This window comes from Artibeus jamaicensis, unplaced genomic scaffold (assembly GCF_021234435.1).
Source record: "Artibeus jamaicensis isolate MK-2021 breed Jamaican fruit bat unplaced genomic scaffold, CSHL_Jam_final contig_240, whole genome shotgun sequence".
NCBI lineage: Eukaryota > Metazoa > Chordata > Mammalia > Chiroptera > Phyllostomidae > Artibeus > Artibeus jamaicensis.
This window is the reverse complement of record NW_026521506.1, coordinates 10,390,543-10,511,262: the sequence shown is the minus strand read 5'-3', so window position 1 is coordinate 10,511,262 and position 120,720 is coordinate 10,390,543. Positions and strand designations below refer to the sequence as shown.

At 36.9% G+C, this 120,720-nt stretch overlaps 1 protein-coding gene, 1 non-coding gene and 1 pseudogene across 7 annotated transcripts; all 3 read left to right on the top strand.

Moving 5' to 3' along the window:
- The first annotated feature begins 10,363 nt into the window (after positions 1–10,363).
- LOC119050699 (small nucleolar RNA SNORA57) lies at positions 10,364–10,512 on the top strand. Its single transcript, XR_005082804.1, has one exon. It is a non-coding gene; the product is annotated as a small nucleolar RNA SNORA57 (small nucleolar RNA).
- A 24,921-nt stretch (positions 10,513–35,433) lies between these two features.
- On the top strand, positions 35,434–35,849 carry LOC119050670 (cellular retinoic acid-binding protein 1-like; annotated as a pseudogene).
- A 3,560-nt stretch (positions 35,850–39,409) lies between these two features.
- Positions 39,410–116,827, top strand: ZNF280C (zinc finger protein 280C). Of its 6 annotated transcripts, none has more exons than XM_053662356.1 (21): positions 39,410–39,547; positions 61,166–61,201; positions 61,320–61,366; positions 66,883–66,990; positions 68,268–68,414; positions 72,891–72,956; positions 73,057–73,190; positions 78,471–78,585; positions 81,773–81,937; positions 82,070–82,173; positions 87,075–87,295; positions 90,648–90,805; positions 91,442–91,542; positions 92,297–92,443; positions 96,752–96,883; positions 102,879–103,192; positions 103,660–103,800; positions 109,260–109,322; positions 114,362–114,480; positions 114,626–114,662; positions 114,786–116,827. In XM_053662356.1, exons 5-21 carry the CDS (start codon positions 68,279–68,281, stop codon positions 114,799–114,801), a joined length of 2,169 nt encoding a protein of 722 aa, XP_053518331.1. In that variant the 5' UTR covers positions 39,410–39,547; positions 61,166–61,201; positions 61,320–61,366; positions 66,883–66,990; positions 68,268–68,278; the 3' UTR covers positions 114,802–116,827. The 6 variants fall into 6 exon arrangements, with proteins under 6 accessions (XP_053518331.1, XP_037002981.2, XP_037002986.2 ...); XM_053662355.1 differs by having other exon boundaries at positions 39,411–39,547; positions 66,883–66,953; XM_037147086.2 differs by lacking the exon at positions 66,883–66,990.
- Positions 116,828–120,720: the final 3,893 nt, after the last annotated feature.

The following is a 120,720-nucleotide window of genomic DNA, read 5'->3' as shown; positions in this document are numbered from 1 at the left end:
ATAAACATATACACACTTTTATTTAACACATTTTCAGTTTGCTTTGTTATCAATATTTTTCTAAAACTACATTAAAAATCTAGTCCTCATTATCAAAATTGGCCACTTTCCTTTTAAATAACCTTCTTTTTTTGTCTTTACCATAAAGACCCGTATTTGATTATATTCCATCTTCTGTTATGCTTGAATTCTGATGTCTCCAGTAGATAAGCTATTGAAGAGGATAGAATCCTGGAATCTTCAAGTCAGAAATCTATTTAGAGGTCCCTTCTATAATATTTATTATAGACAATTGTGCAGTCTCTGCTAGAATACTCCCAGTGTAAGTATACAGCACAAGTCAGCTCATTTCACTATTGGGTAACTTTGTTAGAAAGTTTTCATTTATGATGAGCCAAAATGTGCTTTCCTCTTTCTACTCTCCCAAGAGAAACACCTGGTATTTAATTCTTTTTAAAGACTTTATTTATTTATTTTAGAGAGAAAGGAAGGGAAGGATAAAGAGAGGTAAAGCAACATCAATGTGTTGTTGCCGCTCATGCTCCCCTACTGGTCCCCTGGCCTGCAACCCAGGCATGTGCTCTGACTGGGAATCAAATCTGAAACCCTTAGGTTTTCAGGCTTGCACCCAATTCACCTAACTACACCAGCCAGGGCACCTGGTCTTATAATATGAAAAGAGCACTATATTTTGTACCAGATGATCTTTTTTTTTATTAATTGAGGTGAAGTTCACCTCACTAAGACAATATTATATGTCAATTATATCTCAGTAAAACTGGAAGGGGGACAACAAACAAAAAACGATATAAAATTGAGAACATTTTTATTTTAATTAAAAGACACTGGTAAGAGAATAAAAAGGCAAGGTCCAGACAGCGAGAAGAGATTTTTAATCCTTGTATCCTACAAAATCGCATATCCAGTATAAACTTCTAAACTCAGCAATAAAAAGACAACTTAATTTTTAATGGGAAAAATACTTGAAAGGTGTTTCATAAAAGAATATATCAAAATTATCAGTAAGTATATGAAAAGTGCATAGCATTATTAATCATGTAGAAAATTCAACTTCAAACACAGCCACAAGCTAGGCCAAAGTTAAAAGGACTGACAATACAAGGGGTTTAGTAGAAAGCACTTCAAATTCTTATCCACTGCTAGGAGGAGGAGGTATTAGTTTTCTATTGCTGTGTAAAAAAAATTGCCACAAATTTATCAGCTTAAAACACCACACACTTACTGCCTTCCAGCTTCTGCTGGTCGAGTCCAGACATGACTTATTGGGCTCTTGGTGTCAGAAGGCTGCAATCGAGGATCAGCCAGAATTGATTTTTATCTTGAAACTTGACTGGGGAAGGATTCACTTCCAAACCCAATCAACTTATCGCAGATTTCACTTCTTTACAGCTGTAGTATCAAGGACTTCAGTTTCTTGCTGGTTATTAGACAAAAGCCACTCTCAGCTCCTAGGACTGTCCCCAGTTTCTTGTGACACAGTACTTTTTATAGGAAGTTCATACTATAGCTACTTGATGCTTCCAGGCCGGCAGAAGAAGAGAGAGCCTCAGATGTGGTTTCATTAGCACAGAATATGTGAGACTATTATTTTCTGTGATAAAGACTATACCTATATTTTAAAACTACAAATAGCTTCTTTTTTCCTGATTATTATAAAGTACATAGTCATAAAACATTTTAAACTATGCTCAAAAGTGGAAAGAAGAAAAAATTAATGGAAATCCATATATTCAAAGAGCACTACTCTTAACAGTATTGAGGGGCTCCTTCTAGTGCCCTCTCAATGCATACACACATAGTTATACCACCACTCTTGTGATGTGTGTGTTGCAGTTACATCCTCCTGCTGGGTGGCCTCATGTGATGAAGTCAGCATCATCGGTATATCTAACTTACACTCTTCCTGAATTTGCAGGGTTGTTGTTGTTGTTATTGTTAAACTATATTTTGTTGATTATGCCATTCGAGTTGTCCCATTTTTTTCTCCCTTTTATTCACCTGCACCCTGCACCCCCCTCCCACCAGCATCCCCCCTCCTTAGTTCATGTCCATGGGCTGTACATACAAGTTATTTGGCTTCTCCATTTCTTATACTATTCTTAACCTTCCTCTATTTCTACCTACCATTTATGCTAATTATTCTCTGTACTGTTTCCCCCATTTCCCCCCCCAACTGATAACCCTCCAGGTGACCTGTATTTCTATAATTCTGTTCCTGTTCTAGTTGTTTGTTTATGTTTTTGGTTCACTTGTTAATAATTGTCAGTTTGTTGTCAATTTACTGTTCATAGTTTTGATCTTCTTTTTACTAGATAAGTCCCTTTAACATTTCACATAATAAGGGCTTTGTGATGACAAACTCCTTTAACTTGACCTTATTTGAGAAGCACTTTATCTGCCCTTCCATTCTGAATGAAAGCTTTGCTGGATAGAGTAATCTTGGTTGTAGGTCTTTGCCTTTCATGACTTCAAATACTTCTTTCCAGCCCCTTCTTGCCTGCAAGGTTTGAGAAATCAGCTGATAGTCTTATGGGAACTCCTTTGTAGGTGATTGTCTTCTTCTCTCTTGCTGCTTTTAAGATTCTCTCCTTATCTTTCATCTTAGGTAATGTAATTATGATGTGCCTTGGTGTGTGCTTCCTTGAGTCCAACTTATTTGGGACTCACTGAGCTTCCTAGACTTTCTGGAAACCTATTTCCTTTGCCAGATTGGGGAAGTTTTCCTTCATTATTTTTTTAAATAAGTTTCCATTTATTGCTCTTCCTCTTCTCCTTCTGGCATGCCTCTGATTCAGATACTGGAACCTTTAAAATTGTCCCAAAGGTCCCTAAGCCTCTCCTCATTTTTTTGAATTCTTGTTTCTCCATGCCATTATGGTTGAATGTTTATTTCTTCCTTCTGCTCCAAATTGTTGATTTGAGTCCCAGTTTCCTTCCCTCCACTGTTGGTTTACTTTATGTTTTTCTTTATTTCACTTTGCATAGCCTCCACTTTTTCCTTTATTTTGCAACCATACTCAACCATTTCTGTCAGCATCCTGACTAGCAGTGTTTTCGAACTGTGCATCTCATAGGTTGGCTATCTCTTTATCACTTAGCTCTATTTTTGGAGTTTTGATCTGTTCTTCCATTTGAGCCATATTTCTTCATCTCAGCGTACTTGTTTCATTGTAGGGGGTGGAGCCTTAGGTATTTGCCAGGACGGGGCAACACACTTCACTGCACTGTGGCACTCTATGTGGGGGAGGGATCAAAGAGGGAACAATGCTGCTTGCTTGGCTTTCAGCTGGCTTTCAATCAGTTCCCCCACTACCCACAAGCAAATTGGACCCTTCTGGTGCAGATCCTAGGCAAGTGGGCCTGTGTACACTCTAGGACTCTGTGTGTCTCTGCAATGAACTCTCCTGTGAGGCTGGAAATTTCTCCCACTATGGCAACCCCCACAGATTTTTATAGCCAGAGGTTTTGAGGCTATCTTTCCCTGTGCTAGAAACATGGGATGTGCAGTCTGTCTCGCTCCCTCGTTGTTCCTCCTGGTTTATCCACACAGAAATGTGGGCTGCAAGCCACTACCTCACCTGCCTTGTCCTCCAGACACCACCTTGCCATGTGTCCTCTCTACCCTGGCCCTGGCTGCCAGTCTCCACTTCTCCTACCAGTATAAATAAATGTTTCTTCTTTAACTCCTCAGTTGTCAGTCTTACACACAGTTCAATTTTCTGGCAGTTCTGGTTGTTTTTTTTTGTTTTAAAATTTGTCATTGTCCTTGTTTTGGTTGTGCAAGGTATATCTACCTACCCCTCCATCTTGGCCAAAAGCCCTAAATTTTCAGGTTTTAAAAGTTATGCATCTTGATGAAAGGAAAAGGAAAACCCACACACAAAAAAACATACACAAAAAGATAAAAATACAAAAGAAGTAAAAATGTAAACATCATCCCCATTAGCCAATATCATTATTCATATATCTAAGTGTGTCCTTCCAGTCTTTCTTTCTCTTATATAAATATAAATATTTTTGTCAATTTTGGTTTTCAAAAGGTTTGTCCATTTTATTTATGTTTTCAAAGAACCAGCGCTTGGATTCATTGATCTTTTGTATCATTTTTTAGACTCTTGCTTATTTCTGTTCTGATTTTTATTATGTCCTACCTTCTCCTCGTTTGGGGCTTTGTTTGTTGTTCATTTTCAAGTTCCTCTAAGTATGAAGTTAGATTGTCTGTTTAAGCTTCTTCTTTTTTAAGATTTTATTTTTTTTTTCTTTAGACAGAAGGGAAGGTGAGGGGAAGAGAGGGAGAGAAACATCAATGTGTGGATGCCTCTCAGGTGCCCCTCATGAGGACCTGGCCTACAACCCAGGCATGTGCCCTGACTGAGAATTGAACCAGCGACCCTTTGGTTTGCAGGCTGGCACTCAATCCACTAAGCCACACCAACCAGGGCTTTTTCTTGTTTTTTGTTTTGTTTTGTTTTGTTTTTGATAGGCCTGTAATACTATGAATTTCTCTCATAGGATTGCTTTCCCAGTGTCCCACAGATTTTGGATTATTATGTCCTCATTTCCATTTGTTTCAAGGTATCTTTTGATTTCTTCCTTGATCTCATTCTTAACCCATTCATTGTTTAATAACCTGTTATTTAGCTTCCATGTCTTTGTGTTTTTTCCCATGTGATGTATTTCTAGTTCCATAGCATTGTGGTCAGAGAAAATATTTGATATGATTTCAATCTTCTTCAATTTATTGAGACTTGTTTTGTGTCCTAGCATATGGTCTATCCTAGAAAATGTTCCATGTGCTCTTGAAAAGTAAGTACAGTCTGCTGCTTTGGGGTGAAATGCTCTGAAGACATCAATGAAATTAATTTGATCTAGTGTGTTGTTTAAGGCCACTGTCTCCTTGTTGATTTTTTGCCTGGAAAATCTATTCATTGAAGTCAATGGTGCGTTAAAATCCCCAACTATGACTGTATTTTATGTCCATCAAGATTTGCTTCTCATAGGTGCTCCTATGTTGGATGCATAAATGTTTATTAGGGTAATATGCTCCTGTTGGATTGCTCCCCTCATTACTATTTAGTGTCCTTCTTTGTCTCTTACTATAGCCTTAGTTTTAAAGTCTATTTTGTCCAATATAAGTACTACTATCCCAGCTTTTTCTTTTTCATTTGCATGAAATATCTTTCTCCATCCCCTTACTTTTAGTCTGTGTGTATCTTTCAATCCGAGATGGCTCTCTTGTAGGTAGCATCTTTATGGGCCTTGTTTTCTTACCCATTCAGCTACCCTTTGTCTTTTGGTTGGAGCATTTAAGGCATTTACATTTAAGGTGATTGTTGATAGACACATCTGTATTGCCATTTTATTGTTAGATTGTATTCCTCTGACCTTTTTTCTTCTTATCCCTCTTTCATCCTCCTTCCTCCTCCTTCCTCCTCCTCCTCCTCTTCCCTCTCCTTCACCTTCTTCTTCTTCTTCTTCTTCTTCTTCTTCTTCTTCTTCTTCTTCTTCTTCTTCTTCTTCTTCTTCTTCTTCTTCTTCTTCTTCTTCTTCTTCTTCACCTTTTCCTCCTCCTTCTTCTTGCAAGCCCTTTAACATTTGTTGCAGTACTGGTTTGGTGTTAACAATTTCCTTTAGCTTTTTCTTGTCTGGGAAGCTCCTTGTTTCTCCTTTGATTTTAAATGATAGCCTTGCTGGATAAAGTAGTTTTGGTTGTATGTCCTTGCTTTTCATAATGTTGAATATTTCACACCACTCCCTTCTGACATGAAATGTTCTGTTGAGTAATCAGATCACCCATCTAATTGGTGCTCCCCTGTAGGTAACTTCCTGCTTTTCTCTTGTGCTTTTAGGATTCTCTCCATGTCATTTTAAGTATGATGTGTCTCAGTGTATGCTTCTTTGGGTCCAACTTGTTTGCAACTCTCTGAGCTCCCTGGATTTGTGTGACTTTTCCTTCACCCAATTAGGGGAATTTTGGCCATCATTTGTTCAAATAGATTATCAATCCCTTATTCACTCTTTTCTCCTTTTGTTATTCCCATGATGTGGATGTTGTTACACCTCGTGCTATCCAAAATGTTTCTTAAGCTCTCCTTAAAATTTTTCTCCTTTTGCTGCTCTGCCTGCATGTTTTTTCTACCTTGTCTTCCAAATCACTGATGCGATCCTCTGCTTCAGCTAAGCTACTGTTTATTTCTTCCAGTGCATTATTTATCCCAGACATTGCACTCTTTATTTCTGACTGGTCCTTTTTTTATGGTTTCTGTGTCTTTTTTCATGCTGTTGAATGCCCTTATAATCATTACTCTAAACCCTCTCTTTGATAAATTGCTTGCCTCCATTTCAATTAGTTCTTCTGGAAAATTCACACATTCTTTCCTTTGGGGTCTGTTTTTGTCTTCCAATTTTGGCTGCTTCTGTGTATTTTCTGCCTTACTTGTTAAGCTAATCAGTCATTAAATTGATGACCTCTTAATATAATCGAGCTGTAATCAGAAGCCTAGTTTAAGCAGGACAGGGTGGGGCATAGTAATTCCTGCAGATGGGGCTCTTGCTTCCCCTCAGGCTGATGCCACTCAGAGGAGACTGCTCTGCCTGTGCAAGACTGCTCCTGCAAATGGGGAGTGACTTAGCACAGGGATCCTGGCAGCTGTTCCTTCAGTTCTCTTCCCAGAGCCACCAACTCCAGACTCTCCTCAAGCATCTCTAGTCCACTCTTCCCTCCCTTTGACAACACCCTGGGTAAGTGGCTGCAAATGAAATTATGTGTATTGGTCTTCTAGGAGGCTCTCTGTGTCTCCAGCTGTCTTTCCCTGGCAGACAGAAGCCCTGCTGCTTTTCATAGCTGGATGTTATCCGGGTTCCTTTCTGGCTTTGGTGCTATAGGCTTGGGAAGCCCAGCATGGAGTTTAGACCCCACACCCTTCAGGAGGAACCCCCCCCAGCCACTGAAATATCCCTCTGGCACTTGAGCTGCTGCCGAGGGAGCCCAGCAAGTCCTCTCACATCTCCTTTGGACTCCATCCATACCAGCCACGTTGTGGTAAAGTGGTTTCTTCTATCTGTCCAAGGTTCTAAGGCACAGGTAGCAAACACAAGGTCCCTGGGCTAAATCCGGCCCTCCATCTTTTTTTTCCATCCCTCCACCTTGTTTCTACCCAGTGACAGTGCTGAGCTCTCACTTAACTATTAAAGAGTAGTTACATTTATACAGTCCTAAAATTACATTCAGCCCTTTGAAGGCAACTGCAAGGCTGATGTGGCTCCTGGTGAAAATGAGTTTGACACCCCTGTTCTAAGGCTTCTCTCCAGCTAGTGTTCAATGGGTTATTCTGGATGATTTCTTTACAATTTAGTTGTAATTCCAGCCTGCTCCTGTGAGGAAGTTGGTGTAGCTTCCACTTACTCCTCTGCCATCTTGGATCTCCCTACATTTTATTTTTACACTAAGTTTTTCAGTGCTTTTTTACACTCACAGCCCATCTCAATTCAGAGTAGCCATATTTCAAGTGCTCAATAGCCACATTGGCAAGTTGGCCACCGTACTAGACAACAGAAATCTAACTCACTGTGCCATCTGATGATTTATCACATACCTTCTATATCGCATCCCCCAAAGTATCATCTAGTTCCCTGCTACTCATATGTGGTCAGTGATAGCATCAGAATCACTAGGGGCTTGTTAGAAATTCAGATTCTCAGGCCTCACACAGAACTTATTTAAGTTGAAATCTGCATTTTTAGCACTATCCCCAGGTGATTCATTTACATATGTAATTTAAGAAGTCTGTTTTGCCTCCTATTAAACACCACAAGTAGCAGGAAACTTTATCCTTTCCCCAAGGAAGCCTATTCCATCTTTAAATGGTCCTAATTATAAGAAAAAACATTTATCCTTCCTTTATTGAGGATTCCCCATAATTCCCTATAATATTGTGCTAATCACTTCACATGAATTATCTCATTTAAGCTGGGAGTTTATAAGATAAAGGATAATTTTTCTCCTTTTGTTGCTGTTTTGTTTATTGTGGTAAAACATACATAACATAAAAATTTACCATTTTATCTAACTGTATGGGAAAACATATTTGCCAATGATACCTCAGACGAAGGTTTAATCTCCAAAATATGCAAAGCACTTACACGACTCCACTCTAAGAAGACAAGCAACCCAATTAAAAAGTGGGCAAAGGACTTGAACAGACATTTCTCCGAGGAGGACATGCAAAAGATCCTGTGACACATGAAAAGATGCTCAATATCACTAGCTATCAGAGAGATGCAAATTAAAACCACAATGAGATACCACTTTACACCGGTCAGAATGGCCATCATAAACAAAGCAACAAACAACAAGTGTTGGAGAGGCTGTGGAGAAGAGGGGACCCTAATCCATTGTGGGTGGGATTGCAGACTGGTACAACCACTGTGGAAAACAGTATGGAATTTTCTAAAAAAAACTAAAAATGGACCTGTCTTTTGATCCAGCAATTCCACTGCTGGGATTATATCCTAAGAACCCTAAAACACCAATCCAAAAGAACCTATGTACCCCAATGTTCATAGCAGCACAATTTACAATAGCCAAGAGCTGGAAGCAACCTAGGTGCCTGTCAGTAAATGAATGGGTCAAAAAATTGTGGTACATACACACAATGGAATTCTATGCAGCAGAAAGAAAGAAGGAGCTACTACCCTTTGCAACAGCATGGATGGAACTGGAAAATATTATGCTGAGTGAAATAAGCCAGGCAGTGAAAGACAAATACCATATGATCTCACCTTTAATAGGAAGTTAAACAACAAAATAAACAAGCAAGCAAAATATAACCAAAGACACTGAAATAGAGAACAGGGGGACAGTGACCAGAGAGGAGAGGGGAGGGAATTTCAGGGGAAAAGGGGAAGAATTTATAGGAACTAGTATAAAGGACACATGGACAACAACTAAGGGGGGTGGAAATGGGAGGGAGGTGGGGAGCACTGAGGGGGTGGGCTGGGATGGGAGTAAAAAACAGAAAACTGTACTTGAACAATAATTAAATAAATTTTTAAAAAATTTACCATTTTAAGTATAGAATTCAGTGGCATCAAGTACATTCATAGTGTTGTATAATCATCACCACTATTTCCAGAAGTTTTCACTATCCCAAACAAAAACCCATCAAACAACCACTCCCCCTTCCCTTATCTCTCCAACCCTGATAACCACTATTTTTTTCTGTCTCAATAAATTTGAATATTCTAAATACCTCATACAAGGAAAATCATACTATATTTGTCTTTTTGTGTCTGGTTTATTTCACCTAATATAATGCTTTCAAAGTTCACCCACATTGTAGCCTGGATCAGAATTTCCTTCCTTTTTACAATAATTACACCATTGTATGTACACACAATTTTTACTCATCCATTCATCTGCTGATGGACATTTGGGTTGTTTCCACCTTTTTGCTATTGTAAATAATGCTGCTATGAACATTGCTGTGCAAAAATCTGAGCCCTTGCTTTTAATTATTTTGGCTATATACCTCAGAGTGGAATTGTTAAATCATATGGTAATTCCATATTTAACTTTTTAAGGAACCACCAAACTGTTTTCCACAGCAGATGCACCATTTTATCATAGCCTTTTAAATGAATATGTCAGTTATTTTTCTGATCAGAAAATTTTAAAACCATGCTTAAAAAAAACTGGAATATACACACAAAGAAAACTTTATAAAAAGAAAACTGTAGTCTGCCCTAGCTGGTGTGGCTCAGCGGATTGAGTGGCAGCCTGCAAACCAAAGGGTCATTGGTTTGATTCCCAGTTGTGGTGCAGGTTCCCAGTAGGGGCACTTTTCTAGATTTTATTTATTTATTTTTAGAGAGAGGGGAAGGGAGGAAGAAAAAGAGGGACAGAAACATCAATGTGTGGTTGCCTCTCATGTGCCCCCTACTGGGGGCCTGGCCAGCAACCCAGGCATGTGCCCTGACTGGGAATTGAATAAGTGACCCTTTGATTCACAGACCAGCACTCAATCCACTGAGCCACACCAGCCAGGGAAATTCTAAATATTTATACACCTAATAACAGAGCTTCAAAATACACAAAACAAAAAATGATAGAACTGAAAAATAAACAAATACACACTTAAAGATTTCAACACACCTCTCAATAATTGATAGTAAAAGTATATAGAAAATCAGTAAGGATATAGAAGACAACACTATCAACTTGACCTAACTGACATTTATAAAACACTCCAAAAAACCAACAGAATATACACTCCTTTTGCATGGCCGTTGAACAATTAACAAATTAGACCACATTCTCGGCCATAAAACAATTCACAACAAAACTCCTCTTCCTGGTGGGGGTTGGGCATGTGGTCCTGGTCCTTGTAATGTACAGAGTCAGAAGGAAAGGGTCTGGCCCTCTCAGCGTCATGTCTTCAGTGCCTAATAGTTTCCAGTCCAGAGGTTCCATACTCAAGCATTGGAACACAGTTAAAGCCAACAAACAAATAAATAATTTGCAACACATTTAAAAAGTATTGAAATTATGCCAAGGATGTTCTCAACCAACTGGCCAGTGTGGCTCAGTTAGACCAGAAGTGTCTAACTGAAGTGTCATCAGTTAGACCAGAGGTTGAGGGTTTGATTCCCCTTCAGGGAATGTACCAGAGCTTTGGGTTCTATCCCTGGTTGGGATATGTGAGGGAAGGCAGCCTTATGATGATGTTTCTCTCTCACATCAATATCTCTCCCTCTCTCATCAATGTTTCTCTCTCTCCCCCTCCTGCCTTTCCATACTCCCTCTCTCTCTAAAAGTACAGAAAAAAGTTATCTTTCGGTGAGGATAAAAAAAGGTATGCTTTCTGTACAAAATAAAATTAAATTGATTTTATTATACTAGATTATACTAGATCAAAAGAAAGTTTCCTAGAAAATTCCCAAATATTTGGAAACTGAATAACACACCACTAAATAACTGATGGGTCAAGGAGGAAATCAAAAGGAAAATTATAAGGCATTTTAAACTAAATTAAAGTGAAAACATAAAAAAAGTGGGATGCAGCTAAAGATATGGTTAGAAGAGTTATAGCACTAAATGTCTATATTAGAAAACTTTAAATATCTCAAAATAATGACCCTATGAAACTAGAAGACAAATTGCAAGTTAAACCTAAAGCAAGCAAACTTAAACCTAAAGTAAAGATGGCACAAATCAAATACACTGAAAACAGAAAAACAAAGAAATGCTCATTCTTTGAGAATGTCAATAATATAGACGAACCTCTAGCCAGATTGATCAGGACAAAAGGATAAAATTAAATAATATTAGGATTAAGAGAGGGAACATAAATTATAGATCCTACAAATACTGTGGCAGGTAGACTCTAAAATGGTCCCTATTGAGTCTTGCCTCCAGGTATTCTTGTCCATATGTAGTTCTCCCCTTGAGAGTGAACTGACCTAGTGACTTGTTTCTAACCAACAACAATGACAAAAAGGTAATGGGATTCACTTTCTGACTAGGCTATGACTACCAACTTGCTGCACCCTGTTTATGGATGGCTTTACTAAAGCAAGCTTCCATGTTGGAGAGGCAACATGGTAAGGAACTGAGGACAGCCTCTTGTCAACAGTCAACAAGAGACTTAGGCCCTCAGTCCAACAACCCACAAGGAACTGAGTCCTGCCAACAATGTGAGCTTAGAAGTGGATCCTTCCCCAGTCAAGTGTTTAGATGAGCCCTGGCTTGTGTGGCTCAGTGATTGAGTGCCAGCCTGTGAATCAAAGGGTCACCAGTTCAAACCCCAGTCAGAGCACATGCTTGGGTTGCAGGCCAGGTTCCCAGTAGGAGGCACATGAGAGGCAGCCACACCTTGTTTCTCTCCCTCCCTTTCTCCCTCTCTCCTCCTCTCTAAAAATATAAATAAAATCTTTTTAAAAAGTGTTTAGATGAGACCCTGGTCCTGGCTGACAGTTTGATTATAGCCTGTGAAAAGTTCAGGACCCAGCAAAGATGTGACCAGATTCCTGATCTAGAGAAGCTGTGAAATAATAAATGGTGAGTTTGTGGTAATTTGTTGTACAGAAATAGATAACTATACCAATGTTAAAATGATAAGAAAATCTTATCAACAACTTTACGCTAATAAATTTGACAACTGATGAGAAGGACGAATGGAAAATTTTCTTAAGATATACAAACAATCAAGGCACATTCGAAAAGAAATCAGTAATCTGAATAGCCCAATAGCTATTAAAAATTAATTTGTAGTTTAAAAACTTTCCCACAAAGAAAACTTTGGGCACAGATACAACTGGTGAATTCTCCCAAGCATTTAAGTAAGAAATAATTATAGTTCTACATAAACTCTTCCAGAAAATATAAGATAATAGAATATTTCCCAACTCATTCTATGAGACCAGCATTACTGGTCTCATAGACATTATAGGACATTATAGGAAAGAAAACAAATATCTTTATTTAGACACTATAGGAAAGAAAACAAAAGCTAATACCCCTCAAGAAGTTAGGTGCAAAAACTCTTAGCAAAAATTGAGCAACTGGGTGCTAAAGTTTTAGATTTCAAATCTAAAAATATGCAAAAAGGATACTCCATCATAACTATATGGGGTCTATTTGAGGAATGCAAAGTAGGCTTAGCAACCAAAAATTGATCATTGTGATTCACCAACATTAGCAAAAGAATAAAGAAAAATATATAATTATCTCAGTAGACACAGAAAAAGCATTTGACAAAATGCAACGTGTTAGCATAAAATCTCAGATAAAATCTCTCAGCAAACTAAGAATAAAAGGAATCTTCCTCACTCTGGAGAAAGGTACCTATGAAAGACCTACAACTCACATCACATTCAATGATGAGACACTAAATGTTTTCCTTCTAACATCAGAAACAAGGCAAGGCTATCTATCCACTTGTACCATTTCTATTCAATATTATACTGGAAATTTTAGTCAGTGCTATAAGGGAATATAAAAATGCATCTAAACTGGAAAGGTTAAATTTTCATAAAACGTATCATAATGGATGATAAGTTTTCCAAACAGAAAATCTCCCAGAATATACAAAAAAGAAGCTGTAACAACTAATACGTGAGTTTAGCAAGGTTTCAGGATATAAAGTAAGTATATAAGAATCTATTGTACTTTTTTTAAAGATTTTAATTATTTATCTTTAGAGGGGAAAGGAAGGAGATAGGGAGAGAAATATCAATGTATGGTTGCCTCTTGTGTGTCCCCTGCTGGGAACTGGCCTGCAACACAGGCATGTGCCCTAACTAGGAATCGAACCGCGATACTCTGGTTCACAGGCCCTCACTCAATCCACTGAGCCACACCAGCCAGGACAAATTGTATTTTTATATATTAGCAATAAGTAACCAGCCATCCAAAGTTTTCCATTCAAAATGGCATCAAAAATATGAAATGCTTAGGGATAAATTAGATGAAAAAAGTGCAAGGCCTATACATTGAAAACTACAAAAGATTACTTCAAGAAACTAAAGACTTAGAAAGATATACTATATTGGAAGACACAATATTAATAAGATGTTAGTGTTTCACTCCATTAAGGTTATTATTCTCATTGATATACAAATTTCTCCCTCTTTGAAAAGCAAGATCTTCAAGATGAGTCCTGAGTTCTTTTCAGCATGACCCAGGGTCCTTTGATACCTTTCAATATGACAAGATGTCCCAGGACCATCTTGTAATTTCCTCCTCCAGTCATGGAGTTGGCTTTATCTTCAAGGAGATCTGGAAAATATTGTTTTAAATGGCTATATCATATATATGTCTATTATTTATTTAACCAGTCCACTATTTGGAAAGAAACAGATTAAATAGTTTCTAACTATTCTGTATTATAAAATAAGTAGAGTTATTATAGGAGTAGTATATATAAGTGATAGATAGTGTGCTTATTAATGTTTTCTATATTATCTAATATTTAACAAAAACCTAGTCAATTGACCTATTTATGGCCTGACCAATAAACTAGTGTGCATGATTCATCTGTTAGAGACATCTCCCTTTTGCACGCAATGGATTAAAATGCAGGAGCATGACACAGTGAAGACAGTCCTGAGAGAGAAGTTCATAGCAATACAGCCCTACCTAAAGAAGATAGAAACATCTCAAATAAATAACCTAATGCTACATCTAAAAGACCTAGAGGAACAAAAACAATGCCCAGAGCCATTAGAAAAAAGGAAATAATCAAGATCAGAGCGCAATTAAATGACACAGAGAATTAAAAAAAAAAAAAACAATCTGAAGAATCAATGAATCCAGGAGCTGCTTCTTTGAAAAGATAAACAGAATTGACAAACCTTTAACCAGATTAATTTAAAAAAAGAGGGCCCAAATAAATAAAATCTAAAACAAAAGAGGACAATTAACAACCAATACCACGGAAATACAAAGGATTGTAAGAAATTACTATGAACAACTATATGTCAGGAAACTGGACAACCTAGGTGAAATGGACAAATTTCTGGAAACATACAATCTCCCAAAACTGAATCATGAAGAAGCACAAAGCCTGAACAGACTGATAACAACCAGCAAAATTGAAGCAGTAATCAACCAAACTCCCCACACAAAAAGCCATGGACCAGATGGCTTCACAAGTGAATTTTATCAAACATTCAAAGAAGAATTAACACCTATCCTCAAACTATCTCAAAAAATTGAAGAGGAGGGAAGACTCCAAAACTCTTTTTTTTTCTTTAATTTATTTATCTTTAAAGGGGAAGGGAAGGAGAGAGAGAGAAACATCAATGCATGGTTGCCTCTCATGCATCCCCTGCTGGGAACTGGTCTGCAACCCAGGCATGTACCCTCACTGGGAATCAAACCGAGGTTGTTTGGTTCGCAGGCCCGTGCTCAATCCACCGAGCTCCACCAGCCAGGGCCCACACTCTTTTTATGAGGCCAGTATTATCCCAATTCCAAAGCCAGTTAAAGACAAAACAAAAAAAGAAAATTGCAGGCCAATATCTCTAATGAATACAAATGCTAAAATCCCCCAATAAAATACTGGCAATCCTGATCTAGCAATACATTAAACAGATCATTTACCACAATCAAGTGGGATTTATCCCAGGGATGCAAGGATGGTATTACATTTGCAAATCAATAAATGTAATACATCACATAAACAAAATGAAATACTAAAATCACATGATTGTATCAATAGATGCTGAAAAAGCATTTGACAAAATCCAGCACCCATTTATGATTAAAAAAAAACACTTGGCAAAGTGGGACTAGAGGGAGCATACCTCAAAATAATAAAGGCCATATACAAGAAACCTTCTGACAATATCATACTCAATAGGCAAAAAATAAAAACATCTCCCTTAAAATCAGGAACAAGATAAGGGTGTCCACCTTCACCACTCTTATTCAACATAGTACTAGAAGTTCTAGCCACAGTGATTACACAAGAAAAGAAAATATAAGGTATCCAAATTCGAAAGGAAGAAGTAAAATTCATTATTTGCGGATGACATTGTAGTGTATATAGAAAACCCTATAGTTTCTGCCAAAAAAAAGCTACTCAACCTAATAAGTGAATTTAGCAAAGTAGCAAGATACAAAGTCAATATTCAGAAATCAATGGCATTTTTGTACACCAACAATGAGGTATTACAAAGAGAAACTAGGGAGGAAATTCCATTTTCTACAGCAACAAGAAAAATAAAGTACATAGTAATAAATTTAACCAAGGATATAAAAGACCTGTACTCAGAAAACTATAGAATACTGAAGAAAGAAATTGTGGAAATGCAAATAAATGGAAGCATATAATGTGTTCATGGATTGGGAGAATTAACCATTACAATGGCCATACTACCCAAAACAATCTATAGATTCAGTGCAATCCCTACTAAAATACCAATGACATAGTTCACAAATCTAGGACAAATATTTCAAAAATGTATGTGAAACCAAAAAAAGACCTTGAATAGCCTCAGCAATTTTGAGAATGACGAACAAATTAGGAGGAATCACAATGCTTGATATGAAACTGTATTACAAGGCACTGTAATCAAGACAGCCTGGTACTGGCATAAAAACAGACACATAGATCAATGGAACAGAATAGAGAGCCCAGAAATAAACCCATGTCTCTATGGTTAAATAATATTTGAAAAAGGGGACATGGGCATACAATGTAGTGAAAACCATTTTTCTTCATCCTGGCTGGTGTGGCTCAATGGATTGAGTGCCAGCCTGTGAATGTATGTACAGGTCTCTGGTTCAATTCTCAATTAGGATATATGCCTGGGTTGCAGACTGGGTCCCCACTTGGTGATGTGCAGAAGGCAGGTGATTGATGTATCTCTTGCACATTGATGTTTTTCTCCATATCTTTCTCCATCCTTTCCCCTCTATCTAAAAATAAATAAATAAAATCTTTAAAAAACAGTGTCTTCAATAAATGGTATTGGGAGAACTGGACTGGTACCTTTTGCAAAAAAAAAAAACAAAAAAAAAACAAAACTGGACCACTAACTTACATTATACATGGATAAGCTGCAAATGGATAAAGGACTTAAATGTAACTCATGATACCATAACAGTCCTAGCAGAAAATATCAGCAGTAAAATTGCAGACATCCCATGTAGTAATATTTTTGCTAATGTATCTCCTAGGGAAAGGGAAATAAAGGAAAAACAAACAAACAAATGCAACTACATCAAATGAAAATGCATGGCTAAAGAAACCACCATCAAAATTAAAAGAGAACCCAGGCATTGAAGGACAAATACCATATGATCTCACCTTTGACAGGAAGCTAAAGAATAAAACAAACAAGCAAACAGAATAAAAACAAAGACACTGAAATAGAGAACGGGTGGGCAGCGACCAGAGGGGAGAGGGAGGGGAACTTAAGGGGAAAAGGGGGGAGGGATTTTGAGGAACAAGTATGAAAGACACAGAGATGAGGACTCGGGGGGGGAATGGGAGAGAGGGGGGAGACCGGGCGGGGGGGGGGGGATGGGAGAAATAGATTAAAAAAATGTACTTGAAAAGTAACTAAATAAAATTTAATATTAAAAAAATTAAAAGAGAACCAACTGTATGAGAGAACATATTTGCTGATGATACATCGGACAAAGGTTTAATCTCCAAAATATATAAAGAACTCATATGATCCAACACTAGGAAGACAAACAATCCAATTAAAATATGAGAAAAGGACAGGAACAGACACTACTCCAAGGATGACCTACAGATGGACCATAGACATATGAAAAAATGCTCAACATCACTTAGCCATCAGAGAGATGCAAATTAAAACCACAATGAGATATCATTTCACACTTCTCAAAACAGCCATCATTAACAAATCAATTAACAACAAATGCTGGCAAGGATGTGGAAGAAAGAGAACCCTAGTGTAATGTTGGTGGGAATGCAAACTGGTGCAGTCACTGTGAAAAACAGTATGAAATTTCCTAAAAAAAAATAAAAAATGGAACTGCCTTATGACCCAGCATTTCCACCGCTGGAATATACCTGAAGAATCCTGAAACACCAATTCAAAGAACTTATGCACCCCTACGTTCATAAAAGTGCTATTTATAATAGCCAAGTGTTGGAAACAGCCCAAGTGCCCATCAGTAGTTGAGTGGATTTAAAAACTGGGTACACTGGCTGGCATAGCTCAGTGGATTGATTGCAGGCCTGCAAACTGAAGGGTCACTGGTTTGATTCCCAGTCAGAGCACATGCCTAGGTTGCAGTGACACATGAGAGGCAATCATACATTGACATTTCTTTCCTTCTCTTTCTCTCTCCCTCTCCCTGTCTCTAAAAATAAATAATGAAGGAGAACTTTCCTAATCTAGGAAAGAAAATAGCCTTCCAGGCAGTCCAGGAAGCTCAGAGAGACCCAAAGAAGTTGGACCCAAGGAAGCACACACCAAGGCACATCATAATTTCATTACCCCAAATTAAAGATAAGGAGAGAATTTTAAAGTAGCAAGAGAAAGGAGACAGGTACCTATGGAGGAGTTCCCATAAGACTATCACCTGATTTCTCAAAAGAAACCTTATAGCAGGGGTGTCAAACTCATTTTCACCAGGGGCCACATCAGTCTTGCACTTGCCTTCTAAGGGCTGAATATAATTTTAAGGCTGTATAAATGTAACTACACCTTAACTGTTAAGGAGTTGAAATTACATTTGGCCCTTTGAAGGCAAGCACAAGACTGATGTGGCCCCCGGTGAAAATGAGTTTGCCACACCTGCCTTACAAGCAAGAAGGTGTTGGAAAAAAGCATTCAAAGCCATGAAAGGCAAGAACTACATCCTCACCTTTAGAACTACATCCAAGATTACTCTATCCAGCAAAGCTATCATTTGGAATGGAAGGGCAGATAAAGTGCTTCCCTGATAAGGTCAAGTTAAAGCAGTTCATCATCACCAAACCGTTATTACATGAAATGTTAAAGGGACTTCTCTGAGAAAAAGATCAAATACTATGAACAGTAAAATGACAACAAACTCACAGCTATCAACAACTGAACCTAAAAAAACAAAAATGAAAACAAACTGAGTGAACAACTAGAACAGGAACAGAATCACAGAAGAGGGAGATCACATGGAGGGTTGTAAGTGGGATGGAGGAGGAGAAAGAATGGGGGAAAAGGTATAAGGAATAAGAAGCATAAATAGTAGGTTAAAATAGACAGGGGGAGGTTAAGAGTAGTGTGGGAAATGTAGAAGCCAAAGAACTTGTATGCATGACCCATGGACATGAACTAAGGGTGGGGAATGCCGGTGGGAGGGGTGGTGCAGGGTGGAGGGGAATAAAGGGGAGAAAATGGGACAACTATAATAGCATAATCAATAAAATATATTTAAATAAATAAATAAAATCTTTTTTAAAACTGGGGTACATTTACACAACGGAGTAGTACAAAGCAGAAAGAAAGAAGGGACTCCTACCCTTTGCAACAACAAGGATGAAACTGGACAACATTGCACAAAGTGAGGTAAGCCAGTTGGTGAAAGACAAATACCACCTGACCTCACTTATAACTGGAATCTAATGAACAAAATCAACTAATGATAAAAATAGAACCAGAGACAGAAAAATGGAACAGACTGATGGCTGTAGGAGTGGAGGAGGGTGTAGGGGAATGGTGGAGGAAGGAGAAGGGATTAGTCAAAAATGTATATGAATTATTTATGGACATGGACAATGGAGAGGGGATTGACTGTGGACAAAGGATTTGGCCTGGATGGAGGGGGTCAAAAGAGAAAAAAAGAAATTGTGACAACTGTAATAGAATAAAAATAAAATTTTGATTAAAAAGTGGGAGCAAAATAAATAATTAAGATATTAAAGGTAGAGTGGTGAACATACAATACAGTGTACAGATGACATATTATGCAATTGTGCACATGAAACCTGTATAATTTTGTTAGCCAGCATCACCCCCAATAAATTCAATAAAAAGAAAAATAAATACATAAATAAATAGTGGCAGCAAACATGAAATAAACCCTCTGGAGAAAAAAGCATGTATACTTAGTCTCTATTCAGTTATTATGCTTCCTGAAACTATAATTCCTCTGGCAACTTTGGATATTTCATCACCCGCTAAAAAGATAAAACTTGGTAGGAAAGGTTTTTGTCATTAAGCTTCATTGGAGGTGACTCACTTCTTGTTCACCCATGCAAGAAACTTTTACCTAGAAACCTACTTCCTTACTCCTAAGAATTATAAACTCCCTAAGAAAGTCACTCCCAACCATCCCAAATTTCCTATTTGTTTCCCTAGCAATATTTGTATTGACTGAAATGTTAGAATGAATTAAGCCATCTCGGTATATGTACTAAAAGTATTTTTATGTAGTAAAAGTATTTGGAGTGTATATGTACTGAAAGTATTTAGAGTACTAAAACTATTTTTTACCATGATGCTTTTAATTCCAATTGATACATCACACGATCAGCCTTTTTCTCAGACAGACTGTTTGAAAGCTATTTTTAAAGATTTTATTTATTTTATTTTTAGAGGGAGAGGACGGGAGGGAGAAAGAGAGGGAGAGAAACAACAGTGTGCGAGAGATACATTGATCAGTTGTCTCTCACATGCCCCCAACTAGGGACCTGGTCCACAACCCAGGCACGTGCCCTGACTGGTAATCAAACCAGTATGACCTTTTGGTTCACAGGCCAGCACTTGATGGCTGTAGGAGGGGAGGAGGGTATAGGGAAATCGACGGAGCCACACCAGCCAGGGCTGAAAACTATTTTTTAAGGACTCTTAGACATGGCAAAAGCTTTTTTCTTTAGGAATAAAATGAAGCATTCTCTAGAGGAAAGCCAGTGTGTATTTTCACATTTTCTTTTATTACCACATATCCTCTTTATTTTCTTTAAGACTTATTTCATCCGTGTTTTGAAAGGAATGTAAGTTGGGTTGTATGGGATAAAGGTGCTATTGGTCAAAGTCCATTAAGCAAAAATGAGGCAGGAGATAGAATAGGAAACTCTGAGGCACTGCAACTGTCATCAGTCAGCATCCTGATTTTTTAGAATCGCTTTGTGACACCTGATAATAATTAGCATTGTGTTTTACTCCCTGAGTGGGCAGTCGAGGAGGATTGTGGGAAATTGCATGTGCAGAAGCTTAAGTAAAAACCCTATAAAGCCTGGAACCCTTCAATAGAAGAAAGCAATTCCCTGGCAAGAGATGTCAGCTCCCATTTCTTAGAAAGTGTACTTTCCTTAATAAAATCCCTACTTGCTTTGCTTTACAATATATGTGTGGTCAGTCCAACTCTTTGTTCATGACCACCAAAAGCCTGGACCCTGTCTCCATCTGCAACAAAAGTAGTTATAATTCATAGGAAAAAAAGAACTTATTCTATGGAACAGTTAATAGAAGCCACTCACCCTTCAAAATTATAGAGACCTCAGACATGGGATGATCACACAGAACTCAGTGTGCTTGAAACAGTGCAAAGTTTACATATTCTACTTATAATCTACCTCCTTATGATCATGCTGTTTATAATCAGCCATGCCAAAATAGGAAACAAATGTACATGCATTCCTGTAGTATATTAATTTTTCTTTTTGTTCATTTTGTCAATTGTGAGGAGAGGTGCACATAGATGAGTAGAGTTGCCAGATAAAATACAGAACATTCTTACACTAAAAAATTATTAATTGTTTATTTTGAAATTCAAATTTTTGTATTTTTATTTGCTAAACCTGACAACCTTATGGATGAGTAGAGAGTAGTAGTCACTGATCTTTGGAAACTAAAAAGGACTGCACATTTTATAATGTAGAGCAGCACTTCTGATATACATACAAATTAATCTGGGGTGCTTGTTTAAAAAGTGGATTCTGATTCTGAGGATCTGGAGCAGGACTAGAGGATTTAACAGTTGATGCCCATAAAGCTGGTTTGAGTATCACAGTTTGAGCAAGGCTAGTGGAAATCTGAGATTGTGTGTGTGCGTGTGTGCGTGTGCGTGTGCGTGCGTGCGTGCGTGTGTGTGTGTGTGTGTGTGTGTGTGTGTTTTGGCTGGCTAGCATCTGAATTCACCTTGTATATGTAGGAAATTCACCAACATATGATTACTAGAGGAAAATAGAGCCTGGTTACCACTATGGAAGCTTATAGAAGGTGTTAAATGTTCATATTATGAGCCTGCCTTGCAATTTAATTCCATGATCTACCTGAGCCAATCAGAAGCCCCTGCATAGAAGTTTGAGTTAAGAGGTAGTAACACATAAAAAGTATGACTGAAGTAAGTTTTCTCTCTTGCAACAGCCATGGGTGTGACCAAATTGAGTTCCCAGAGTGGTGGTAGTGGTGCTGGAGGAAAGGACAGAGTCCAGTAAGCACAGGAACATCAGGAACAGTGATCTTCTCACTAAGTTGAATCTTAGTGAACGCCTAAAATCTTAGCATGATTTTAGGCATTATTCCTAGCTGCACAGCTCTGAGCTTGATTCTTGACCATAACAATGATTCTCTGTGCTACTCAATTCTTTTCCTACCCCAGTCACTCAGAATTGATATTTGTGGCTTGAAACTAAGAAGTCTGATCAAGCTAAAGCTCTGCTAGAGGCTAGCTAACTTGCACAGCCCTGTCGATTGGCAGTATGTGTGTGAAATGCCTTGCAGGTCACCCCTCAGAGTGATCTTTGCTTCACAGGGTGAGGACCATTCTGAGAGAGGCAACATCCACCTGTAGGAACAATATCCATTTCCTGGCATGTATTTTTATGTCACTTCTCATTATGTCTGGTGATGACTAGTCTTGGCTAAATTGGATTAGATTTATATGCTAACCTTATCACTAATTAGTTATACAATTTTGGGCAAATCACTTAGTCTCCATTTGCTTGTAAAAGGGGAGCAAGACTACATGATTCTATTACATTTATTCACGTTATTTCACAATTATTTGTTTCTTACAAGCTAATATTAAGATACAAGCTGCGGACTTCCGCCAAGATGGAGACGTAGATGGAGGATCCACCTCGCCTCTGTGCACAACCAAATCTAAGAACAACTATTTTTAACAGCAGTCACAACCAAGCCACACGGAAAATCGACAATACGGAGTCCAAAGGACAACTAGATACTCGGCTGGACCGAATACGAGGAGCGAGGCCAGCAGCGGAGCAGGTTAGCAAGAAAAAATTCCCGGGGCGGTGCGCGCAGGCAACCGAGGGCGCTGATCGCCAGCGAGCTGGCTGCCGGAGCGCACAGGGAAGAGGCGCGGCGGTCGGTCGGTCGCGCGCATTTACGTGCGGAGAAGCCAGTGAGAAGGGAAGCCGGCGCGGGGCAGCAGGCTCGCGCAATTCCGATCGGATAAACCCCAGGCGTGTGGAGTGACTGGAAGCGCTGGGCTAGCGGAGAGAGGAACGCCATTGCCCCTCAGCCCCCACACACAGCATCACAAACCAGCGACCTGGGTCGCCCCGTCCTGGTAAACAACTAAGGCTTCGCCGTCCGTTCACTTAACAGCGCGAACAGACCAAAAATGGCTCTGGACAACTCAGAGCCCCAGAACCGATAGACCTAAGTGATGAAGAAATAGCCAGTCTTTCAGATGCACAGTTCAAAACACTGGTTATAAGGATCCTTACAGAACTGGTTGACTTTAGCCACAAATTAGAGAAACATATGGAAGCTAAATTAATTGGAAATGAATGGGGATACAAAAGATTCCAATAGTAATGGAAAGAAAATTGGGACTCAAATCAAGGGAGAGAACCAGAAGGAAGAAAAAATGATCAAACAGAAAGGAATGAAGAAATAAGAATTCAGAAAAATGAGGAGAAGATTAGGAACCTCCAGGACATCTTTAAACGTTCCAACATCCGAATTATAGGGGTACCAGAAGGAAAGGCACAACCACCAGTTGAAAAATTATTTGAACAAATAATAAAGGAGAATTTCCCAAGATGGCAAAGAATAGACTCGAGAAATCCAGGAGAAGCTCAGAGAGTCCCAAAGAAGTTGGACTCAAGAAGGAACACACCAAGGCACATCATCATTACATTAGCCAAGATTAAAATGAAGGAGAGAATCTTAGAAGCAGCAAGAGCTAAGGGGACAGTCACCTACAAAGGAGTTCCCATCAGACTGTCAGCTGATTTCTCAAAAGAGACCTTACAGGCAAGAAGGGGCTGGAAAGAGGTATTCCAAGTCATGAAAACCAAAGATCTACAACCAAAGATTGCTCTACCCAGCAAAACTTTCATCTAGAATGGAAGGACAGATAAAGTGCTTCTCAGATAAGACCAAATTCAAGGAGTTCATCATCACCAAGCCCTTATTATATGAAATGTTAAAGGGACTTACCTAAGAAAAAGAAGATAAAAAAGATGAACAGTGAAAGGACAGCAAACTCACAGTTATTAAGAACCACACCTAAAAACAAAAGCAAACTAAGAGGATAGCTAGATCAGAGCAGAACCATAGAAATGAAGATCTCAGGGAGGGGTTAGCAATAGGGAGTGGGAGGAGGGGAAGGGGGGAGAAGGTACAGAAAATAAGTAGCATAGACAGTAGATAGAAAATACATAGGGGGAGGGTAAGAATAGTAGGGGAAATACAGAATCTAAAGAAATTGAGACACATGTTCATGAGCTAAAGGAGGAAATGGTGGGGGAGGGGTATGCAGGGTGGAGGGGAAGGGAGGGGGGAATAGAGCAAATGTAATGGCATAATCAATAAAAAATATATTAAAAAAAATTAAAAAAACAAAAAAGAAAAAAAAAGAATTTTGAAAAAAAAAAGATACAAGCTGCACATCATAAAAATCATTCAAGTGTACAATGTAATTAATGCCTTTTAGCAAATTTACTGAGTTGTGCAATCATTACCATAATTCAGTTTTAGACTTTTTCATCACTCCAGTAAGATTCCTCAGGCCCATTTACATTTAGTTAATTCTCATATCCTCTGCCAGACCTGTGCAAATTATCGATAGACACAGATACTTTCGATGTCTATAGATTTGGTTTTTCTGATAATTTCAAATAAATAGAATCATATAATTATAATTATTTGTTACATAAGTTTTTTCTGCTTCATAGTGAGTTTACAAAAAGCCTATGCCTAGCAGCAGAAATCAACAAAATTAAAAACAGAAAAGCAATAGAGAAAATCAATGAAACAAAGAACTGGACATTTAAAAAGATCAATTAAATTGAAAAATCTCTAGCAAGGCTGGCAAAAAAAAAAAAAGAATCAATTACCAATATCAGGAATGGAACAGGACATGACTACAGATTCTGCAAACATTGAAAGGATAGAAAAGGAATAAACATTACAAACAGTTCTACAGATGTATATTTTAGAATTTAGATGAAGTAGACCAATTGCTTGAAAAATCACACATTAAAAAAACTCACTAAAGATAAAATAGATACTCTGAAAACTCCTATCACTGTTAAAGAATGTTAATTCATAATTTAAAACCTCAAAAGGAAATCTCCAGGTTCAGATGGTTTCACTGAATAATTAATTATACCAAACATTTCAATGGAAATAACAATTCTACCCAACCTCTTCCAGAAAACAGAGGAGGTAACACTTCCCAATTTAACATATAAGGCCAGTCTTGCCCTGATACCACAATCAGACAGTACCAAAAAGAACTACAGACCAATATCTCCCATGAACTTATATACAAAAAGCTTCAACAAAAACTAGCAAATCACCTCTACCAATCTGACCATGTGGGATTTATCCCATGTATGAAAGACTGGCTCAACATTTAAAAATCATCCAAGACAACAAAAATGTATCAACAGGCTGAAGAAGAAAAATCTTATAGTCATATCGATTGACACTGAAAAAGCATTTGGCAAAATCCAACCCCCATTCAAAAAGCTCTCAGTAAGCTAGGAATAGAGGGGACCTTCCTCAGCTTGATAAAGAATATCTACAAAATTCTACAGCTAACTTTATATTGCAGTAAATCATCATACTTAACGATAAAAGATGGAATGCTTTTTCCACGTAAGTGCAGTTCAGCCTGAGAGGAGCTGGCGTCCAGGCCACTCACTTTCCTTCATCCCAGCCTCTGAGCAATGAAGCAGCCTCCAATAAGGGACTATTTGTCCTTGTGCTTGGTCCCGCGCAGTGGGAGTTCAGAGGCTCTGGTACCCCAGCGCCTTTGTCTGCCAGAATGAGTGGCAGGAGATTAGTCCAAATCCAGAATCGCCTCACATGAGCAGTCTCAACCCCCATACATGCTTCCTTTCCCACCCGGCTTTCTTCCTTCCACAGCATTTCTCCTTTGAACCTTCTCCTGATCTAGATGCTGTCTTATGAACACCTTTATATTTCTTTATAAAGTGAAAATGAATGAGAAAAAAAGGCCTGGGTGTTTATTAAAATGTTAATTTCCACTTCTGTCAAGGTTTATACTAAACATTCCATCATCATCCAGGCTTTCTTAATAAAGTGCGTGTAGAGAGCAATGACGTGGAACCTTCTGGGTGAAGAGGAAGAAGACACACCCCTCCCAATCCTTTAGATACTGCGTAGCAAACTCTTTTAAGGAAATATTAAAAGAGTTCTGCATTAAGAGGATCTTAAATCAGTGAATTTCTCATGTTGTTTTCAGCTGTGTTTCATTCAAAATGGTCGATACATCTTTTCCTTTTTATATCAAGAGAAAAAAACAGCACTGCTCCTTCCTGCACACATTTTTAGACTTATGATGTGCCAACCAATATACACATTTGAAGAAGTAATATACTATATTGTGCCTTGCTTTTTTAAACAATACTTTTATTATATCTTCCTGAGACTGTGGCTGACTGGTAGGCCCTTGGTGTTCTAGAATACGATTGACATGGGTAATTAGCAGACCAGCAAGAGAGAACTAAGAAAGTGCTACCCAAACAAGTATTTACAGGAACATCAGAACAATGGCTTGAGAACCTGAGGGCTTAATGGGTCAACCAAGCTCTGCCACAAACTCCCTCTGCAACCCTGGCCAAGTTAGAGCAACTGTGTCTTCACTTCTTCCTGGTAAAGTGAACTATTCTTATCATCCCCTATCTCACAAGTGTGTCATAAAAATGACTTAGATAATTGAGGTGAAAATATTGACAGTTTTGTTTTGGAAGGGAAGGGACTGGTGGGTGAAAGTCACTCTCTGAATGGAAGATTCAGTAAAAGAAAATCATTTAACCTTCAGTTTAGAAACCAATTGTTTCAATTAAGTTCAGTATGCATCTGTTGAACACTAAGTGTATACTCAGCATTCTAGGCTGTGTGCTATGTGGCCTTCATAGGAGTTACAATCTTCTGAAGCCATGCTATAACTCATGCATACTATGACCTTCTCCCATGCCAGTGCCAGTTCCCAACCCTAGGCATGGGCCATTTTCATTCTTTCTCTATTCATGCTCAGAGGGAGCAGAGCATTCCAGATACAGCCACAAAATGATGCAGAAATTGAGGCACCCCACTTGATTCAAGCTGTGGCTTGGGGTTTAGACATGTAGGATACTTTAGTGACTGAAGAGCCTACTGGGGCAGAATATGTCCTTAAGGAAGAAAGAGCCAAACACAATAAGCTTGAGCCAAAAATGAAGACTAGGTCATCAGAAGGGAAAGATTCTGAGTCTACCACTATGTCTCCTAGCCCTTGTCTGAGTCCAGTGTATGTAAGGTGGGGTAGGGATGGGGTGAGAAGGAGAAGAGGACTATAGGTGAAACCTGAAATATCTCTTTCCAATTTTCCAAATCCCACACTTTATATTTATCATTCACGCTCTCATTTCTCACTTCACTAGAAAGGATCAAGGCATCAACCCAACAGAATCTATTATCGGAGGTAACTTTTTGAAAATAAGAAACTCACCCTGGCTAGTGTGACTCGGTGGATTGAGTGCCGTCTGAGAACCAAAGACTCACTGGTTTGATCCCCAGTCAGGGCACATGCCTGGGTTGCAGGCTAGGTCCCCTATCCCCAGTAGGGGGCGCAAGAGACACAACCACGCATTGATGTTTCTCTCCCTCTCTTTCTCCCTCCCTTCCCCTCTGTCTAAAATTAATAAACAAAATCTTTTTTAAAAATAAAAATAAGAAATTTATTATCTCATAGAATAAGTCTGGGGAAGATGGTTCTAAGATAAGTTAATTGAATACCTCAAATATGTCATCAAAGACCCAGGTGGATTTCTTCTTTCTGCCCTACCATCCTCAGCATGATGGTACTATCTCCTGTCATCACCTGTTAGGGCTGTGTCATGGCTTCAGCATTCCTTGCATCAGATGAAAATAGGGGCATCTCACAAAGAACATGGATATTGCCTACCATACGTGTGATATTGTGATATTCTCTCTCTCCCCTCCCCCCATCCCAAGGCCTCCTCCTTTGAGGAGGCCTATTGCATAATTTCTTTAGGTTCCATTGGCCAAAATTGTGTCGCACACCCATCCGAAACTCATTTCTTCTGAAGGGAATGAGACAAATCAAAATGCACCTCTGTTCTGTGGAAGGAAATTGTCTTCCAAGGGCATGTGGCAGAACAGACTCCAACCAACATCAGATTTTGTCAGAAAGAAATAAGGAGTCCAAATTGTTTTGCTCTTTATAAAATTCATATCACAATTTTCATTAAGGCAATTGTTTCAGATAATTACAGTTTCCAACAAGATAAACACAGGACAGGGCAATGTACTTGTGGTATAACATGTTTTGTCAACAACATACTTTGTCAGCTGAGTGGGCTAGGCCATGGATGAAACCTGTATCTGATTCAATCTTATATATTGTCAGAGTTTTTACTATTTCTCTGCTCATAGCCAGGAATCTACCAGATTATTCAGAAGAATAGTTCGTAGCTGCATTGTCTGAAGATAAAATGTTTACTGTTATCTGTCCTACTTTTGTTACACTTACTGGAGGATATATGATAAAGTAGAACTTTCTTTTCTTTTTTTTTTTACATTTCAAAATTGACCCAACTTTATTTTTCCCATTTTTACTCCTAGTAAAAAAAAAAAACCCTAAAAAACTCTACTACACTATACGGAAATATAAAGCTGCTTTTTAATATTTTCTACTTATAGTAGTTCTACTTCAGATGATATCCTGAACCCTAGATGTCTAATTTATCCTGACAGTGTCTGAAGTGGAAATAAGCAATTCAGAAATATGAATCTGGCAATCAATTGGGTGATAGATGTTGCAGCCAGATATTGTACACCTGAAACTTAAATAATGTTATAAACATATATTACTTCAATAAAAAAGAAATATTAGTGTAAGAAGGTAGATGTAGCAGAAATGAAATGAGAGCACTTAAATGAAATATGAACTCCAGTCACTGAATTAATTTTTCTAGCACCTTTTTTTAGGAAAGAGCCTATAAGGGTCTTAATCTTTCACTCCACTCACAACAAAGTACATGCCTCTAATGAATCACTTAATCTCTGTCTTGGTGTCCCTGCTTTTACAGGGCCACCTGTTAATAAGGCCTATACTGCACCTCCACCTATAGGAGAAAAGACAATTACACCCTTTCTGAAAGGTACCTGAAAATTGTCAATCAATTATCAAGAGGAATTTACTGAGCCCTGCATGTACCCATCATTACATGTCCAAGGCCTAGTTAAGTACCTTAAACATAAATGCTCTAGACATCTTGGGATGCATGAGAAAATGAATGAATGAGCCATCTACTGTGTGCTAGGTCTTGTGCTATAAAAAGATCTGAGATACTTTCCTTCCTTCGAAAAATTAATCATGTAATAAAGTAAGACACACATAGATAAGTTATTTAGCAATGTATAGCCAAATAGATGTTATAGTCCATCATTTTCAAACTACGATCCCAAGATTCTGCCCTGGCCCATGTGGCTTAGCTGGTTGGAGCGTTTTCCTGTAACTGAAAGGTTTTGGTTGTTCCCCCATCAGGGCACATACCTAGGTTGCAGGTTCCATTCCCAGGCTAGGTGCATACAATCCGTGGTCTGGGCACTCATGGGCAGCAACCAGTCAATGTTTCTCTTGCACATTGATGTTTCTCTCTCATTTCCCTTCTCTCTAAAAGCAATTTTTAAATGTCCTTAGGTGAGGATTAAAAAAATAGAATTCCAAGAGTCTATACTTCATTATGAATTCTTTACAAAAAATTATTTGCTTGAGAATGTCTGTGATTTTATTGCATAGAAGTATTTGAGGATGTTTAGAATTATATTTCACCAGAATAAAATTCTGTAGAGGAACAGAATAAAAATAAGTTCAAGGAAAAATATATAAATCATTCCCAAGAACTAACAAGCAAAATATCCTCATAGAGAACAGGCTGACAGCTGGACACGGGGGAGGCTGGGTGAGGAGGTACCGAGCAAAAAAAAAAAGGGGGGGGGAAGGAGAGAGAAAGAACTCATGGATACTGACAACAATGCAACAGTGTGGCGATAGGGGAGTGGACATGGGGGTGGGTATAGGGGAGATAAATGGTGATGGAGAAAAGTACATAAATAGTTTTTTTAAAGAAAAAAAGTTTCCGTCACTCCCAAAAGTTTTCTCATGCTTCAGGCTTGCGCATCTCTCCCTCCATACCCAACCCCATAGATTAGTTTGCACTTCTAGGATTTTACGCAAATGGAATAACACATTACATACTTTTTTCTGGCTTATTTTACTTAGCATGGTGAGTTTAAGATACATCGATGTTGTTCCATGTGTGAATAATTTGTTCCCTCTTATTTCTGTATTCCATCATATGGATATACCCCAATTTCTATTGTATACCAAAATTTGTTTATCCATTCATCTCTTGATATAAATTTGGGTTGTTCTTAGCTTTGGCTATTAAAAATAAAAGTGCTATGAACATTTGTGTACAAGTTTTATTGTAGACATACATTTTCATTCCTCATGAGTGAATACCTAGAAATGGAATGGCTAAGTCATACAGTAGGTTTATGTTGAAAATCTTAAACTGTTTTTCAAAGTGATTGTATCATACTGCATACTCACCAGCAGAATATGAGATTTCCACTTGCCCCACATTTTTTCTAATACTTGATATAGTTTTTAAATTTTTATCTATTCTATATGGGTATGTGGTGGCACCTCATTGTGCTTTTTAATTTGCATTTATCTGATGCCTAATGATGTTAAGTATTTTTTGATGACATTATTGTTCATTTATATATCTTCCTTTATCAAGCGTATGCTCATACCTTGTGCCCATTAATGCTGTGTCTTCATGTCATTGAGTGTGCGTGTGACACACTCAATGGTTTTTTTTCTGGATGTAAGTGCTTTGTTTGCTATGTGTTGTGAATATTTTCTTCCAGTATCTGGCCTGCCTTTTCGATAATGTATTTTAAGGATAGAAAACATGCTGGAGTCATGCTTGTGTTTGTGTTATACTTATACATCATTTAGGGATAATTATCATATAAACAATATTGACTCATAAACATGGTGTATCTCTGTATTTAAGTATTCTTTAACTTGTGTCAGCTTTGTTTTGTAGTTTCCATATAGAAGAATTTAATTAAATTCATTTGTAATTTTTAAAAGCTAATTTTCAATCTTTCTTTTTTTAATCAATATTTTATTTATTTATTTTTAGAGAGGGGAAGGGAGAGAGAAAGAGGGAGAGAAACATCAATGTGTGGTTGCCTCTCCAGAGCCCCCTATTGGGGACCTGGCCCACAACCCAGGCATATGCCCTGACTGGGAATCAAACTGGCTACCCTTTGGTTTGCAGGCCAGGGCTCAATCCACTGAGCCACACCAGCCAGGGCTTTTGTAAATATTTTAAATTTTAATGCTATTGTAAGTAAAATTATTTTTTGAGTTTCATTTTCCAATTGTTTGTTCTTAGTATATAAGGATACAGTTGATTTTGTATATTAAACCTGCATCCTGTAACCTTGCTAAATTCACTTAATGGTTCTAATATTTGTTTTATTTGTTCTCTGGGATTTTCTACAGTGATAAATATATCATTACAAATAGGGATAGTTTACCTCTTTTATCTTAATGCCTACAGTTTTTTCTCCTTTCCTTTTTGCAATGGGTTGAACCTTCAGTACCATGTTGAATAGAAGTGGTAATAGTGGCAACCTTGCCTTGCTCCTATCTTAGGAAATCAATTCCATCTTTCTCCATTAATTATCATGTTAGCTCTACGTGTTTATATAGATTAACTTTATTCACTTCCAGAAGTTTTTTTATTATTTCTAATTTTCTGAAAAAAATTTTTTTATCAGGAATGGATATTGAATTTTGTCACATGCTTTTTCTGCATCTCTCAGAATGATTGTATGGGCACTCTCCTTTATTTTGTTAATATGATGAATTATATTGATTGATTTTTTGGATGTTAAATTAACCTTTCATTTAAAAATATATTTTATTGATTATGCTATTACAGTTGTCTCACTTTCCCCCTTTATTCCCCTCTGCCCTGCATACCCCCTCCCACCCGCATCCCCCACCCTTAGTTTATGTCCATGGATCATACATATAAGCTCTTTGGCTTCTCCATTTGGCTTCTCCATTTCCCATGCTATTCTTAACCTCCCCCTGTCTATTTTCTCTCTTTTTGAAGGTTTTTATTTTTAATTTTTATAATTTTATTAATTTTTAAACTTATTTATCTTTAGAAGGAAAGGGAAGAGGGAGAGAAATATCAATGTATGGTTATGGTTGCTTCTCATGCGTGCCCTGCTGGGAACTGGCCCTGCTGGGAACTGGCTTGCAACCCAGGCATGTGTCCTGACTGGGAATTGAACCGTGATCTTTTGTTTTACAGGCCCATGCTCAATCCACTGAGCTACACCAGCCAGGGCTCCCCCTGTCTATTTTCTACCTACTATATATGCTACTTATTCCCTGTACCTTTTCCCCCATTCCCTCATTCCCCACTGATAAACCTCCATGTGATCTCCATTTCTGTGATTCTGTCCCTGTTCTAGTTGTTTGCTTAGTTTGTTTTTGTTTTTGTTTTAGGTTCAGTTGTTGATAGTTGTTGGTGTATTGTCATTTTACTGTTCGTAGTTTTGATCTTCTTTTTCTTACATAAGTCCCTTTAAAATTTTATGTAGCAAGGGCTTGGTGATGATGAACTCCTTTTTTTTTTTTTAAGATTTTATTTATCTTTGAGAGAGGAAGGGAAGGAGAGGAGGTGAGAAACATCAATGTGTGGTTGCCTTTCGTGCATTCCCTGCTGGGAACTGACCTGCAGAGAACCAGCCTGCAACCCAGGCATGTGCCCTGACTGGGAATTGAACTGCGATTGTGTGGTTCGCAGGCCCGTGCTCAATCCACTGAGCTATGCCAGCCAGGGCTGATGAACTCCTTTAATTTGACCTTATCTGGGAAGCACTTTATCTGCCCTTCCATTCTAAATGATAGCTTTGCCAGATAGAGTAATCTTGGTTATAGGTTCTTGTCTTTCATGACTTGGAATACTTATTTACAGCCCCTTCTTGCCTGCAAGGTTTCTTTTGAGAAATCAGCTGCTAGTCTTATGGTAACTCCTTTGTAGGTAACTGTCTCCTTTTTTCTTGCTGCTTTTAAGATTCTGTCCTTATCTTTAATCTTGGGTAATGTAATTATGATGTGTCTTAGTGTGCGCTTCCTTGGGTCCAACTTCTTTGGGACTCTATGAGCTTCCTGGACTTCCTGGAAGTCTATTTCCTTTGCTAGATTAGGAAAGCTCTCCTTCATTATTTATTATTCACTTAATTACCACAGCAAGGTAATCGCCAATCCCACCCACCATTTTATTTCTAAATATTAATTAAATCCATCTTCTACTCTCTCTTCCTATTGTCACTGTCTGTGTTATTCCTTTCAAAACTACCACTGAGGCATCCTAATTGGTCTCCTTGAATTTAGTCTTAACTCTTAAGTCTCTGTTTGTTTTTGAGTTCAGACAGATTAAACTAAATCACAAATATGCACTTCATTCTTCCATCAAAATCTTCAATGATTCCTATGTCCACAGGTTTTAAATCCAAGTTCCTGGTAAAGTCATTCAGTGTCCTCAGTCCACCTCCATCTACCTCTCTATTTTATTTCCTTCCACTGGTCCTTACTCACAAGTAATCTTGCACAGTTTCTTGCTTTCCTGCATATATTTTGCTGCTTTGTTTCAGCAGATGTTAAGATGGAATTAGATGTGTCAAATATTTAACGGAAGGACCACTTATAGAAGGTAAAGGAGGAAGGAGCAGAAATAGGTGGGAATAACTTTGTAACTATGGTCTGACACTTGTGAAAGAAGGATTGAGTAGGAAGAGCCTCTCACTGCAATGCAGTTCTAAGAAAGTCTTGGACAAGGGTGATTGGGGGTACCCAAGCAGAAATTGTCCATTAGAAGAATCCCACAACAGGCAATAAATAATAGTCTGGTACTAGTAATTCTGCCATGCCTAGTCATTGTCTGAGAGTTCCCCAGGGGGAAGCATGGCTGGGTATGAACACTGCAATAGATTCAAAACTAGAGTCTCAGTCATTGATGCTCTCTGCAGCAGGTTCTCTCATAGGAAGATCTGAATAGGGTATTGCCATGGCTGCTACATGCTTTTATCCCTATAGTTTTTCCCATGCTTTTCTAGCTGCTAGTCCCTCTGGCCACTCCACTTTTGATTGGTTGACTGCCAGCAGTAATTTAAACTCAGCTGTCACTTCCTTCATGAAGCCTCCTTTGACACACCCAAGATGAGTCAGGAGCCCACCTGAAGCATACCTCCATCACAGTAGTTATATGTTTAGGAACCTGTTCCTATCATTTGGATGAAAGCAACTTGAAAGCAAGGATTATGTCCCATTTATCTCAATATTCTCAACACCCGACATTGTGTTCAATAAGCATTTGCTGCATGAATGAGTGAGTAAATGAATAAATAAATAAATACATACATACATAAATACATAAATAAATAAAGGAATACCCAGACTCAATATCCCTGATTTACAGCATCTGCTCTAATCAAACTGGTCCTTTATTGTTTCAGAAAAGCATTTTTCTCATTTTTGTCTCCCTGCTTTCTTTCCTTTGTGTTTCCACTCTTACATAAAATGTCTCTTTTTTTTTTTTTTTTTTTGCCTTGTCAAGTTGTATTCGTTCTTCAAGATCCTGCTTAGTCTAAACTCACCTTAAGACCAGGCCTCCCATATCCACTTCCATCTACTCTAATTTCCTGTTTCTCTGAACTGTCACTGCATTTGAAAGTCTGAACCACACAAAACTAGTGTATTTGATTATACACATTCTTGAATTGCTCACTAATCATTTCTGGGGTGATGAGCCTAACTTGCCAATTAGATGTTAATGCAATAAGAGAAGGATTTATTTTGTATACTTCTTTGTGCACCCCCTCTAAAATATAGCATGATGCAAAGTACTGATTACAGACATTCAAACCTTTCAATTCTGGAGGGCTGTCAATCTCTGCATGCAGTTACCAGAGGAATATAAAAACTCTCTTTTCCTGGAAATTATATATGTGGGTGAATTATCCTTGAGATTTAGTCAAGAGCCCTCTACTACTAAAGTGGTTTAATCAGAAATGTGAGAAACAGAAAGGTCCTAACTGGAATTTTAGAGACGTGGGTGACTAAACATATTACTTCCACAAAAATATTTGACAGGAGTGACTTTGTCTTAACAGGAGATTAATTCTACTATTTACTTTATTGTACTTATTCTACATGAAGCCAGAATTGTTTGCTACCCCTTGTTGTTTAATATGTCCCAAAGGATCTTTGATCCCAGTTTCTCGTACTATCTATACATTTATTAATTCATTTAACATATATTTACTGAAGGCAGTCTCAGCTCTGCAGCTCTGAGTGCACCCACCACTGCCACCACCACCACCATCGCCACCATGCCTAACTTCACCATCACCTGGAACATGCACAGAAATGAGAACTTTGAAGAGCTCCTCAAGGCCCTGGGTGTGAATACCATGCTGAGGAAGGTGGCCGTGGAGGCAGCATCCAAGCCACACATGGAGATCCTCCAGGACTGTCTTGAACTGTCTACATCAAGACATCCACTATGGTGCACACCACCAAAATCAACTTCAGGGTCTGAGAAGGCTTTGCAGAGGAGACTGTGGATGGATGCAAGTACAGGAGTTTGGCCACTTGGGAGAATGAAAACAAGATCCACTGCACACAAACTCTCCTCCAGGGGGATGGCCCCAAAACCCACTGGCTCCATGAGCTGGCCAACGATGAGCTTATACTGTCATTCGGTGCCAATGATGTGGTCTGCACAAGAATTTATGTGCAGGAGTGAAGGTGGTCGTCTTGTTCCTGCTTTGGGGGTATGATGCATGTCCCCCCCCACCCAGAGGAATGTATTAGGTCTGAGGTGCCAGTGGGCATCCCCTCCCTTGCTGTTGGCATTAGGCGACCAGTTTCCCCATGCCCATGTGGTAGAGCTTCCATGAGGCCTTTGGGCTGTGTCCCTGGCTCCCTAGTTTAGCATCTGCACAGTATCATAATTAAACTTATTGGAAACATAAAAAAAAACCCAAACCAACAACACATATTTACTGAAAATCTAAAGAGATAAGAGATTATAATGGCTAGTCTAGATGCCAGAACCAAAATGCCTGCAAAGTCATTTGGTATGACTGCAAAGTACTTACTATCTCTATGCCATCTGTAGATGGGGGTGATAAACATAATACTTTCCTGATAAATCTGTATGAAAATAATTAGTATTTATAAAGTACTGAGAACAGTGCTTCACACACTATAAGTGCTACATAATTTTTTTAGCCACAGTTGTAATTATTACTACATACCAAGTGTCCATAGAAATACCTCTCCTGTCTTTCCCGTATTCAGTTTCTTTCATTCTTTAAAGTGTTCTGTGGGGGCAGTTCCTCTAGAAGGCCCACTCAGAATAAACATACATTCCCAGGAACTTAGGTTACTCTATCAGATGTACTATTTGACAACTTTGTGGGGTTTTTTTGATGGAATGAGAAACAGAACAGGAAAATTTTGATGCTGGCCATTGCATACAATTTAGACTGGGGATAAGGAAACCTAGGTTTTAGTACTCACCTTGCCATTTTTCTCTTGTCCCTTGTGTGATACTGGACAACTCTTTCAGCCTTCCTAAATTTTCATTGACCCATCTTTAATATTAGTAGTTTTCATATGTTTATTATTTATTTTATATATTGACAAATGGATAAACAATTCTGGTATATCCATGCAATGAAATATCAATCGATCATAAAAAGGAATAAAATACAACATGGATGAACCTTGAGAACATTATGCAAAAAAAAGTCAGTCGCAAGAGATGGCATATTATATAATTCCATTTACACGAAGTGTCAAGAACAGGGAAACTTATGGAGATGGAAAGTAGACTAGTGGTAGTCTAGGGCTAGGGGATATGCTGGGGCAGGAAGGGGCATGGTGGTTAACAGTTTCTTTTGGGGGTAATGAAAATGTTCTTGCCCTGACTGGTGTAGCTCAGTGGATTGAGTGCGGGTTGTGAAACAAAGGGTCGCCAGTTTGAATCAGTCAGGGCACATGCCTGGGTTGTGGGCCAGGTCCCCTATCCCCAGTAAGGGGTGCAAGAGATGCTACCACACATTGATATCCCTCTCCCTCTCTATCTCCTTCCTTTCCCCTCTCTCTAAAATAAATAAATAAGTAAATAAATAAACAAACAAATAAATAAATAAATAAATAAATAAAATCTTAAAAAAGAGAAAATGTTCTGAAGTTGATTGTGGTGGTGGTCACACATATCTGTGACTATACTAAAAGCTATTGAATTGTATACTTAAAATGGTTGAATGGTATGGTATGTGAACTATATCTTAATAATGCCATTTAAAAAAAAATTTGTACACCAACATTCATAGCCGCATTGTTCATAATAGCCAAAAAGTGGAAGCAACCCAAATATTCATCAACTGGAAAATGGATTTTAAAATCATATAGTTATTACAATGGAATATTATGCAGCCATAAAAAGGAACGAATTAGTGATTCCTGCTACCACACAAATAAATCTACCTCTAAAACATGCTAAATTAAAGAAGCCAGATACCAAAAAAAAACCAAAACCCTACATATTGTATGATTTTGCTTCTATGGTATGTCCAAAAGAGGCAAATCTGTGGAAAAACGTTGATTAAAGGTTGCTAGGGGATGCGGGTAGGAGGAAATTGGGATTAGCTATTAACAAGTATGGGGGTGATGAAAATGTTCTGGAGTAAGATAGTGGTGATGGTTTTACACAACAATATGAATATATTAGAAACCACTGCATTTTACATTTTAAAATGATAGTTTTTATGTGAATTAATCTTAACTTTTAAAATTTCCCAGAAAGGCTATAGAAGAGTAAATCCTGATTTAATGGCAGTCAAAAAAAAAAAAAAAGGCACTTGGTGAGTTAGTCAAAAGAACCAAATAAAATAGTGGGTTTTTTTTTTTTTAGAAGCTTGGAGGAGAGTCTTAAAGATAAAATAGTCAAAATCATCAAAGTTCCCACATTTGGATACCATTCGCAGGCATCTTTTTTATTATAATTTGGCTTGTTCTGTACATTTTTAAAAAGAGAACATTTACTGACAATAGTTTTCAGGTTTTCTCGGCCATTATATTTTTTTCATGGAAAAAAAGAATGAATTGATTTAGAATTTTGAGTTGGTTTATAAATGTTTTCTAGTCATCCCACTGAAGCATAACTGAACCTCCCCCTCCTACTTTTAGTTACAATGTGGAGGCTCTTGACACTCCAAACACCCAGAGAATCTGAGATAAATTTATTACGCAAGGGGCCCTGGGAAAGGAGGGGATCCAAACAGCTCTGGACTGGCTTAAGAGAGAGGAAGAGGGAGTGTGTTGCAACTTTATAGTCTCTAGACTACACTGACAACAAAGGAGAAAGAAAGCTCTGGGCTTTCTTATCAGCCTGCCAAGAAGTGGGGAGCTATCTAGAAATGCTCCAAGATTTTGCAACTTTTAACTTTCCGTGTTTGTTATTTTGATTACTTGCTGTTTTTTCTTGTAAAGCTTATTTTCAAGGCCAGTAGCAAAAGAAAGTTCAGATGAGAAAGAAAAACTAACTCAAATAGTATTGGTAGGATTCAGTGACTGACCGAACTTGCATGTGTGTCAAGGAACTATTATGGCAAGGTTTTAAGTCTGGGTAACTCTTGAGAGAATGACCACTACTACCACAGAACTTGTAAGGAAAATTGTGAGAAGAAACTTTCTTTACCACTCAAATTTAATGCTTAGAAAATGTTTGCGCAAGCAGTATCTTGGCAAATGTTTTTCGTGTAAACATATTTTCCCTTAACATTCCCTTACTATTATAGATATCTATATGATAGGAATAACATGCAAGCAAAACCACCAGTTTAAAACAAATTTAGTGAAATTAATAAATCATTTCAATAACCTGATTTTTATTCCTTTTATTCATCTAGTTTAGGTCTTCAACTCCCAGTTATAGTATGTTTAAAATTGTTGCCTCTCTCCGTTACACAGAGAGGATCCAGAATTCACATTTTCATGTGCTGAGATACTGGGTGCAGCCCAAATTTTGAAAATGCAACCGTGGTTGACAGGAGGGTTGAGAAAGACAACGGCTTCAGCGTCCCGCCTTCTCCAGGGCTTGCAGCCCGCAACCCACTGACCACAGCGCACAGTTAAATTGCCGCTGCCTTCAAGAATGTATGAGGTCCAGCACAGGTCCGCGCACGCCCTCCGTCATCCGTTAGAAAAGAAACCCGGATGTGCAGTGGTCCGGGTGGGGGTGGTGGAGGTGCGGTCCCCTACCCATGAGGCAGCGCGCTTAGCTATATACCTCCGCCGTAGGCTGAGCCGTTCATTCCACGCCTGGAGTCGCCGAGGCTGCTGCTTTTCTTTGGCCGCCGCTCGGTGTTTCCGGGCTCCTCCTCTTTCTCCTCCTCCTTCGAGTCCCAGTTGGGCCGACCCGTTGTGTTCGCGGTAAGTATCCCTACACCCGCCTGCGCCTCGGGGAAGCTGGTGGAGGCTCTCGCTCGTAGTTGTGACCGCCTTGCCCTGAGGGCAGCAACGGGGGCCTAGCGGTGAGGAAAGCGGATTTTGAGGGTCTGTATTCTGGCGAAAGCCGCCTGGATCGCCCAGGGCGCGGGGGAGGGGACGACGAGGTGGCGCGGTGCCGGGTGGGCCACCATCTTGCGCCATCCCTGACGGGGGAGGGATCTAAGGAAGGTAACTCGGCGGCAGGGTTTGGCGGGCAGCTCAGGCCGTGGTCGCGCGGGCTGGCGCCACTGCCCCCTCATCTCTTGGGGCCTGTGCATCTGTCCCATGACAGGTTTTGTCTCTTCTTTTTAGAGGCAACTCCCTTTGGTCGTTTATACTTTTGATGTCGATGTTTGCCGACACCCGCCTATCCCCAAGTCTCTAAAGTCGTAGGCAAAGAAACCAGAGAAGGTTCCGAACTTTCAGGCTTCAGGGGCCTTTGGGCCCGTAGTTCAGGTCCAGGTTCCCCCCACCCGGGTTACTGGTCGTGGAGTGCTCACATCCTGTTCTTGCCAAAGGGACTTCGCTCCTCCGTTATAAAAATCGTGCTCCATTCCGTTATTGTCTAGAGGAGAAGAGCCTTGAGAAGAAACGTGGAGTTCGATATACAGTTTTTTTAACAGTGAGCTTTGCAGGTTTTACTTATGGGAAAAAAAAATCTCGTTCTCAGGCTTTATCCTTCTCTAGACACGGTGGGAGTTCCTCTTGACTTATCTCAAGTTTTAATGCTTTTATTAAGGAGAAATCAGAATAAAATGTCAAGTATACCAGCTTCTGGAAGCACGGGAGATTTTCATCCAAGGGATTCTCTTTGTTTGCAAAGATTTTTTACTTGTTCTTTTTGAATATGTGGACTTAAATTTTGCCTTTTGTTTTCAGTTTTGGTCTGTGAATTTTAATGTCTTCTAGTGCCATTAAATATAAAATTGAAACCAAGAAATAGAGTTTTAAACAACAAAAGTCTCCTCTTTGCATTCGTGAGATGTCCAGCTTTGGGGGTTATCGTGAAAACTCAAACTGTCTCCTTAAGGATAAATTTTGCAGATCCTATGAAGGCACTGGTTTGCTTTATTAAGTTACGGCTCTATGCCTTTGATGTTTTAACATTGGTACAAATTCCACTATAATTGTATTTTACATTTGTGTATTTCATTGATTATTACCCGTTTTGAGGTGGAATGTGGGGTGTTGATAGAACTGTGTGAAAGGTGAGGAAACAGCCTCAAGGAGATTTTACCAAAGTCATAAATGGGTAGGAATTGATAGAACCTGTTCTTAAACCTAGATCTTCTAAGTCCTCAGCCAGTGTTTAATTTACTATATTATGCCCCACTTTTCACGGGACTGAGGTGGTTAAGGAGAATAAACAAGGAGGCTCACCCCACAAAAACAGAAGAAATATTTTTCAATTCCCCTTTCCTTCATATTTTTATTTTTTAATACTTCACATCTTTTCACCTTTTTAGTATTTAAACAATATTATTGTTTCCAAGCATGTTGAAAAGTTAAACAATAGCACATTGGAAAAAGTTTTGATGTTGAAGGGCTCCAAATTTCAGCTTCCCCTGTTCAACCTATTTTCTTTCCTCAGTTGTTTTCTAGTCCAATCCAATTTCTTCAGCCCAATGTTTTACTACTTAGCATCAGCGTTTTTAGTTGAAGAAGTGGATGAGGGGATAAGGATATATAATTCTGTACCTCTTCTTCTCTCCCATTTGTTCTTTTTATTCAAGAGGACATTTAGAACCATAGAAAGTGGAGGGATCAAGGAAAAAGGACTCATGGACATGGACAACAGTGTGGTGATTGCAGGGGGGAGGGGAGTATAAGGGGGATAAAAGTAATGGAAAAGAATACAATAAAATGTTTTTAAAAGAACCATACCAAAATATTTTTGTTGCTCTTGCTATACTAATAGGAGAGGGGAAATACCTAAACAAATAGCAATTTTTGTAAATAAAAGAAATCTGTAGTTTTAGTAACAGATTAGATATTGAAAATATATATTAAAATATTTTGTTATTTCAAAACTAAGAAGATCAGAAATATGTATGACCTATTCACTAATTAAATGTATAACTCTGAATATTTTTTCTGTCTTCCTACTTCAAGAAGGATTTAAAAATATTTGGTTTTCAGTAAGGTTATTTTAAATAATGACTCAAGAAGACTTGGTTTGCTCAGTAATGGTATCAAAATGTGTGTCTATATTTTTTTATTCATTTTCTGCAAAGCAGTTTTCATTTAAGGAGTGTTTTTATTCACTCTGAATATGTCAGGAAAAATAGTCATCACTATGTACGACCTGGGTCCAATGGAACTTTTTACATTATTTTTTGTATTTCAAGTCATTTTATAAATAACTTACATAACAATCACAAAATAGGGAAACCAGCTTTATTAAATATTTAATAAGAATTTATGCATGGTGTACTCCTTTGTATATAGTTAGAAAAAATAAAAGATATATTTCACAAGCTGATTTAGGAGTCTAATTGTCTTTTATTAAGACAGATATTAAAGACACTTGCAAAAATGTAAACCAGTGCCACACTTATCATTAAATTTTTTGTTTAGAAAAAATTTTTTCATTAAAACTATATATGAACATGTATTGGGCTTATCCATGCTTTAAATTAATAAATATTAATTTTTTAAGTTTTCTTTCTTTTGAGTTTTAAAAATTGTTGTTCAATTACACTTGTCCCCATTTTTCCATATTACTCTCCCCTGCCCTACCAAACCCCCACCTCCCACATTCAATCCTGCCACCCTTTTTCTTTGTCCTTGTCCTTGTCCTTGTCCATGGGTCCTTTATACTTGTTCTTTGAATTGACCCTTCCCCTTTTTTTCCATTATAACCCTCCTCCTTCCCCTCTGGTCACTGTCAGTTCTTTATTTTCATGTCTTTCATTCTATATTGCTCCCTTGTCTGTTTGGTGATTAGGTTCCACTTATAGGGGAGATCATATGGTATTTGTCTTTCACGGCCTGGCTTATTTCACTCAGCATAATACTCTCCATTTCCAGTCATGCTATCAGTAAAGAATGGGAGTTTTTTCTTTCTGCTACATAGTACTCCATTCTATAAAATACCAGTTGTTGATCCACTCATTTACTGATGGGCACCTAGGCTTTTCCAGCACTTGGCTATTGCAGATAACACCATGATGAACATTGGGGTGCATAGCTTCTTTTGAATTGGTGTTTCAGGATTCTTAGGGTATAATCCTAGCAATAGAATTGCCAGGTCAAAATTCAGTTCCATTTTTTGGGTTTTTTTTTGTTTGTTTGTTTGTTTGTTTTTAGGAAATCCATAGTGTTTCCCACTGTGGCTGCCCAGTCTGCATTCCCACCACCAGTGCACTAGGGTTCCCTTTTCTCCACAACCTCACCAGCATTTGTTGATTGCTGGTTTGTTTATGACAGTCATTCTGACAGATATGAAGTGGTACCTTATTGAGGTTTTTTTTTTAAATCTTTTTAAAAAGATTTTATTTATTTATTTTTAGACAGAGGGAAAGGGTGGGAGAACGAAAGGGAGAGAAACATCAATGTGTGGTTGCCTCTCATGGGCTCCCTATTGGGGAGGTGGCCTGCAACCCAGGCCTGTGCCCTAGGCTGGGAACCAAACCAGCGACCCTTTGGTTCACAGGCCAGTGCTCAATCCACTGAGCCATACCAGCCAGAGCCATCATTGAGTTTTAATTTGCAGCTCTCTGATGGCTAGTGGTGTTGAACATCCTTTCATATGTCTCTGAGCCCTTGGTCTTTCTTGGAGAAGTGTCTCTTCAGGACCTTTGCCCATTTTTTAATTGGATTGTTTGTATTCCTGGAGTGGAGTTGTGTGAGTTGATTATATATTTTGGAGATCAAACCCTTGTCCAAGGTGTCATTGGCAAATATATATTCCCATGTGGTTGATTCCCTTTTCATTTTGCAGATGTATTCTTTAGCCATGCAGAAGCTTTTTATTTTGATGAAGTCCTATTTGTTTATTCTTTCCTTTATGTCCCTTGCTCTGTGGAACATATCAGTGAAATATTGCTGCATGGAATATCTGAAATTTTCCTGCCTGTGTTCTTCTCTAGGACTTTATGGTGTCACAACTTATACTTAAGTCTTTTATCCACCATGAGTTTATTTTTGTGAATGGTGTAAGTTGGTGGTCAAGTTTCATTGTTTTGCATGTGGCTCTCGAGATCTCCCAACACTATTTGTTGAAGAGACTATTTTTTATTCCATCTTATGCTCCTACCCCTTTGTCAAATATTAATTGACCATAAGGATGTGTGTTTATTTCTGGGCAATCAATTCTGTTCCATTGATCTATATGTTTGTTGTTATGCCAGTACCAGACTGTTTTGATAACAATGGCCTTATAATATACTTTAATGTCTTGTGATACTTTGAGGTATTGTGATCCCTCCTACTTTGTTTTTTCTCAAAATTGCTGAGACTATACAAGGTCATTTATGATTCCATATAAATTTTGAAATATTTGTTCCAGATCTGCAAAATATGTCATTGGTATTTTAATAGGGATTGTGTTGAATGTATAAATTGCTTTAGGTAGTATGGACATTTTGATAATGTTAATTCTCCTAATGTATGGACATGGTATATGCTTCCATTTATTTGTGTCTTCCCTTTTTTAAGACAAAAACATACTAATTATTTTTTTTAATTTTTTAATTAATTTTATTTAGTTTTTTTTCTTTTTTAAAATTTTTTAAAATTAATTTTATTTAGTTATTTTTCAAGTACAGTTTTTTGTCTATTTCTCCCATCCCAGCCTCCCCTGCCCCTTGCTCCCCACCTCCCTCCCATTCCACCCCTCTTAGTTCTTATCCCTGTGTCCTTCCTGTTTGTTCCTCCAAATCCCTCCCCCTTTTTCCCCTTAACTTCCCTTCCTTCTCCCCTCTGGTCAATGTCCCCTTGTTCTCTATTTCAGTGTCTTTGGGTTTTTTTTTTCTGCTTGCTTGTTTGTTTTGTTGTTTAGCTTCCTGTTAAAGGTGAGATCATATGGTATTTATCTTTCAGCACCTGGCCTATTTCACTCAGCATAATGCTTTCCAGTTCCATCCATGTTGTTGTAAAAGGTAGTAGCTCCTTCTTTCTCTCTGCAGCATAGAATTCCATTGTGTATATGTACCACAATTTTTTGATCCATTCATTTACTGATGGGCACCTAGGTTGCTTCCAACATACTAATTATTTATTAATTTCTTTTTAATTTTTTAAAATTACTTTACTGTTGTTCAGTTACAGTTGTCTGCATACCCCCCCCCACTGCTCCCTATTTGTATCTTCCTAAATTTCTTCAGTGTTGTATAGTTTTCTGAGTACAGGTCTTTTATCTCCTTGGTTAGGTTTATTCCTAGGTTTAAAAAAAACTTTATTTTTCTTGTTGCTATATAAATTGAGATTTTTTCCTGATTTCTGTTTCTGATATTTCATTGTTGGTGTACAAAAATGCCAGTGATTTCTGAACATCGACTTTCTATCCCACTGTTTTGCCAAATTTGCTTACTAGGTTGAGTGGATTTTTGATGGACTCTATAGGGTTTTATATGTGTACTGTCATGTCATCTGCAAACAATGAGTTTTGCTTCCTCCTTTCCAGTTTGGATGCCTTTTATTTCTTTTTCTTTTCTGATCACTGTGGCTAGAACTTCCAATATTATGTTGATTAGAAGTGGTGAAAGCAGACATACTTGTCTTGTTCCTGACCTTAGTGGGAAAGCTTTAGTTTTTGCCCATTGAATATGATGTTGGCTACAGGTTTCTCATATATGGCCTTTATTACATTGAGATATGTGCCCTCTACTCCCACTTTGCTGTGTGTTTTTATCATAAATGGGTGCTATACCTTATCAAGTGTTGTTGCAGCATCTATTGGTATGATCAAATTATTTTTGTCTTTTTTTATGTGATGTATTACATTTATTGATTTGTGAATATTGTACCATCCTTGCATCCCAGGAGAGAATCTGACTTAATCATGGTGTATGATCTTTTTAATGTATTGCTGGATGCAGTTTGCCAATATTTTGTTGAGGATTTTAGCATCTATGTTCATCAGCGATACTGGCCTGAAGTTTCTTTCTTTGTTGTGTCTATCTGGTTTTGGGATTAGGATGATGCTGGCCTCATAAAAAGAGTTTGGGAATCATCCTGCTTCTTGTATTTTTTGGAACAGTTTGACAAGGATAGGGGTTAGCTGTTTCTTAAATGTTTTGTAAAAATTTTCCTGTGAAACCATCCAGCCTAGGGCTTTTATGTGCCAGGAGTTTTTTGATTACTGCTTCAATTTCATCTGCTGTTATTGGTCTGTTCAGGCTTTCTGCTTTTTCATTGAGTTTTGGAAGATTATATTTTTCTAGAAATTTGTCCATTTCACCTAGGTTTTCAAATTTCTTGTCATATAGTTCTTTGTAGTAATTTCTTTCAATCCTTTTCATTTCTGTGGTGTCAGTTGTAATCTCTCCTCTTTCATTTCTGATTGTGTTTATTTGGGTCCTCTCTCTTTTTTTCTTGATGAGTCTGCTCAGAGAGTTGTCTATTTTGTTTGTCTTTTCAAAGAACCAGCCCCTGGATTCACTGATTTTTTAGAATTGTGATTTTAGTCTCTATGTCATTTAATTCTGTTCTGATCTTGGTTATTTCCTTCCTTCTACTCTAGGTTGTCTTTGTTGTTGCTCCTCGAGTTCTTGTAGGCATAGGGTTAGGTTGTTTATTTGAAATGTGTCTATCCATTTTAGGTAGGCCTGTATCACTATGAACTTCCCTCTGAGGACTGCCTTCACTGTGTCCCGCAGGATTTGGGCTGTTGTGTGTTCATTTTCATTTGTTTCCAGAAATGTTTTCATTTCTTTCTTGATCTCATTATTAACCCATTCATTATTTAATAATATGCTATTCATTCTCCATGAATTTGAATGTTTTTGAGTTTTTTCCTTGATGTTGGTTTCTAGTTTCAAGCCCTTGTAGTCTGAGAAAATACTTGATATGATTTCAATTTTCGTGAATTTGTTCAGGCTTGTTTTGTGTCCCGTCATGTGGTCTGTGCATTTGAAAAGAATGTATATTTTCTTTCTTTAGGGTGAAAGGTTCTGTATGTCAGTTAAGTCCATTTGATTTAGTGCATTGTTCAGTTTCACACTATTCTTGTTGATATTTTGTTTGGAAGGTCTATCCATTTTTGACAATGGGGTGTTAAAATGCCCTGCTATGAGTGTGTTGCTGCCTGTATCTTTCTTGAAGTCTCCAAGATTTTCCTTTTATATTTGTATGCTCCTATGTTGGGTGTACATATATTTACAATGTCTTTGTCTTCTTGATGGCTTCTTCCCTTGAGTGTCATGAAGCATCCTTCTGCGTCTCTTTTTATTACCTTTGTTTTGCAGTCTATTTTGTTTGATATAAGTGTTACTATCCCAACTTTTTTTTCCCTGTCCATTTGCTTGGAATATTTTTTTCCCAAACCTTCACTTTCAGTCTGTGTAGGTCTTTTGTTCTGAGGTGGGTCTCTTGTAAGCAGTATATGTGCAGGTCATGTTTTCTTATCCATTCAGCTACCCTGTGTCTTATTATTGGAGCATTTAATCCATTTACATTTAAGGCTGTTGTTGATAGGTACATATTCATTGTCATTTTTCCTTTTTCTACACATATGCCTCTCTCTCTTACTCTTCTTCATCTTCTTAAGGCAGTTCCTTTAACATATCTTGCAATGCTGGTTTAGTGGAGGTGAATTATTTTATCATTCCTTTCTCTGGGAAACTCCTTATTTGGCCTTCCATTTTAATTGAGAGCATTGCAGGATAGAGTAATCTTGATTGCAGGTCTTTACTTTTCATTACCTGGAATATTTCTTGCCACTCCCTTCTGGCTTGTCGTGTTTCCATTGAGAAGTCAGCTGCTAGCCTTATGGAGGCTCCCTTGTATGTTACTTCCTGTTTCTCTCTGGCTGCCTTTAAGATTATCTCTTTGTCTTGGAATTTTTGCCATTTTAATTACATGTTCTGGGAGTGGGCCTGTTTGGGTTCATCTTGATTGGTATCCTCTGTACTTCCTGGACTTGTATGATTTTTTTCTAGCATCAAATTAGGGAAATTTTTCATAATTGCCTTTCAAACAGTTTTTCTATCCTGTGCTCCTCTTCTTCTTCTGGTGTCCCTATTATATGGATATTATTACGTTTCATGTTGTGCTGCAGTTCCCTTAACTCCTCTTTGTTCTTTATGAGTCTTTTTTTCTTGTCTTGCTCTTTCTGGGAATTTTTTTGTACCTTGTACTCCAGCTTGCTGATTCTATCTATCCTCTGCTTCATTTAGCCTGGTTTTGATTCCTTCTACTGTGTTTTTCCATTCAGAAATTGTATTCTTCATTTCCTCCTGGCTCTTATTGATAGTTTCTATTTCCTTTTTCATGCTAATGTAATTCACAGTAAGTTCCTTGTACCTTCCATGTAGTTTTTGGTAATTTTCACTTAGCTCATTGAGCTTTCTCGTAACCATTGCTTTGAACTCAGTATCTGATAGTTTACTTGCCTCTGTTTCATTTAGTACTCTTTCTGGTGATTCCACCTTTCCTTTCTATTTGGGGTTGTTTCTTTGTCTTCCCATTTTTTGGCAGTCTCTTCTTTGCTTCTTGTTTGCTTCTGTCTCTTAAATTTATCTGCTTTAATTCTCTGTCTTTGTGGTGTGAACTTCTATGGTGGAGACCTGTGTGATTCAGTGGTCTATTCTCCATGATCTCCTGAATGCTCTCAGGATGCCATTTATGCTAGCTCTGTGGATGTAATGGGTTTTGATTGTTGTTGGGTCATTCTTTGGTGGGTCCTTCCCTCCATCTGGTTGACCAGGGTCACTCCACCCACCATGTCTCGTATGCTATTGTGCAGGTACTGCCAGAACAAAGCCACATCTGCAAAAATAGTTCACATCCACAGTCCCACTATGAACAGTAAATGAACCATTGTTAATAAGGGTGTAAAGAGATCAAGATAATTGTAAGAAAGGAGAGCAAATATGAGGTGACCTACTGAAAGAAAAATGATTTCAAGAGGGTAGAGGGAGGAACACTAATAAAAGTAAGGAATCGGAGCAATGAGAAGAGAGTAGGTATAATTTACATGATAAATAAAAAAGGGAATGAAGAAGGCAGAATGGAGTAAGAGAAAAGGAGTGTATAGTATTGGGTTTAAACAGTAATTTTAAAAAATAAAATAAAGTGAGAAAGAGAAACAAAAGGGGGGAGAGTAAATAAATAATAAAAAAAAATTAAGAACCAAATTGGAGAAAAGGATTCACCACAGCACTACCAACAATAAATGAGCTAAAATTAATACAGGTACTATAAGAATTACAGGGGGAAATGAAGAAAGAAAAGCTTAAGAGATGTCTAGAGGAAAGCGAAGTGTTTTTGAGATGGTAGAGGGACAGGGAATAGCAAATGTGAGCAAAGAAAACCAGGCTAAGACAGGGAAAAATTAAAATTGGAGATGGAAAAAGAAATTAACAGAGCATTTCCCCTGGAAAAAAATAAATAAAATTGGAGATGAAAAAGAGACAAAGAAAAAAGGGGGCACGATGAAAGGGAAAAAAACAGGCTTAGAGAGGGACAAATTAAAATTTCTGGCAAAAAAAAAAAGACTAGGAGAGGGGAACAGTAAAATTTGAGATTTGAAATACGAAAAATAGTGAAGTTCTAGAGAAAAAAATGGGAAAAATGCAACAATTACCTTATCCGCAACCAACAAGCAAAGATTGCTAAATGTGGAGAGAGAGTGTGGGTATTTTAAGAGCAGGAAAAAGAATGTGAGGTGACCATTGGCAAGAAAATTGGTTCTGAGAGGCTGAACAGAGTAGAAATAATAAGAGTGCATAATGGAAACAAATTGTAGGAAGAAAGAAAACAAAATTTAAAATGGAAATAATGAGAGGAAAGAAGGAGGTGAATGGGATAAGAGAAGGGAGGACCAAAATCTGTGAGTTAAAATAATCTATAATATAAAATTTAGTGACTTAATATGCACAAACTTGAAGGACAAGAAATAAATGTTGAAAGCTATTCAGGAAAGAAAATATCACAACTTATGGAGAAGACTGTGGTGGGTTTCCTCTTGATAGCACCTAGTATTTACCACTGTTTTTGCTTTCTGGATCCACCTCTGGTGATATCAGATGGTGACCTCATCTTGCCTTAGGCAGCCTATTTGAGACTACCAGGGATCTACTCTCTGTGGCTGACTCCTTCCGTTGCTAATCTAGTCACACTTCACTCAGCAGTCAGGCTTAAGCACCATAGTTGGGGCAGAGTCCCTCCTGGGGGTGAGGCTATTGCTTCCCCTCTTGCTGCTGCCACTTAGAGGGGAGTAGTCTGCTTGAGCAAGATGGCTCCTGCAGTATGAGGATGACTCAGCACCAGGATCCTGGCAGCTGCTCTCTCATTTCTCTCCCCAAAGCCTCTGTTCCCCAACTCTCCAAATGTCTCCAGTCCACTCTGCCTCTTCCTTCGCTAGAGCCCTGGTTAAGTGGCTGCAAATGAAATCTATGCATTGGCCCTTTAAACAGCTCTCTCTTTGAATCTGTGGCCAAATGTTTCTGGCAGAGAGAAACCCCTCTGCTTTTTGCAGCTGGCTGGGTGATATCTGTGTATTTTTCAGGCTCTGGTGCTCTAGGCTGGGGAGCCCAGCTTAGGGTTTAGACCTCACACTTCTCAAGTGTATCCAACTGGACACTTAAATACCTCTCCATCACTTCAGCTGCTACCTACAGGTGCCCAACTAGTCCTCTCATGTCTGCACTGCATTCCCTACAAGTCACATTCTGCTGAAGCTGTTTCTTCTGTCCGTGGTTACAAGGCTTCTCCTGCTATTGTTCAGTTGTTTATTCCAGATGATTTCTCCACCATTTAGTTGTATTTCCAGATTGGTACTGGGAGGAAGTTAATGTAACTTCCCCTCACTCTTCCACCATCTTCTCCAATCTAAGTTTTAATTTCTAATGTGATAAGTTACAATAGATATAATCCACATAAACAAAAAGCTCATTGAAGTCCTTATTAAGTTTCAAGAATGCAAAGAGTTCCTTAGACCAAAAAGTTTGAGGACTACTGATGTTGTATACTTCATTTTTGACAATATTTTAACAGTTCTTTTTTTAAATTTTATTTAGTTATTTTTCAAGTACAGTTTTTTGTCTATTTCTCCCATCCCAGCCCCCCCCCTCGTGCTCCCCACCTCCCTCCCATTTCCTCCCCCCCCAGCCCTCATCCCTGTGTCCTTCATACTTGTTCCTCCAAATCCCTCCCCTTTTTCCCCATTAAATTCCCTTCCCTCTCCCCTCTGGTCACTGTCCCTTATTTTAACACTTCTTTACCTGAACTAGAATTTTTGTTTTCTCATCTTCTCAGTAGATATTACTGTTTTCATTTTACAGATAGAAAACTAAGGTCAAAAAGGTTGATTAAACATCCTATAGGTTTGGCGACCAGAATATAGTAGATTCCAAATCCCCACTTAGTTATTATTCAGTCTATGTCCAGTGTTCTCATCCCTATTCTGTAGTTTTTTAGTTGACATGTTCCCTAGTGGATAAAATTTACCCCTATGAGCCCTGGCTGGTGTGGCTCAGTGGATTGAATGCCAGCCCAAGAACCAAAGGGTCACCAGTTCAATTCCCAGTCAGGGCACATGCCTGGGTTTCAGGCCAGGTCCCCAGTAGGAGAGCACATGAAAGGCAACTACACACTGATATTTCTATCTTCCTCTCTCTCCCTCCCTTCCCCTCTCTAAAAATTAATTTTAAAATCACCTTTTTTTTAAAATCACCTTTAACAAGAAGCTAAACAACAAAACAAACAAGCAAGCAGAAAAAAAAAAAACAAAGACACTGAAACAGAGAACAAGGGGACAGTGACCAGAGGGGAGAAGGAAGGGAAGTTAAGGGGAAAAAGGGAGAGGGATTTGGAGGAACAAATAGGAAGAACACAGGGATGAGAACTAAGGGGGGTGGAAATGGGAGGGAGGTGGGGAGCAAGGGGTGGGGGAGGCTGGGATGGGAGAAATAGACAAAAAACTGTACTTGAAAAATAACTAAATAAAATTAATTTTTTAAAATCTGTAAAAAATTTACCCCTATAAGATGTGAATTAATTAATAATATAATCCTGAGGTTACTTTAGAAAATAGTCATTATAGTATATCTTGTGAAACTTTTATAAAGTAGTATGTAGTTTGGCTTTGAAAGGCAATTTATGCATTAGTTTTTTCTCCTGGTTATCTTTTACATATGAATTATAATGAAAGCATATTCTTATAGATAAAAATCTTTAGCCTGAATGTGATATAAAAATTACTTTGCAGAAAATAAGATGTACTATAATGCCCAATCCCAAAAACTAACATAAAATATTTTAAAATATAAGCAATAATTGCAAAGTATTAGACCATAAAATTCCAGTGAATTTTATATCTTTAGGGTCATCTAGATGTTTTCTACTAATAAATGAAGTATGAAAGTCAACAGAGACATATCTTTTGACTTCTGACCAAGGTGGAGGTGTATATAGATATACTTTGCCTCCTCGTACAACCAAAAGAAGGACAACAAATTTAAAAACAAAAAATAACCAGAACTGCCAGAAAATCAAACTGTATGGAAGTCTGACAACCAAGGAGTTAAAGAAGAAACATCATGCAGACTGGTAGGAGGGGCAGAGGTGGGCGGCCAGGGCGGAGAGGACCTGCAGCAAGGCAGTGACTGGAGGACCAGAGCAGGCAAGTCAGCAGCTGGCAGACTAGGTGGTCCCACATTTGTATGCGGATAACCGTGAAGAACAACTGGGGAGCACCAAGAAACAGCACAACCCAGGGTTCTGGCACTGGGAAATAAAGCCTCAAAACCTCTGGCTGTAAAAACCTGTAGTGGTACCAGCAGGAGAAACTCCCAGCCTGAGGAAAGTTAGTTGGAGACACCTGCCCACCCAGGAATCAGTGCCAGAAGGGCCCAGATTTGCTTGTGGAAAGCGGGGAGATTGACTGAAAGCTGCTGAGAGATGAGCAAGCGGCATTGTTTCCTCTAGGACCCCTTCCTCCACACACAACAGCACAAGGCAGCAATTTGGGTTGCCCCACCCTGGCAAATACCTATGGCTCCGTCCCTTATAGTGTAATAGCTGTAAGAGACAAAAAAAAAATTGGCCCAAATGAAAGAACAGATGAAAAACCCCCAAAATAGAACTAAAGGATGAAGAGATGGCCAACCTATCAGATGTACAGTTCAAAACACTGGTAATCAGCTTGCTCACAGAAATGGTTGAGTATGGTCACAAAATGGAGGAAAAAGTGAAGTTGTTGCAAAGTGAAATGAAGAGAAATGTATAGGTAATCAACAGTGAAGGGAAAAAAACAGGACTCAAACGATTTGGAAGAGAAGGAAGAAATAAGCATTGAATCTGAAGAGAATGAAGAAAGACAAATTCAAAAAATATAACAGTTTTAGGAACCTCTGGGACAACCTTAAATGTTCCAATATCTGAATTATATAGGGGTGTCAGAAGGAGAACAAGATCAAGAAACTGAAAATTTACTTGAACAAATAATGAAGGAAAACTTGCCTAATCGGGCAAAACAAATAGACTTCCAGGAAGTCCAGGAGGCTCATAGAGTCCCAAAGAAGTTGGACCCAAGGAAGCACACACCAAGGCACATCATAATTACATTATCCCAAATTAAAGATGAGAGAATCTTAAAAGCATCAAGAGAAAAGGAGATAGTTACCTACAAAGGACTTCCCATAAGGCTATCAGCTTATTTCTCAAAAGAAACATTGCATGCAAGAAGGGGCTGGAAAGGAGTATTCAAAGTGATGAAAAACAAGGACCTATAACCAAGATTACTCTATCCAGCAAAGCTATCATTTAGAATGGAAGATCAGATAAAGTGCTTCCCAGATAAAGTCAAGTTAAAGCAGTTCATCTTCACCAAGCCATTATTATATGAAATGTTAAAGGGACTTATCTGAGGAAAAGAAGATGAAGAAAAATATGAGCAGTGAAATGACAACAAACTCACAACTATCAACAACTGAAGGTAAAATGAAAACAAAAACAAACTAAGCAAACAACTAGAACAGGAACAGAATCACAGAAATGGAGATCACATGGAGGGTTATCAGTGGGGAGGGAGAGGGAGAGAATGGGGGGAAAGGTACAGGGAATAAGAAGCGTAAATTGTTGGTACAAAATAGATGGGGATGTTGAGAATAGTATAGGAAATTGAGAAGCCAAAGAATTTATATGTACAAACCATGGACAGGAACTAAGGGGAGGGGAGAATGCGGGTGCGAGGGCAGATGCAGGACAGAGGGTAATAAAGGGGGAGGAGGTGGGACAACTGTAATATCATAATCAATAAAATATATAACAAAGAAAAAAGTCAACAGAGACAAAAGTTGAAAACCTAAATAAAATTAGGGGCAAAATAATAAAGTTATTGAAGAAATATTTTTTCAAAGTGTACTTGAACTTCATGTGTTCAGGCTTTCAAGAAAATACCTAAGTCCTGCGATATTAAAACTTCTTGGACAAAGAAAAGATGATGAGCCTATGTTTTGCTTCTGAATTACATGTGAATTGTTCCCAAAACCTGATTTGAGAGTTTGAATTATGTAAGTGCCAGTGAAATTGTCTACAGAACAAAGGTATAATACAGTATTTCCTGGATTTCAGTACCGTATCAATTCCTTTTGTAATGGTGTGGGGACTGACTGGGAGTTGGAGGGTAGGGGTGGGCTGGGTGGAGGAGGGCAAAGGGGGAAAAATTGGGACAACTGTAAGAAAATATTAAAAATACATAGAAACAAATAAGCAAAAACAAAAACAAGGGGGGAAACATTTTCACAAGACACCCTCCTACTTAAAATGTAGAATAGTCTTAGAGTACCTACACAATCGTAAAACACTCTTTGGAGGTACATTTCATGCAGAGGGAATTTGCTGGAAAAAGTAGGGGTCAGAGCCAAACAACCAAATTCTGCCATCAGTGTTACAGGGTGCAGCCAAGAGGGGAACCCCAAATAGGGATTTGGAATGGGGTCCAGAACTCACGGTGTCCAGGAAATATTAGAAAGATACATGGTATATGCTCCCCCCCCCCACAGGTGTCAGTTGGGGGAAGAGACAAATAGAGCAGGGCCATTGAGCTGTTTTTGTACAGCCACAGCTTTGCAGCTAATCCATGGCATGGTCATTTAACATTCCTGTAACCTTTAACTGGTTGCATAGATATGTTAAATAGCTATGGCCATGCTCTGAGCCAGGGGAATGGAACGGGACTCCCCCTGCCCACAAGATGTAATTGGGGGCAGGTCCTCCAAGTTACAGTGCCTGCATGAGAACTTGGAGATGATTGGCCCCATGCCATGGGGCCATGCCTGCTCAGACTCACTGTGGCAGCTCAGTAAAGCTGGAAGGATATGGGAGTGCTGGCAAGTGTAGCTGATTGTAGGAGTCAGAAATGGGGCTGCAGAGGAAGATTGGCTTGGGGATTTAAACTGAGATGCCACAGCTTGGGTGGAGAGAATCACCATGCAGCTTTAGCAGAGAACCACCACTGGGCTTTGGCAGAGTGGCGCCCCCCCCCCCGGCTTTGCCGAGAAGAACTGTGCAGTTTTGGCTAGAGCAGGGACCCCTGCAGCTTTGGTAGAAGAGGACCACACAGCTTTGGGGTGCCCCCTTTGGCCACATGGCTGGGAAGCAGGAGAGACTTTTCCTGGAAGAAGTGTGAAAGAACTCTTGCCAGTAGGCCATGAGAAGGTGCCACATGGTCTCGGATTAATTAGAGATCCTGCCTGGACGGCAACACAACTGATGGTACCAGCAACCTGAATCATGGACACCTGCTTCTTTTCCTGAGCTATAGCACCCCAAATTAGGGCAGGGGGAGAAGGAAGCTCTGTGGGTATATCCGAAAGGACTTTGATATTTTAATGAAGACATTAGGTTACTACTTTAAGTTTGTATAGCTTTAAATAAACATTTCCTTTTCTTTTCCACAAATCTCTGGCATTGAGAGACATCTTTCCTAAGTCAGTGGACATAATGAACCTGGGGGAGTACTTTCAAGTACTCACAGCCTTTGTACCCAATGATGGTTCTTTAAATTTCGAGGAAAATGGTGAGGTTCTGGTTGCTGGATTTGGTCTCAAAGGTCATGCTGTTAGTGACACTCCCACAAATCTGCTTTAAGGTAATCAAAGTACCACTCTCTCTTTTGGCCTTATACAAAGGCAAGAAAGAAAGACCAAGATCATAAATTTTAATGGTGCAAACACAGTAGTCATAAATTTTCATGTGCCAAAAAACAAAGTAATTACAACTATGAAATCAGTGCTTTTTAAATCAATTTTAATACATGGAATGAAGAATATATTTTGATGAAACAGTCACTGAATATTTTGAGTTTTTCATACCTATATTTCATATCTATCTAAACAATTGCAAGACTTTTCTATTTGAACCTTTTCAATACTTTAATTTCTATAGCTAACCATATTGCCATTTGCCTTTCATTTAGTGCACATGCATTATTTAGATATTTTCTCCCTGTGATCTTTTATTAATAGACAGCAGCAATAAACATTACAGTACTTGATGACAATGCAGTAGTAAATACAAAGTATGAGTACTGATAGGATCCAGCAATTCCACTCTTGGGAATTTATCTGAAGTAAACAAAAACACTAACTTGTAAAAATATCTACACCCTCATGTTTATCACAGCATTATTTACAATAACCAAGGCATGGAAACAACCTAAACATCATGGACAGATGAATGGAGAAGATGTGATGTGATACACACACAATGGAACGATATTCAGCCACTTAAAAAAAAAAAGGAATCTTGCTATTTGCAACTACCTCCATGGGCTTTGAGGGCATTATGCTAAGTGAGATAAGTCAGAGAAAGACAAATACTATTTGATTTCTTAAGCATACTCATAGATATGCAGAACAGATTGGTGGTTGCCAGAGGTGGGGGTTGGTGGTTAGGTGAACTTGGTCAAAAGATACAAACTTCCAGTTATAAATAAGTCCCTGGGATGTGATACACACAATGGTGACTATAATAAGACTATTGAATGTTTGAAAGTTGCTAAGAGAGTAGATCTTAAAGTTCTCATCACAAGAAAAATATTTGTAACTGTGATGGGTGTTAACTAGACTTATTGTGATTATTTTACGGTATACATACATTGAATTATGTTGTACACCTGAAACTAATATGTTATACATTAATTATATGTCAACTTTAAAAAACATGAGTATGAAAATTATGACAGCTTAGTTATAAGGTGGTCATCCAGGTTATCCCAACTATGCTAATGTTAATTTTTTAGATAGTAAAACAATGTATTGTTTTAGAGCTCTCTTGCACCATCTGGAACATATCTGTTTTCCCTAGAGATCTATTAGTTTGAAAAATGTTGGCATAGTCCATTGATAAGAGTATTTTCTTCAATACAAGTACCAGAAACCTTGCTCAAAGGAAATGGAACCAGAAGTTTAATTGAAAAGTCTTAGTAATTAATTTGCTTTGAGCATGGCTAGCTTCAGGTGTTTAAATGGTATCATCGAACTTGAATGTCTTCCTTACCTACCCTCTGTTTCTCTAACCCAGAATCTATGGTTTTGCTCATCTCTTCGTTGGCTTCTTTCTTATGTAGTCTTTCTCCACATAATGACTCCACAACTCCCAGACTTATCTCCTACCAGCTTATTGTTTTAGCTGCTTTATTGAGGTAATTCATGTAACATACAGTTCACTCATTTGAAGTACACACTTCATTGGTTTTAATGTATTCACAACATAGTGCAAAAATTACCATAATCATTTTAGAATATTTTTGTTACCCCAAAGAGAAATCCCATGCCCATTTGTAGTCACTCCATATTTCCCCCCAAACCTGCCAGTCCTAAGCAACCTCTATTCTACTTTCTGTCTTGATGAATTGGCTATTCTTGGGTATTTCGTGAAATAATATAATACATGAGGGGTTTTTGTTTTATTTTTAAAGATTTTATTTATTTATCTTTAGAGGGGAAGGGAAGGAGAGAGGGAGAGAAATATCAATGTATGGTTGCCTCTTGTGTGTCCCCTGCTGGGAGCTGGCCTGCAACCCAGGCATGTGCCCTGACTGAGAACTGAACCATGGTTGTTTGGTTTGCAAGCCTGCCCTCAATCCACTGAGCTACACCAGCCAGGGTTAATACATGGTTTTTTTGACTGGCTTCTTTCACTTAGTATAATGTTCTCAAGATCCATCCATATCATAGTATATATCAGTACTTCATTCATTTTTATGAATGAATATATTTCATTCTATAGGTATTTCACATTTGGTTATCCATTCATCAATCAGGCATTTGGATTGTTTCCAATTATGGGGTATTATCAATAATGCTGCTATGAACATTTGCATACAAGTTTTTGTACACCCAAGCGTGGACATATGTTTTCATTTCTCTCTCACCAAGAGTGGAATTGCGAGTCATACGATAACTTTATGTTTAACTTTGTGAGGAACTACTAAAGTGTTTTACATAGTGTCTGCACAATTTCATATTCCCAGCAGCAGTATAAAAGGGGTCCCTTTTCTCTGTATCCTTGCCAGCACTTGTTCTTTTCTATCTTTTTTTATTATAGCCATCCTAGTAGATATGAAATGGCATCCATTAATTTTTAAATATATTTTTCTTGTAAAATACACATAAAATACAATTAACCATTTAAACTATTTTAATACATTGTTTTTAAATTTTTTGTGCAGTGAACTCTTAAAAGAGTGTTGAATTTTAAAAGTATAAACCTAAAAACAAAAACTATCTAAATAATAATTATAATTATTTATACAGGCAGTCTCCAAAAACTAAATAGTGTGTTCCAAGAGGTGTTTGTCAGTTACTTGGGATACATTTTTCTCCCATTGGAATAGCATATTAAACATGGCTATAGTATCTGTATCTGAGTCAGAAGCTGGAATGGAGAATTCTTTACTCCTCAGCCTGTTTGATGCCAACTCTGTGTTGCATAACCTAGAGACCCTTTGGAGTTACTATTATAGGAGCACCAAGCTTCTAACTGCACATTTTGCTGAATATTTTATTTCTGTAACAGATTAATCTCCCACAGAATTCCTTAGCTTGCCACCAAAACTCTGAAGTAATAAGTTGAGTTTTTTGTGGTGATATTTTTGGAGGGCTCAACTACCTTATTGGATTGCACAGCTTTAGACTGACCTGATTCTAAATGTCATCTGAGGATTTCTGACTTTTTAGAATGTTTGCAAATGTATTAATTGAGGCTCCTTCGTGGCTGCTATGACCCCCAAAAGCCATCCCTGTAGTTAGTCATAGGCAGTAGAAAGGACATGTTTATATATACTGTTTTTACATTAGTACCAATTTTAAGGTATTTGTGTCAATAGATATTTTGTATGATCATTTAATAAAAGTGTCTTTATGAGTCTCATGGGCTGTGCAGTTCTGGCTTAAAAAACTATTCTGCCTCTGGCCTGGTGGCTCAATCAGTTGGAGCATCATCCTGTACCCCAAAAAGTTGCAGTTCAATTCCTGGTCAGGGTGCATTCCTAGGTTTCCGTTTCAATCCCTGGTCAAGGTGCTTACAGAGGAAGCAACTGAACAATCACTCTCTGTGTCTCCCCCTCCCACTCTTCCCCCTTCCTCTCTCTAAAAGCAATAAAGATATGTATTCAGCTGAGGGATTATAAAATAAAATTCTATATTCTTGGCATCAGTAGTAGGTCCTTAATGCTGAGAATTATCAGGTATTTATCTACTTGACATATATATGTATTACAGTAATTCTAGTTGCAAGACAAGTGATAACTATTCATATAATTGAGTTAGAGATTTAAATAGTCAAACCATAGCCTAGGCTGGTGTAGCTCAGTGGATTGAGTGCCAGCCTGTGAACCAAAGGGTTGCTGGGTTGATTCCTCATCAGGACACGTGCCTGGGTTGCAGGCCAGGTCTCCAGTATAGGGTGTGTGAGAGGCAACCACACACTGATGTTTCTCTCCCTCTCTCTAAAAATAAATAAATAAAATCTTTCAAAAGAAATAGTCAAACCTCAGAACTACAGAAATTTGCTTATGTACTGAATTCACCAGAGATTCTTGTAATAGTAATTCAGTCATTTATAGCAGATATTTCTGGAGTTAAAATAGTTTTTTTTTCCCTTTGGTCTAATTCAGTTTAGAAAATTTGGAACTGGAAAAACTAGGAAAGATTGCTTTTGCCATCTAAGATTAAAGACAAATATGAAGACTCCATTAGCTATTCATCCTAATATTTTAGATTTCTGATGTCTAATATTTTTACTTGTTTGAAATAGATTTTAAGTATGTTTATTTTATGTTTAAATTAGTATGTACATGAGAATTCAGAACACAAATTCTTGTTTTAAGGAAATAATATACCACCTTTTTTATTTTTAAAGATTTTCTTTATTTTTACAGAGAGGGGAAGGAAAGGACAAAGAAAAGGAGAGAAACATCAATGTGTGGTTGCCTCTTCTGCACCCTCTACTGGGGACCTGGCCTGCAACCCAGGCATGTGCCCTGACTGAGCAATGGAACTGGTGACCCTTTGGTTCACAGGCCCATGCTCACTCCACTGAGCTACATCAGCCAGGGCCTAACATACCACCTTTTAAGAGCCCAAAAGCCCAGACACATAAGATTGTAAACTTCTGAAGGCACAGCTATTAGTTTTTACATTACTTTGAGCACAGAAGACAATGAGTAATTAAAAAAATTTTTTAATCCTCATCCAGAGACATTTTTCACTTCTTTCACAAAAAGAGGAGGGAGGGAGGGGGAGAGAGAGAGAGAACATAGCTGCCCTCTCATACACACCGTGACTGGGGATTGACCCCAAAACCTGGGTCTGTGCCCTGATGGGGAACCAAACCTGTAACCTTTCATTCTTCGGGATGATGCTCCAACCAACACAGCCACACTGGCCAGGGCGAGTGATTACTTTTTAATCAATTAATTTATGATGAAATTTATTCAACTATTTTTCTGTTCCTTTTAGTTAACATGATAGAAACAAAAAATATATAAACTAAAATTTTCTTTGAACATGTTTTCTTATAATAATAATTACATTTCTGATGTGAAAACTAAGCAGCTGTTAAAGATTATTGTTACTTAGCATTTTAAAATTCAGATTCAATAGAATATATTAAAGGGTAATTCCTCATTTTTACAAAAGGATGCCTTTCAAAGATTATTTGTAATTTAATAATTCATTAGATTTCTTCTAGTAATAAATGCTTTGTACATTCAACATTTGATTAAGTTTGCATTCATTCAGGAATAAACTAGTTATAGAAAGTGAATAGCATGTGTATATCAAAAACATTAAACTCAAAAGGTAAGCCTTTTGTAGAGAAAAGGAGTAAAGGTGTGTATATACTTAATTTAACAAATCCACTTTAATAGTAGATATGTTTATTTTATAGGTTCGAAAAACTTGCTACCTTGTCTGGAGTCTCATGGTAAGTTTGCTGGAGATCGAAATCAGACCCAAAGATTTCTGAATCCCAAGTTTAATGTTTTAATATTTGATATTAAAGTGACTCATAAAATTGATTGATATTGTATGTTGGTGCTTAGGTGACTCTGCAACTTGATGGATGACAATAAATCTTTTCAACCAAAAAGTAAGTATTGCTGCCGAAAATGATGCTAGTATGCATGACTTTTGCACTTATAACCTTGCTTCATGAGAAAAGGTGAGAAAAGTAGAGGTGAGCACATTTAACAAGCAAAATAGAGACACACTTATAGATAGAAAACAGGTTGATGGCTATGGGGGGGTTAGAGGGTGGAGGGATTGAGCAAAAGTGAAAAAAGACTCATAGACGTGGACAACAGTGTGGTGATTGCTGGGGGAAAGGTATAAGGGGCATAAATGGTAATGAAAAAAATACAATAAAAATGTCCATGCTAAAATAAGTAAATAACACTTATTAAACTAATATATGTTCATGGTGAAAAAGAACAATATACAATAAAAATGTTAGTAAACTAGAAATGAAGTATTCCTTCATCTCCAGAGATAACAATGCTTTTTATACATAATCACAAACTTTTTTATGTGTTGACAAAAACTAAATTATTTCTAAATAGTCATACTATATATGGTATTATGTGTCTTTAAATAATTTTTACTCAACAATCTACCTTGAAATATATTGACATTGGCAGCACCTAGTTAAAAAAATGAGGAAGACCTATGAACATAGATGTAAGTAATTTTTATTATCAGTATGTATGGGTCTCCCTCATTTTTAAAAGATAATATTGCCTGACTTTGCCTAGTTTCTTAGCTTGTAAATTGTTGTATGTTAAGGGCCTACTGCATCTCCAGTAGACTACTGTGTGTAAGAGAAAATACAAAGGAGGAAAAAATATACTCTTCACTCTCAAGGAGTTAGACACAACTCAAACACATTCATAGTGACCATTTTGAGATTATATACAGTAAATCTTGAATTACATGGAATAGACTGCCAATGTTGTAAGAGGGGGAAGAAAAACAAGGTCTAATAATGGTTTACTGAGGAAGTTAAAATTGAACTAAGTTGGGAAGAGGCAGGCAATTGATATTTTGTTGAATATCTGTATGAAGTTAGGTACTTTACATGAATTTTCTTGAATTTACCTTATCACTTCAATTAGGTTGATAGTAAACCAATATTAGAAATGAAGAAACAGATCCAAGCAATTTCACCAGAGTTATATGATTAGAAGTAGTGCGGTGAAGATTTGAACTATTCAAATTAATGTCAAGTTCATGCTGTTTCTATTATACTTAAATTATGTAGACAGTCTACAGTAAGAAGGAAGGATATTTTAGATGGAAGAAGCAGTACAAATGAGTACTTCAAGCGACACAATGAGAATGATGTTTTCAAGTATTCAGAATACACAAATGATAAACTGAATTACTTTTTAATTTTACTTAGCGCACTCTGTGTGTATATAATATATATGTGTTATATATATAAAGTGTAGTTTAGAAAAGAAAGGGATTGGTTCATAAAATTAGTTACATTGGGAAGGGTGGGGAAAGTTTTTTGTTTTGTTTTATGGTAGGTGGACTACTAAACATTAAATAACATGCCAAGAAATGATTTTGGCATACCTATAAGAAGGGAAAATGTTATTAAAAGGTTTTTTCCTTTGTTTTATATTTTATTTATCTTTAAAGTATATTTTATTGATTATGCTATTACAGTTTTCCCAATTTATCCCCTTTTGTCCCCCCTCTACCCTGCACCCCCAACCCTCCAGCATTTCCCCCCAAGTTCATGTCCATATAAGTTCTTTGACTTCTATTTTCTATACCATTCTTAACCTCTCCCTGTCTATTTTATGCCTACTAATTATGCTTCTTATTACCTGTACCTTTTCCTCCATTCTTCCCCTCCCCTTCCCCACTGAAAACCCTTTATGTGATGTCCATTTCTCTGATTCTGGTCCTGTTCTGGTTGTTTGCTTAGTTTTTGTTTTCTTTTTTTTAAGGTTCATTTGTTGATAGTTGTGAGTTTGTTGTCATATTACTGTTCATATTTTTTGTCTTCTTTTTCTTAGATGAGTCTCTTTAACATTTCATATAATAAGAGCTTGGTGATGATGATGAACTCCTTTAATTTGACCTTATCTGGGAAGTACTTTATGTGCCCTTCCATTCTAAATGATAGCTTTGCTGGACAGAGTAATCTTGGATGGAGGTCCTTGTCTTTCATGACTTCCAATACTTCTTTCCAGCCCCTTCTTGCCTTAAGGTTTCTTTTGAGAAATTAGCTGATAGTCTTATGAAAACTCTTTTGTAGGTAACTCTCTCTTTTTCTCTTGCTGCTTTTAAGATTCTTTCTTTATCTTTAATCTTGGGTAAGTTAATGATGATGTGCCTTGGTGTGTTCCTCTAGGTCTAACTTCTTTGGAACTCTCTGGGCTTCCTGGATTTCCTGGAAGTCTATTTGTTTTGCCCGATTGGGCAAGTTTTCCTTCATTATTTGTTCAAATAAGTTTTCAGTTTCTTGATCTTGTTCTTCTTCTGACACCCCTATAATTCAGATATTGGAACGTTTAAAGTTGTCCCAGAGGTTCCTAATCCTCCTTTTAATTGTTTGAATTCTTGTTTCTTCATGTTTCTTCTTGTTTCTTGTGTTCCAGTTGGATGTTTATTTCTTCCTTTTGTTCCATATCGTTGATTTGAATCCTGGTTTCCTTCCCATCACTGTTGGTTCCCTGAATATTTTGCTTTATTTCATTTTGGGTATCTTTCATTTGTTCTTTTGTTTTTCGACCAAGCTCAGTTAGTTCTGTGAGCATTTTGATTACCAGGGCTTTAAATTCTCCATCAGATAGGTTGGCTATCTCCTCATTACTTAGATCTCTTTCTGAAGGTTTGTTGTGTTCTTTCATTTGGGCCATATTTCTTTGTCTCAGGGCACCTGTTAAGTTGTAAGGGAGTGAGACCTTAGGCATTCACCAGGGTAGGGTGACCCTCCTTGCTGGCTGTGGCACTGCCTGTGGGGGAGGGGCCAGAGAGGGAACAATGCAGCTTGCTTTCTCGGTTCTAGCTCCTCTTTCCAATGAACTCTCTTGTGTGAGACTGGGAGTTTGCCACCACAGCAACCACCATCATACTCCACAGTCACCTCTGAGTCTCAGTTTCCCATTCAGTCAACCCTGTCTACACAGTCCGTCGCCTCGCCACAATTTCTCTCTGTCTGCCTCTTAGTAGTCTGGTTGTTCTGTTTATTTCTTCAATTCCTTGGTTGTTGGAGTTCCATGCAGTGTGATTTTCTGGCACTTCTAGTTGTTTCTTGATTTTAGAGTGGTTGTCATCCTCCTTTTGTTTGTGTTTGGAAGCGAAGGGTTTCTACTTAATCCTCCATTTTAGCTGGAACTTAAAAATTTTTTAAGTAGCATGCATTTATTAAGGTATTTCTTTTGTATACAATCCCCAAATTATTTTATTTACCTAGTACCTTTTAATTTTGAGTTAAAAGTAGAAATGACATTGTTTTAATCTGGTGAAATTACCTTTAGAAACTATCGCATTTATAAGATAAATTAAAGATATCGTCTAAAAACAAGATATTTTTGTCTAAGCCTAAACCCTGTAATTATTGTTTTGTTTTTATTTTTATTGTTTAGTTGTTCCCTGTCCACATCTCATTCCATGTATTGAGCACCATTTTAAAAAAATATTTTATTTATTTATTTTTAGAGAGAGGGGAAGGGAAGGAGAAAGAGTGGGAGAGAACCATCAATGTGTGGTTGCCTCTCATGTGTCTCCTTTTTGGGACCTGGCCTGCAACCCAGGCATGTGCTCTGACTGGGAATCGAACCGGCAACCCTTTGCTTCACAGGCCCATGCTCAATCCACTGAGCTACACCAGCCAGGGCCTACTCCTGTGTTTTTTTGAAGGCATCCACTATTACTGGTTTAGCTGTTTTTCTAATAATCATTTCCATGTTTATAAAAATTTAATACACACATATGTATAACACACCCTCTTGAATTTGTAAGTTTTCATCATTATGTAATGATTTTCTTGTAAAGCAATATGAAGATTTTAGATTTCTTTTTTTAAAAAATATTTGTTTATTTATTTATTTTTAGAGAGGGAAAAGGAGAAAGAGTGGGAGAGAAACATCAATGTGTGGTTGACTCTCATGTGCCCCAGGTGCTCCACTGGGGACCTGTCCTGCAACCCAGACATGTGCCCTGACTGGGAATTGAACCAGCGACCCTTTGCTTCACAGGCTAATGCTCAATCTACTGAGCCACACCAGCCAGGAGATTTTAGATTTCTTACACTTATGTCTCCCTCCAAGCATCACCCAATGTAGTTGTATTTGAATTTTTTGTTAAATTATATTTGTTATCATTATGACGACCATAATAAACATTGTTCCCTGATGAGCATAGTACTATGGTATTGGTATGTTAAGAATATATTTAGCCCTGGCTGGTGTGGCTCAGTGGATTGAGCGCAGGCCTGCGAACCACACGATCGCGGTTCGATTCCCAGTCAGGGCACATGCCTGGGTTGCAGGCCGGTTCCCTGCAGGCCAGTTCCCAGCAGGGGACGCACAAAAGGCAACCATACATTGATGTTTCTCTCCCTCTCTCCTTCCCCCCCTTCCCCTCTAAAGATGAATAATAAAATATTTTTTCAAAAAATAATATATTTACATTTTTCTCTTTTTAAAAATATACCCAGAATTTAAATTTTTCATTTTTTAAAATTTGCTAAATTTAGTTAAGGTCTATAGCCAAGTCATTTCACACCCTTCTGTAACCTCTTAACTCAATTTTCTACACGGTAAAACTTGTAAGGTAATTTAACAATTTTTATATATATATATAACAATATATATATATATATAGTGTGTGTGTGTGTGTGTGTGTTCTGCTGGAGACATTCCTCCTGAGAGTAATGTTCTCCTGCTGTACATTGCGTGGCTGTTTTCTAGACCTGTTGAATGGCTATTGTCCCGGGACTTTCCTTTGTCTTTGTATTACATTAAATGGCGTGTTTTTTGCATCCTGGGTCTTCTTAAGTCTCACATTGGTGGATTCCTTCTAAGAAAGAAAGGGTGAATGGAAGGTAAATTTTGTCTGATGTTTCTGGTCTTCATTATTGATAAAAGAATATGTACCTATGCCTAACAAAAATCTTGGCTGGGTATAGAATTTTAAATTGAAATCAATTTTTAGTAAAACTTTTGAAAGCAGTATTTTAACTTTCTTCTCTGTCTACACTCTCACTGTCAGATGTAACACTATTCCCTTATCTCCAGCATTCTGAAATTTCACAATATGTCTCTCTACTGTATGTTTTCTTTTCTTAATTATTGTGCTAGGTGCTGGTGAGCCCTTTCTATCTGGAGATTTATATCCTTTACAACTGGAATTTTTTTCTTGTATTTTTTTATGTTGCGTACATCCCCTTTTATCCTTTGTTCTTTTTCTGGAACTTTTATAGGTGAGTTGTAACTTAGAAATTGATTTTCTAACAATCTTGTATATTCTCTCTCTCCCTCTCTCTCTCTCTCTCTACATATATATATATATATATTCCCCCCCCAAATAGATTTATAGTTGTCAGTATGCAAAACAGAGTTTATTCTTTTTTTTTTATCCTCACCCGAGGATTTTAAAGAGAGAGGAAGGAAGAGAGAGAGACATCGATGTGAGAAAGAAACATCAGTCGACTGCCTCCGGTATGTGCCCCAACTAGTGATCAAAACTGAAACCTAGGTATGTGCCCTGACGGGGAATCAAACCCTCAACCTTTTGATGTACAGGATGATGCCCCAACCAACTGCAAGGCCAGAGTTTATTCTTGTATTATTATTTATTATTATATTATTTTTCATTAAACAACTGTAAGGTAGTTCACTTTTGTTCACTCCTACATATATATTTTAGTTCTACTTTTGGGACATTTATTCAACTTTGGCGTTTGATATTTTACTGAATTTCAGCCATAGTATTATAAACTTTTTGTTTTCTGAATGTTATTTTTATAACATTCTTGTCTTCTCTAAAATCACTAATTATACTCTGATATTTTTCCTACCCTATATATTATCTGTCTTCTTTACCGTCTTTCTGTTTTATTGCTTTTGTATTTCACATTGGAGGTTTTAGTCATATTTCTGATTCTCAGTAGTTGTGCATCCATATTTACAAATAGGGCACCAAGCTCTGGAGTGGGAAGTTGAAGGGGTAGAGGGAGTGAGCAAAAAGGAAAAAGGAGAATGGACATGGACATGGACAACAGTGTGGTGATTTCAGGAAGAGGGGGGTGAGTGAAGGTGGAAGAGAGTGGAGGGGAGATAAATAGTAATGGGGGAAATATAATATAATTAAAAATCAAAATTAAAAAAATATTTAAGTTTTTTAAAAAGATTGAGACACCAAAATGATCACAAGGAGCTCTGTGTGCTTGGTCAGCACTTTTAGCTTGGTAGTTTTCACAGTATGTTTTTTGCTTAGTTTCTTCATGTGAGAAATGTTTCCATCTGTCTTGAGAAGGAATAAGCCTCACTCAATATTCCTTATTTTCATTCTAGTACCTCATTCCTTCTTTGCTCTATGCCTGGTACATCTCAATCTTGTTCAGTTTTTCTATTATATCTCCCACCTGTTGCTTCTTATTCCTAGTTTATCTCCTTTTTGTTAATGCCAAAGTCTGTGGACTTTTTTCAGATAATTGGTACAGTCCCTTTCATAGATATAATTATACTCTAGTCATAAAACTAAAACTCAATTTGATTGGATTTTATTATTCCTAAAACTTACTGGCCACTGCAAATAACTATTGACATCCATTATTTAGCTACTAGCTTAATTTTACTAGTTTAGATACTAGAGATTAAATTTGAAGTTTCTTAATTTTGCTACCATTTACTGAGAAATATCAATTCAGTAACTGCTATTAGCATTATTAAAATACATGTTAAATATCATATTATATATTGTAGAAAAAAGTATTTAAAAATAAGATTTGCTTTTCTCCTTTTGAAAATTAGATAATTCAAAAATGGCAGAACTCTTTATGGAATGTGAAGAAGAAGAACTGGAACCATGGCAGAGGAAAATAGAAGAAAATCAGGATGAGGATGATGATGAGCTAATCTTTGTTGGAGAGATATCAAGTTCAAAACCAGCCATTTCAAGTAAGCATTTACTTTCTTTTTTCTACTTTCTTTTTTATTGTTGTTTCTATTAGAGTCATTCCAATTTTTCCCCCTTTTGCCCACCTCTACCCAGCCCACCCCTCTTAGCCACGGTCAGTCCCCTTCAAGTAATCATTTACTTTTGATGAAATTTCATAAGATGTTTCCGGTGGAAAAACCTATATCCTGTCTTATATGTGCTTGTTAACTCGTGAGAAGGAGCATAGGGGTCAGTAAGAATTTGAGAGAATCAGAGGGAGAATGTGGTTGGGACTTGTACTTAATAATAACCTTGCAGGCCTTCTGAGATCGGAAATCATAATTTTTAGTGGAACCAAGTAGCCTATTTATACCTGTTTATTTGTTAATTTTTATTTTTCTCCCTAAAGTCCAAATGCACCTAGATAAGGAAGTATTTGGAATACTTTGCTTAAAATACTAGGATACTAAATAAGTTTGTGTTAGTCTCTGAGGGGGTTCTCACATCACAGTGTCATTTTGATTCAAGGCTACAAAATTAACAGGCACTGCATGATTATACAGTCTCTGGCCTGTGTACCAACATGCCATCTTGCAGAAACTCCTGATTATATTTGTGAAGGAGGAGAACCTGGTCATCATTAGTCCATGTACTTCATTCAATGATGAAGGCAGTCAGCACATTTAATCCTCGTGGCTTTCTAGCAGAACATGACCAGTATCTTCGTAAATTATCAGATTTCAATTACAATAAATAGATTTAACATCATAATAATTTTAAAGTGAAAATATTGATGATGCTGCCCTAAATGTCCAATAAAATGTGTAAAGTACAGAGGAACAACATACTAAACATCAGGGGACAAAGAGGAAACCGATGTTTTCTTACTTACCATGGCAGTGCATAGTAGTGTGCTTGAGAGACAAGTTTTTAATTTTATGAAAGTCTAGTTCTTGCTTCTCTTGACTCTAAACTAGGAATAGCACTTCTCTTCATTTTCATCAGAGTTAGAATAATTTATTTAAATTTAATTCTCAAAATCATTTCTTGTGGGAAATTTGAGAGGTGCTAAGTTTAGTGCCACTTCAATTATAAAATGAACTAGGCATGTTAGCATGTTTGTTGTTGATAGTGGAACAGAATATTATATTCTCTTAATTATTGTTTCCTGGTCACTATGATTATTTTTATATGGAAATACTACCATATTTCAAATTATTACTCAGATTATCTTACTGAAAACATGATAGTTCAAATTAGATTTATATTAACTATAAATGACTGTTAACAGTACTTAACTATAATAAACTGTGTTAGTTTTAAGTGATTCTATCAGAAAGTTGATCCCAGTGAAATTTCTTTTCCAGTTTAGCTCAGAATTTAAATGATTTTATTGATGTTTTATGTGTCAGCCATAAAATATTTTTAGCATATGGATCATGAGCTAAATATTTATATAGATCTACCATGGAGGAGGGGTTAAAAACTTTTCTTTGATAAACTGCTGCCACCAAAAAGTACTATAAGGAATAACTCTTTAATAGCTCTTTAAATACCTTGAATTTCTGAAAGCAAACAATACCAAGTTGTTTTTGCAGATTTTTCTCCTAGGTGACTTCCATAGTGCTTAGTCATAGAGCACTGCATTTCCAACCCCATGTGGCCCTTTACTTTACAAATTATTTTATGAAGATCTGGTTCTTTTTACTAGGAGGAAAAAAAGGAAATTTGTTGAGGTCTTATGGGATTTTTTAATTTAATCTTTATTACATATTATCCATTACCGTTTAGTCCTCTTATATACTCTCCAGTGTGATTACCACACTGTTGTCCATGTCCATGAGTCTTTTTTCCTTTTCTCAATCCCTCCATGCCCTAACCTCCCCCTGCCACTAGATGTCATCCTGTTCTCCATCTATGAGTCTGTCCCTGTTTTCCTTGTTTGTGCAGTTCATTAGATTCCACATATGAGCGAAATCATATGATATTTCTCTTTCTCTGACTGGCTTATTTCCCCTAGCATAATGTTCTCCAGGTTCATCCATACTGTTGCAAAGGGTAAAAGTTTCTTCTTTTGTATGGCCAAATAGAATTCCATTGTGAAAATGTACCATAGTTGTTTTATCCATTCATCTCTTAATGGACGGACACTGGTACCGCTTCCGTTTCTTAGCAATTGTAAATAACACTGCAGTAAACATAAGGGTCCTTACATTCTTTGGAATTTGTGTTTTGAATTCCTTTGGATATATTCCCAGAAGTGGGATTGCTGAATCAAAAGGCAAATCCATTTTTAGTTTTTTGAGGTATTTCCATACTGCTTTCCACTGTGACTGCACCAGTCTTCATTCTATGGGATATTTTTTTATATATATATTTTACATTCAATATTATTTTGTATTAGTTTCAGGTGGACAGCATTGTGGTTAGACAATCATATATTGAATACTTTACAAGGTGATCCCACAATATTTCCAGTACCCACCTGGCACCATACATAGTTATTACAATATTATTGACTCTATTCCCTGTGTTGAACTTTACAACATCTCCATGGCTATTTTGTAATTACCAATCTGTACTTCTGAATCCCTTCACCTTTTTCTCCCAGTCCTCTAAACCCCCTCCCATCTGACAATCACCAGTCTGCTCTCTATGTCTAGGAGTATGTTTCAAATATGTTTGTTTATTTTGTTCATTAGATTCCACATATAAGTGAAATTATATGGTATTTGTCTTTTTCTGACTGGCTTATTTCACTGAGCGTAATGCCCTCTAGGTCCATCCATGCTGTCACAAATTATAAGATTTCATTCTTTTTTTATGGCTGAGTAACATTCCATTCTATATTATGTACTACCCCTTTTTAAAAAAGATTGCATTTATTTATTTATTTTTAGAGAGAGGGGAGGAGAGGGATAAAGAGAGGGAGAAAAACATCATTGTGTGGTTGCCTCTTGCGTGCCCCATACTAGGGACCTGGCCTGCAACCCAGGCATGTGCCCTGACTGGGAATCAAACACTGGTGACTCTTTGGTTCACAGGCCAGCACTCAATCCACTGAGCCACACCAGCCAGGGCTGTACCGCCACTTTTTATCTGTTGGTCTATTGATAGATACTTGGGATACTTCTATATCTTGACTATTGTAAATAGTTTAGCAATAAACATAAGAGTGTACATATTTTTAATGAGTATTTTGGGTTTCTTCAGATATATACCTAGAAATAGAATCACTGGGTCATGAGGCAGTTTCATTTTTAATTTTTGGAGGAACCTCCTCACTGTTACATAGTACTTGCACCCATATGCATTCCCACCAACAGTGCACAAGGGTTCCCTTTTGTTCACATCCTCACCAGTACTAGTTATTTGTTGATTTATAGATAGTAACCATTCTCACAGGTGTGAGGTGATATCTCATTGTGGTTTTAATTTGCATTTCTTTGATGATTGGTGACAATGAGCATCTTTTCATATATCTATTGGTCATCTATATGTTCTCTTTAGATAAGTGTTTATTTAGGTCATTTGCCCACTTTTCAATTGGATTGTTTTCTTGGTGTTGAGTTATATGAGTTCTTTATAAATTTTAGATATTAACCTCTTATCAGTTGTCTCATTGGCAAATATCTTCTCCCATTTAGTAGGTTGTCTTTTCATTTTATTGATAGTTTCCTTTGCTGTGCAAAAACTTTTTATTTTGAGGGATTTTGTTAATGCTGTGTACCTTTTACTGATTAGCGATCTTAGGCAAATTTCTACTCTTCCAGATTTTCATTTGACTCCTCAATAACCTAGAAGTTATGGGTTCACATGGGTACAAGAGTGAGCAAAGTTAAACTGATCTAGATGGTCATGTCAGTCTCAGATTTACTTTTGGTGTAGTCATAGATTTGAGATACTCTCATATACTCTGGGTTCAATTTAGTCTGGAGTCTCTGACATTGTTCCTTTTAGAATTTATGAGTAATGGTACAGATAATCCAATCAGCTTACTCATAATGAATCTGCTAGGCTTTTAGAGGTATATGTGACATGGGGATTAGGGAAGGGCATGAGTCACAGGAACACAGGTCTATATACAAACTTGTTCTATTATCTTTTATATATTACACATTCAAATAAATTTTAAAATAAATATATTTTTATTTTTCAACTACAGTTTACATTCAATATCATTTTGTATTGGTTTCAGCTGTATAGCATAGTGGTTAGACAATCGTACTTTACAAAGTGTCATTCCCCCCCCCAATATTTCCAGTAACCACCTGACACCATACGTAGTTATTACAATATTATCACTACATTCCCTATGCTGTACTTTACATCCCTATGACTATTTTGTAATTGTCCATCTGTACTTCTCAGTCCCTTCACCTCTTTCACCCAGTCCCCCAACTCAGCTCCTTTCTGGCAACCACAGGTCGGCTCTCTGTGTCTATTAGAGCATTTCAGTTTCGTTCGTTCATTTTAAATAAATGTAATTTTTATAGATATTTTGAACAGAGGTAACTCCAGCTCATCTTCAAAGGGAATAAAGAATGAACTACTCAGTCCAGGTATAGTATTGTTGTACTATATTAACTTTAAAGTCTAATATTTTGACAAAATTAGTTGTATAGAAAAATATTGAATTTATTGTATAATTTTCAAATGCAGGTGTTACTGATGCATTCAAGCCTACAAGTCAACATTATGGAGACCCATCATCAAGTCCAGTGGCTGCCTTACCTAGATTTAATCCTGGATCTAAATCTTCACCTAGCTCTGTTATTCAGAATGTGTCTAAATCGGTAAGTGTTTCTGAAACCTCAATTTACCTCAGGGACATGTTGAACATTATAATACCCGGTTAGAGTTGTGGACTATCAGAGCTAGTCACTATTTCTGTAGAACCATAATCACTATAAGAAAATATCACCATCTTTATGATAGCTCAATATCAAAGTAATAACTATATGGGCTAACTATCCAACCTGTTAATAAATCATTATATTTAGCTGAATTATAAATAGGTATAATATTGAAAACTATGCTATCTAAATAGTATAATCAGTAGTGAATATTGCATAATGACAACATTCTTAAGATAGTAAATTGAACCAGCTACTCTTAATTGAAAGATTGTTCTAATGTCATTGTTGCTCTTTATTCAAAAACATAGTTTTCAGAAGTTTAATTTTCAATATGTTTAACAGAAGTGATAGATAATGGTAATATTTAATATTATATGTTAGTCTGCTAATATGGAGCTTTGTTCTAAATGCTACAAATAAGTTAATCTCATTTAATTCTTACCACTTTTTTATGAGGTAGGCACAATAATCATCACCATTTTGTAGTTGAGGAAACTGAGACTCAGAAAGGCTATATAATTCATTCAAGGCCACGCAACTGGTAAATGATGGATTTACAATTTCAATCCAGGTTAACTAAGATTTTTTTCTATTTTATTTATTTATTTTTAGAGAAAGGGGAAGAGAAGGAGAAAGACAGAGAGAGAAACAGCGTGTGGTTGCCTCTCATACACCCCCAACTGGGGCCTGGCCTACAATCCAGGTATATGCCCTGACTGGGAATTGAACCAGCAACTCTTTGGTTCACAGTCCAGCACTCAATCCACTGAGCCACACGAGGCAGGGTGAACTGAGAGTTTTTAAAATATGCACATACACACATTTATCTCTTTTCGTATATATATTTTTAAATAGAAGCATTGCCTTAGGGCAGGGGTATCAAACTCATTTTCACTGGGGGCCACATCAGCCTTGAGGTTGCCTTCAAAGGGCCAAATGTAATGTTAGGACTGTATAAATGTAACTACTCCTTAACAGTTAAGCGAGAGCTCTGTGTTGCCCCTGGGTAGAAACAAGGTACTGGGCTGGATTTGGCCTACGGGCCTTGTGTTTGCCACTTGTGCGTTAGGGCAACAGTGTGGCCACAGACCATTGGGGTTCTCTGAGACTCTTTTAGGGTTCTGTGAAGTTGAAACTAGTCATAGTAAGACATTTTCCTATTTCAGTTGTCAACATTTGCACTGATGATGCAAAAGTAATGGAGGGTAAAACTTCTTGTACCTTAATATGAATCAAGGCAAAGGACCCAAACTATACTAGTAGTTTTTTGTATTGGTGACTGCTGAGCCCCCACAGTAGAAAAATTTTATTTAAGAATATATTTCCGAGGGAAGGGAATTTAAGGGGAAAAGGGGGGAGGGATTTTGAGGAACAAGTATGAAAGACACAGGGATGAGGACTGGGGGGGGGAATGGGAGGGAGGGGGGAGACGGGACACGGGGGGTGGGATAGGAGAAATAGATAAAAAAAAATGTACTTGAAAAGACCTAAATAAAATTTATTTAAGAAAAAAAAAGAATATATTTCATGCCCTGGCTGGTGTGGCTCAGTGGATTGAGTGCCAGCCTGTGAACCAAAGGGTTACCATTTCAATTCCCAGTCAGGACATATGCCTGGGTTGTGGGCCAGGTCCCTGGTTGGGTGCATAGGAGGGGTAACCACACATTGATATTTCTCTCCCTCTCTTTCTCCCTTCCTTCCTTTATGTCTAAAAATGAATGGATAGGCCCTGGCTGGTGTAGCTCAGTGGATTGAGTGCAGGCCTGCAAACCAGAAGATTGCGGTTCAATTCCCAAACAGGGCACATGCCTGGGTTGCAGGCCAGTTCCTAGCAGGGGACACACGAGAGGCAACCATACATAGATATTTCTCCCCCTCTCTCTTTCCCTTCCCCTCTAAAGATAAATAAATAAAATCTTTAAAAAAATAAATAAAAATGAATGGATAGAATCTTTAAAAAAAGAATATATTTCATTTAAGAATATCCTTGAAGAAATAATATTTTTTACTGATTTTATTAACTTGACTTTTGAATATACTTCTTTTTAAATATTCTGTGTAATGAAATGGATGAGGTGCATAAAGCATTTCTGTATATGTGGTAAAGGGTTTTCTTAAGCACTTGTGTGATTCAATTGCAAGCTGACCTCACTGTCCTTTTTAATGGAATGTCATTTTTACTTGAAAGAATGACAAACAAAGCACCATATATTAATTTATTTATTGCTGAATAACAATAATACCACAAACTTCGAAGCTTAAAGCAATATTGCTTATTATCTCATGATTCCTATGAGTCAGGATTAGGATATGGCTTAACTGGCTTTTCTCCTTCAAGGTCTTGTGAGGCTGCAATCAAGATGTTTGCCAGAGTTGCAGTAACATTTAAGACTGCTTAGACTGCTTCCAAACTCACTTGGTTGTTGGTGGTATCCAGTTCTTTGTGGCTTGTCAGACTAAAAGCATCAGTGTCTTGCTGATGTCAGCCACAAATTGCCCTCAGTTCCTTTCTATATAGGCTTTCCTGACATGACTAGTTGCTTCCTCAAAACCAGCAAGGAAAAGAGTCCTCGGCAAGATGGGCTTTTTAACAATCATGCACATGTCATCACTTTTGCCATATCCTGTGGTTTAGAAGCAGTCACAGGTCCCACATGTACTCTAGGGAAGATTATATAAGGGTGTAAATATCAAGAGGGAGTCTGTCTGAAACATATGAAACACACAGTGTTTCAATCCTCAGAAATGTAGAAAGTGTGTCCATCACAGAAAAGCACTAATAGTGTTCTTGCCCATGATAAAATTTGAGCTTTGAAGCAAAAAAATAGAAATTTGGTAAACTTGTATTTGCAGCCTGAAACACTTATCAGTAATAATATGAGCTCTGGACTAGTAGTTCAAGAAACCAGGGTTGAAAATGAGAGAAGACAGGAGTACTAATTCAGCCTTCGATCCTAACTAAAATATTGTCACAACTCCCCTGGGCCTCCCTTTCTGAAATCAAAACCTTTACTCAGACTACTGGCTCTAAAATTTAGAGCCTCTAAGCATCCATGGACTGTTTCTAATACTTAAAAAAAACTGAGCCCTGGCTAGTGTGGCTCAGTGGATTGAGTGCCCGCCTGCTGCTAACCAAAAGGTCACCCGTTCAATTCCTAGTCAGGGCACATGCCTGGGTTGCGGGCCTGGTCCCTGGTTGGAGGCCTGTGAGAGGCAACCAGTCGATGTCTCTCTCACACATCAATGTTTCTCTCCCTCTCTGTATCCATCTCTTCTGCTCTTTCTAAAAATAAATTAATTAAAAGAAAAACTTAATAGATGTATCTGAAGATGGCAGGCTACCAGAAATGCAAATTATTTGATTTTAGTTGGAATCAGATTAACTTAGTGGTGTTTTTACACTTTCCTAAGCTGTTTGACACTAGGGGAAAAAAACAAAAGGGATACATCATGATTTAAATGCACATAAATGAAAATAATCCCTACATTGGACCCAGGGAGAAAGATTAACAGAGAGTAGAGGGGTAGAATCTTTCATGTTAGAAAAGTTAGAAACTAGAGCTTATTCAAACTCAGAATTTTTGTTTCTGTGAGCATGGTTATTTAATCAAACCTCCCCAATCAGGTTCCCAGTCCTGCTTTTAGAAAATAGAGCTTTTTAAAATAGAAGTTTTTGTCAGTTCCTGTTGGGTAAGGTGATGCCTGGGCAAGATAGATTTTTAAAAAACTCTCTAGGTAACTTTAATGTACAGCCAGGGTTGAAAAGAACCCATATATATTCTCAAATAAATTGAGATTCTTATGATTTTCTCTGAAATTTTTTAACTTTTTCATTCTCTGCCTCAATAACTCTTTTGAGCAATCAGGGAGATAATTACTATTATTCTTTTTAAAGTCAGTATGATTTGGCTTAAGGGCACAGGTTTTGTAATCAGGTCAACCTAGGTTCTAATTCCAACTTTATCATCAATAGCAAGCTGCGATGCATTGGGAACCTTACTTAACCATATTTAAGTTACCTATTTATAATATTAGGTACCTTACCATTGTATTTTGTATCTTTCTGAAGTATTTTATAAGATTTAAAAAATTCCCACTTGGAGAATTATTTTAGCATGTTATTTGTTGAATAATGTATCTGCTCCCTGAAATGGTGGTACTTAACTGACGAGAGTTATGACCTAGGAAAGGGTTTAAAGTATTAACATTATTTGGAGGAACTTCTGTTGAAAAACTATATTGGGCATCTGGAGAAATATCTACCTTGCAGTAACATTATGGTTGGTTACAATTCAATCATAAAGACATTATTGACTTTATATAATATACATTAAATCTCAAATGCAGAAATCTGCCTGCAATGCCTCAATTCTAGGAATGGAATGGTTTGGGTCAGTCAACAGAAAACTTAGGAGCAAAGTAAGATTATTAAAACCTGATTGTCTCTCAACTTTTAAGCACAAAACTCTCAATAGAGATTCTTATATTCCCATTATAAAGGCAATATTTGGGGGAGGTAAGAAACAGAAGAGGATGCAGACTGTATTTTGATTTTTTTTCTCCAAATAGTGTAGTATATAGAATATATCATTAATCAGGATTGTATTTTATATGCAGATTACTATTCTTTTTTTCACTGAAATTTATATTGGAAACATTTTTTTTGCCACTGGGTATTTCTCAAAAACATGATGTTGCATGATAGTCTGTGATTTAATCTGTTTAACCATTTATTTCTCCATTGTTGGACATAGAGATTTTCATTTTTTGCTATAACAAATAATTCTTCATTAAATATTTTCATTTCCATAGCATGAATTCTTAGAAGCAGAATATTTGAAACAGTTGGATCAAAAGAGAGCAGCAACTTTTTAAATCCCTTGTTAGATACTGCCAAAATTTCTTGCAGAAAAATTTTACCAAAATATAACTTCTACTTTGCCAATAATATAATTGTTTCTACTTTGCCAATAATATAATTGTTTTAATTTTAACTTTTATTTCAAACCAATTTTATATTTCCAGAAAAATTATAACCCAGAGAGTTCCCATATACTCCTTACCTAGTAAATGCTAATTTTGACAAAGTTGTAATTACCTTTGTGTTTTATTAGTTACTACTAATTGAATCATTAAGATTATTTTTATAGTGGTATTATACAGTTAAAATCACCTTTATAAAAGTTTGTGAAACAAAATAATTATAAATTTTTACAGGATTTTACAAAGAATTCATCACAAGTCGAATCGGATGATTCTTCGGATTTACTATTTGACCTGACCCAGGACACAGTGCCACTGTCTCAAGACAGATCAGCAATTTATATAGAAGGTTTGGTTTAGCACTTTTTATAAATATAAAAAGAGAACTGTTGAATATATGTATGGAATGAATTTCTATTCTGAAGCCAATACCTTCAATGTTAAATTTTTCATATATTGTAAGATGGAAGCTAATAGTTTATGATTGCCTTTCTTGGGTGATTTTATTAACATTGTATTTAATAATATAATATTTTATTTCTTTCTATTAAGTTGACTAACATGTATTCTTTGACCTCATTCTCACTTGGAATCAGCCATATGCTGAAAAAAACTTAATTTCTGTGAGTCAGGGGAGTCCCTTGATGCCCTAATATTATAGATTAAGTATTACTTATTTGGGAGGTCTTTAGTATGAGAAAAATTGCATGGTTATAGTTGATTTCTTCACAAGCTAAGTTAGTGTCTTTCTATCCAAATAAGTGATGTTGCTGTGACAGGTAAATATGATTATAAAGTGGTATTATAAAATGGCAGTAGTAAAAAATCTTTGATTTGCACATAATAAATAGTCAGTAAATATCCATTGAAGGAGTAATAAAAATTTCCAGTTGAAGAAGAGCTATCATTCTTGGTATACTTTGCAAGTTCTTTATTGTTGTTCTAAATATTCCTTAAAGGAATTTTGTCTTATTGAAAATTCCCCAGAATCAGAGCAATTACTATTTCTATATTAGCAAATTTGATATATTTCACTAAAATGGAGCTGGGTTCAAAGGAATTTTTTTTGCATGTTTAACTTGTTTACTTAACAAATTCCTGTGCATTTGCCAAACCAAAATAGTAAAAAATTTATGGTAATATGTATACAAAAAATATTTTCCCATTCTGATAATACTTGGTTTGATAGTCACCTATCTAGGTACACGGATGTAGTGAGTAAAATAGCCAAGAACCAAAATAAATGAGGAAGAAAAGTACTTGTCTGAAATCTGATTTTATAAAGCACATGGTCTTGCCCTGGCTGGTGTGGCTCAGTGCATTGAGCACAGGCTGTGAACCAAAGGGTCACCAGTTAGATTCCCAGTCAGGGCACATGCGTGGGTTGCAGGCCCAGTCCTCAGTTGGGGGTGTATGAGAGGCAACCACACATTGATATTTGTCTCTCCCTCTCTCTCCTTCTCTTCCTCTCTCTCTAAAAATAAATAAATAAAATCTTTTTTTAAAAAACACATGGTCTTTACTTTTTTTTTTAATCCTCACCCAAGAAACATCGATATGAGAATCACTGATTGGTTGCCCTCACATACATGCCTGGACTGGGGATGGTATGCACCTGGACCAGGGACCAAACCCACTACCTAGGCCTATGCCCTGACTGGGAATCAAACCCTGAACCCTTCCGTTACAGGAAGACACTCTAACCAGCTAAGTAAACCACACTGATCAGGGCAGCACATGATCTTTATTCACAGAGAAAGCCTGAATTCATGAAGCTTCTAAGGGGTAAAGATAGTGACTCTCCTACACTCTCTCCATAAGTTGTAGTACTATGAGGAGTGGAACATTGCCCTGATAGTAAATAAGGTTATTTATAGTTGATTAGGAAGATAGAGGTTTCAGCCTCTATTCTAAACATTTTTTTTGGCCTTTATCAAGTCAACTAACATCTTTACACCTATTTTTTTCATATTATTAAAATAGATATTTTAATTTTTCTCACATAGTGCATTCATTCTTCAGACCTGAAATCAGTCATTTGGAGATACAATTTTAATTTCTGCTCTACTTAGAGCTTTTTCGAGGCTCAAATGAGATAAGTGAGAAGCAAGAAATACATTAAAGCCTTAAAGGACTTGACAATAAACAGTTGTTCACGTGATAATTATGGATGCTAATATGTGCTATGTTTTCAGAAGAATGATTAATAGACTTTTGTCTAGGATGATCATAGAAGGTTCTTGGAGAAGATTGGACTTGAACTTGATTTTGGAGAATGAGAATAGGATTTTATTGGCATCATTGAGGATAGTGAACAGCACAAGTCAATAGCAACAGATATAAATAAGTTAAAGAGTCAGAATTTTAAACTGTTAAGCTCAGTGTGATTTTATTTAACTTGGAGATTTACCCATACTTAAAAAATTATATATAAAAGTCTGTTTTTACTATACAGCCTGCTAGATACTCAGTTGCCTAGTCCAAAATAACCAGCACTCATTGGTTGTTCAGGTAACCTAAGCACATGAGAAGAATGTTAGTGTGATCACACAAAAATCAGTCCCAAGGTCTTGCAGTATAATGTATTTGAAGATGGAAAAAATATTTCTATGTTATCTCAAAAACTAAAACACAGATTTGATGTGAAGTTTTAGAATTTTTATCACAAATTACAATTGTGTGTTAATTTCTAAAGGACTTCTGCTGGATCTGGTTGTACCCTAAATAGCCCCACCTCTCTTGCAAATGCCCTGAATTGCATCATCCAGCAGCCTTTAAGGCACAGGTGGCAAACACAAGGCCCTACACCTTGTTTTATCTGGCTGCACCTTGTCTGCCCTCACCTTGTTTCTACCCAGTGGCAGCACCAAGCTCTCGCTTAACTGTTAAGCACTACTTACATTTATACAGTCCTAAAATTACACTCAGCCCTTTGAAGGCAACCTCAAGGTTGATGGCCCCTGGTGAAAATGAGTTTGACATCCCTGCATTAGACTCAGGGAATAAACAGATAATTTAAACTACCAGTCAGGTTGTTTAGTGAAAAAAGAACCAACTTGAGTTTTCCATAAGTATCTTAAAATGTTTCTCCAAATTTTTAGGTTAGAAATTGTTTTTGTTTACAAGGACAAATGCATTTGCACATCTAAAAATAAATTCATTTTTGGAACTGAGTTTAGAATATTCTCTGTGGTTTAATTTTGGAAGCTGTTTTTTGGTCTGATATTTTTTTCTGCTACCTATTTATATATTTCTTTATTCAAAAACATCTTTAGAATTTTTTGCTTACCAGTTTATTTCATGAGTTTAAATATGTATAGTCTGTAATAGCTGTGCAATTTCTACCTATTGATCATATAAATTTTAATTATTCTTTATTGTCATTTGTATGATATGGTAATTCAGTTGTATTACCTTTAATTTAGCTCTGAAGTATTTTTACTGAAGTTTTAAATGTAAGACCATTTTAGTAGCATTTGTAAGTAATGTTCTATACTAAAATATTCACAATTTTTTTTTTACTTTTTAAATTGTAGCTCTGGATGAAACTTTTCCTATAAAAAAACATTCTCTTATAGCAAGCAGACTTAACCCAAAAAAGCCAAAGACCAATGAAGATGTTTCTGAAATAGATTCTTGTGCTTCATTATCTTTAGACAGCTCTCCTTCAGTGACATCCTCCCCAGTTATGACTTCAAAAGGTAAACATGAATATGGCATATAAAAAAGAAATATAAGTGTCAGAAATTATGATAAATCTTAAAGCTATCATTACTGGTTGTTTAAAGTTTAAGATGAAAATTTGAGTCATAAAAATCCTTAATTTATTTCAGATACCTCATCAATTGAACATAAAACTGGAATGCCTTTTCAAAGACCTTGCCCAAAGTGCAATGTTCAGTTCAATCTTTTGGATGCTTTGAAATATCACATGAAGGTAAAATTTTTCAAATTTTTATGTTTAGAAATACAAACATTTTAAAATATTGAAGATTGATATATAATAAATACTAGTTTGGACATTTAAGTAAACCTCCTCATTGGTATTTTCATATAACTTAAGTAAAAATTAATGTTTATAATGATCATCTTCATATAAGATTTTAAATCCTCAAGTATCAAATTTTTTTAATTAAGTTGATATACACTACAGTATAGCATATTACATTTTAATTTTTAATGAAAATAATGTACTAATCACAGTATTTCAATTGCCTAATCTTACACGTGATTTAAAAATTTCCCTTTTGCTTTATTTTTTGTCCATTTTTTCATACATGTGTCACAGTATTTAATGAAATTTTTTTGTCATGCATTTTAATTTTCAACACTCAGATGTAAACTCCTAATGGTGAATCATTTTGTATTATTTAAATGATTGTTTTAACTCAATCCAGAATGTAGTTTGTATAGTTGTTATAAATTCTAGCTTTATATTGGTGTAGGAAGCTCTTAGAATTAGAGTAATTTTCAAAGTATTAATGATGTATGGGGTTTAGGTATCAGTCCTTCTAAAATATTTTAGTAGATGTTACAGTGTTCTGTGTGTCTAATCTGTAAAGCTAATCTGTATTCTTCTTGCATGCCCAGTATAAATGACCGAAGGGGGAAAGGAGGCAAGAACAAAGGCAGTGTAGATTATATGCAGGAGAGAAGGGATAAGAAGAGGACAAGGCAAAGAAGCAAATTAGGAAAGGTTATTACTATTTCAAAGTTTGACAGATTTTTCATTGAAATTCAGAATTTTCGAAAAAAATGTAATAAGCAAAGGGGCATCCCAGAATTCCAAATACAATCTTTTTTTTTCTTATGTAAAACTGTATTTGATTTATTACTCTTTCGACCTCTCTGAGTGACTCCTGCTAACTAGACTTTGGGTTTGGTTTTATGTAAGAAATAACTTCTACAGGTGCTTTCGGTTTTCCGATCTACGTAATACTATACTGTATAGGGATACTTGATGTTTTTAAGTTTTGCATTAGATGGAGAGATGGAGGGAGAGAGAGAAAAAAGGGCTGAGTTTCTTAGTTATTTTTAATTTGTTTAACTTTGGGAGTAATACAGTCACATGATTCAAAAAGTGTAAAAACAGACTTCCGCCAAGATGGAGGCATAGGTGGATATGCTGTGCCTTCTCACAAAACCAAGTTTAGAGACAACTAAATATTAGCAATAGAAAACATAGCCAGAACACGGAAAATTGAACTTTTCGGAAGTCCGTTAACAACAAATTCTTCAGCCTGACCGGTAAGGGACGAAACCAGTGGCTGGTAAAGTGGGATTGCACAGGAGGTCTCGCTCAGCCAGACTCAGGCGCGGAATCCAGTCTCACGATATCCAGGTGCAGGGTTGGACCTAGTGAGCAACTGAGCGAGCCACCAGGCGAGCGACCGCGGGGGAGACAGCGGGGGAGCGGTGCTGAGTGTTGACTGTGGTCGCGCATTTGTGCGCGGGCGGACAGGCGAGGAAGTGGGTGGTTGGACGGGGCCAGCGGGTCCCCACGGCAAGCGGCAGTGGAGGGCGCCGCCATTCCCCTGCTCTGACCCCACCTCCACATACAGCGTCATAACCCAGCGACTCTGAGTGGCCAGGCCCAGGTGAACCACCTAAGATGCTAATCCTCACCCAGCTGTGAGAAACAGCAGAGGGGGTCGCCATTTCCCCGCTCTGACCACGCCCCCACATACAGCGTCACAACCCAGCGACCTGGGAGTCCAAGGAGCCCCTTCTCACATTTAAAGGGCCCGAACAGACCAAGAATGGCGCAAGAATATCTCAAAGCCCCAGAGCCTATAGATCTAAGCGATGAAGAAACAGCAAAACTCTCAGACGCACAGTTTAAAACACTGGTCATCAGGATCCTCACAGAACTGGTTGATTATACCGACAAATTAGACAAATACATGAAGGCAAAACTAATTGAAATGAATGGAATTGCACAGGACACCAATAGCAATGAAAAGGAAACTGGGACTCAAATCAATGGAGTGGACCAGAAGAAAGCAAATAATGGCCAAACAGAAAAGAGTCAAGAAGCAAGAATTCAAAGAAATGAGGGAGAGTCTTAGGAACCTCCAGGACATCTTTAAACGCTCCAACATCCGAATTATAGGGGTACCAGAAGGGGGAAAGGCACAGCCATCAGTGGAAACCTTATTTGAACAAATAATAAAGGAGAATTTCCCAAACTGGCAAAGGAAATAGACTTCCAGGAAATCCAGGAAGCTCAGAGAGTACCAAAGAAGTTGGACCCAAGAAGGAACACACCAAGGCACATCATCATTACATTAGCCAAAATTAAAATGAAGGAGAGAATCCTAGAAGCAGCAAGAGCTAAGGGGACAGTCACCTACAAAGGAGTTCCCATCAGACTGTCAGTGGATTTCTCCAAAGAGACCTTACAGGCAAGAAGGGGCTGGAAAGAGGTATTCCAAGTCATGAAATCCAAAGACCTACAACCAAGATTGCTCTATCCAGCCAAACTTTCATTTAGAATGGAAGGACAGATAAGGTGCTTCTCAGATAAGATCAAATTCAAGGAGTTCATCATCACCAAGCCCTTATTATATGAAATGTTAAAGGGACTTATCTAAGAAAAAGAAGTTAAAGAAACATGAACAGTGAAAGGACAACAAACTCACAGTTATTAACAACCACACCTAAAACAAAAGCAAACTAAAAGGACAGCTAGATCAGGAGTGGAAACATAGAAATGAAGATCTCAAGGAGGGTTAGCAACAGGGGAGTGGGAGGAGGAGAAGGGGGGAGAAGGTACAGAAAACAAGTAGCATAGACATTAGATAGAAAATAGATGGGGGGGCAAGAATAGCATGGGAAATATAGAATCTAAAGGACTTGAGACACATGGTCATAAACTAAAGGGGGGGTAACGGTGGGGATGGGGGTAGGGTGGAGGGGAATGAAGGGGGGAATAGAACAACTGTAACAGCATAATCAATAAAAAAATTTTTTAAAAAGTGTAAAAACGTATACAGTAAAAAATCTCACACCTGTCTCATTTGCCTAGTTCCCAATATGACTTACAAAGGAAATATTTTTTATTAATTTGTATCCTCTTTCTGTTGCTTTATGTACACACAGGCACACATAAATGTTCTTATTTTTTAATTCATTTTATGCACAAAACATACCATATTGTATATACCCCTGCATTTGGAGAAAGTGGCAAACATTCTCTGACGTGTAGCTTTTTAATCTTATTTTAGCATTGCTTGTGATTAAAACTATGGGAGACATACCAGTTAGATTTTATAAGATTACAGTAGGGATTTCCATTTTAAAAATATGTGAATGTTATTTGGAAACTTGAAAATAAGGGGTATTTGGGGGGAGATATGGAATTTGATAGTTATCAATCAGATCTAATGTACTAATACATTATTTAGGTTCCTATATATTCACTTATACTTGTCTGTCCTGTCATGGATTGAGAAGGGTCTCAAAGTCTCACATTATCACCACTATTTTCTTTGATATCTTCTAGTTCTGTTTTATAGTTGTTACCATTTAGGAATATAGGAGAACCTATGTTTCTAAACCTCATTATGAATGTACCCTTTTGTGTTTTTATAAACTGTCCCTTTTTTGGCCTTGATTCTATTTTGTTTGATATCAGGCTCACAACCTTGGCTTTCTTACGGTGTTCATTTGCCTGTTACAATCTGTGTTTATCTTTTTTATTTTCAGCCCTTCTTAATCAATTGTTGTTTTTTTTCACCAGAGTTGTTTTTTTCTTTTGTGATACTGCACGAAATTTCTTTTTTTTTTTTTTTATTGTTGTTTAAGTATGGTTGTCTCCATTTCCATCCCACCACAGCTCTTCACCCCACCCTCAAACCTACCCCATTTGGCTTTGTCCATGTGTCCTTTATATATTTGCCCCTATTTTCCCCCATTATCCCTCTCCCCACTCTCCTCTGATTACTGTCAGTTCTTTATTTAAGTGTTTCTGGTTCTATTTTGCTTGCTTGTTTGTAGTGGTTGAGTTAAACATTTGTATTTATTCATAAGATAGATTTAATTGGTCTGACAGGTTTTATTGGTCTGAATTCCATCATAATTTTTCTTGTAATTTATTTTTTAAGGTCTTTCACTTTGTGATTGCATTGTTTATATGTAGTTTGTGTGTTTAGGAAATAGTTATTAAGGAATAAGGAAATTCTACAACTGAAAATTGTGTACAGTAAGGGGATTATTGTACACAGTTTATCTCATGGGCAATAAAAAGCTTGTGTATGAAAGTATTCACCATTAAGGTCAGTTTATATGCAGTATTGATTTTATTAATGAAGTAGATTTCCATGATATTTCAACATTCTAGATAGAATGTGTTGAGGTTTTCAAGATGCAACTGATGCTTCATTCCTTGTGTCTCACACATTTTCTAGGTACCTTGAGTCTACAGAATGGCAATTTACCTGTGCTCAAAGTCTGGTTGGAACCAGACTTTACTGAAATACTACTATGTTAAGCTATATTTTGACATATATATGAAATGTTTGATTTTTGGCCAAGTTGCAAATTATTATTAGATATTTATATCAGTAAAATTTAATTAAAAGGGAAAAAGTTGATATATAGCCATCCCTGATCTAAAGGTTTTCTGTTTATTTCTTTATGAACATAAAAAAGGTATATATTGCTTGAATTTTTTAGACTATATAAAGAAAGAAGTCAACATTTTGGTGAATATCATTCCAGGTATAGATAGTGCCAAGCACAGTTTTACATGAACTGGCCCTAGTTTTAAACTCAAAATCATTTTAGTTATTTAATTTTTAAGAGATGTAAGTATGGCTTATATATTTTCTCTTTCAGTGTTGTTGTCCAGACATGCTAAATAAATTTTTGGAGATGATCAAAGTAGAAATTTCAAGTACTGAAAGTAAAGATAAGACTGGTACAGAGAAGGAAAAGTTGATCATGTTAGTTAGTGACTTTTACTATGGAAAACATGAAGGAGATGTTGACAATGAACAGAAAACTTACACAACCTTTAAATGCTTCAGTTGCTTGAAAGTTCTTAAAAATAATATCAGGTATGTAAATATTTCTGTTTGTTTGAAAATTGGGATGCTACAGATGTAATATTGTATCTTTATTTTTTTGCCATCTTAGATAAGCAATTTTAACACTTTCTAGAAAGAACAAAGGCAGATTATCATGTTGAAAAGCCTTTTTCCTTTCTTTTATTTTAGGACTTTGACAGTTGGGTCCATTTACTTGTATTTCTTTCATATAACATAAGAAAGGACAAAATGTATTTTAACCTAGGGGGAAATTACATTTTTTATATTTATCATTAAACTAGGAGAATATCAGGGGACATTTTTATTTTTTAGTTGCTTTTCAATCTTGCTTTTTCTATCACAAAAAGAACCACTTAATCCAGTTTTGACTTCCATAATAGTCTTATTTAATGTACTAATTTTTCAATTCGTATTTATAACTTTTGAGACATTTACTTTGTAGTACAAAGTGACTTTTAGAAGAGGACCAGTTCTTTGAGACATGTCTGCTTTGATTTTGTAATTTAGCACATTTTAAAAGTGGAGATTTCATTCTCAGTGGAATTTGAAGGTTTATACATATATGCTTTAAATTTTAGGAATTTGTGCTTTGCAGCCTTTGAGTTGTATGCCATATTGCATACCTGTCATCCTAAGTGAGATAGTAACAAGAACAAAGTAACTAGACATTGATAGGCATTTTTCATTGTTTATACCATGTAACCTGACATTGTTTTTCCAGCATTTAATTATACAAAATTTTAACTATTCAGCAAAATTGAAAATTTTACAAAAAGCATCTGTATGTATTTATCTACTTCAATTCTACCATTAACATTTTACTGTACTTGTATTACTATATATTTATTCATTCATAGACCCATCTGATTTTTTTAAAGATTTTATTTATTTATCTTTTAGAGGGAAAGGGAAGGAGAGAGGGAGAGAAACATCAATGTATGGTTGCCTTTCGTGCATCCCCTGCTGGGAACTGGCCTGCAGGGAACCGGTCTGCAACCCAGGCATGTGCCCTGACTGGGAATGGAACCGCAATTGTCTGGTTCTCAGGCCCATGCTCAATCCACTGAGCTACACCAGCCAGGGCTCCATCTGATTTTTCTGATGCTTTTCAGAGTAAATTGCAGGCATCAGTGCTCTTCCCTTACATGAAATTTATGTACCTATATTGTGACTCATGCACACATGTAAACTTTTAAAAATATTTACCCTTGATAACCATCATATGTAAGTAACATTCTTAGGCATCCTGTAGGTAATTTGTAAGCCCAGAATTTATTTTATTTTCTGGTGAATTTTAGATTTAGAATGAAGTACATAGAAAAATGCTGAACTGTACTATAATATAAGCATAAACTAAATTATGAATACTATGTTTAGGGTAGGGCTTTACAATTTCCAAAGGTTTTTCAAATATTATTCATATGAGTTTTCACACTTCTTTACCTCCTTTTTATCAAGCCCTAATAGCCATCAGTTGTTAATGGTCTCAGTAGCTTAACAGAAGAGAAATTGTACTTTGAGATATAACACTGAGACACTGTGACCTCCTTTCATGTTTATACCATGTTTACAGTAAAACACATTAAATGTTATGCATATGACAGTAGAAGTTCTATTTAGCAAAAGTTTTTTGGCTTTTCCTTTAAGATTAGTCATTTAATATTAAATAAGAAATTTTCTGTTATCATTTCAGAAGACTGGTTACAGATTTCTACATTATCAGACTATCTAGAAAGTTTAAGCTATCCATGTTTTATAATATCTAGGAATTTTGTAGCTTTTTTGACATATTATTCAGTAAATGACACCTGAACAGTAAACACTGTCATATGTGTTAAATAACATTTTACCTTAATAGTAAAAAATAGGATGGCAAATTGTTGGTTTTGGAGAATGTTAGAAGCTAATAGCTCAAGATTTCCATTCTCTGCCCTATCAACATATTGTTGGATATTTTTTTCTACATTGAGTATAACCAATGTAGGGCTATTTTATTCTAAGAATAGCCTTGTAAGGGGTTTAAGCAGTGTGAGCTGCTGATAGGGGCATTGTAATAATTGAAAGATAGCTAGTTGAGTAAGATTATTTATACAGATTTTATTTCTTAAAGTCATGAGCTGAAAGTTTAGTGGCTTATGCCCTTTATATTATTTAGGCAAGACTAAAACTTAAAATAGATTTGAATAGAATGTATTCAAGTCTAAAAGTTAAAATGAGAGGGAAAAAAGACATTTCAAAGTGTACCATACATAAGCGGCTCTAAAATGAACTAGTATTTTGGAAGTATGAAAAGATAAATGTCAAAGCCTCCATAATGATTGGTATCTAGATTGATGACATTATCACTTCATTTCATTACTTCCTTTAGGGACTAATAGTGGTTGATGGTTAATATTTGACACAGTCTTGTTATTTTGATAGAATAACTTTATTTTGAAATTCAGTAAAAAGTTTCAGTAAGCCTTTGAAATAGATATGCCAGTTTCGATAATAATCTCTGCCATCGAAGGTCATACTTCCTCCCTATGAGAAGCCTTTTTGGGAATCTGACATAGTAGAAGTAGAAATGGATGGTATTGAACTAAAAAGTTCAGAGCCTGCAAGTTAAAAGGAATAATTTGTGCTAAAAGGAAACTAGTACCATTAAATTATCAGTATTAAAATGCTATAATTTAATACTTATTAATGCATTACATGCATTTAGAAACCAAGACACATAAAAATACTAATAATATTTCCTTTAAACAGCTGAAACCTATTTTATATATTTAAAGCCTTCAAAAGATTTCCCTCCTGACTCTATAGTAACTGCTTTTGGTGGTAGGATTTCCTTCTTTTAAGTATTTTGTTTTAAAATGTAAATAGTATTTCATATATGAAAAAGAAGCCTGCTGTTTTTCTTTACAAAAAATTTAACCTGAAATAATAGTGGAGAGTTCTAGCAAATTAGTGGTATTTCATATTAATTATTTCATATTTGTACAAAAGAGATTATTTTGTACAAATAGATTTACTAAGCCACTTAATGAAAGTGATTATTTAAAGTGCACATTTTTCACCCTGTTTGGTTGGGCTCAGTGGGATGAACACTGGGCTGTGGGCCAGGAGGCTGGTTCGGGGCATGCAAGAGACAGTCGGTCAATGTTTTTCTCCCTCTCTTTCTCCCTCCCTTCCCCTCTCTCTATAAAATAAATAAAATCTTTAAAAAACATAAAGTGCATACTTTTCTAGAGGATTTTGTGGCTTAGAGATATTATTTTGAGTAATACAACTGCTGTTTTAACATTTAGGCTCAGATAACTTATTTGTGACTCGTTGGTTATAAATCTGAATATTTGCACCTGTTGACAATTATTTATAGGTTTATGAACCACATGAAACACCATTTAGAACTTGAGAAGCAGAACAGTGAGAGCTGGGAAAGCCACACCACCTGCCAGCACTGTTACCGTCAGTATCCCACACCATTCCAGCTGCAGTGTCACATTGAGAGTACACACACACCTCATGAGTTTTCTAGTAAGTCACAATTTCACTGAAGTCATGAACATTAATGATTTTCATCGTCTAAACTATGAGGAATCCTTAAGAAATCTGATAGAAAAAATAAGAATAAGAAATAGACTTGGTAGTTTGAGGGCAAAGTTGAAAAACAAGTTTTAACTTATAGAAAATTTTCAATACAATTATTTACTAAAATTGAAGTTCCTTTTGTAAATAGGGCATAACTCATGCATTGTGTGTAAGGGGCTAAATTAGAAAACCAGATTCCCTGTTTTGCAAATATTAAATCAGTGGTCTTGATTTATACTCTAATAAGAAAAGTAACTGCAGTGAAAGTTAAAATCAGAGTGTGGGGTTAAACAGCTTGGATTCAAATTCCAGCTCTGCCTCTTAGTACAACTGCAAGATCTCAGGCCACTTACTTTATCTTTCTGTGTCTCAGGTTCCTCATCTGAAAAATAGGAATTATTAAGTAAGCTAATACAAGTAAAGTTCTTAGAATAGCATTAACAGTGTTAACAACTATAGAGTTGTTGGAACCATCATCGCTATTACTATTATTACTTGTTGCTGTTGTTATAGGTGTACAAAATGAACCTCTTATTTATATACATCCTTAATATGGTGCAATGTGTTTTTTTCCAATTTCAGCTATTTGTAAAATCTGTGAATTATCATTTGAAACAGAACATACTCTTTTACAACATATGAAGGACACTCACAAACCCGGTGAAATGCCATATATTTGCCAGGTACACACAGATTTTATTGTGTAGTTAGGTGTTCATTTGATTATCATGTGCCATAAAATAATGTTGTTTCTTTTGAATTTTTAACTATTCAAAGAAAAGTTACTAAAATTGAAGAGCCTCTTTAGTCATGGAAACTCCCTTGGTTTAATTCACATATATGTGGGTGGTGGGTTGGATTTGGCCCATGGGTCATAGTACTGACCCCTATACTAGAAAAGCAGAATACTCTGTTAGAAAAAGACAAACATATGGACTTTATTACCAAGTAGGGAAGAATATGGACATGCCAGAGAAATAGCAAATGCTGTTAGTTATGGGGAACTCAACTAAATGCTTTGTGGCCTTTATTTTCTCAGAATTTGAACTGGTTCCCAATAAGATAGCAAGATAAAGATAAATTGCCTCTGTCATATCCTGGATGCTATTTAAAATCCAAAGAAAAGAATACTCCATTTTAAATAGCAGGATAATCTTTATAGGATAAGAGGTATCAGAGTTTGAAAATTTAAGTCAAGGGAAGGGGTAGTAATTTAGTTACATTTAGGAATATATTTTTAAACTTTGAATGATAACTTCTCTTTCAAAGATTATCATTATTATTTACAGTAATAAGATTCTTCATTGTATAGGCAGCAGAGCTGAGTTAGTAGAACTTAATGTTCATCTGAACAAAGGATTCACTGTTGCTACTTTGATGTACTTGCATATCAGTTATAAATTTTGAAGTTAAACTAAACCTTCTTTATATTTCTAGGTTTGCCAGTTTAGATCATCAACATTTTCCGATGTGGAAACTCATTTTAGAGCATCCCATGAAAACACGAAGAACTTGCTATGTCCATTTTGCCTCAAAGTTAGTAGAATGGCAACCCCCTACATGAATCATTACATGAAACATCAGGTGAGATTTAGCAGTTCTTATGTGTTTATTTTGTCTTACTGAAAAGGTGTGTGTGTGTGTGTGTGTGTGTGTGTGTGTGTGTGTGTGTGTCACTTAAACCACTGGCTAGATTTGTTCTAGAAGGAAAGCAAATTTGTTGCAAATGATACCATTTATAATTTATGCTGAACTACTTGTGAAACTTCCACTTCCTTTATTTGTCTGCTTCCTGGTGATGATGAGGCTCATGAGTAGGGAAAATTCTGAAAGACAGGTAGAAATAGGAACCCTAGAGTGGAGGAGAAGCTAGAATATGAGTGGAATATTAAATTGGATATTTCAGGGGTCTAAGAGTGGTAAGAATGGGAGTGATTTTAAAAGTAGTGAATCAGGAGCAGGGAAAGGGATAAGTATGAACTGAGTAAGATAAGATTTAGGGCTCATAATCTTTTTCCTTTTTCTCTTCAAACTTTATTTCCAATTTCTAGCCCTTTTTTTATTATGCAAAGATGTGGTTCTCTTCAGTGGCCTGGAACGGTCTTTTGTAGCAGTCAGTGACAAAGGAAACAGCAATGAGATTTATTTCTAGATATGTAAACTATGCCAGAGAATTATGTTTATGTTATAACTTGTTTTCTGGATGACTTGCCAGTCCTGCTATGTAATCTCTCAGATGCCAGTACTAGTGATTTCATCTTTCCTTTGAATTCTCATTTTATGCCTGCTTGCTCTTTCCCTGACACAATTAGACTATCCTTTATTTTGGCTGAAAACATTGATATAAACCTAGTCTTGAGTGTATGAAAAAGCAATGGTACCTTTGCCAAAACCAGAAGTCATGGATTCACTGAATCTGATTATGCATTCAAGGTTTGTCTCCTCACAGATCAGCTCACTACATATTATTGATTACATTGTCATGGCCAATTTATTTAGCACTACTGCTAACATTGCTTTTAATTCTAGCCACCTGATAATCATAAAATCAACTTGTAGTTGTTAATTGGGAAAAATCATAAAATTAGCATATCCAAATACATTTAGGACCATCTATGTTATGACTGGGATGGTACCAACACATGCTTAGTTTTTTATCCTGGTATGCCACCCTACCCTTAAGGGTAGGTATGCCACCTACCCTTAAGAAGGATCTTTCTGTTCTAGGGTCTGCACCAAAGTTCTATCAAATGTTAGTAGATATCTACTCTAAAATTGTTCCTGGAAAAAAACTTAGTACATGGCTAGATTTATAAAATTAAATGATTAGCTTTTGTTTATTTTTAAAATAAGACTTTTCAGAGCTTCTAATATGCTAAAACTCATAAATGTCCAAGCAAGGGGTATTGTATATTTTATCCCCAAATTTTATTTGACCATTGAAACCTTTATTTGCTCAATACCTGTTAACATTTCTTGAGGATCAGGATTTGGGAAACACTGGTCTTGGTGCTCTATATTTAATCTTTTGACCTTTGATTTTGAAAGGAAGTAGGAGATAAAAGCTCTATTATGAAGCTTTTAACATAATTTTATCTCCCATGCTTTACTAAACTCCAGGGTACAATGTAGGTGCAGAGGGAGTAATATATGCTTAGAAAGGTAAGAAAAAGAAGAATGGGCCTGCTATATAAACTGTGTCTTTTAAGTGGTTTATATAATCTATGGTCACTCTTCATACCTCAAGTTGTACATCTGAACTTGCCACACGTATAGGAAAGAGTTAACCAAGCAGGTCTGAGTTGCTTAATTCATGCATATTTTCAGAAGGGTCTATTTGCATAACTGGTCTTGGCTAACTTCTAGAACCGTTGTTATTAACTGAGAAGTGTTTTACATGCCTGCAACCTTCAACCAGGTTTTCTAGATCATTTGTGCAAAAAAAATATGATTATGGTGAACACTTGCTTTTCTTCTGGGCATCTGAAGGTTTGGTGACAGAACCCATGAAAAAATCTCAGCTCTTAGACTCAAGAGAGCTTCCCTAGCCAAAAAAAAACCAAACTACTTCATAGATGTTGCTAGGGGATTGAGTAAGTGTGTCTTACACAACTCCATTGGGAGAAGGTGCTTGGAAACTGGCACCAGTATCCTCCAGACTCCCATGCACTTTTTTTCATTAATCCTGCTCTGTATCCTTTCACTGTAATAAATCAGAACTGTGGGTATCACAATTTCTAAGTCTTATAATTCCTCCTACTAGAGCACAGGTGGCAAACACAAGGCCCTCGAGCTGAATCCGGCCCTCCGCCTTGGTTTTATCTGGCCAGGCACCTTATTTCTGCCCAGTGGCAGTGTGGAGCTCTCACTTAACTGTTAAGGAGTGGTTATATTGATACAGTCCTAAAATTACACTCGGTCCTTTGAAGGCAACCACAAGGCTAATGTGGCCCCGGTGTAAATGAAATTGACACCTCTGTACTGGATCCACAAACCTGGGAGTAGTCTTGGGGAAATTGACACCTCTGTACTGGATCTACAAACCTGGGAGTAGTCTTGGGGACTGCCTACACACCCTGGGTGCCTAGGGTTTTTTGTAAGTTTCCAGTACCTAAGAGGGAGGCAGTCAGGAGTCAGCAGAGGAAAGGCTCTATTAATACGAAAGGTCACCAGGCATCCTTCAAAGTACTTGCAATTTGTGTAACTGTTCACAAAGTACTGAAAAATCATAGCAGGATTATAAGCTTATAATTGCGATGACATTAGTGCAATTTTACACAAGAATTGTTGAGTCTAGAGCCAATTTTATTTTTTTTTAAACTGTGGTTGTAACTTTTTTATAAAAGAATATATTATGTTTTAAGTGATTTTAGAGTTAATAATACAGCTTGTACAACTTTTAAGAAAGGGTGAAGGATTTCAGATGTGTTATATAGCCTCATTAGGTCTGTATAATAATAACAAGCAGTTAACTTACACTAATCACTTACTGTATGACAGTTACTAGTGCTTTTACTTGTATTATCTTGTTTAATCCTCACCACCACTCTACAAAACAGGCATATGGTCATTCTCATCTCATAGATGAGGGAACAAAGCTTTGTAGAAAGTAAGTTACTTGCCCAATGTCACATTCTCTAGTAAATGGCAGAACCAAAATTTGATTTACAGCCAAAGCTTTTATCTCAGAGTCATATTCTTCTTTGATGTTAGGTCTGAAGGCAGATTTACAGAGTCAGGATTACACTTGAAAATCCTTCAAATCACCCAAACAATATAGTATGCTTGTCAAAAGTTTAACAGACACTTTTCTTTGTCCTTGGAACAGATCACTATTATTTTTGGTTGAGCATACTACACTATTAAAAAATGTACTTTTTCATCCTTAGCACATTGCAAGCATGCCTGAGTAAAATAGGTATGCAGATTTGAGTCCAACTAAAGGAACAATAGATTGTCTCCCATCTCAGGGCTCTGGGCAAATGCTCATAGAATGGAATGGCAGACATTGGAACTAGTTAAACTCTGCCTGCTTTTCATGTGCATTCTCTGTCAGTCTTTTGCTGTCTGTCTCACTATTTAACAAATACAGGGTAGGACAAAGGTAGGTTTACAGTTCTTCATATGGAAAATAATACAATAATTAATAAATAAAAATATAAGAGTAAACTGTTTTTGCATACTCACAACTGTAAACCTACTTTTATCTCACCATGTATTTATACAAAACAAAGTTCATGGCTTCTAAGATTTGCATTATAGTGGAGAAAAGTATGTGTGTGATACATACAGTATAGCTCCTTTTCATATTATCATGTGTTTGAATAATTTCTACTTCAAATTTAAATTCAAAAAGCTTTCACCCTATAAATGCTATATAGAACTTGTCCCATTAGAACCTAATTGTTATGACAGTGACCAGAGGGGAGAAGGAAGAGAAGTTAAGGGGAAAAAAGGGGAGGGATTTGGAGGAACAAATAGGAAGGACACAGGGACGAGAACTAAGGGGGGTGGAAATGGGGGGGAGGTGGGAAGCAAGGGGGGGGAGGCTGGGATGGGAAAATAGACAAAAAAAACTGTACTTGAAAAATAACTAAATAAAATTAATTATTAAAAATAAATAAATCTATCAATCTTTTTCTTTGGGAAAAAAAAGAACCTAATTGTTATAATTTTCATGTTGATTGCCTATATAGTAACAAATACTTTTGAAACCCAAATACAAATGCAAGAAGTGCTTTTAAATAATGAAATGATATTTTGGTGTTATTTATGATGGAATATGGTAAAATACTGATTTTTACATTGTTTAGCTATTAGAATTAAGAACAATTTCAGGTCCCAGGATTTGTGGTAATAGAAATTACTATTTCTAATATTATTTGTAAACAGAAAAAAGGAGTTCATCGCTGTACTAAATGCAGACTACAATTTTTGACCTGCAAGGAGAAAATGGATCACAAGACACAGCATCGGACATTTATAAAACCTAAAGAGCTAGAAGGTTTGCCTCCTGGTTCAAAAGTGAGTTTTAAATATGTTGTATTTTAACATTTTGTGTGATAATAGAGATAAACTCCTGCATGGTTTTATCTATTGAACATAATAGTAAGATTTTAATTTTTAAGATTTATCTTATGTTTGGAAAGAAAAACTTCTGTCCATTCTTTTCGGAGTTGGTTGACATGTGCTAACTTGGATCATATTTCTTTGTACTGAATGCAAGTAGATTAACTGCAGTCTGAGTCAACAGGTAGAATATTCCTTCAATATTCTATAGGCTCTAGAGCTATTCCAGTTGGCAGCATATATATCTGCTTCAACCACTACACTGTAAGGTCAGGAATCGTGTTTATCTTTGTGTCTCTAGTGTGTGTCATAGTGCCTTGAATGCCATGGTTTGTTGAAGCCTTGTGTACATTTTTTCTGATTCTTTATGTAAAGTCAGCTCTTGGCTGTGCTCCACTGGAGGGATGCCTAATCCAAATTGAAAAATTCCCAAACATTTATATTTGGCTTTGAGCACTTACCTTTGAATGTGCATATGTCTACTATTTGAATGAACTAAAATAATGTAAATTAATGCTCTGAATATGTAGAGCCAGAGAAGCTATCCAGTATCCTTCCTTCTATGCATTTCATTCCTTCCATGATGGGACTAGACATGCAGAATACTAATGTAAGCAGTGCAGTCCTCCCTCAGATCTTCTCTTACTAGTAGTAACAACTAGTATATTACATTATATTAGTATATTACATTAATTATAATGATTGTAATACTTTAGAATTAAGGTTTCAGTGTGCTTTTTCTTACATTCCATTGTTGAATCCATGTAATAATTTAATGAGGTAGACAAGGCAGGTATGATTCCATTATTATAAATGAGGAGGCTCAGAGAGAATACGTTACTTACTCAGGGTTACATGGCTAGGAATAGGTAGTACTGAGACTTCACTTGGGTGTTTTGACTCCTAGCTCAGTGGTTTTTGTAGTACACCAAACCACATGTATGACCAAACCATTACATATGACTTCTTAATTGGCTGCTTCTCTAATACATGGAGGCTGTATAGTCGAATGATTAAAGAGAAGGTAAATAGAAAACTGTGCTTTCCATTATTAACCAGTGGGTGTAATCAAACATTTTCTTTTTCTAAATACTAAATGATCAATTTTATATTAGCTCCCTTAAAGGAGATTCTGAATATTATAAAACTTTCCATGATATATGGCAGGTTGATGTAACCTCCACAGTAACCTTTGGAACCATAAATTTTGCTCTGTGAGCCCCCAGAGAAAGCAGGTCACATTTACTGGAGATCTGCTTTATAGTCATCAAAGAGTGGTATAGGCCTTTCTAGCCCTGGGTGCTATGGCTCAGTGGATTGAGTGCTGCCCTGCAAACCAAAAGGTTGCCAGTTTGATTCCTAGTCAGGGCACATGCCTGGACTGCAGGCCAGGTCACTAGTTGGGGGCATGTGAGAGGCAACTGATTGTATCTCTCACACACTGATGTTTCTCTCCCTCTCTTTTTCCCTCTCTTCATCCTCTCTGAAAGCAAATAGATAAATAAATAAATAAAATCTTAAGTATAAAAGAGTGATGAGGCCATTCCAGAGTTGTTATTTCAGGCCTTTGAGATTCAAATTTTGACCCCTAAATTTGTGAAAGCTATTTAGCTATATCAGAGCATAAAATAGCCATGAAATATGTTTTTTGATGATAATAATAATAATAATTAGCACTAACTCCTAATTATCAGTTAATACCTATGTTATCATATAAATACTATCAATACAATACTGTAATATTATAACAGTAAGTAAATATTGATGTAAATTTAATTTAATTGGTATAACCATTCAGAATAAATGGAAGATTTAACTGATTGTATTTTATACTTATCATTTTCAAAGTAATGATCTTTAACTCTTTGTATTTCTGTATTTTTTAAACAGCTTTATTGAGATATAATTCATATACCATACTATTATCCCATCACATTCACAGAATTGTGCAACCATCACTACCATCCATTTTAGAACATTTTCAACACCCTCGAAAGAAACCCCATACCTATTCATAGTCAGTTCCTATTTCCCCTCCACTGGCTCCAGGCAAATGTTAACCTTCTTTCTGTCCCTGTGGATTTTCCTACTCTGGACATTTCATATAAATGGAATCATACAATAAGTGATCTTTTACGTCTAACTTATTTCACTTAGCATAATGTTTTAGAGGTTCATCCATATTGTAGCTTGTATCAACATTTCATTCTCTCTTATGGCTGTATCAGTATTTATATACCACAACTTATATATCAGTACATCATTCTTTTTTATAGCTGAATGTTATTTCATTATAGGAGTACTCCATATCTTATTTATCCATTCACCAATGGACATTTAGCTATATGAATAATGCTTCTCTGAAAATTCATGCACATGTTTTTATGTGAATGTAGTTCATTTCTCTTAGGTGAAATTGCTAGAATGGAACACCTAGGAGTGAAATTGCTGGGTTGTATACCTCTTATATTTAACATTTTGAAGAACTGCCAGACTGTTTTTCAAAACTACTCTACCATTATACAATCTCACCAGAAATAATGAGGGTTGCAATTTCTCCACATTCTTGACAACACTCGTTATTATCTGCTTTGTTTTCTGTGTATTTTATTGTGTCCTGGCTGGTGTGGTTCAGTGGATTGAGTGCTGGCCTGTGAACCAAAAAATTGCTGGTTCGATTCCCAGTCAGGGCACATGCCTGAGTCGCAGGCCAGGTTCCCAGTGAGGGGGCGTGTGAGAAACAACCACACATTGATGTTTCTCTCCCTCTCTTTCTGTCTCCATTCCACTCTGTCTAAAAATAAATAAATAAAATCTTTTTTAAGTATATATTATTGATTCTGCTATTACAGTTGTCCGTTTTTTTCCTTCCCTTTATCCCTCTGCACCCTGTACCCCTTTCTCTCCAGCACTGCCCCCCTTAGTTCATGTCATGAGTCATACATATAAGTTCTTTGTCTTCTCCATTTCCTATACTATTCTTAACCTTTCTTCATCTATTTTGTACCTACTAATTATGCTTCTTATTTCCTGTACCTTTTTCCCCACTCTCTCCCATTCCTCTCACCACTTATAACCCTCCATGTAATCTCCATTTCTTTGGTCCTGTTCCTGTTCTACTTGTTTGCTTAGTTTGTTTTTATTTTTACTTTTGTTTTTTAGATTCAGTTGTTGAGAGTTCTGAGTTTGTTGTCATTTTACTGTTTATATTTTTATCTTCTTTTTTTTTAAGATAAATCCCTTTGCCATTTCTTATAATAAGGGCTTGGTGATGATCTGAGAAGCACTTTTTCTGCCCTTCCATTCAAAAGGATAGCTTTGTTGGGTAGAGTAATCTTGGATGTAGATCTTGCCTTTCATGACTTTGAATACTTTCCAGCCCCTTCTTGTCTATAAGGTTTCTTTTGAGAAATCAGTTGATAGTTTTATGGGAAGTCCTTTATAGGTAACTCTCCCTTTTTTCTTGCAGCTTTTAAGATTCTCTCCTGCCCCGGCTGATGTGGCTCCATGGATTGAGTGCCTGCTTGCAAACCAAAGGGTCACCGGTTCAATTCCAAGGCTATGGCACATATCTGGGTTACAGGCCAGGTCCCCAGTAGGGTCACACAAGAGGCAACCACACATTGACCTTTTTCTCTCTCCCTTTTCCTCTGCCTAAAAATAAATAAATAAGTAAAATCTTAAACTCATAGTTACCTTTTAAAAAAATTCTCTCCTTATCTTTAATCTTGGGTAATAATGATTATCATATGTCTTGGTGTGTTTCTCCTTGGGTCCATCTTTTTTAGGACTCTCTGAGCTGCCTGGACTTGCATTTCTATTTCCTTCCCCAGTCTGGGGAAGGAAATAGACATACTCCTTCATTATTTTTCAAATAAGGTTTCAATTTCTTGCTCTTCCTGTTCTCCTTCCGATACCCCTATGAATCAGATATTGGAACATTTAAAGTTCTCCCAGAGGTTCCTAAGACTCTCCTCATTTTTTTTTGTGAATTCTTGTTTTTTCATTCTGTTCTGGTTGAATGTTAATTTCTTTCTTCTGTTCCAAATCTTTGATTTGAGTCCTGGTTTTCTTCCCTTCACTGTTGGTTACCTATATATTTTTCTTTATGTCATTTTGTACAGCCTTCACATCTTCCTTTATTTTGCATCTATACTCAGTCAGTTCTGTGAACATCCTGATTACCAGTGTTTTGACTCCATCTGACAGGTTAGGTGTCTCCTTGTTGCTTAGTTATTTTTCTGGAGTTTTGATCTGTTCTTTAATTTGGACCCTATTTCTTTGTCTTGGCACACCTATTACATTGTAAGAGGCAAATCCTTAGGTATTCACCAGGGCAGGGCAACCCACTTCACTGTGTTGTGTGGGAGGGGTATGAGAGGGGACAGTGCCACTTGCTCAGCTCTTGGTTGATGTTCACTCACTTACCCTGCTACTCTCAAACACACTGCACCCTTCTGGTTCTGATTCTTTGATGGGTGGTTTTGTGCATGTAGGACCCCATAAGGCCCTCCAACAGACTTTGCTATGAAACTGACAGTTTCTCCCACTGCCACAGGTCTAAAAACTCCTACAGGTTTTTTAAAAAATTTATTTAATTATTGTTCAAGTACAGTTTTCTGTTTTTTACTCCCATCCCAGCCCACCCCCCCAATGCTCCCCAACTCCCTCCCATTTCCACCCCCCTTAGTTGTTGTCCATGTGTCCTTTATACTAGTTCCTGTAAATCTTTCCCCCTTTTCCCCCTGAAATTCCCTCCCCTCTCCCCTCTGGTCACTGTCCACCTGTTCTCTATTTCAGTGTCTTTGTTTTTATTTTGCTTGCTTGTTTGTTTCGTTGTTTAGCTTCCTGTTAAAGGTGAGATCATATGGTATTTGACTTTCACTGCTTGGCTTATTTCACTCAGCATAATACTTTCCAGTTCCATCCATGCTGTTGCAAAGGGTAGTAGCTCCTTCTTTCTTTCTGCTGCATAGAATTCCATTGTGTATATGTACCATAGTATTTAGATCCATTCATTTACTGACAGGCACCTAGGTTGTTTCCAGTTCTTGGCTATTGTAAATTGTGCTGCTATGAACATTGGGGTGCATAGGTTCTTTTGGATTGGTGTTTTAGGGTTCTTAGGATATAATCCCAAAAGTGAAATTGCTGGATCAAAAGGCAGGTCCATTTTTAAAAACTCCTACAGGTTTTTAGAGCCAGAAGTTTTCAGGCTTTATTTCTGGTACTGGAACCCTGGGTAGTTCGGTCTGTCTCACTCCCTAGTTGTTCCTCCTGGTTTATCACACACAAATGTGGAACCACCTTTTCCACCAGCTGTGGCACCACTCCTCCCCTCCTACCTGTCTAGATGAATGTTTCTTCTTTAAATTCTTGGTTGTCAGATGTCCATACAGTTCAATTTTGTGACAATTGTGGCTGAGGTTTTTTTAATATTTTATTTATTTATTTTTAGAGAGAGGAGAAGGGAAGGAGAAAGAGTGAGAGAGAAACGTCAGTGTGTGGTTGCCTCTCATGTGTCCACTACTGGGGACCTGGCCTGCAGCCCAGGCATGTGCCCTGACTGGGAATTTAACTGGGGACCCTTTGCTTCACAGGCCCATGCTCAGTCCACTGAGCTACACCAGCCAGGGCTGTCTTTTTGTTTTTAAATTTTTTGTTGTCCTTTTGGTTGTGTGAGTAAGTGAAGCATATCTGCCTATGCCTCCATCTTTGCCCTTATCTGCTTTTTCTATTATAGCCATTCTAGATGGTCTGAGGTGATATCACATTGGAGTTTTTATTTACATTTCCTTGATGAATAGTGATATCAAGCATATTTCATATGCTTATTTTCCATGCGTGTATCTTCTTTGAATGAAGGCCTATCAAATCTGTGATTGCTTGCAGTGATCTTTTTAGTATTATGGTGATGATTAATTTTATAAAATATACGTTGCCATTATAGGTTACTATTCGAGCGTCATTTGGACACCTTCATTCAAAACCATCAACTACATCTTCCAGTGATACTCCAAGCACTTCTTCTCTTCAGGTGTCACCTCCAAAGTCGAAAAATACAACTGCTAAAAATTCCACAAAATCTAATGCAAGTAAGGCTAAGATGTATAAGGCTCGTGCAACTACGTCCACTGCAAGTAAAACATCCAATGCAAGTAAGCAAGGTAGACGTGCATCTAAATGCAAAGCAAAAACCTCTTACAAGCAAAAGAAACAACGCAACAGAAAGAACAAAATCAGCATAGCTTTGAAGAATTTAAGGTAATATATTTTATTCCTGATTCACGTCAATTTACGTTAAATATTAAAGCTTTATTTTAATATAATTTACCATAGCACAAAACTCTTGCACATTTACGTGTTGATTTTGTCTGGCATAAACATCAAGCAGTAAAAAGGTACTTTTTATAACTGTTGGGCAAAACTTGAGTTAATGTGTTTATTTGTGTAATTATCTTTTACATTAACCTTGTATTTTGTGTTTATATGTTGTGATAGTCGAATTGGTTAATATGATCCTTTTCTTTCCAGGGAAAGGTTAACTGCTGTTAGATTTTTTACACGTATCCTAGCTTGTTTCAAAGAAAAATTTCAAGTTATTAAATCTCTATTTATTTAAAGATGTTAACTTAAATATCTTAGCTTCAATTAATAAAATGCTAATAAAGCTTTATCTTATTATTTTTGTTTTACAAACAAATTTTATCATTTTTTTCTGTCTCCATAAGGTGTTGCCGAGGAGTTCACAAGTGCATTGAGTGTCATTCCAAAATAAAAGATTTTGCAAGTCACTTTTCAATATATATCCACTGTAATTTTTGCAAATACAACACTAACTGTAACAAAGCCTTTGTAAATCATATGGCGAGGTGAGTTAAACTCGTACACTGCCAATCAAAACTGCCATTCAAGGTATTTGTGTTTTTTGTTTTAAACCAAATTTATCCTATTAGAAGCCAGTTTGTCACATCAAAGAGCTAAAGGGATCTAGCAATAGGGAATTTCTAGGATATTGCCCAATACTGTTTGCCAGCATAATGAAATTAATGGCACAAAATTTTAAGAACTGAAGCTAATGAAATTAAAATAAGTTTGTTAAGGAAATTTATTTTTCTAACTCTTTCAAAAATGGTTCTTTCCAAACATAAAATTTTAATGTTTTAAAAATATTTTTTCAATAAATACGTGTAACCCACATGAGCAGTCACTTTGAGAGACATCAGATTTGTTAAAGATGGTAAGACCCATTATTGGTGATTACATTTGCATGCTCTCTGTTTCTATCCATCGTCCCTCTGCCTCACACTCTTGTCTCTCATCCATCCCCCTGTCCATTTGTCTTTCAAGTCATCCATCTTTTCTTCCATTCAGTGAAATGTGACATGAGAGACTGTAGGGGATATTCCAGTCATGATGCTACTATTAGAATTTCTTTCATACATCAACTCAATTTAAATTACGTACTTTAGCACCTACCATATGAGGTCTGTCCAGAAAAAGTCCAACCATTATTAATATAATAGGAACAGTTTGCATGGTATTGGTGTAACCTGGCAGCCAAGGAGAGTGGACTGGAATGCACATGTGTGAAACAATGACAACCTCACTGTACTAGTCAGTGGGGGCAGTAGACGTCATTGGGTGAGCATGTGTACTGTGTGACTGTCACATTCAAAATGACTGAGCAAGTAGACCAACAAATCTACATCAAATTTTTTTAATTACTTTTTTCAAGATTTTATTTATTTATCTCTAAGGGGAAGGGAAGGAGAGAGGGAGAGTAATAAATATGCACGGTTGCCTCTCGTGGGTCCCCTGCTGGGAACTGGCCTGCAACCCAGGCATGTGCCCTGACTGGGAATCGAACCTTGGTTGTTTAGTTTGTAGGCTCACGCTCAGTCCACTGAGCTACACCAGCCAGGACAAATCTACATCAAATTTTGCATTAAGTTTGAACATTCCTCTGCCAAAACTATTCAGATGATTCAGAAGGCCACAGCTATGGGCAGTTGGTGATTGGCAGCTTCATCCCAACAATGTGTTCCCTCATGCATTACAACTCATGCAGAGATTTTTTTGTGAAACATCGAATCACCCAAGTGACTATCCCCTTACAGCCTAGATTTGGTGCCCTGAGACTTCTGGCTTTTGCCAAAACTAAAATCACCTTTGAAAGGGAAGAGGTTTCAGACCATTGATGATATTCAGGAAAATACTATGGGGAAGCAGATGGCAATTAGAACTGTGTGAGGTCCCAAGGTGCCTACTTTTAAGGGGACTGAGGTGTCATTTTCCTATGTACAATGATTCTTGTATTTTATACCTTCAATAAATGTCTCTATTTTTCATAATACATGGCTGGATACTTTTTGGACAGGCCTCATACACTTTATACTTGAAAAAGACTTCAGAACCCACATTACTTTCATTTGGATTTCATTTGTAGCACTTCCTCAGGATGGATTCTTTTTTAGTAGACAAAAATTTTTTGATATAAAGTGATTATTTAAATTAAAGTTGTTCTATTTATTTTTATTCTGAAATAAGGTATAACCAATAAAAGTGGTTTTCTCCTAAATCATTACAAGACCTTTGTTACTTTCTGGTCATAGTTAGCTTCTGCTTCTTAGGATTTGCCCACATTTTTTTATGGCTTTGGCACTTGGCCTGCGAGGTATTTTTCCCCTTGATGATCAGCCTGACCTCATGGTACCTTGACTTTTTTAAAGCCAGCACTTCACATCCACTTGTGACATTTTCTACCCCCTGCTTTACTACCCTCCCCTTTTAACTCATCATATACAATATTTATTTTGAATTTTTATTACTCCATGACTTTCAGTCTTGATCCATCTTTTTTTTAATAGCTTTTTAAAAAAAGATTTTATATATTTATCTCTGACTTGTGGATTTCACAATCCAATTTCTGTCACTTATTTTTTTAAGATTTTATTTATTTATCTTTAGAGGGGAAAGGAAGGAGAGAGGAAGAGAAATATCAATGTATGGCTGCCTTTCGTGTGTCCCCTGCTGGGAACTGGCCTGCAACCCAGGCATGTGCCCTGACTGGGAATCGAACTGTGATCCTTTGGTTTGCAGGTCCATGCTCAGTCCACTGAGCCATACCAGCCAGGGGTTGATCCATCTTTTTAACCATCTGCACAAATCCAACTTTATAGTCAACCTCACCTTCAAAATCATCTGTTTGAATGTTGCTTTTTGTCCTGTAATTCTTTACATCTTAGTCATGTTTAACCATGTTATCCTTCAGTCTTTTATCCAATTTTTAAATTCAATCTCTATTAATTTTTCCCATTACCATTTACTCCCCTTATACCCCTCTCCCCAGCAATCACCACACTGTTGTCCATGTCCATGAGTCCTTTTTCCTTTTTGCTCACTCCCTCTACCCCCTCACATCCACCCCATTAGCTGTCCTATTCTCCATCTATGAGTCTGCCTGTTTTGCTTGTTAGTTCAGCTTGTTCATTAGATTTCACATATGAATGAAATCATGTGTGGTATTTGTCTTTCTCTGACTGGCTTATTTCACTGAGCATAATGTTCTCTAGGTCTCTCCATACTCTTGCAAAGGGTAAAATTTTCTTATTTACTATGGCCGAGTGGAATTCCATTGTGTAAATGTCCCATAGTTGTTTTATCCACTCATCTATTCATGGACACTTGGGTTGCTTCCATTTCTTGGTAATTGTAAATAACATGGCAGTGAACATAGGGGTGCTTATGTTCTTTCAAATTAGTGTTTTGGATTTCTTCAGATATACTGAGAAGTGGGATTGCTGAGTTAAAATGCAGATTCATTTTTAATGTTTTGAAATATCTCCATACTGCTTTCCACAGTGGCTGCTCCAGTCTGCATTCCCGCCAGCAGTGCAAAAGGATTTCCTTTCTCCACATCCTTGCCAGCATTTGTTGTTTGTTGACTTATTGATGATAGCTGTTCTCACAGGTGTAAGATGCTATCTCACTGTGGTTTTAATTTGCATTTCCTTGATGATTAGTGACATTGAGCATCTTTTCATATGTCTATTGGCCATGTGTGTGTCCTCTTTGGAGAAGTGTCTATTCCAGTCCTTTGCCTATTTTTTAATTGGGTTGTTTGTTTTTTTGGTATTGAGTTTTGTAAATTTTGGATATTATACCCCTTATCAGATGTATCAGTGAATGTGTTCTCCCAGTCGGTAGGTTGCCTTTTTATTTTATTGACCATTTCCTTTGCTGTGCAAAAACTTTTTAGTGTGATGAAGCCCCATTTGTTTATTTTTTCTTTTGTTTTTCCTGCCTGGGGAGATATATTTAATAAAATATTGCTATTTAATAAAATAGTACTATGAGCAATGTCCGAGATTTTGCTGCCTATGTTTTCTTCTAGGATTTTCATGGCTTCAGGTCTAATATTTAAGTCTTTCATCCATTTTGAATTTATTCTTATGTGCGGTGTGAGAAGGTGGTCTAATTTCATTTTTCTGCATGTATCTGTCCAATTTTCCCAACACAGTTAATTGAATAAACCATCTTTAGCCCATCATATGTGTTTACTTCCTCTGCCAAATATTAATTGACTATAAAATGTGGGTTTATTTCTGGGCTCTCTCTTTTGTTCCATTGATCTTTGTGTCTGCTTTTTTTTTTTTTGCCAGTGCCAGGCTCTTTTGATTACTTTAGTCTTATAGTATATAGTTTGACATTAGGTAGTATAAGTCCCCCAACTTTGTTCTTCTTTGTCAGGATCTCTATTGCTATGAGGAGCCTTTTGTGATTTCATGTAAATTTTTGAATTATTCTAGTTTTGTGAAATACGTCATTAGAATCTTGATAAGAATTGTGTTGAATCTATTAATTGTTCTGGGTAGTATGGACATCTTAATGCTGTTAATTCTTCCTATCCATGAACATAGTATGTGCTTCCACTTATTTGTATCTTCTTCATTTTCTTTCTTCAGTATCATAATTTCATGAGTACAGGTCTTTTATATCCTTGGTTAGGTTTATTCCTAGGTATTTTATTCTTTTTGAAGCAATTGTGAATGTGATGGTTTTCTTCTTTTCTCTTCCTGTTAGTTATTATTGGCATATAAAAATGCAACTGATTTCTGAATATTAATTTTGTATCCTACTTTGCTGAATTCATTTATTCATTTATAGTTTCTTGGTGGAATCTATGGGGTTTTCCATGTATAGTATCATGTCATCTGCAAAGACAGTTTTACTTCTTCCTTTAAAATTTGGATACCTTTTATTTCTTCTTTTTGTCTGACTCCTGTGGCTAGGACTTATAATACTACATTGAATAAGAGAGATGAAAGCAGACATCCCTGTCTTGTTCCCGATCTTAAGGGAAATGCTTATAGTTTTTGCTCATTGAGTATGCTGGCAGTGGGTTTGTCGTATATGGCCTTTATCATGTTTAGCTATGTTCCCTCTTGCATAATAACTACCTGAAATTTGTTAAAACTGATTTCTGGGCCCTACTGCCAGAGATAAATTCAGTAGTTCTGGAGTAGAACCTAAGGCTTTGTATTTCTCATAAGCTCCTAGGTGATGCAGACACTGCTGGTCCATGGACCACATTTTAGGTAATGCTACTGTGCTATGCCAATCCTAGCTAATCCTGCCTGGATTTCTAATATAGGAAAGCTTTCCTTATCAGTTTAAAAGGGAATATAAAAGCTGTTATCATTGGCTACAAAATTTGGTTAGTGGTTTTCTGTTCTATGTGTATAGGGATTACTGTTTTAACTCCAGAGCTGTGCTTCCCTTAATTCACTTTCCTTAAAAGCTCTCCTGGTAATTGCAAAAGATTATTTAAATGTTTTGCTTTACTAATGGTAAGTAATGTCATTTATCCCAGGTAGCACTTAACTTTGAGGATCATTTAGATTGTCCTTACTCACTAAGTACTCAATATGATTAGGAAGTGATAATTATTATTTATAACTTTATATTGTAATGAAATACATTATTAGCAAATATCTTTTACATTGTTTTCAACCCTTAATAGTTGGAAATTTCCATTTGATGGTCTTTGTATTTTAACTATGAGATTTTCTTATATACAGTATTGTGGTACCGATCATTTAAGAATATTCTTAGGGCAATATATTGTTAAAAATACACAGGTACAGTGACATATAAGATAAAAATTCTGAAGTAAACAGATGACTGATAGAATGACTGATAGAATTTTACAATGTAGACCAGGCTCTTTTATTCAAAATTAATAAACTAAACATAGACTTGAAATATGGTTATAAAATTAATACAACTTATTATGTAATAAAATCTAATTTGTCTCTTATCTCTCCAGCTCTCATGGCAGCCATCCAAGTAAACAGTTTTCTATTTTTAAGAAGCATTGTAGAACTCTCAGGTAACTAGTTGATCTTTTTTTATTCTCTCTCTTTTCTGTTGAAAAATTACAGTACCTAACTCTTTTCCTTTTATTTATTTCTTTTTATTTTTAAAATATTTTATTTATTTATTTTTAGAGAGTGGGAAAGGGAGAGAAAAAGAGGGAGAAAAGCATCAATGTGTGGTTGCCTCTAGCATGCCCTACACTGGGGACCTGACCTGTAACCCAGGCATGTGCTCTGACTAGAAATCGAACCAGTGACCCTTTCATTCATAGGCTTACCCTCAACACACTGAACTACACCAGCCAGGGCTGTATTTATTTATTTCTAGGGAAAGGGGAAGGGAGGGAGAAAAACTTCGATGTTGGTAATTGTGGGGGGAAGAGAGGGTGGGTAGAAGTGGAAAAGGGTATAATGAGAATAAAGTAATGGAAAAATACAATAAAATGTTTATTTTTTTAAATCCAACTTTTAAAATGAAATATCAATGTGAGAGAGAAACGATTAGTTGCCTCTCATACACACTCCAGCCGAGGATCAAACCCACAACCTAAGCATGTACCCTGACTGGGAATTGAAGTGGCAACCTTTTGCTTTGTGGGCCAGTGCCCAACCAACTGAGCCACACTGGTCAGGACTATAGTAACTTCTTTTAACCTGATGCTGGAGTGCCTCATTTGGAAAATGAAATGATTACTCCTGGATATATAGAGTTCTGTTTATTATATGCTTGGATCAAAGAGGGGATATAGTCTCTAGCTAAACTGTGTTTCAGTGGTATTAGTCATTAAGATAAAGCTTTTGTAGTTTCACAATGAAAAACAAAAATTCAGTCTCTCCAACAATATTTGAATATAAAAGGTGTTTAAGATTCCTAGTAAAGTAACTAATACTTTTTTATCAATATATAGCCTCATAATTTGTAAGGTTTTTGTTTTTGAAATAAAAGTACACAACTTGTTTACTGTACAAAAGGAATTGTCAATTAACATTTCTAAAGGTACTTATAATTAACTTTGGTTATACCACACACTTAGCTCAGAATCCACTAAATAAATAACTACAGTAATACAAGGAGGTTTATAATGAGTGCCATGAGAATTAATGATTTCAAAGGAAAGAGAGGTTTCTACTTATATGAAGGGGCACATGGGCATTCTAGGTAGAAGACAGCATGAATAAAATTGCAGAAAGGAAAAAAGCAGAAGTCACAGTACAATTTAGATAGAGCATGAAGTTTATGTAAATAGTATTGAGATCAAAGTGGGGGGGTCGTTTTTAGCTTAGATCCAGATTGTGGAAGCCTTGAAAAAGGCTAAGGAATTTGAACTTCATTTTAATTTGAGGACATTGGGAAAAGCAATGGTTTTTTGTGCAGAACCAAGAGTACTAAAGAAAAGTCCATTTGGAGGGATATAAAAGGTGAGTTGTAGCTGTATAGGGCACATAGACTAGTTAAGACTATTGTTGCAGTTAAAACTAATTTAATAACCTGGGTTAAGGTGGTGAGGCAGTATTACATCATGTTTAAGAATAAGGGCTCTGGAATCCGAGGGCCGAGTTTGAAACCGGGCCCTTGCTTTGCTAAGTTACCAAACCTGGCCCTGTCCTCTATTTAAAAAAAAATTATCATTATAACAACTACTTCTTTGCGTTTCTCTAAGATTTAGTTGAGACGATATGTTAAACCTTCAGCTCAACACAGTAAGTGCTCAATGAATTGTTAATATTATAAAATGTTTGCCCTGGCTGACATAGCTCAGTGAATTGGTGAACTGCAAACCAAAGGGTCGCCAGTTCGATTCTCAATCAGGGCACATGCCTGGGTTGTAGGCCAAGTCTCCGATGGGGGGCCACATGGGAGGCAGCCAAACATTGATGTTTCTCTCCCTTTCCTCTCTCCCTTCCCCTCTCTCTAAAAATAAATAAAATCTTTAAAAAAGTAAAATGTTTGAAATATTGACAATTTTCAAGAAAAAAGGTGTCAAAACTACAATTTTGAGGGAGTGTTGTTGTTGTTATTGTTGATATGACATCATAAGAGAGACCATTCAGGAGAAGTGACTTTCAGGGGTGGGGAGGAAAGCACATGACTTCAGGTGTATGAAGATTATGTTTTAATGCTATATACTATACTTGATTTGAATTTTTTTAATTTGGATTATAGTAACCATAACCTTTCTTAATCAGGATACTTCCATGTATATACATACTTTATTAGTGGAAAAAGTAGTCTAAATTGAATAATAAATACACACACATGCAAAACAGTTTTAACAGAAGAGTAAATTCTGTAGAGAAAATAGAACTTCAATGAACCTATCAATGAAAGAAACCAGTCACAAAATAAATGCCCCATACTCTGTATTTTCCATTCATATGAAATGTCCAGAATAGGTAAATCTACAGAAACAAAAGGTAGATCAGTGATTGCCATTGGCTAGGGCCTGTGGGGGTTAGGAAAGGTAGGGACAAGTGAATACTTATGTGGGTCATGGGATATGGAATTTCTTTTTTCGGATAGTGAGAATGTTCTAAACTTAGATTGTTGTCATGGTTGCACAGCTCTGTGAACATTCCAAAAATCAATAAATTGTACTCTTCAAATGGCTGAAATGGATGGCATGTGAATTATGTATCATAAAACTTTCCTTTAATTGGTTGCCTCTCACACACCCCCAACTGGGGTCTGGCCCACCACCCAGGCATGTGCGCTAGAATGGGAATCAAACTGGCGACCCTTTGGTTCACAGGTCGATGCTCAATCCACTGAGCCACACCAGGCAGGGCTAAAACTTTCCTTTAAATAACACCTCAGAGATGGTTTCCCTAAACTGCCCAACACATGGGTAGGTCAATAAAATCCAACTGGGAGAGCAACCAAACCTGTGGGTGAATCTCCTTTGCTCCACCCTCTCCTCTTGCTTTGTCAGTGGTATTTGACTAATCTCTGCTTCTGTCTCTGCTTTCATCCCATTGACTTGGAATTGTGCTTCCCCATCTGTTCAAGAACTTGACTTTGAATTTCTGGTCCTCCTTAAAAATAACATCAAGTGCTCTTTTAGAATGTCCACTATCTAAAATGCTGCCTCCTGGATCTCATACAAAGTCTGACAGCCTGAGCACATTATGCATTTCTGGACCAGTGCATTCATGGCCTCTGCCAAATTTCTATTGTTTTCTAATCCAAACATCAGTCTTCTCTCAGCAATGTTAAGTTAGTATAGGGTAGGGGCTCTGATTGATGCCAGGCCAGTCTCCTCAAGGAGACTTTGCTTCATCTTGTGGCAGTCCTGCATATCTAAATGAGATGTCATGAAATACAGGGGGTCTTATGCTAGAGAGCACCAACCTTTTTCTTTAGTCATTAAACTAAGAAACTAGTGGATTTTCCATTTGGACTGAACTAGCCTATCCCCACCAGGATTCAGATTACAGAACAGAATGCCAGGGAGTTCACAGCAATACTATCTGGTCCCCAGCATTAAAGATGCCCCCACCTACCTATCATATTCAATGGACCCAGGAAGCACCTCTCCAAATAATGATCACTTACTTAATGTTCATATTTGGAATGACTTAGAAAAAGGAAAAATCCTAATAGCTTATATGATCCAATGGAAAGGTACAAGTCAGACATGTAGTTTCCTTGGGTTGTTCAGCTTTTCCTAACTTTCTCCACATTCTTATGAAGATCATTCTTGATGTGCTAACATGACACCCAGATATAAATACATAATAAACTATTAAGACTAGAGCTGCAGGGGAGAAGTCAGTCTAAGGTATATTAATGGTTTTTATTTCTATACAGATCAAATACTTAAATTTAAAATGAATTGTAAAAGTATATTTACATTTTGTTCATAAGCTGATAATAACAATAATTACATTATGTTTAACGATTTATTTTTAAAGCATTCCCATTTTTTACGATTTTGTTGTCACTTAAGATTTTATATTGTAGGCTCTACAAAGTAAATAAAGTCCTCAACGAATATAACCAGAGACATTGAAATAAAGAACAAACTGACAGTCACCAGAGGGGAGTAGGGAGAGGGATAATAGGGGAAGGGCCAGCAAGGAACATGTGTAAAGGACACATGGGCAAAGCCAAAGGGGGGTAGGTTTGAGGGTGGGAGGCAGGGATGGGTGGGGCTGGGAGGGAATGGTGGGGGGAATGGAGACAGCTATACTTGAACCACAGTAAAAATATTGCTAAAAAAAGAGTTCTCAACAAATACATATTGCATGAATGAATGTTATATTCTTGCTTTGCAGATAGGCAAAGGCACAGAAATACTGTGCCTTGCACTAGTTATACAAGTTGTTAGTGGAGCCACAACTGGGCTTTAGGTCTCTTGACTCGTATCTTTTAGCAACTGGTATGAGAGGAAACAGTTTATAAAGCACTAAATGTTAGCATAACTTAGACATGGCTATGCCATTTTCTAAAGTACCATTTCAAATATATCAGGTCACATAATAAAATTGAAAAATAATGGTCATGTTGCATAAAAAGGAAATCAAGAGTTATTACATGGAGCCCTGACTGGTGTGGCTCAGTGGATTGAACACCGGCCTATGAACTGAAAGATTGCCAGTTCGATTCCCAGTCAGGTCATATGCTTGGGTTGCAGGCCAGGTCCCCAGTAGGGGACATGTGAGAAGCAACTAATCGATGTTTCTCTTGCACATCAATATTTCTCTCCCTCTCTTTCCCTCTCTAAAAATAAATAAAAATTGGGGAAAAAAGAGTTATTAAATGGAAAAAAAACAATTATTCAGCCTGTGTATAGGTTTTTATAAAATATTAAAAAACTTTCCCAGGCTGGTGTAGCTCAGTGGATTGAGCACGGGCCTTCGAACCAAACAACCGTGGTTCAATTCCCAGTCAGGGCACATGCCTGGGTTGTAGGCCAGTTCCCAGCAGGGGACACACAAGAGGCAACCATACATTGATGTTTCTCTCCCTCTTGCTTTCCCTTCCCCTCTAAAGGTAAATAAATAAATTTTTTTTAAGAAAAAACTTTTTTTTCTCTCTCCTTTTTTTTCATAGGGGCATTACTCTTGTGTGCCTTAAATGTGATTTCCTAGCTGATTCTTCTAGTTTAGATCGTATGGCTAAACACTTAAGTCAACGTAAAAATCATACTTGCCAAGTTGTAACAGAGAATGGTATGTATATATAATAATTGCATTGTTTTATATTTCTGATATTACTTTATTTTTGATCAACCACAATATGGGGTCTTAATTTTATTAAGTTCATATAGTCTTATTTATGTATGCTATTTTAAGTGTTAAACACTTCTAATTTCAGTTCCCAAAAGTACCTCAACTTCTGAAGTCACTTCTGAGTAAGTTGAATTTTCATTCACTGTATTTTTCTTTGATGGATTTTTAACAGTTGCATATTTTAATGTATCATTAATAGAAATGAAAAATATTAAAGTATTTTGTTTCTGTTTTTGTTTTTAAAGCTGCTTGTTGAAATAGATTCCTGCTCTATGGAGCTCGTGCAACCTGGTGCAAGACAAGTTGGAATTTCCTAAGTTCAAAGTTCTGAAGTGTTTTTTTACACAGAGCCAGTTTCCTAAGTTCAAAGTTCTGAAGTGTTTGCTCACACAAAAACGGTTAAACAGCCAAGTTCATGACACTAGTTCTCATTATTCAGCTCTTTCCAGCTTTCAGATGGCACTAGATTCTTATTCCACCTTATCTTTGTGTCAGGTTAACATATCTTAACATACGCTTTTTTCCTCTAGTTGGCTCTCTCCAAAAATAACTTTTGTTTGTTATCATCTTTCTCGCTTTGCTTAAAATAATTTGTGTATTTCTCTGCTGTATTTGCCTTCAGAATATTGCATTTCAAATGTTATGGCTGTTCACCTTTTTTTTGTTGTTGTTAGTTAAGTTCATACAAATCTTACAGTTTTAGGTCAGGTAGCTGTCTTTCTTCTCGTTCTTTGTCTGTCATTATTCTGTTTTTCATATTTTTCAGATGGAGAAGCAACACAGAAATTTCAAAAATGTCCAGGGTACTCCTGGTCAGTGTCCCCCTTCATTGGACACAACTGATGCCTGTTCTCTCTTTCCAAGAAATATGAGTTGTTTAACTGTGAGACCTCTTCTAGTTTGTGGCCCTAGCTTGAGAAGAGTCCCTTCCTTCATGGTGGATCATGCTGATTTGGCCAGAGATGACCACCAAATTGGACACAACTTCCCACTAGGGCCTTTGGTTTTATACCTTAAGCTTATAGGTCAGTTCTGACCAAGAAAAGCCCATCAGATCAATGCTTTAACACCCAAGTTGAAGTTTAATCATTTAGGCTGCTGTCCTTTAGTCTTCTTCGGTCATGTGTGCAGTTTAATGACTATAAAATTTGCCAGTGTAGATTGTAAATTCATGCTCTTGGAAAGCAACTTTCTAAGATTACAGTTCCCAGCCCTGGCTTGTGTGGCTCAGTGGATTGAGTACCAGCCTATGAACCAAAAAGTCACCAGTTTGACTCCCAGTCAGGGCACATGCCTGGGTTGTGAGCCAGGTCCCCAGTGTAGGGCATGCCAAGAGACAACCACACATTGATGTTTCTCTTCCTCTCTTTCTCCTTCCCTTCCCCTCTCTCTAAAAATAAATAACTTAAAAATAAATTACAACTCCCAATTTACAGTTATTATTATGGTCATTTTAAGCTTTATCCAGTATTAACCCTAGGGGTTTTTGGCAATACTAATATTTTTAAAAATTTTTTAAAGATTTTATGTATATTTTAAGAGAGAGGGGAGGGAGGGGTAAAGAGAAGGAGAGAAACATGGATGTGTGAGAAAAACATTGACTGGTGCCACTTTCACACCCCCAACTAGGGACCTGGCCTGCAACCCAGGCATGTGCTCTCACTGGGAATTGAACCAGCGATCTTTTGGTTCATACGCTAAAGCTCAATCCACTGAGTCACATCAGCCAGGGCTTTAATTGTTTTTAATTTAACTTAATTTTATCTTGGTTTTATGTTGTTCTTCAACAAATTTATTGAGGTCTGTTCTGTTCTGTCCACATTTATTTCTTTTCTTTAAACCTTTTGTGTTTGTTTTGTTAAGAACTCCAAGAAATTCCGTAGACTTCTCTACAGATTTCACTTAGCTACCTATTGGTATCTTCATAATTTGGTTATTTTTCACACCATTAGACGTTATTATACCCTTTATCCATCTTAGAACTATTATTAACATTATTTTAGTGATTGTGAGTTCAAAGATATAAAGAATTGACAAAAAACCCTTTCTGTAGACCTTAAAACAAATTTTAAAGTTACATTTCTGTACATGTAATGCATAATATCTTCTTAGCCATTAATGTAATTCCTTTGGATAAAGATAATATATTCAAAACTATTGGGACCAAAAATGCACTTGTTTCTTGCATATGTGTGTGTGTGTGTATGTATATACACACACATATATACATAGATGTATATATTTTTTAATTTGGTGTGTATTTTGGTTACATTGACTATAGATTTGGTGAACAGTTTTGATGTTATTACTTATTTTTTTAATAAAATTTGTATTGTTAAAGTGCCTCCGAAATTATTTTCTAACAAATACCATTACATAGAAGCTGTAGATTTCATCATACCATTAAGAACATTGTTTTGCTTCTTACATGGAAGTCTGATTACTTAGCCTACAGATGGGGAGCTCTATCTACTAAGTACATACATATTGTTGTTTTCCGTCCAGTACAGTTAAAAAGCTCACTGTTTATAGTTTACTGATTTCTTGAACTTTAAACACTGGGAAGAGTTCCTTTGTGATCTTAATAACTATGAAGGTGGGCAGGCTCTGAAGTTTGATTCAGTCATGGGTGGTTTTTCTCTTAATGTCAGAACCCTTGAACTATGAAACCGCCTTAGTCCATTTGGGCTGCTATAACAGAACACCATAGATGAGTAGCTTATATATAATAGAAATTTATTTCTCACAGTTCTGGAGGCTGGGAAGTCTGTGATCCAGGTACTGGTAGATTCAGTGTCTAGTGAGAACCTGCTTTCTGGTTCATAGATGGTCATCTTCTTACTGTGTCCTCACATGGTAAAAGGGTTAAGAGAGTTCTCTGGGGTCTATTTTACGATCCCATTCATGGGGCCTTCACCCTCATAATCTAATTATCTCCCAAAGGCCCCATCTCCAAACACCATTACATTGGGTGTTAGATTTCAATGATTGAATCGGTGGAGGGGTGGACACAAATATTCAGCCTATAATGAACATATTGAAAACCAGTTTTAATGACCATTTCTTATATAGTCTAATCTTTGAAATTAATAGTCAAAAGAGTTGAATCTATTTAGTTTTAATTTTCCAGACTGATTTCTGCTATAAATGATTTTCCAAAATCTTCAAAAGTGTCTTCTTTCTTAGTAATGGGTTTGGTGATACTCTACTGTTTATTTCCAGATCTGTCTCTAGGATGTTTTTTCATCTACCATTTTTCTACCCCCCCACACACCTTTTTTTTTTTTTTTTTTTTTTTTTTTTTTTACTTTTCAAAAGTTGTGGTAAAAATATATGGCATGAAATTTGCCGTTTAAACCACTTTCAAATGAACAATTCAGCAGTATTAATTACACCAGTTTTTAAACTTTTGCTCAGAAATAACTTCTTTGTGGTTTTGACATAAGTTCTATTTTTATATGAATATTTTATCTGCTTCTGTCATAGTTCAAAATTATAAATTACATTCTTGCTCTAGCAATGTTTTAGATAGGGGTACAGCATTGTGTTCTTCCAGGAGATCATATTTCTTATGGTATGTATTCATTTTCTTTAAGTATAATACACTTAAAGTTCTGTGACCTGTAGCATAGTTTTTACTTGTTTAAATAAAACGTTTTAGGCGGTCAGTACTAAGCTTACTTATTATAGTCAGTTGGGTTTTAATTGGTGCTGAGATTTTTGGTTTGACAGTCTGAGCCCTTTACTTTGAGCACATTCTGATAGTAATGCTTTACCTGATTCAGAAATAGCCTTCTCATACATGTGCACTTTTTGGTTACAGCTGAATAAAAGGTGTGATTGACTCAGTTTCAATCCATCACCATATTAGAAAAATAACCTCTAAAGTACAGAGACTTAGTTTCTTGCTCTTGTATTGGCACACTTTGGCAAACGCTTCAGCAAATATTGAGGACTTACTATGTACATGACACTGTTCTGTGTAGTGGAAAAACAGACTGAAATTTCTGCCCTCATTGAGCTTACATTTCAGTGGTGGAAGACAAAGAATAGAAAATAGAAAATTATATAGTATGTTAGATGATCAATACTATGGAGAAAAATTAAGGAAAGAGATAGCGAGTAGGGATTGGGAGGCTGCCATTTTGAATTTGATGGTCAGGGTCACCTCCATGAGATGACAATTGAGTAAATATCTGAAGGAGGTAAAGAAGTGAGCTACTTAGGTATCTATCAGAAAAGCCTTCAGGAGAGAGAATTGGAAATGCAAAAGCCCCTAGGGGGCAGTTGGAATCACCATACATTGCTGGTGGGGATGTAAAATGGTTCAGCCACTGTGTGAAATAGTTTGGCAGTTCCTCAGAAAGTTTTACCATATAACCCAGCAATTCCACTTCTAAGTATATATCCAAAAGAATTGAGAGCAAGGACTCAGGTACTTGTAGATATATGTTCATAACGTCAGTACTCACAATAGCCCAACGGTGGAAACAGCCCAAATGTCATTAACAGATGAAGAGAGAAATAAATTGTAGTATATCCATACAATAGAATATTATTTAGCCATAAAAAAGTAATGAAGTAGTGATACATGCTACAATGTGGATGGACCTCAAAAATATGATGCTAAATGAAAAAAATAAGAAAAGGTCACATTGTATACTTTGATTTATATGTAATATCTAGAATAGGCAAATCCATAGAGAAAGAAAATAGATTGGTGATTGCCAGGGGCTGAGGGGAAGGAGGATTGGGGTGTGACTTCCTAATGGGTAGTTTTGTTTTTCTCGGTGATGAGAATGTTTAGGAACTAGATACAGGTGGTGGTTACACAACCTTGTGAATGTACAAAATGCCACTGAATTGTTCACTTTAAGATGGTTAATTTTATAGTATGTCAATCTTGTACCAAAACCAGAAATAGGAAGTCAAACTCCTTAACCGAACCTAATAACAGTCTACAACAAACATAATGATGGGGGGGGGGGAGTTTTAAAGGAGCATCATGCCTGACTTGAGGAAGAGCAACAAGACTGATGGGCGCTACAGCAGAGTGTGTGTGGGGTTGGGGGTGGACTGCAGGAGGGAGTAGTACAATATGTGGCCTGAGATGTGATATAGACCCATGTAGTATAGGGCCTTAAAGCTAATTGTAAGGATTTGGCTTTTATCATGGGATAGGACTCCATTAGTGGATTTTGATCTGAGGAATATGTTACACCCCAATGAAAAGCAAAACTTCTTAACTATAGTCCTAATAGAATCAGTCTAGCTGCTATCTTGAAAATAAGCTTCAGGGGAACTAGGGCAGAATCAAGGAGATCAGCTAGGAGACTATTGTGTTAATCCAGGTGGGAAATAACAGGAGTTTAAACCATTAAAAAAGTTTGCTGTCTTCAACAAGCTATTGTGCATCTCTTCTACTATTTTTAACCCTCCACACTGAAAAACATCTATTTACCGACACTGCTGTGATGTATGGTGGTGAGAAAGAAGTTCAGCCTGGAAATAAGATAACCGTAGGTTTAAATCCTGATTTTGTATCTAACCAGCTGGGTAGCCTCAAGTAAATTACCTGAACTTGTCAAGTCTCAGCTTCCTTATCAGTGAAAGGCATGTAAGAGTAAGGAGCATGGATTATCTATTTGTCTATCTATCTATCTAGGCAAGCAGAGACAGGCAGATAGATAAAATTTGCCACTGGTCTGACAAAAAAGTAGGCAATGAAATGCTGCTGCTTACACAACTATCACTAATGTCAGCACTGTTACTGCTGTCATTGCTGTTACCATTCCTACTGCTGAGAGACGACCATGGAAAAGATAGAGCAATGGAGTCTTCTCATTGACAGTTTTACTGGCAATCCATCAGCACTGTGGTTATCTGTAACTTTGGCTTATAGTTCCAGGTCTTGCAATAAATATGCTCCTCCAAACTTCTGGATGGATGACATTTTATCACAGTGCTTCCATTACTTGTATAATTCTCTAAAGTCAGAAATGAGTCTAGTTCTGGCTTTTCCTGTCTAAAGACTATGAAACAACACTGCCTTGTTGCATACTAGTAGAGAATCCAATGTGTTTTGGAGGGAAGCATTCCTAGGGTGCCTAGAGAATCCCTTTTTACAGGAAACTTTTTAGTAATCATTACCAGGAATTCATTTCCAGAAATCTTGCCTAC

Bases quoted from the DNA above. Each gene is read 5' to 3' on its own strand.
- ZNF280C (XM_037147086.2), top strand. From the start codon at position 61,336: ATGGATGACAATAAATCTTTTCAACCAAAAA. The intron at 68,415-72,890 runs GTAAGCATTTAC...TAATTTTTATAG, and splicing joins TTCAAAACCAGCCATTTCAA to ATATTTTGAACAGAGGTAAC. The intron at 109,323-114,361 runs GTAACTAGTTGA...TTTTTTTCATAG, and splicing joins AAGCATTGTAGAACTCTCAG to GGGCATTACTCTTGTGTGCC.